At 36.6% G+C, this 144,179-nt stretch overlaps 1 protein-coding gene, 1 long non-coding RNA gene and 1 pseudogene across 3 annotated transcripts; 1 reads left to right on the top strand and 2 right to left on the bottom strand.

The window, feature by feature from the left end:
- Nucleotides 1-36,742: 36,742 nt before the first annotated feature.
- Nucleotides 36,743-36,878, bottom strand: LOC122228039 (annotated as a pseudogene).
- An 837-nt stretch (nt 36,879-37,715) lies between these two features.
- LOC122228040 lies at nt 37,716-52,394 on the bottom strand. Its single transcript, XR_006206367.1, has 3 exons — nt 52,232-52,394; nt 38,015-38,142; nt 37,716-37,838 (listed from the first exon to the last, which is right to left on the bottom strand). It is a non-coding gene; the product is annotated as an uncharacterized LOC122228040 (long non-coding RNA).
- Nucleotides 52,395-52,566: 172 nt separating this feature from the next.
- On the top strand, nt 52,567-89,114 carry ZSWIM2 (zinc finger SWIM-type containing 2). 2 transcript variants are annotated; one of them, XM_042949395.1, is made up of 10 exons: nt 52,567-52,638; nt 53,282-53,335; nt 58,664-58,740; nt 60,795-60,835; nt 66,340-66,550; nt 76,145-76,396; nt 79,868-79,952; nt 80,646-80,758; nt 87,129-87,282; nt 88,213-89,114. In XM_042949395.1, the coding sequence occupies exons 2-10, from the start codon at nt 53,291-53,293 to the stop codon at nt 89,017-89,019; spliced, it is 1,785 nt and encodes a 594-aa protein (XP_042805329.1). In that variant the 5' UTR covers nt 52,567-52,638; nt 53,282-53,290; the 3' UTR covers nt 89,020-89,114. The 2 variants fall into 2 exon arrangements, with proteins under 2 accessions (XP_042805329.1, XP_042805328.1); XM_042949394.1 differs by lacking the exons at nt 52,567-52,638; nt 53,282-53,335 and adding an exon at nt 57,249-57,483.
- The last annotated feature ends 55,065 nt before the right edge of the window (nt 89,115-144,179 follow it).

Here is a 144,179-nt window from a genome sequence, read left to right as displayed (position 1 = left end):
ATGTTCTTAGCCTTAGTGACTAGATCATTTATTTCTTTGTCAAGGTAATATATATCTAGCTTTTTTTTTTCATTTTCTGAAAATTAATTTTATTCAACATCTTCATCCCCTGGGATTTAGAGTCATGCCAAAGGTTGCAAAGCATCAGATTATTTCATCATGGAATTGTGAAATGAAAAATTGTTCTGCCAGAGGTTCTTGGTAGACAGTAAATGTTGAAATCCAATACTCTCTTACTAATGTATGTACTTAGAAGCTTGTTTTTAATACAGCAGTACAGAAGTTTACTATGTGGTTAAACTTGAGTAAATATTAATTCACATTTAAGTTTTACCTAACTTCCATTCTTCTTTTTTTAATTTGTTTTATTGATATATAATTGACATATAACATTGCATAAGTTACGTAATACAACATATTAATTTGATACATCTATGTATAGCAATATGATTACCACCATAGCATTAGGTAATACTTCCATCACGTCATATGAATATCATTTCTTTTTTGTGACAAGAATAATTAAGATCTAGTCTCTCAACAGATTTGAAGCTTATAATATAGTATTGTTGTCTATGATCACTATATTGTTCATTAGATCTCTAGGGCTTATTTATCTACTAGTTGAAAGTTTGTATCCTTAAACAACACATCCCAATGTCCCCACCTTCAGGATCTGGTAACCACCATTCTACTATTTTTATGAGTTTGAATTTTTTTTTAATTTTTTAAATGTTTATTTTTGAGACAGAGAGAGAGACAGAGTGTGAGCAGGGGAGGGGCAGACAGAGAGGGAGACAGAATCTGAAGCAGGCTCCAGGCTCTGAGCTGTCAGCACAGAGCCTGACACAGGGCTCAAACCCGCAAACCATGAGATCATGATCTGACTTCATGTTGGACGCTCAACTGACTGAGCCACCCAGGTGCCCCAATGAATTTGGATTTTTTAAATTCCACATATAAGTAATATCACAGAGTTTTCGTCTTTCTCTATCTGACTTATTTCACTTAGCATAATGTCCTGAAGATCCATCCATGTTGTCACAAATCCTTCTTTCTTGTGTTTGAATAATATTCCATGGATACATATACCACATCTTTATCCATTCATCTATTGACAGACACTTAAGTTGTTTCTGCATCTTGGCTTTTGCAAAAACTGCTGCAATAAATGTGGAAGTACATATACCTCTCAAATATCCTTTGTTTAAAAATTTCCTTTAGCTATATACCCAAAACTGGCATTGCTAGATAATATAGTGATTCTATTTTTTATTTTCTGAGGTATCTCCATTCTGTTCTCCATAGTGGCTACACCAATTCACATCCACACCAACAGTTTACAAGTGTTCTTTTTTCCATATCTTCACCAAGTCTTACCTTCTCCATGGTTGCCATTCTAAAAGGTATAAGGTAATAGCTTATTGTGATTTTGATTTGTATTTCCCTAATGACTGGAATGTTGAACATCTTTTCATATACCTTTTGGCCATTTGGACAAGTTATATGAGTTCTTTATGTATATTAGATATTAACTCCTTCTCCAAGACATGGTTTCAAATATTTTGTCCCCTTCCACAGATTATATTTTTATTTTGTGAATGTATCTTTTTCTGTGTTTTTTTTTTTTAGTTTCATGTAGTCCCATTTGTTCATTTTTGCTTTTGTTGTCTTATTTTATTTTATTTTTAAGTTTATTTATTTTGAGAGAGAGAGAGAGAGAGAGAACAAGTGGGGAGGGATAGAGAGAGTGGGGGACAGAGGATCCAGAGTGGGCTCTGTGCTGAGAGCAGAGAGCCCAATGTGGGGCTCGAACTCACAAACCGTGAGATCATGACCTGAGCCAAAGTCAGACACTTAACCAACTGAGCCACCCAGGCGCCCATTTTGTTGTCATATTTTAAAAAATCATTGCCTAGACCAACATCAAGGAGCGTCTTCCATAAGTTTTCTTCTAAGAGTTTTATAGTATCAAGTCTTAAATTTAAGTCTTTATAACCCATTCTGAGTTAATTTTTAGTGAGTGGTGTCAGACAGGCTCAATCTCATTTTTCTGCATGTATTTATCCAGTTTTCCCAGCACTGTTTGTTGAAGAGACCATCCTTTCCCCATTTAATTGTCTTGTCTCCCTTGTGAAATGTTACTATGGGGGGACGAAAGAGGTTGCTTCTGGATTCTCTAGTCTGTTCTATTAATCTATGTGCTTATTTTTATGCCAGTACCATACTATTTTAATTACTATAGTATAGTTTGAAATCAAGAAGTGTGATGCCTCACACTTTGTTATCCTTACTCATATGATTTCTTTGGCTATTCAGGGGATTTTGTAGTTCTATACAAATTTTGGGAGTATTTGCTCTATTTCTGTGAAAAAAATGTCATTGAAATTTTGACAGAGATTGTGTTAAATCTATAGATGGCTTTGAGTATTATGAACATCTTAATATAAATTCTTTCGATCCATAAACATGGAATATCTTTCCATTTATTTGTATCTTCTTTAATTACTTGTATCAAGCTCTTATAGTTTTCATTTTATAAGTATTTCACTCCTTCAGTTAAATTTATTCCTTGATGGGTATTGAGGAGGGCACCTCTTGGGATGAGCACTGGGTGTTGTATGGAAACCAATTTGACAATAAATTTCATACATTGAAAAAAAATTTATTCCTAAGTATTGTTTTTTTTGTTTTTATTTAAGTGAGATATAATTGATACATGAAATTGTATTAGTTTTAGGTGTACAACTTAATTATTTAATATATGTATATATTGAAGAATGATTACTACAATAAGTTAACATCCATCACCACATAGTTATAATTTTTTTTCTTGTGATAGGAACTTTAAGATTTACTTTGTTAGCAACTTCCAAATATATAATACAGTATTGTTAACTTTAGTCACTATGTTGTGTATTACATCCCAGGACTTACTAATTTTATTATTGGAAGTTTGTAATTTTTGATCACCTTCACCCATTATACCTATTCCACCCATTCCCCATGCCCTCCTTTTGGCAACCACCAATCTGTTCTCTGTATCTATGACTCTATTTTTAATTTTTTCCCTTTTTAAATTTATGTTTTTAATTGAGGTATAGTTGACACACAATGTCACATTAGTTTTGGGTGTACTACATAATTCAACAAGTCTCTGTGTTATGCTATGCTCATCACAAGTGTAGCTACTACCTGTCACCATACAACCTATTCCAATACCATTGACTATATTTCCTGTACTAAACCTTTTGTTCCCATGACTATTCATTCCATAACTGGAAGCCTGTATCTCCCACTCCCCTTCACTTATTTATCCCATCCCTCCCACCCCCTCCTGCTGGCAGCTATCAGTTTACTCTCTGTATTTATGGGTCTGTTTCTGCTTTTTGTTTGTTTGTTCATTTGTTTTGTTTTTTCAGATTCCACATATATATTTGAAATTATATGGTATTTTTCTTTCTCTGACTAATTTCACTCAGCATAATTCCCTCTAGGTTCATTCATGTTGTTGCAAATGGCAAGATCTGATTCTTTTTATGGCTGAGTAATATTATATGCTATATTATTTTTATCCATTCATCTATTGATAAACACTTGGGTTGCTTCCATATCTTGGCTATTGTAAATCATGCTGCACTAAACATAGAGGGGCATATATCTTTTCGAATTAGTGTTTTCATTTTCTTTGGGCAAAAACCAGAGGTGGAGTTACCAGATCATATGATATTTCTATTTTAATGTTTTTGAGGAATCTCTATACTGTTTTCCACAATAGCTGTACCAATTTGCGTCTGCAAAAACAATGCAGGAGAGTTCCTTTTCCTCCACATGCTCACCAACACTTGTTATTTCTTGTCTTCTTGATGCTGGCCATTCTGACAGGTATAAAGTTATATCATTGTGGTTTTGATTTGCATTTCTCTAATGATTAATGATGTTGAGCACTTTTGATATACTTGTTGGCCGTTTTTATGTCTTTGGGAAAATATCTATTCAGATCCTCTACCCATGTTTTAATTACATTGTTTGGTTTTTTGCTATTGCATTATATAAAGACTTCATATATTTTGGATATTAATTCCTTATCAGATAAGATTTGGAAATATTTTTTCTAATTCAGAGGGTTGCCTATTCCTTTTGTTGGTGGTTTCCTCTGCTGTGTAGAAGCTTTTTAGATTGAAGTAGTCCCACTTGTTGATTTTGCTTTTGTTGCTTTTGCTTTTGGTGTTAAATCCAAAAAATCATTGTTGAATTATAAAGGAGTTTCTCTGTATTTTTTCTTCTAGGAATTTTATGGGTGCAGGTCTTTTGTATAAGTCTTTAATCCATTTGAATTTATTTGTGTGTATGATGTAAGAGACTGGTGCAGTTTCATTCTTTTGCATGTAGTAGACCAGTTTTCCCAACATCATTTATTAAAGAGACTATCCTTTTCCCATTGTATGTTTTTGCCTCCTTTGTGTAACAATTGAACATACATGTGTAAGCCTATTTCTGGGCTTTTTTTCTGTTCCAATAATCTGTTTTTATACCAGAACCATATTATTTTGAATACTGTAGCTTTGAAATATAGTGTGAAATCAGGATGTGTGATGCCTCCAGCTCTTTTTTTTTTTTTTCCTGCCTGAAAATTGCTTTAGCTATTCAGGGTTTATTGTTCCATACAAATTTCACAATTTTTTGTGTTCTATTTCTGTGAAAAATGTCACTAAAGTTTTGATAGGGATTGCACTGAATCTGTAGATTGCTTTGGGTGGTACAGATATTTAATAATATTAATTATTTCAATCCATGAGCACAGAATATTTTTCCATTTTTTTCGGTCTGCTTCACTTTTATTCATCAATGTCTTCTAGTTTTCAGTGTACAGGTCTCCTTGGTTATATTTATTCCTAAGTATTTTATTCTTTTTAATATAAATGGGATTGTTTTCTTAATTTCTCTTTCTCATTAGTTCATTTTTGTGTATAGAAATGCAACACATATTTGTGTTTTGACTTTGTATCCTGCAACTTTACTGAATTTGTTTATTGGTTCAAATTTTTGGTGGAGTCATTAGGGTTTCCTATATATAATGTCATGTTTTTTGCAAATAGTGATAGTTTTATTTCTTCCAATTTAGATGCCTTTTTCTTTTAACCTAATTGCTGTGGCTAAGACTTCCAACATAATGTTGAATAAAAGTGATGAGAGAGGGAGCATCTTTGTCTTGTTCTTGATCTTAGAGGAAGAGCTTTTAACTTTTCACCATTTAGTATGATGTTAGCTATGGGCTTGTCCCATATTGGCTTTCATTATGTTGAGGTATGTTCCTTTTATTCCCACTTTGTTAAGAGTTTTATTATAAATATATGATGAATTTTTTCAAATGCTTTTCCCACATCTATCGAGATAATTATATAATTTCTACTCTTCATTTTGTTAATGTGGTGTATCACATTGTATGAGTTGAGGATGTTGAAGCATCCTTGAAATTCATCCTTGATATACATCCTGGTTAATCAAGGTATATGATTCTGTGATGAGAAAGTAGTTATTTGGAGTTATTGCCTAGTCATTTTACATTATTACAACCCTACTTACACCTAGAGTCTGGACATTAGATAAAGAGCCAAGCTTAGGATTCCTGCCACAAGTTTCTACTTCACTTTTACCCAGGGCACTTTTTATTTTTATTTTATTTTTTTTCAATATATGAAGTTTATTGTCAAATTGGTTTCCATACAACACCCAGTGCTCATCCCAAAAGGTGCCCTCCTCAATACCCATCACCCACCCTCCCCTCCCTCCCACCCCCATCAACCCTCAGTTTGTTCTCAGTTTTTAACAGTCTCTTATGCTTTGGCTCTCTCCCACTCTAACCTCTTTTTTTTTTCTTCCCCTCCCCCATGGGTTTCTGTTACGTTTCTCAGGATCCACTTAAGAGTGAAAACATATGGTATCTGTCTTTCTCTGTATGGCTTATTTCACTTAGCATCACACTCTCCAGTTCCATCCACGTTGCTACAAAGGGCCATATTTCATTCTTTCTCATTGCCACGTAGTACTCCATTGTGTATATAAACCACAATTTCTTTATCCATTCATCAGTTGATGGACATTTAGGCTCTTTCCATAATTTGGCTATTGTTGAGAGTGCTGCTATAAACATTGGGGTACAAGTGCCCCTATGAATCAGTACTCCTGTATCCCTTGGGTAAATTCCTAGCAGTGCTACTGCTGGGTCATAGGGTAGGTCTATTTTTAATTTTTTGAGGAACCTCCACACTGTTTTCCAGAGTGGCTGCACCAGTTCGCATTCCCACCAACAGTGCAAAAGGGTTCCCATTTCTCCACATCCTCACCAGCATCTATAGTCCCCTGATTTGTTCATTTTTGCCACTCTGACTGGCGTGAGGTGATATCTGAGTGTGGTTTTGATTTGTATTTCCCTGATGAGGAGCGACGTTGAACATCTTTTCATGTGCCTGTTGGCCATCCGGATGTCTTCTTTAGAGAAGTGTCTATTCATGTTTTCTGCCCATTTCTTCACTTGGTTATTTGTTTTTCGGGTATGGAGTTTGGTGAGCTCTTTATAGATTTTGGATACTAGCCCTTTGTCCGATATGTCATTTGCAAATATCTTTTCCCATTCTGTTGGTTGCCTTTTAGTTTTGTTGGTTCTTTCCTTTGCTGTGCAGAAGCTTTTTATCTTCATAAGGTCCCAGTAGTTCATTTTTGCTTTTAATTCCCTTCCCAGGGCACTTTTTAAAATAACCACTTAGAGATGAGCCCATGAAAAGTTACTGACTGCCACCCAACCACCTTATAAGTAATAGGTGCTTACTACCCTACTCTCTATCATGACACAGAATAGAGAAGTGCCCTTCCTCCACCCCTCATTGCACCTCCCATCCTTTTCTGGGATCTATCAGCAATGGCTTGTGACTGGAATTCCTTTTCATGAGTGTGTTGAATCTGCACCTTCAATCAAAACTGCCCTGAAGTTTTTTTTCACTTCCCCAAAGTGGGAACTCACATGCTGAGAGAGCTACCTGCCAACCCCGTGTGTGTCTGGCTTGTGCCTCTTCATTCAGTAGGTCATAATCTGAATATTCTTAATTTAACACATCAGCTACAGGCCCCCCAACACAGTTTATTTAAATGTATTGTTAAATCCTGTTGGCAAATGTTTTGTCCAGGATTTTTAGATCTATGGTCATCAAGAGTATTGGCCTATAATTTTCTTTTCTTTAGAGTCCTTATCTGATTTTCATATCAGAGTAATGCTGGCCTTCTAAAATTAGTTTGGAAATGTTCTTTTTTCTTTGTAAGAGTTTGAGAAAGATTGATATTAATTCTGAATATGTCTGGTAGAATTCACCAATAAAGCCATCTTGTCCTGGACTTCTGTTTGTAGGGAGGTTTTTGATTACTGATTACCACCTACTGGTAATTATCTGTTAAGCTTTTCTATTTCTTCATGGTTCAGTCTTGGTAGATTGTATGTTTCCAGGAATTTATCTGTTTCATCTAGGTTGTCCAATTTGTTCATGTATAATTGTTCATAGTAGTCTTAGGACATTTTGTGTTTCTGCAGTGACATTTGTAACGTCTCCTCTTTCATTTCTGATTTTGAGTCCTCTCTCTCTTTGATGAGTCTGGCTAAAGGTTTGTCTACTTTGTTTATCTTTTCAAAAACTAGCTCTTATGTTCATTGATCTTTACTATTGCATTTTTAATCTCTATTTCATTTACTACTGCTTTGATCTTTGTTATTTCCTTCTCTGTATTAATGTTGGACTTTGTTCTCTTTCTAGTTCCTTGAGGTGTAAAGTTAGATTGCTTATTTTAAAACTTTGTCTCTTAGGGACTTCTGGGTGGCTCAGTCGATTAAGCAACTGACTTCAGCTCAGGTCATGATCTTATGATCTCATGGTTCATGAGTTCCATCCCCGCATCTGGCTCTGGGCTGGCAGCTCAGCGCCTGGAGCCTGTTTCAGATTCTGGATTCTGTCTCCCTCTCTCTCTGCCTCTCCCCTACTCATGATTTCTCTCTCTCTCTCTCTCTCTCTTTCTGTCTCTCAAAAATAAATAAACATTAAAAAATATTTTAACTTTGTATCTTCAAATGAGCATTTATCACTCTGAACTTCCTTCCTAAAACTACTTTTGCTGAGAGGTGCCTGGAATGAAACAATCCATTTTCATTTAGAGTTATTATTGATATGTAAGAGACTTACTAGTACAATCTTATTAATTACTTTCTGGTTGTTTTATAGTTCCATTGTTTCTTTTTCTCTCTGTTTCTGCCTACCTTTATAAATTGGTAATTTTCTATAGTGATACGCTATGTTTCCCTTTTCTTTATCTTTTGTGAATCTACTCTAGGTTTTTGCTTTGTAGTTACCATAAAGTTTACATAAAACATTTCACAGACAAAACAGTCTGTTTTAGGCTGAGAGCTTAAACTTCCATTTCTTACAAAAGCTTCATGAGTTTACTTCCCCATTTTATATTTTTGATGTATTATTTTTTAAATATATATATTTTTAATGTTTTATTTATTTATTTTTGAGAGAGAGAGAGAGAGAGAGAGAGGGAGGGGCAGAGAGGAGGACAGAGGATCTGAACCTGGCTCCACGCTGACACCAGAGAGCCAGATGTTGGGCTCAAACTCATGAACTATGAGATCATGACCTGAGCCAAAGTCAGATGCTTAACCAACTGAGCCACCCAGGTGCCCTGATGTATTATTTACCTCTTTGTATGTTGTGTATTTAACCAAACTATATTAGCTATAATTATTTTTAATACACTTCCCCTTTAACTTTCATACTATAGTTAAGTAGTTAACACACCATCCTATTACAGAATTTGAGCTTTCTAAGTCTGGCTGTATATTTATTTACCTTTACCAGTGTGTGGTATACTTTCATATGTTTTCATGTCACTACCTAGCATCTTCTACCTAGCATCTTTTCATTTCAACTTGAAGAACTCCTTTCAGCATTTCTTGCAGGTCAGGTCTAGTGATAATGAACTCCCTCAGCTTTTGTGCATCTGGGAAAGTCTTTCTTTCTCCTTTGTATTTGAAGGATAACTTTGCTGGATAGAGTATTCTTAGCTAGAAATTTTTTTGTTTTATTTCAACACTCTGAATAGGTCATTCTACTCTCTTGTAGCCTGTAGGATTTCTGCTGTGAAATCTTCAGATAGCCTAATGGGGGATTCTTTCTAGTTCTCAATATTTCTTTTATCTGGCTGTTTTTAAGATATTCTGTTTAACTTTGATTTTTGACAGTTTCATTTTAATATGTCTTGGAGGTTTGTTTTTTTTTTTTTTTGCATTGAGGCAACAGGATGACCTGTTAGCTTCGTGAACTTTGATGTCCAAGTCTCTGCAGGTTTGGGACATTCTCAGCTATTACTTCTTCAGATAAACTTTCTGCCCCTTTCTTTCTCTCTTCTCCTTCTGGAACCCTGATATTCTAATTTTTTAATGGAGTCCTATACATCACATAGGCTTTCTTTGGTCCTTTTCATTCTTTTATCTTTGTTCTGCCTGACTGTGTAGTTTCAAAATTCCTGTCTGCTCCCTTATTTCTCCTGTCTTCCTTTTGCTCTACTCAACTACCAATGCTCTCTGCTGAAATTTTTTCATTCATTGAATTCTTCAGCCCCAGAATTTCTATTTGTTTCTTTATGATTTCTATCTCTTTGGTAAATATCTCATTTTATTCATTTTTTTTCTGACTTCATTGAATTGTCCTTCTAGTTTTCTTATAGCCCATTGAGTTTCTTCAAAATAGCTATTTTGAATTCTTTACCAGCTAGGTCTCAAAATACTGTGCCTTTGGGTTCAGCTATAGAATTATTGTTATTTTTTGTAACAACTTGTTTTTTTTTATTTTTCATGTTTCTTGTAGTTTTGTGTCATTGCTTTTGTATCTGATGTACCAGATGCCTCCTTAAATATTTACTAATTCCCTTTGAGTTAGATACTTTTCATTGTTGCTGTTATATCTGGGTTTTTTCTGCATTTTGGGTTTCCCAGAAGGGTTGCACTATAGCTTGTGTTTGCAGTTTCTCCATTACCCACAGATTTTATTCTTTGTTTTTCTAATTGCACTCCATTTGCTGGACTTGATTTTGCCACTGGCCTCAGGATCGCACACAGGAAACCAGAGTAGAAGAAGGTGTGGGTTTAGTCCTCAGGGTACTGAGGGTGCTGTGGACCTCATGGAGAGATCCTTAGGTGACAAACTCCCAAAGGCTCACAGACAAACTTCCTGCTAAAGTCTCAATGTAGTCAACAGGAACCATATTGCTTTAATGCCTTTTGTTATTCTTATCTGCCTTTTTCTTGATCTCCTTCTTCACCCCAGTATGGAGGTCCCACCTAGTACTGAGTGCTTCTGGAAGGAAATGGGCTTTTTCAGACAGGTACCACTTAACTAGAGTAGCCAGGCCCTCACTTACCACTATCCTTTTTCCCCATGGGAAAGATCACCATTGGGTGGATAGCTCAGCCCAGTGCAGAGTTGCCTTGAGGGTAGGGAAGGACAGTGCAGGGAAGATTCCCCTTACTATCTCCATTGCAACCAAATTCTCTTTTTTCCTCCAATGAGATGTTAGAATTTCCCCTTGGAAAGGCTGGACTCTTGCAAATTCTCTCTGTTCTGTGGATATCTGTCCCAAATCAGCACTCTCCAAGTTTATTGCCCCAACTAGAATGAGAAAGGTTGAGGCAAATTCTCTGGCTCTGCTGGTTCCACAGACAATACAGAGGTCTGTCTGCCTTTTACCAGATGCACAGATGGGCAACACTTCATCCAAATTCCCTGGCATATGATGCTGGATCCCACAATTCCAAAGGTGCTTCTGTGTGTGGATGGATCTTTCATTTGTTGTTAAAAGGGAAAGACAAAAAAGAAGAACATCTTGCCATCACTCCCTTTCCATCCTTTATCATTGTTATTTATTTGCATTTGCATTTAACACAGAGAGATCCCAAAAGGAAAAATCTATATAGTGGGGAGATGGGGTGAAGATCACAGGATTTATTTTAAAAATTAAACAAATTTTTTTTTTGTTTTTGAAAGACAGAGACAGAGATAGAGCGTGAGCAGAAGAGAGACAGAAAGAGAGGGAGGCACAGAATCCGAAGCAGGCTCTGAGCTCTGAGCTATCAGCTCAGAACCCGACGTGGGGCTGGAACCACAAGATCATGACCTGAGCCAAAGTCGGATGTTTAACCAACTGAGACACCCAGACGGCCCCACAGGATTTTTAATCAGAATATATGGTACTCACTCTGTGATTCCAACAAATTCCAATTTTATAACTTTGGTCAAGTTACATAGATAATACTCAGCTTCTCTCTCTCATCTGTAAAATGTAAGTAATGGAAACGTTTAAGAGCTGTGGGGAAAATTGAATGAAAGATCTATAAAGAGCCTAGCCTGTATTAGGTACCCAACAAATGCTAGGGCTCATCGTTCCTTCTTCCTTTCCTACTGTCTTTTCTTGCCTTTCAGTAAGAATAACAACTTCCTTATGTACTTTATAGCTACTTTTAGAATATGAAGAACAAGGTCAATTTTAAAAAAATTTAAATTAAAAGCACTTTTGCTAATATCCATCAATTTTCATTCACTTACAACTCTAATATCTGTCTTTATTACAGAGAGTATTTAGAGATCTCAGATGGTTGTGAAAATGAGGTGAGTACCTCCAAAATACAATTTTAAGTTATTTGAAGCATCTTTGAGTCTGGCATTAATAAAGTGATCAATAAATATTTGTGTAAAGAATGCTATTAAAAATTTAATGAGACAAATAGAAGTAAATGTTCTTGGTAAGTTTTATTACCCAAATACACACACATATTCATTAATTCTTTTTTTAATGTTTATTTATTTATTTAGAGAGAGTGAGAGAAAGCATGGACCAGGGAGGAGCAGAGACAGAGGGAGAGAGAGAATCCCAAGCAGGCTCTGTGTTGTCAGCACAGAGCCCCAAATGGGGCGCAGTCTCACAGTTTGTGAGATCATGACCTGAGCCAAAATCAAGTCAGTTGCTTAACCAACTGAGCCACCCAGGCACCCACAAATATTCATTAATTCTATATAAGTCAAGAAGTAAATCTATTTGGATGAATCTTCCTCTCTTATCTGTTTCCCTTTTGGTCTGACTTGAATAAGTTCATAGAAAATGAAAAGTTATCTTAAATTACATACACAGTTTCAAATAAGAAGACCTATCACTAATGAACTAAATCTTTAAGTACCACTCTGAAAACACAATTGTGGTTTTCCATTTGTCAGTGACAAGACTATTTTAACAGAACATGAATTGCTACAAGAATATCTGAAGCTTCGCTGTGAGTTAATCCCCCTGCCTATGCATAGCACTTGTACTCTCAGAACTCAGTACTGGCTTTACTCTGGGGGTGGCCAGCTCCACCTTCCTGCCTCTCTGCTTGATCTCTGCTGGTCGGCTGCACAGCTTCCAGGTGTTTTCACGAGCACTTCTGGTCAGATGGGGCCCCAGGAGCCACAGTGGGTGGGACTATGTCTCAGCTACCTTGCCTGGGCAGAAAGGGGAGGGGTTGTATAGGCTACTTTCAATTTCCCAAATAATCTTTCTAGTTGGGAAGGGCTGGGAGCTACCCTCAGCCTTAGCTATGGATTAATGGCCCTGCCTATGCATATCGCAGGGTAACTCTCCATGCCCAGTACTGGCTTTGCTCTCGGGGTGGTCAGCTCTTCCCACCCACCTCTCAGCTCAAATTTGCTGGTACACACAGCTTCCAGGTATTCCCACCAGCCCTTCTGGTCAAATGGAGCCAGGAAACACTCTCCCCAATAGGTGGGATTGTGACTCAGTTCCTTGCCTTGGTGTAGGTAAATCAAGCTGTAGAGCCAGCAAAATGCCTCATTTGACAATTCAATGAGGTAGATCTAAATTCCCTAGTCAGAGTGTGCCCCCAGCTTGGTTCTGCAGATGAACAAAACCACTGTTTGGGATTAGTTCTTGGGCAGTGCAGGTATGAACTTGTTCTGCTAAGATCCATGTGCTGGTTGCAAGCCCCTTCCCCTTCTCCATCATAGTCAAATTCCCATTGGTTGAGCCCCACAGATTTCCCTGCAATCCCCCTGGTGCAGATCAGAGTAGGGACTCCCATAAAGTGACAATGCTGAGGGGTGCTGGTTGTCACCCCCTGTGTTTACTTTTCCCACTAGAGGAATGGAGGCTCAGGGAAGACCTCTTTGGGTGGTGCTCTGCTGGTCTGGGGGAGGGACAATGTAGTAAATGTGTACTTCTCTTACCCTTCTAATGCCATCTGTCTTGGTGTCTGTGGTGCAGGGGGTGTTGCAACCTTACCCTCATGTTCTAGGATTTGCTCAGTGGTGTCTTGTTTGTGAATACTTGTTAGTTGTTCTGGTGAGGGGGAGCAAAGTCAGGAATGGCCTACGTCACCATTTTGTTGATGTCACTCTCCAAAAGCTTGACTCATAGTCATAAAATTAGAATTCTATTAGATTAAATCATATCTACCACAATAGCTTCATAAATGTCATTGATGTTCCTGTTAAGTTTTTTATTGTTCTTATTACTATATTCTTCTCTTCCTGGCAAAAGACCTTAGAAACTCAATAGCATCATTGCATGTTAAAATTTTAATCTGATTGTGAAGTCTCTTCCTTAACTGGGAGGAGGAGGAAGAAGAGGAAGGGGAGGAGAAGAAGGCAGCCAGCAGACTCAGTGATAATAAAAAATAATGTCTTTGGATCTAAAAGAGGACAGAATAATGTTCCTGGAGACCATAAGAGCTACTCTCTAACAAACTGTTCTTTTAACTTGCAAGATTAACCTTGTCCTCAGGATCAAGTCCTTCTTTAAGTATGTTGAAACAACTACTCCATAAATCAAAGAAAGTTAGTGGCAAGGATTATTAGGAGTGCTTCAAAATGTATTTTTAAACAATGAATAATATGAGGGGCTTTTTCTACATTTACAGTAATCAACACTCTAATAAAGTGTCTGTAAAATTGAATTTAAAAATTAATATTGCAGAAATGGAGACTTCTTTAAACTAACAACTGAGTTTGAGGCTCTTCTGTGGTAGAAAACTATTGATATAACATTGGTCATTAGATACCTAAAAAACAAGTGAAACATTTGCAAACTACCTGACAGCCACAAGCTTACATATGTATCAAACCAAGAAAAGGCAAGCCCTATTTTAACATTAGGGTGAACAGATCAGATTACCAACTACTAACCTCAAGGGATTACTTCTGAGGTTTCTCAGGGTGGGGGCGGGGGAAGAAATAGTGTACCATTGAGGTCCACCATCAAACCTAAGAGCTCTGAGTATAAGCACTCCACCCACACACAGCTGCATGGCCCAATTTAAGCATGTGATCTTCACAGGGAAAAGTTGGAAAAAAACAGAGTCAGAGATTGCACAATTCAGGAGATTTTTGCCAAAGTGCTCCCTAGCTTGCCTGAGACACCCTGGATCTGGCTCTCAGACATGCTGAAAGGGCTTTCCTTGATCTCCACAAAGCCAGAAGCAGGGTCCCTCTAGCAGCCAAGTGATTCTCCTGGGTCAGTTAAACCCAAGTTCAACAGCCTCATAACATCTGGGCTGCAGCAGAGAAAGACTCATTCTTCTCTTTGTTGTTGTGTCCAGCATCAGCCCAGCACAAAACTAAACTAGCTAAATAATGTCTGTCTTTTGATATTTCCATGTGTGATTTTCCTAAATAAAAATAAGGCAGAGTTTGTTTTTTAATCAAGCTGTGATAGTAAGCTTCTTTTTTTTTAATATATTGTGGTTTTTCAAACACAGTTCCTTATGAAAAAAAAATGAAATAGACTTATTAAATGATAAACTATTTGAAATCAGGGCCATAAATAAGAAAAATGGAATATTTCAATATAAAAACCTGATAAGGTCAACAGAAAGTTAGAGATATAAATGTAATTATTAAAACATCACTATTCCTATGAAGGTAAAAATGACCCTTTATTCCATGATAAACCCTATAAGGCAAAAAGGTACACAATTGCTTCAATGTATTTGATCTCTTAAAAATCTGGTTGTCAAATCCATCCCCTTAAATAAAAAGAATGGGCTGGTGGGAAGAGAAAGAAAGAAAAAATTAGGGGGAAAAGAAGATATAACACAATAATAAAATTTCCTTTCTTTAGTGTCGGAGGCCATACAATAATGTTCCATGGTGGGGGGCACCTGGGTGGCTCAGTCAGTTAAGTGTCCAACTTGAGCTCAGGTCATGATCTTGCAGTACATGTGTTCGAGCCCTGCATTGAGCTCTGTGCAGACAGCTCAGAGCCTGGAACCTGCTTCATATTCTGTGTCTGTCTCCCACTCTGCCCCTTGTCCACTTGCACTCTGTTTTTCCCTCTCAAAAATAAATAAAAATTAAAAGAAAAATTTTTTAATGATAATGTTTCTGTGGATGATGACAAGTACTCTGATAAAGTGTCGTTTGCTTTAGGACTTTTGTATTTGGCTCTTCATAAGCAATAAGCAGAGAAGACAATCAATGTATGGCTATTAGAATTTTCCTGGGGTCCTAATTAGTATTGTCCTGGGGTCCTAAAAGCAAGTTGCACAACCAGCATAATTTTTCCAACACAAATAGATATAGAGAATCACATATGGGCCTAGTGTGTTTTGTAACATATCCAAACAAAACCATACTTTAAGACATTTGTGTTACTTATTAACCCTGATTTTGTCTCAGACATGAGTTTTTTCTATCTGTGCTTTTGCAGTGGACTACCAGCTTAATTCTGCTCTAAGATTGGATGATAGATATTTTAAGCCTCTTTAGAAGGCTAAAGGTCTTTAGACCTTTTCCTGCTCAAAACCAAACTGCAAATGGCTCCTGCCATTGTGTACATTTCTGTACACAAATGTACAGAACTACAACACTTCCTACGCAACACTTTCTATGCAACTTCCTATGCAACAATTAACTTAATGTTTTAATATTTAATACTTAATGCTAAGTACAAGTGCATTACAATTGGTCCATTAAATCCAACAGTTTTATCTACATAACATGGGCCTTCCTCATAATGGCCATAAGAAGAAACAAGATATAGGGAGTCCCTGTCCCTATGGTAACCAGAAGAGTTGAAGAGTCCATCAAAGAAAGATATTCATACACCCCATACAAATGTTCACTGAATAAATAAATTATGTCTTGCTTAATCATGAAAACTTATGCAGCCATTAAAACTGAAAATTCTAGGGGCGCCTAGGTGGCGCAGTCGGTTAAGCGTCCGACTTCAGCCAGGTCACGATCTCACGGTCCGTGAGTTCGAGCCCCGCGTCAGGCTCTGGGCTGATGGCTCAGAGCCTGGAGCCTGTTTCCGATTCTGTGTCTCCCTCTCTCTCTGTCCCTCCCCCGTTCATGCTCTGTCTCTCTCTGTCCCAAAAATAAATAAACGTTGAAAAAAAAAAAAAATTAAAAAAAAAAAAAAAAAAACTGAAAATTCTAAAAAATACCAACATAAACATGAAAATGTGTGATGTAATATTGATTTTTACGAAAAAGTTATATTCAGAATTATAAACATATATATACATTCGTGTGTTTGTATACACATTTGACTGCAATCTTGAAAATGCATTGAAAAATATACATGGAGAGAAAATGAATCAAAATGCTGATAGTGACTGTCAAAGTTTAAGACTATATATTATTATTGTTGTTTTCTCTTCAAAAGTTTTTGTAATCCATTTTGTTTATATTTTTAATTAATTAATTAATTATTTTTAGGGAGAGAGAGAGTGTGTGGGGGGAGAGAGAGGGGCAGAAGTAGAGAGAGACAGAATATTAAGCAGGCTCCATGCCCAGTGTGCAGCGCAACATGGGGCTGGATCCCATGACCGTGGGATCATGACTTGAACCAAAATCAAGACTCGGTCACTCAATGGACAGAGCCACCCAGGCACCCTGTTTGTAATCTTTTTAAAAGAAGGGATTTGGAAATCATTTTGCAAACTCTTCAGATATTTTTTTTAACAAATTCAGTATGGTACATAAAACTAGATATCACTAGAATATACCCACCATTAACAAATCCAATATGGTACATAAAACTACATTGGTAGATATGACTAGAATATATCCACCATGACTCTTTAAAACCAGATGCATACCCCAATTAAAACTGACAACATAAAATCCCTGAATGAAATGAGTTCTTTAGTTTCCAAAAGGCATGCATTCTTTATTTGTGACTAAATTTTAGCCACAAAATGGAAATCCCCGTTTTTTTGTGTTTTTTTTGTTTTTTTTTTTTGTTTTTTTTTTTTTTTTGCAATAAGGGAATACAATTGGAATTTTTATCATACAAAGCAGAGGGGAACAATTTTTTAACTTTTAAGAAATTGTGTAATTGTATGTTTTGAGAAATCATGTCATTTCCTGACTTTTCTGTTTTAAGTGTTATTTTACTATTTTTAAAAAATGGGGTCATAATTCCAAAGTGGGGAAGATAAAATGGCTACTTTCTATATAGGTTTTGACTGTTTAAGGATTTCTAACTACTTTATGCTGAAATCTAATAACATATCTCCGGTTCTATCTGAAATATTATTAGCATAATATTCTCTTAGCAGAGCTCTACCAGCTTTTAACCTACCTGACACTTTTCCTGTATTTGTGCTCTGTTTAACACAAGCAAGCCCGCAGCTTCCTGTGTGATGGTGATAACATATGCCTGACTTTGTTGTTGGTTGCTGGAGTGAAAGGGAAGACAATGCCCTTTAACCTGTGTCAAGTAGAATAAAGCTTATCAGATCCTCCCCAGATATCATTAAAGGAAATGGGCTGAGAAGGCTGCCTCTGGTAGGAAACATATATTTTAGAAAACTGTCACTGCTAATCTTTTTTGTTATGGCACTAGAAAATCACCTCTAGAAATTTCAGCCCTTCTAGACAATGAAATCCTACCAAGATAAACTGAAGAAAGTAACAAGAAAAATGTAACAGGCAATAAATTATCTTCTTGCAACCACTATGACAAATGCCCTTCACCAAAAGAATTACCTCACTATGATTATTGGAAATTGAATCTGAAATCCATTAAGTGTTCAAAAGATAAGAAGTAATACAGAATTTTATTAGCTTGCTTATAAAATCCAAATGTATAAAATATTACTTACATTTAAGTTGCAAAAGGTTTATTACCAACTAGGTTTATTCAGTCTCTTGAGAAATTCTATCAGGCATAATACCGATAGTCGCACACTCAAATCTCCTTGCCCCCTCCCCGTCTCCACTTTCACATACACAAGAAAACTGTTAGACCTAATAAACGAATGCAGTAAAGTTTCAGGATACAAAACCAACAGACAAAAAATCATTATTTTCTACACACTAACAATAAGCAATCTGAAAGAAAATTAAGAAAACAATTCTGTTTATAATAGTATCAAAAGGAATAAAATGTTTAGGAATAAACTTAACCAAGGAGGTAAAAGACTTGTATACTGAAAACTACAAAACATTGATGAAAGAAATTAAAGGAAACATAAATAAATAGAGATCCATGTTCATGGATGGAAAACATAACATTGTTAAAATTACTATACTACCCAAAGCAATCTACAGAATCAGTGCAATTCCTTTCAAAACTCCAATGGCATTTTAACAGAAATAGAAAACACAATCCTAAAATCATATGGAACCACAAAGAACTGTGAAAAACCAGAATCTTGAGAAAGAATAAAGCTGGAGACCTCATACTTCCTGATTTCAAAACATAAATACTACAAAGCTACAATAATCAAAAGAGCATGGTACTGATATAGAGACCAATGGAACAACAACAAAAAAAAAGAGCCTAGAAATCAATTCATGCATCAACTGATCTTCAACAAGGGTGAGAAGAGTACACAATGGGGAAAAGATAGAGTCTTCAACAAATGGTGCTGGGAAAACTGGGTATCCACATACAAAAGAATGAAACTGAACTTTTTATCTTATTCCATCCACAAAAATCAACTCCAAATGGATTAAAGACTTAAACATGAGACATGAAATGGTAAAATCCAGAAAACAGAAAATAACAGATGTTGATAAGGATGTGGAGAGTGAATCCCTTGTGTACCTGTGGTGGGAATGTAAAATGGTGCAGCCATTATGCAGGACAATATGGAAGTCCCTCAAAAAGTTAAAAATGGAATTACCGTATGATTCAGATATCCTACTTCTGTGTATTTATCCAAAAAATTGAAATCAATATCAGAAAGAGGCATCTGTACTTCCATTGTTCATTACAGCTATGTTCACAATAGCTAAGAGGTAGAAGCAATCTAAGTGCCTATCAACAGATGAATGGATAAATAAAATATGGTTTAGACACAATATGGAATATTATTCACCCATAAAATATTCTATGACATGCTACAACATGGATGAACCTTGAGGAAACTATGCTAAGTGAAATAAACTAATCATTGAAGAAAAAATACTGTATCATTCCACTTATATGAGGTATCAAAAATAGTCAAACTCGGGGTGCCTGGGTGGCTCCGTAGGTTAAGTGACCGACTCTTGATTTCAGCTCAGGTCATGATCTCATGGTTCGTGAGTTTGAACCCCACATTGGGCTCTGCACAGTGCAGAGCCTGCTTGGGATTCTCTCTTTGACCCTCACCTGCTCATGCTCATTCTTGCTCTCTCACTCTCTCTCAAATAAATAAACTTTTAAAAATAGTAAAAAATAAAATAAAATAGTCAAAATCATCAAAGCAGGAAGCAGGATGATGGTTGTCAGGAGCTGAGGGAAAGGAGAAATGTGGAGTTGTTATTTAATGGGTATAAAGTTGCAATCACTCAAGATAAAAGAGTTCTAGAGACCTTTTGTTATAACATTGTGCTTATACTTAGCAATACTATACTGTATACTTAAAATTTTTTTAAGTACAAAAAGTATTATACTTGCACAACACACAAATCACTTCACTTGATATGGTTGCAATCTAAAGATGTAATTCAAAGAATAATCATTAGAATAGTATTTGTACCAATATGTCCATTTTTTCTTAAGAATTATCCAGGTAAATTATAATTCTCTTGTGTCATGTAATGTATACAACAAATTTTGACCACCTTACACGTGTCAAATACTAGTGCAGCTCTTATTAAAAATCCCATACAATGGACACATCAGTCCACTCCCATCTCTTAGATTGCAGAACAGTTTAAATTGTGAGCCCAAATCTATCCCACATCCATTCTCAGAATTTCTACATTTTCAACATTATCAGGTTATTTATGGATCCTCATTCTTCCTATCATGGCACTGTTTCTGTAATCTATACCTCTTACCTCCAGGTAGAGATGGCTTTGCTAAGATACTACCTTGTCTGCTATTTTGCATGCTGTGTAAATAGCTCCAGTACCCTGTTGGTAAACTTCTCTGCAGTCTTTACTCACAGCTCCTAATTTCCCAACAACTAGTAAAACCTTGTTATTTTGTTTAACAAGCAAATAGCTTATGTAAAAAGGTGGAGAAGGAAGTATAAAATGAATATCACAGAATCACAAAGCACAAAGAAAACCAGACCTAGAAAGTTGTTAATATCAGGTTGCTCTCCATATCTCTGCTTCTCTCACTGCTTGGGACTGTGGGCCCTGAGTCAGACTACCTAAGCCTAAAATCTTGTTACACCATTTGCTAGCTATATCACTCTGATTAAACCATTTACTATGTCTAAGCCTCATTTTCTCCATCTGAAAAATTGGAACAAAAAAGTACCTTTCTAATAAAGATATGGTGACATTAGAGAGTAAAGTTCTTATGTAGTATGTAGTAAGTGCTCCATATGTGTAAGCTGTCAAATTATTCTCTTTACTTCTTCGTCTACACTGAATCACTCAGACTCAACATGGCTGCTGCCCAAACTCTGGGCATCATCCTATCTGAGAATGCAACACAGTGATATGGCTAATATTGGGTCAACTGTCCTCTGTGGTTTAAATAATTGTTGCCCACAGCCAGGATTTTGAGACATGAAGGGTAGCACTAAGAGACCTGAACATGCTAAATTTACACAAGCAATAGAATCTATCTTGGACATTGTGTCCTGAATCTATAAATTATATACTCTTGGTTAAGTTAGTATTTACAGGTACAGTCATTTTTCTGCTGCTGTTTCCAAAAAAATTGGTGGCACATATAGGGCTAGGTCCAAAGAGGACAAATTCCTGCTGAAGAACTTTTTGCTCTATCTTATGCCTCCAAATAGCTATTTTATGCTAAGCAATTTATTTCACCTCTCTGATCACTCAGTTGAGATCACAGTTGAGATCACAGTTGTCTCAACTGTAATAATGTAAGTTATATTTGTCAACTGTAATAATGTAAATTATATAGAACAGTGTTTTTCAAAATCTATCCACATGCAGCTCACAAGCTAACACTCTCCTATGGACTGTACCACAAATGAGATGGATAGTAGAGTATATGAGAAATTCCTAGAACTTTCTCTGTAACTTCACCTCTTTTCCTCCAAATCAAAAAACATATGTATGTATCAGTGAGTAAATCAGGGTACTTGAAACAGCCTAAATAGATGATCTCTAAAACCTCTTAAGTTCTAAGACTTACAATTCTAAGACAATCTTAAAACTAATTCAAAGGAGATCCTTTAGATAATCTAAAGTAACACAAATTTGCTACATTTCTCCAGTAATTCTGTAGCCTTATTATATGAGATGAACAAAGATTTCAGTAAGTTATTCTCAAGAATGAGTGTTTCATATGCATTGGAAAAAAAGCAAAAATGGTTGTCCCGTAGACTGGTTGAAGAGCTTATAAAATTATAAAATCGTTCTTTATCTATTAACATTTGCAGAATGATTTATGAAATATTGATGAAGACATATGGAGTTTATTATTCAGTTACAAACATAGCCTACTTTCTTATTCTTAGCAATAATTCATGAAATATATAAAAAGAATACTTCATTTCTAACATCTTTCACATTTATTTTGGGTGTGCAGTTAAATATGGGCATTTCCTTCAGTCAAAAACTTTGGCCATATTTGCAAAAGTGTTTGGCATAAAATAGGCTTAAATCTAAAATTATCTTCTAAATTACTAGGATAAAAATGTTTTATTAACAACAATATTTCCAAGTTTTACATGATCTTATACCAATATTTCTGCAGGGCCTAGTGCCCTCTCAGGTTATTCCCAGTGGTACTTCTCTTCATTAATGGCAGAGAGAACAATTCTTTCAGGATAGGATTTCCTGTTCAGTGGCTATAAAATTACAAGGATGTTAGTTTGGAATAACTTTGATCTAAGTACTTAATAGTAAGTAATAACAGCATATATTTGACAGACCCCAAATGAAGATGTGGGCCTACCTACAGAAATAATTTTTGTTCACATTCTATTTTGTTTTAAAGACATCAACTTGTGTTCCTTTAATTCCCTAAAGTAAATTATGTATTCTATTTTTTGAAGATTAACCTAATCTAATATAATAATATATTAATGTATTAATTAATTAATTAATATATTAATCTAATATAATAATATATTAATCTAATATAATAATGTTTACCAGTTGAGCAACTCTCTATCAACTATTATGAGACTACAATAATAAGTAGCATTCCTATCAAAACTCATTAAATTTTCTGATTAATTCTCTCCTCTTTTTTAGAGAATAATCTGAAAATCATGCTTACATTTTACTCTAGAAGAGTATTGTAATATCGTAATCAATGAACAATATAATTTTCATAATTCTGCAGCCATCCAGAAAATATTGGAGCGAGGCTAGTAGTAAGTGGATTCTAAGGAAAATTATAATGGTGTAGAATTGTAATTGTTTAAGTGAATTGATAGGTTGGACTTCTCCAGGAAAATGTTTAGGTGCCAATCTAATTCATGTACAATAGGGAGTTACTATAGAAAGTAGTAGTGGAGATTTACTAACCATAATAATTAGAATTCTAAAACTGTGAGCCCCAATTCCAACCTGTACCGGCTTCCAGATTGGATGACAGTTTCGCCGCAAGGAATATTATTGACTGGAAACAACATAATAAGATGGCTTAAATAACAAACACATTCAGTCATTATACATACTAAGAAATCTGAAGGTGGGCAGTTTAAAGGTTTGTTGGCAAGCTAAAAATGACAGGGTTCTGGGATTTTCTCTTTACAGTTCTTTTGGCCTTTCCTTCATGTTTGTAAAATGGGTTCCACAGTTCTAGACATCATTTGTCTAAAGGCAAGGATCGGGAAGGGGGAAAGCTGTGGGACTAGAGTATGATAAATTTGTGTTCCTTCCTCTTTTTTATAAGTAAGGGTTAAATCTTTCCCAAATGTTCTCCAACAGAGTTCTGACAGTTCTGTCAGATAACCATTCCTGGGTGCACAGGATTATGGGAAAGAGACCACTTGGCCAAGGAAAATGTGATTGCCAGACTACAAATGATTGGTTCAGATCACTTTTGAGTCTGCACAAATAGATTTGTGATTCCATTAGCATTAAAAGGAGGCCAATCTCAGGGGAAAAAAAAGGAATAAACTACTCATACATGCAATAACATGGAAGAATCTCGAAAATGTTATGCTAAGTGCAAGCATTATGCCAGATTCAAAAGGCTCCATACTGTATGACTCAATTTATGACATTCTAAAAAAAAAGGCAAACTATAGGGACAGAAAGCAGATCAGTGGTTTCCCAAAGTGGGAAAGGGATTGATTACAAAGAAGCATGAAGGAGATTTTTAGATAATGGAAATCTTTTCTGGATTGATTGTGGTGTTAAACTACTCTATAAATTTGTCAAAATTCATAGAACTGTACACCTAAAAAAGCATTGCTTTTTATTAAATATTAATTATATGTAAATAAACAAAAAAGTTAGAGACTTCTCTGGCAAAAGGCAATTAGTAGTATATATTACCACTCCCTCTATTACTGTTTCTCTCTGAGACCTTTAGCATATTCTGAAACTCCTCATGGAGATCTAGAATTAAATCAATTCATTTTAAAACTGTAGCCCAAAAGTAGACTAGACCTGGAAAAATCATTTCAGTAGAGACTAGTTAATTAAGAAAAAAACTCCAGGTGTGCCAGAAAGTTCCTGGAATAATCTTAGCATCTGTTTTGGCCAAAATCTGTTTCCCATGGTCAGCAACAACTTGTGGAGCTGGACTTTGCCAGAAAATATTCCTCTGGCTGCTCTCTATTTGCACAGCATTCAGAACTTTGTGTGCCTGCAGAGGATGGCTAATTAACATAAAAGTGTGATCAATTACACAGAACAGCAGTTACATTTCAGTGTTAAAACTTTTAGGAAATGCTAATCTTATAAAATTTCTTTACATAGAAATTTCTTAAATAGAAAACTTTATTTTATCCTCTTTCTACATCTTCACCAATAATCTATTCAAGAGAGTAAAATACAAAACACTAAATATCTTCTACAATAGTAGAGCCCCAGTTCTTAGTGTTGTTAAAAGGGACACTTTAACTTCTCATTTGTAGTGTAGATAATGCCTCTAAATTAACCAAAATTTTATTGGATGAAATTCTAAACATATTTCTAAATGCATATTAGCCATTGGTCTAATACTTAAATAAAAACAGTACTGGCACTATGAGAATTGAACAGAACAATCACTAAAACTAGGCAACAGGCCTAAAAAGCTTATTAATGACTTTCCGTACAACATTACCCGCATACATGTGGCCTCGTCCACATGGCAGTGTTTTTTTTTTTTAACACAGTTACTAACATGCTAAGTATACACAATAGCAAGTTTGAATAAAATGTGAGAAATTCAATCATTTCTATGATTTAAAAAATCCAGATGTTTAAAATCACGTAGATCAAACATTTGAACATTTGCATATTCCTTCTTAATTTTATCCAAATGTTTTGACATTTTAGAGGAGGAAAATTAGGAGTAAGAAATAATGGGACTAAAATGAACCAAGCAGAATTTTTATTTTGAGTAGATCTTGAGGAACAGTTGATAAGCATTTGAGTGAATATTTGTGCTTTTCGAAACAATGGACAATCTCCAGTATCTACTCTAAAATTTGAATAGTGATTTCCTACTACCTTGCCTCCAGTCTTCTAATGTGGTTAATCTTGGGAGGTCATTTAGAGATCAAGAGTACTCTGTTAGTTTAGCTGTAAAATGTATCACAACTCCCACCAAATTTCCCAAGCTTGACTTCAGTGGGATATGTGTTTCCTAGTTGCAGAATCAAACATAATACCCTTATAAACACAGCAGTTCTGCTGAGTAACCAAACTTAACCTCTCAAAACAAAGCATTTCTATTAAAATAACTTGTTTGGCACATCATTAGTGTTGTACTATTATTAGTTCCAGGCAAACAGATGTCTTCCTGGATGAAATCCAAGCCAGGCATCTTTTTTTCTTTTTTTTTTTTTTTGGCAAGTGGGTGATAGGCTAAATTATATTTTTTTCCAGCTCAGTAAGCTTTTAGCATTAGAAAGAGATACAGTCTTGCAATTCCATTTGACTTCAATTTTTAATTTATTCTTTTACAGTACATATTACAACAATTTAATTCATTACAAAAGCAAGATAGTAAATTCCATGTTTTCTGAAAATGTAAATATACTAGCCAATGACATAGAAAAGTTCAAGATGAAATTCATAATTTTAGAGCATCATCTCTTAAAAGTAAAAAAATTTGTTAATATTATTTCTAAAATATGCATTGTAATATCAAACATTAAACCATCCTTCAATAGTACCACCATTTGTAAAGGGCTTCTTTTTTTTTTTTTTTTTTTTTTTTGCATGGAGCCCAACATGGGGCTTGAACTTATGACCCTGAAACCAAGACCTGAGCTGAAATCAAGAGTCAGATGCTTAACCAACTAAGCCACCCAGGCGCCCCCATTTGTAAAGAACTTTAAAATGTACCAAACATTTATCCTGCAACTTTTTCTCTTATTATGAAAGTGAAAATTATCTTTTCCCTTATGTTTTCCATAGTACAAGTAGTTTTTAATTTTTCCCCAATATAAGTTTGTACATCTCAAGGTTAAAAGAAGTAACTGTTGCAGAGACAGCTACTTTTCCATTTATACATATTCACCTTCTTCTTTTTAGTAATAGAATCCCTGAACACACTGTTACCCAGAAAGATGCCATATTTACTAGATTCCTTTGCCACCACAAATGGTCATTTGACTATGTTTTGGCCAATGGGATATGAGCAGAATTGATAGGTGCCACTTCTGGATCATTTCCTTAAACAGAAGTTGCTTCCTCTTTTTTTAATTCTTCTATGTCCCCTTTATCCCTTCCTGGGGACTGCTGCCAATGAGCTTGCTTTAGCACTGGGAAACAAAACACAGCAAAATAGAAGGAACTGGAAATTCTAACTAACCTTAAAAGCCACTTTATATTTAATTCTTTCTTACGGATATTTAGCCTATTTGATGCCTCCATTTTTATGATATGGTTAATTGATACAATATATATGCAAAAAGATTTTAGATGTCATATTATCTTGTCTGGTAACAGTCTGTGGGGATTTTCACTCCATGCAGTTCAGGTAGGGAATACCTCAACACCAATCGTTTCTTTTTATTTTTTTTTTAATTTTTTTAATGTTTATTTTTGAGAGAGACAGAGCACGAGTCAGGGAGGGGCAGAAAGAGAGAGAGACGCAGAATCCTAAGCAGGCTCCAGGCTCTGAGCTGTCAGCACAGAGCCTGATGTGGGGCTTGAACTCACAAACCGTGAGATCATAACCTGAGCCGAAGTTGGACACAACCAACTGAGCCACCCAGGTGCCCCATCACCAGTCTTTTCTACAGGGATACAAAGAATCCAGATCTGATCAGAGTATTACATTGTGCTGACCATCATGAATGCTCCATGGCTGGATTCATGACCTATACCAGGCCCATAAAACCTCTCCCAGCTTTCTTTGCTAAAACTGTCAGCAAAAAGACCCATCTTCTCCTTCAGAACTCAAAAGCACTAAGTGCTAAACAAATTTGGATTATTGATGCTCTCTTGGCCACCCAAGTAGGGAAAATCTGCCTAGAAATAAATGCAACACAAAGAAAACAAAGCCAAGGGAGGAAGAAAGAGGGGGATCTTGATTATATTATTTAAGCTCCTGCATCCAGCTGTGCTAAAGCTATATACATTCTGGGCTTCCCACTTTTCTGGGCCAGTAAATTCCCACTTACTGTTGAAACTAATTAAAGTTGGATTTTTATAATTTGCAATTATATAAACTCTAGTTATAGCAATTAATTATAGTCATTTTAATTGACAGAAAATATCAAGACTTTTAATCTAAAAATATTCTTAACTTCAAAGTCATCCCCGTGTTCCCAAGAATATCAGTTGGAGATGTTGCTAGTCTTCTTATTTTACACGATCATTCTGGCTTATTAAAAGCTAAATCTGTGACATTTTCAACTCCATAATACCAAGTCTGATATGAAGTTTTAGCCTATTCTGTGCTGTCAGCCAAACATACAAATACTCTTTACCACATGTTGCCATATATGAATAACTTAATTATGGTATATGTAATGTAATTTAATAATATTACCATTTGAATTATACTTTTTTTAGTGATATGTAGCACCTGTATCCCTCATTTTAGGTAATGAAAGAGATACGAGATTTATTTGGAAGAGAATTTTCAAACTGAATTATATAAACACAAATATATAATTGGTACCTATTTTTGTTCCAATCCAAGTGGAGTAAACAAATAATATATAAATTAAAATAGGCTCTATTAGAAATTGGTAAATCAAATTAATTCCACTAAGTTAAGACTTGGGAGTCTTGGCTACCTCCAACCACTGACAATTCATTCAACAGAAAATATTTAAGTACTCTATGCCAGGCAGTGTTCTAAGTATTCAGAATATTATGAAGAAAATAGTCAAGGGGTGCCAGTCAGTTAGGCGTCCAACTCTTGATCTTGGCTCAGGTCATGATCTCACAGTTCATGAGTTCCAGCCCTGCCTCAAGTTCCATGTAGAGCCCCCTGTAGGGCTCCACGCTGACAATGCAGATCCTGTTTGGGATTCTCTCTCTCCCTGTCTCTCTGCCACTCTCCTGCTCATGCACACACACACACACACACACACACACACACACACACTCCCAAAAATAAATAAATAAACTTTAAAAAAAATAGTCAAGTTCTTATTCCATAAGTGGTGAATTGATTTTTCTTCGGTATATTGAGTCTCCTCATACCATCTGATGGGAGGGTTCTCTTCAGAATCCATCCAATCACAGTCAATGTTGTCTTGAATTTCTAAATCATGAATCCTGAGGAAGAACTAGTGCTTGCTTTGGCAACACATACACTAAAATTGGAACAATACTGAGGAGGAACTAGAGTTAAAGATAGTTGGCCTTGTTGGACCTCATATCACCTGAGGCCTCTGTCAGTCTCTGCTTAGAACCTTCAAACCTGAGAAACTAATCCCATTATGTCACTGTTTTTCCAGTCCAGTGTAACATCCATGCCCCTTACTGACCTTTCCTTTCATATGATACCACTCAACACTTCTTAATTTCTAACTGCCAATGCTCTTGTCTTCCCAATGCTTTCCTTTATATACCCGGGAATTCTTTGTTACTGTTTTGTTTTGTTTTTTAATTAGCTTAAACAACAACACATATTATTTATGGTGGAAGGCAGTGTTAAACATGGATTTAATTCTTTGTTGTTGTTTTTATAAATACTGAGCAAAATTGTTCACATAACAATGTGGTATTGGACAGATGGAATGGAAGTTTTGGTATTAGCAATATAACTCAACTATTTGCCCTCCTTTCAAGTTTATGCCAAAAATTACATGGTGATCTATTATAAAAAAGTATATTTTAATGATCTATTAGTTTCTTCAATTGTTTTGAAAGCAAAGAATTAGAAATGCCTTGACTTTCAAAAGGATTTGTTTCTGAGCCATTAGAGACATTCACTTTCTTATCATCAATACAAATTTTCCTTTTGTTTGGTATACCAAGGACTTTCACATGCTGGGGTGATGAATACCAGATTGGGTGTGAGATATGATTTTGTTTTCTAAAATGAGAAAAGTATGGTTACAAAAGCAAAGTGGGGGAAAAAGACAAGCATAATGTTTTAAGTGAAGGTCTCCTGCCAATTAATATTAGGAAACAGTAAGCATGGGAGTTGAGTATCTTGACACTGAATTTCTTAAAATTCTAAGCCCCATGAACTTTGTAAAAGTCTTTGTGGACTTCAAGAAGTTTGAAAATTGCCAATCCACTGCCCCATAAAGTACCACGTTTACATCAAATGGCTTTAGGAAACACCAAGTGACATGTTCTCTTGCTCCTTTTTTTTTTTTTTTTTTTTTTGCATATCCAAAGTCCATCACAGTATAGTCTACAGTCTATATTCACTGTCTTCACTTTCTTACCTCCCTCTTACCCTCAGTCATACCATAAGTTTAGACAGTAAATTCATTCACATAACTCCACTGAACTAGCTCCTATAAGAGTCATCAATAATTTCCTAACTTACAAATCCATACACTTCCTTTATTGCTCAAATGGCTGGACTTATTTGCAGTTTCTGACCCTGGTGACCACTCTGTTTTTCTTGAAATTACTATTCTCTGAGCCTGTTGATTTATTCCTGCTTTTCCAGCCTGCTTTCTAAGACCTCGTTGCACTGTCATCCTAAAATGTTGTTCTGCAAGGTTTCTGCTTTTTCTCTCCTCATTGAACCACTCCACCCAGATGATCTAATCCACCTCTCTGACCCTTCCTACATCATAACTTCTGTATCTCCAGCTCAAACTTCTCCACCAAATGCATGTGTTTTATAGCCAATGCTTTGTCAGACAGCTTTCACTTTGCTGTCTGCTACACTGCCTCAAAATGGCAAATTTTGAACTTTCCTGCCAAATTTGTGTCTCTTCCTAGAGTCTCAAATTTTAATGAATGCTACCACCAAGGCTTCTAAAACCTTAGAAAACACCAAGACTCCTTCTCAATTCTTCACACTCTGCTTCCATAGAGACCAAGTCTTACTAATCAAATCTTTTACACACGCATCTTCTCTGGTCACATTTCTTAATTTATCCTCCTAACAAATATTTATTACATACCTATTATGTTCCAGGTACTGTTCTAAACATAATGAACAGAATGTAGAGACAGACATATTCCTTGTATTTTTACATGTGTGTATGCATATACACGAGTGGGGAATAAGTTTAAGAATTCTGTACACTTGCACCAATGGGTTAACAAGGCTTAGGGAGGGAAGCCACCACAGGGTGAAAGCGCCCAAGGCCAGTCATTAAGTAAGACAAAGCATAGAGCCAGAAAACCACCACCACTGGAGGAAAGTGCCCAGGGCTAGTCACTAAGTAAAACAAGCCTCATGTCCAAAAGCTGCCTCCACAGGAAAAAAAGCATCAGAGAACAGTTAGAGGTGGAAAGCCACACAGGTTAGCTAGTGAAAAGGGTGCTTTGTTGGCCTTGGTTAGCTAGTGAAAAGGTTAGCTAGTGAAAAGGGTGCTTTGTTGGCCTTGAGGCAGCATGCTCCAGCAATCTTAAACTTTGAGATAGCAGCTCCTTGGCTGTATCACCTACAGAGAAACACTGTCCATCTGGCGTCTGGCACACCAGTATATCATTGTGCTTTAATCTCAACTTCAAACACCACTTGCCCCCCCAACTCTTTGCTTCTTACACACACAAGTTAATGGTCACCATCTTATTGTTTTCTTCTGCATGTTCACCACATATGTAAAATCTTGATAGCTCAATAAATACATCAACAATAAATACATCGACAAAACATCCAGGGCTCTTGTCTCCTCCTGGACATTAGCCTCTCTCGTTTTCATTTCTGCGTCAGCTCTCTTGCTGGACAAGAGAGAACTCCAGACTCATAGTCTGCAACAAAAACATACACATAATATATATAATATATATGTACACATATATGTGTACATATCCTCTACTTTAGATTTGTACCATTTAGGGGCACCAGGGTGGCTCAGTCAGTAAAGCGTCTGACTTTTGATCGGTCATGATCTCACAGTTCATGAGTTTGGGCCCCACATCTGGCTCTCTGCTCTCAGCACAGAACCCGCATGGGATCTTCTGTCCCCATCTCTCTCTGCACCTCCCCAGCTCATTCTCTGTCTCAAAATAAATAAATAAACTTATACATATATATGTGTGAGTACATGTATATGTGTGTGTGTATAAGATTTGTATCATTTGAAATTTTTTCAATCTAAATTTTTAAAAGATTATTTTGCCAAAAAAATAATAGAACAGATCAATGAAACCAGGAGCAGATTCTTTGAAAAAATTAATAAAATTGATAAGCTCCTAGCCAGACTTATCTAAAAGAAAAGAGAAAAGACTCAAACAAATAACATCATAAATGATAGAGGAGAAATAACAATGAACACCACAGAAATACCAACAATTATACGAGAATATTATGAAAAAGTATACACCAACAAATTGGACAACCTAGAAGAAATAGGTAAATTCCTAGAAACGTTTTAACTACCAAAACTGAAACAGGAAGAAATAGAAAACTTGAACAGACTGATAACCAGCACAGAAACTGAATTAATAATCAAAATCTCCCAATAAACAAAAATCCAGGACCAGATGGCTTCACAGGGGAATTCTACCAAACATTTTTTTTTTGAGAGAGAGAGAGAGACAGCCCATGTTGGGGAGGGGGAGAGAGAGAGGAAAAGAAAGGATCCCAAGCAGGCTCTGCACTGGCAGCAGAACTGGACTCGGGGCTTGACTCACAAAACCATGAGATCATGACCTGAGCTGAAACCGAGAGTCAGAGGCTTAGCCACCTGAGCCACCCAGGCACCCCTCTACCAAACAGAGTTTTACCTATTCTTCTCAAACTATTCCAAAAAACAGACATGGAAGGAAAACTTCCAAATTCATTCTGTGGGGCCAACATTACCCTAATATCAAAACCAAAGACTCCACTAAAAAAGAGAGCTACAGACAAATTTCCCTGATGAACATGGATACAAAAATTCCCGATAAAATACTACCAAACTGAATCCAACAGTACATCAAAAGAATCATTCACCATGATCAAGTGGGATTTATTCCTGGGTTGCAAGGGTGGTTCAGTATTTGCAAATCAATCAACATGATACATCACATTAATAAAAGAAAGGATAAGAATCATATAATCCTCTCAATAGATGCAGAAAAGGCATTTGACAAAGTATAATATTCATTCATGATAAAAACTCTCAACAATGTAGAGTTATAGGGAATACACCTCAACAGAGAAAACGTCACATGCAAAAAACCCACAGTTAATATTATCCTCAATGGGGAAAGATAGCTTTTCCTCTATGGTCAGGGACAAGACAGTATGTCCACTCTCACTACTGTTATTTAACATAGTACTAGATAGAAGTCCTAGCCCCAGCAATCAGACAACAAAAAGAAATAAAAGGCATCAAATCAGCAAGGAAGAAGTTAATCATTTCCTATTTGCAGATGACATGATACTCTATATAAAAAACCCAAAAGACTCCATCAAAAAATTACTAGAACTGATACGTGAATTCAGTAAAGTAACAGAATACAAAATCAATGTACCAAAGTTTGTTACATTTCTCTACACAAATAATGAAGCAGCAGAAAAAGAAATCAAGGAATGGACTGCATTTACATTTGCACTAAAACCATAAGATACCTAGAAATAAATCTAACCAAAGAGATAAAAGATCTGCACTCTAAAAACTATAAAACACTGATGAAAGAAATTGAAGATGACACAAAGAAATTGAAAGACATTTCATGCTCATGGACTGGAAAAATAAATATTGTTAAAAAGTATATATTACCCAAAACAATCTACACATTTAATGCAATCCCTATCAAAATACCAAAAGCATTTTTCACAGAGCTAAAACAATCCTAAACTTTGTATAGAACCACAAAAGACTCCAAATAACCAAAGCAATCTTGAAAAAGCAAAGCAAAACTGGAGGCATCACAATTTTGGACTTTAAGCTATATTATAAAACTGTAGTGAGCAAGACAGTAGGGTAACTGGCACAAAAACAGTCACATAGATCAATAGAACAGAATAGAAAACCCAGAAATGAACCTACAACTATATGGTCAATTAATCTTTGAGAAAGCAGGAAAGAGTATCCAATGGAAAAAAAAAAAAGACAGTCTTTTCAACAAATGGTGTTGGGAAAACTGGACAGCAACATGCAAAAGAATGAAACTGGATCACTTTCTTACACCATACACAAAAAATGAATTCTAAATGGTTGAAAGACTGAAATGTGAGATGGGAAACCATCAAAATCCTAGAGGAGAACACAGGCAGCAACTTCTTTGACCTCAGCCATAACAACTTTTTACTAGGTATGTTTCCTGAGGCAAGGGAAACAAAAGCAAAAATGAACTATTGGGACTTCATCAAGATAAAAAGCTTCTGCACAGCAAAGGAAACAACCAACAAAACTAAAAGGCAACCTACAGATTAGAAGAAGGTATTTGCAAATGATAATTTGTTAGTGTCCAAAATCTATGAAGAATTTATCAAACTCAACACCCAAAAAACAAATAACCCAGTTTAAAAATGGGCAGAAGACATAAATAGACATTTTTCCAAAGAAGACATCCGGCTGGCTAATAGGCACATGAAAAAATGTTCAACATCACTCATCATCAGAGAAATACAAATCAAAACCACAATGAGATATCACCTGTCAGCATGTCTAAAATTAACAACACAGGAAACAACAGGTGTTGGTGAGGATGAGGAGAAAGGGGAACACTCTTACACTGCTGGTGAGAATGCAAATTTGTGCAGCCACTCTGGAAAACAGTATGGAGATTCTTTAAAAAGTTAAAAATAGAATTACCCTACAACCCAGCAATTGCACTACTTGGTATTTACTGATTTGAAGGCACACATGCCTTCCAATGTTTACAGCAGATTTATCAACAATACTAAATTATGGATAGGGCCCAAATATCCATCGATTGATGAATGGATAAAGAAGATATGTGTGTGTCATGTGTGTGTGTGTGTGTGTGCGCGCGTGACTATATAATAGAATATTACTCAGCTATAAAAAAGAATGATATCTGCCCATTTGCAATGATATGGATGGAACTAGAGAGTATTATGCTAAGCAAAATAAGTCAGCCAAAGAAAGAAAAATACCTTATGATTGATCTCACTCTTAAGCGTAATTTAAGAAAAAACGAATATGGAGGGAGGAAGAGAGGCTAACCAAGAAATAGACTCTTTACTATAGAGTATTGGTTACGGAGGGGCGATGGGCAGGGAGTTGGGTTAAATGGGTGATAAGGATTAAGGAGGCACTTGTGATGAGGACTAGATGTTGTATGTAAATGAGGAATCACTAAATTCTACACCTGAAACTAATATTACACTGTATGTTAACTAAATGGGATTTAAATAAAAATTTGGAAAAAAAAATACTTCTATTTTGCAAAAAAAAAAAAAAAAAAAAGAAGACCTTTAGAGATATCAGTGTACCTAACATTTCTCTGGTCTCTTTCCCTTACAGTATGGAATAATTTAATATCCCTAAATTTCTATATTTTGTAGTGTTGGGTATTAACTTTTTATTATGTAATTAATATTGTGAGTAAATTGACACTGAAAAGAAATCTTTTACTATGAGAAAATAGCATGAAGAAGTGGAACTTCCTGTGAATTCTGAGGAAAAATTTTAAAGAAAAATTTCGAGAGGGGCGCCTGGGTGGCGCAGTCGGTTAAGCGTCCGACTTCAGCCAGGTCACGATCTCGCGGTCCGTGAGTTCGAGCCCCGCGTCAGGCTCTGGGCTGATGGCTCAGAGCCTGGAGCCTGTTTCCGATTCTGTGTCTCCCTCTCTCTCTGCCCCTCCCCCGTTCATGCTCTGTCTCTCTCTGTCCCAAAAATAAATAAAAAACGTTGAAAAAAAATTTAAAAAAAAAAAAAAAAAAAAAAGAAAAATTTCGAGAGTATAACTGAAAATTAATTAGTGAGAGACTGATAATACTTCATTCAAATCAGAATACATCGGCACTGAGTATCCCCCTTTCCTCTGTGGCTAAAAACTTATTACAATGTTGACCACATTAAAACTACTACTAAAAATGGCAAATGTTAATGCATTTTTATATACTGTTATTTGAAAAATAACTTCAACATGTCATTTTTTCCTTTAAAATGCTAACAGTTGTTAAACAAAAAGACAAAAATTTTGCCTACTAAGGAAAACAGAACTCAGTATGAAATAACTCTCAACAATTATTCAGCTATTTCTGGCCTATGAACATCTAACCTAAGACATGTTTTCATTATTTAATATAATAAGTTGAAGCTGATGTTCAAATGAATCAAGGTCAAGCCAACACAAAGCCAAAGCCTCTGATGCCACATTGGGTAGTCAGAGAGGGAAAAATAAGTTAAAAATATCTAACTTATGAATTACCCAACACGTTCTTTTAGCAAGAAAACTTATCAGTCAACATGATATTAAGCTAGTCAAGTATTGCTCATATCCTTTAAAGCATATTTATAAACTAGATAACACAAGGGGGAAATGTTATACTTTTGATCTCTCTATTGGCCAAATGTCTTTCATAACCTATTGAAGAAAAAAAGCCACTGGCTGAAAACCCAAAATAGAGTGCAGGAAACAAAGTCATTGCTGTCATTCCTGTGTGTGATTGTTTTCTTTCTCTATTCTGTTAATGTAGATTAGCACGAAAGCTTAACTAATTTAAGCAGCTGACATTAATTTGAATAGGTGCAATAAAAATGAACATTTGAGTAGACAATAATTATTTTAATACACAAGAGATTACATTATTAGATCTAAATTTCACATCATCATCCTTGGAATGATAAATAAAAATATGTTTGTGAACAAGCAAGGATTTAACAATTGTTCTCCCAACAGCATTCAGATTCACGGACTTATGCTGACACCTAGTGGAATGAAAACAAGATGCATTGCAGCCAAGATCTTCACTCTCAGGCTTTTTGCACTTAGCCTATATGATAAATAATACATATACATACACACTATATACATTTTCTGAATATATGCCCAAAGAAAATATAGCTTTGGAGTCAATTTGGTAAGAGATTACTTGAAAGCAATTGAAAATGGATGCTATTAGATCTCAAGTAATAATACCTCACCAAAATCTATGAAAATTAAATTACTTAAAACTAGCCATGAAATTTATTTTTATTTTAATCAAAGTTTTTTTCACACCAACCACATTTTAAACTTTTTATTTGCATATTTAAAAATTGTGCATTCCGATAATGAAAATCATTTGAACGAAAAAATGGCACTCTGATTAAACTGCATTTTACAGTCTGTCTAACACCTGGACCAACTTACTTTCTACTGGCGGTTCCCACCCGCTTCCTCCTTCACCAGCCTTCAAGTTCTTTTCTTTCCCTGCCAGCCAGACAGGCAGACAGGAGAGGAGGCCCAGTGTTCATGGTCAGTAGTTCAGATTCTTTGATGAGAAAAGGGGCAGAAGTCATTTAAACTCGATCTAACCTCTTTTCAGCTTACAAAGTTAAACAGCTCAAACAAGTAAAATAAGGGAATGCTTGTGGAATATACAGCCCATATTGGCAGCTCAGGCCTCATTACGATTCGCCTGCTTGCTCCTCCTGTTCAATTGTTTTCTAGGACGGCAGTGGACTTTTTTTCTTGCATCTTTCTCTTCTTTAGTTTCTACGTATCGAATTTCTCAATCTCAGCCATATCATGTTTGTCAGACATGGTTGCAGAGGAAGCAGAACCAGGCGGCCAGCAAGCGCCGTGGCCGCTGCCGAGTCTTAATCAGGGTGCCTGAGTGGCTCAGCAAGTAAAGCCTCCAACTCTGGATTTTGGCTCAGGTCATGATCTCACACTTAGTGATTTCAAGCCCCGTGTGGAGCTCTGCACTGAGCACAGAACCTGCTCCTAAGCAGGCAGGCCCTCTCTCTCTCTCTCTCTCTCTCTCTCTCTCTCTCTCTCTCTCTGCCCCTCCCCCGCTCGCTATGATAAGTTAGTAAGTAAATAAATAAATATTTTTTTTTTACTTTTAAATGAACATAGTTTAAAGAATTAATGCTTAATAAGACAAAAGAGGTCCCTGGCTCCTCTATACCTGTTCTTCTTCCGCAGCAGCTTTGTTTTTTTGGTTTTTTTGTTTTGTTTTGTTTTTTTGTCCATTTATTTACTTATTTTTTTATCTTCAAACAACTTCTTAATTTTTAATTTCCTTCCCACTACAGAAGTTAAGGGTTTGCCTTTTGCTCACCCCTCTCTCACCACACACCACTCACCCTTCTTTCATTTTCCCAATTTCCATCATGCTTTCAGTTGGGTTACTACAAAATATATTAAAATATCGTCAATATGTAAACACTAATCAGAGTAAAGCCACGCAGTAAGCTATGATTAAATTTCAAATTTCTGTACAATATTTTTATTCCTAGAACTGATCATTGTTGAGGAAGTATTTGTTTGTCTCTAAGCCTGGGTTCCCTAGAAAACAGTACCTAAGGTAAAACTTGTATACCAGCATTTTACTGGGTGGTGAAACCCTTAGGAACACAGGAATAAAGGAAAGGAATGAGGGGCAGGAAAATAGTGCAAGCAAATATGAGGGAGTGAATTGAACCAGTCTCCATTTGGTATCAGGTGCAGCTGATGCTCCATCTTGCAGGACCATCTTCAGAGTCTATTTCAGGAGGCCTGGAATGGGGGCAGAGGGCAACTTACCCATCAGTTCCCATCTCCCAGGATTTGCAAGCTCTGGTTGTAATGGTTTGCCTGTGGTTTTACTGGGTTTAATAACTGAAAATCCCCCTTGCCAGAACCACCCTCCCACCCCCCACACCCCATCCCCCCACAACAGGATAACTGATTACCTAAAGGCATCTCAAACATGACAGCCAACAGATCAGCCTGAAGAATGGAAGGTTGAGGTGCTGGCAGGTTGGACCCATGTGAGGAAACAAATCCCAATGGCTGCCAAAAGAGTTGTGACCAAGGTAACCTGAGATGGCATATGAAAGGTCTGTTACAGATTCTTTCTTAACTTTCTGTGCCTTAGGACTGATTGAGCTAGAAACTCTAAACATCATGCAAAAAAAAAAAACCAAAAAAAAAAAAAACCTTAAACTTTTCATATTCAGTCTGTCAACTTCACTTTCCTGAAGAAACAAATCTGATGGGGTTTTCTGAACTCCAGTTTGGACTGTTTTTCTTCTCCTTATTATTCTGGAGATTCCTTCCACCTGCATCCTCATTAGATTCCCTGTGTCCTGTAGCCTGTGTCTTTCTCTCTATGGGTTTACTTCTGTGTATTACTAGATCACATACTCTAGTAGCTTCCTGAGGACGGACAAGTTTGATGGGAGGTAAATATTTTAAAAACCTTGCATGTCTGAAAATGTTTTCATTCTTTCTGCATAATACTAACTTCAGCTAGGTGTGGAACTCTAGGATTGAAATCACTTTTCCTCAGAATTTTTAAGGCATTGCTGCATGTTTTATAGCTTCAGTGTTGTTGATGAGAAGTAAAAAGCAATTCTTGTTCCAGATCCTTTCATTTCTCTCTCCCTCTCTTAAAATTCTCTTGTGTCTTATTTTAAATTAAGTTCTTTTTTGTTCTCTTACTATTTCTTTATTGTAGCTTTTTGTTCTTTTTTATTATTTCAGTAGACTTAACTCTCTAAAAAGCTTATGCAAAATTTTTATGTTTTCTTCCCCCTGCAGAGTTTCTGTTTCTTCCTCAGAGTGTTTTGATTTTGGCTATTTGATATTTATTTTTATGTTAAAGGCCTCCCTTAGGTTTCCTATTTTGTGTTCATATTTACCAGTTCATCATTAAGAGTGGGTGATGGAAAGCCCTAGTTTAAAACTGAGTGTGCAGGTGGGGCTTGTTGACTATAAATATCACTACAAATGATCTAGCCAGGCCATGTCCTTGTCATCAAGGAGCCCGCATTGTATTGTACTGCATTGTATGTATCGTATTGTATTGTATTGTATTGTATTGTATTGTATTGTATTGTATTTAGGTCTTTCATCTAGAGCTGATCAGATTCCCTAGAGAAGATTCTTTTTTCTTCTCTGAAAGTAAATGCCTGAGGACCAGTGATCTAGCTGTAGAGTAAGGTGCTGGGATTCAGCCTCTAATATGCATATGTTTACTTAATACCACAGTTTTCAGTTTGGTGCAAACATCCTTGATTATGCTCAGGGTTCCCCAGTGTTGAGCCTGCTGTGTCACCACCTCTGCTAATTCACCTAGATGGAGGCAATTGTCTAAGTGTTCAGAAAGAGGAAGGGGACCTGGGGATATAACCCCCTCCTACATAGGTTTCAATCAATTTTTTCTTATTTTAGAGTATCATCCCACTGCACCTTGCAACTGCCAGAAGTAGCTGAGCCCATAAATCCTTCGTCTCTTTTGCAGTTCTTTAAGGAAACTGGACTGATTCTTACCTTTTACAACACAAGTTCAGTATACAGCTTTTACCAGTTTGCTACAATGCCTACCTACCACTCGTTGGTCATTTCATTTTCCAATATTATGTTGCTGTTGTCTCCACTTTCATCTTTTGCATTTGTGGGTTCCTGCCTTTTAGAATATTTCCTTACTATAGCCATTGGAGTCTGGAAGTTTAATTAGATTTGTATCTTTAATTCACCAAGCAGCAAACTTATATCTCTGTACAGTTAATAGATTTGTTTTAGGGTTTTTTTGTTTTGTGTGTGTGTGTGTGTGTGTGTGTGTGTTTTGTTTTTGTTTGTTTTATTTTGTTTTGTTTTTGTTTTGTTTTTACTTTTTGCCACTTAGGTCACTAAGAAGAAAAGCCAAAATATAATACACATATGTTATAAGTGTTTTAATGCAACAGAACCAAAAAATGATATCTAAAGTCCAACTGTCCACCTCCACACCCAAATTATCTGGGATACATTATAAGTTCATGACAGATTCCTCCAGAAACACAATGTGATTGCTAGCTCATAATTTCTCAGTCCTTTAGCAACTAGCTCATACTAATAAAAAAAAATGCACAAAGAACTGCTGCATTAAAAAAGCTTTATAATTTATTGACTTAAAGTAAGAAACATACTATCAATTGAATAAAGTATTCAAACTTTATGAATTGCAATTCTATGATCAAAGTACAAAAGGCCACAATAATAATGAGGTTATTTTAAAATAATTAAACATTAAGTATTAATTATATGATGCTATATTAATTTGATATACTCTTACTATGTCAATTTGCCAGTTAAACCATTCTCAAAATTCTTTTTTTTTTTTTTAATGTTTATTTACTTTTGAGAGGGGAGTGGGCAGAAAGAGAGAGAGACAGAATCTGAAGCAGGCTCCAGGCTTTGACCTGTCAGCACAGACCCTGACGTGTGGCTTGAGCCCGTGGACCGCGAGTTCATGACCTGAGCCAAAGTCTGACGCTTAACCGACTGAGCCACCAAGGTGCCCCTCAAAATTCTTAATTATAAATAATTCAATATGAAAGAAATTCATGGCAATGAAGGTTTATTGGGGGGAGTCTGGATATTGCATCAAGACAAGTCCAAACTGATATATCTAACTGTTTAGTATGCATCTCCACTGAAAGCCCCACAGGCACCACAATCTTAACACATTTAAACCTAGACTCAACATATTCTTGACCAACCCTGCTCTTTCTTCTGTGTTACCTATCCCAGTGAGTTGAGACTCATCTTGGCCTCTTTCCTCTATCATCCAAATCCTACTGATTTCTAAGACATTTTGATTCTATACCTGAGACCCATTATTTCTTGTATATCTCCTCAGCTATTAAGTTAATGCAGAACCTCATTTTAGTTACTCATCTGTGGTCACAAAAAACAAACAAAAAACAAAAACAAAAACAAAAAAACAGAATCACTGAGGCTAATTCAAGCAAGAGGATTTATTGTAGTGTTAAAAGATAAACTGAGGCACATCAAAATTTTCAAGAGTTTACTTGAGCATACATTGATTTGAATCAGGCAGCACCAAACCATAGATAGTTAGGAGTACTCGGAGTATGGGAGCTAGGAGGAAGGCTTTTATAGAAAGGACAGGGAAGCAAAGCAAGGAAATTATTTGATTGGCTATAACTTAAGTAGTTATTTATTTGGGAAAGCCTACTTAGCTATGATTGGTTGTTCATATGTTTCATCTTCTCAGACTTGAGTGCATTGACTCTGCTTTAGGTTTTGGTTTGTCTAATGGCCTCCTTGCTTAATTACTTGACATGAGTAAGTGAGGAAATGACAATAATCTGGATGGAGGGACTATAACAGAGACGGTCTATTAGGGCTAGAGAGTAGTTTAGGTTGATGGTAGCTCCAAAGACTTTGGCAGCAGCAACCCACAGAGCTTTACTCTAGTACTCTGTATGACCATGCAGCACCTTAAAGATCTGCTTATTACTATCTTCTCCAGAAATTTCCCTTTGAGTATTAGCTCAGTTTCCAAAGAAGGGAACTTAGATCATCTTCATGAGCCAGGCCCCTAAGTTAGACTTGCCTGTGAACCTTTGTTGAATGTAGTGTCCACTCTTGGTCCAAATAGCTATAATGAGATAGTATTCACATGATTATTTGCCCTAGGACATCATCTCACTTTGAGATTTTCCAGAGGTTAGGTCGAAGTACGATTTTTTTTCCTGACTCTGAAAACACACACACACACACACACACACACACACACACACACACACACACATTTCCATTTCCATTCATTTTGCTTAGGGAATGTAATATTTTTCTATTTATAATATTCTTATGGGCTTTACCCTGAGAATGTCAGGTGTTGTCATTTGTTACAAAGGCAATTTCCAATAATATATTCATATAGATCAGCTGAATTCGGTTCCTGTTCTACAGTTAAGAATGGTGCCAAAATGATATCAGAAAAATTACCATCTGGAGGATATGAAGAGAAGAGATAGACTGAATGTATTTTCCAAGTCAACAATTAAATAATTGAGATAAAAGAAGACACTTTTTAAATATTGATTTAATTTTTGATTTACATAGGCCAAAATGTCAAATATTTAGTCTTGTGATATTACACCCCACAAGGTTCACAAGAAATATTCTCCAATGAATAAGATACTTATATTTACATATCAAATATTCAAAGTCAACTGTATGTTTAGAGAACTTTCAAAATGTTTTCATGTTGATTTTCTTTCAGTATGACAACTAAAGTAATATTTCCATATCTCATATTTATAGGAAATCGTCATGAATGGTACTTAAAATTGTATAATAAATCTTAAATTAGACATGGTTTCTATAGCAAGTGAATAGTGAGAGGCAACTATTTCAGATAAGCTTGGGTGGTTTAGTTGGTTAAGTGTAAGACTCTTGATTTTGTTCAAGTCATGATCTCACAGTCATTAGATTGAGCCCCAGTTCAGGCTCTGGGATGGGCATGGAGCCTGTTTGAAATTCTCTCTCTCCCTCTCGCTATGCCCCTCCCCCACTTGCACACACAATCTCTCTCAAAACAAAACAAAACAAAACACCCCACAACGTTAATCTATATAACTATAGACCCTAAGAAAGCTAAAATATTTCTTATATGATATTTAGGATAATCTTTCATTTCTGCAAGAAAACCCTCTGCAGTATTCCTAGAATATGCCAATTCAGTATGCCTTTAAAAGTTTTCTGTGATGGGAATCTTCAAGCAACATAAGAGATCCACTTCATTTTTGGACAGGTGAAATTGTCCAAATATTCCTTCTTATAAGGAGCCAGTCTGACTCTCTAATATATCAAGCCCTCTAGAATGACATAGATCAAAGTGGTACCTTTTCATATGCATGCCTTTTAAAAGTATTCCTTCTTAAGTGTTCTAAGAACCTCTCATAAGATGTAATGCCTAGAGACTTCCAGATGCAGTTAGTAACTAAAACAAAGGCATCTGACACTCTTTGACTCCTTTATGGCATAAAGATTAAATAAATGCAAAACAGTAGGAGAAAATCTGGAACACTAATCTGCGCTATTTGCAGAAAATTATACCAGAGGAACCAGGGAGATACACCATGTAGACTACATTGCTAATCAAGGAGCTAGTCTATAAAAATCAATGGCTCTAACCTCGACTATGTGAGCTGCAGCAACAGTAAGGAGAGTAAAATGATTTCAAGAACAGCTGTGTCAGGAGACCAGAAGTAAAGAAAGCACACAAAATAAGTTATTAGTGACATTAGTATAGGAGCTTCTTTTTTTAACATCAATATTCTTTGATGCCATTGGGAACAAACTTAGAAAGGAGCTTGGACCAAATTTTAGGGTAAAGCCCCTAAAAATTATTTCACAAAACCTGAGAAAAAAAAACCTTACAAAGACAAGTACCCCTGGTGTATTGACCACAGTCTTAGCTTCTTCCTATTCCCGTATCACTGAACTATGAACCACCCCACTAGCCTAAAATGTTAACATGAGGATTCTAACAATTCCAAGTAGATGTTGAAACAAAACAAGAAGACTCCATTTGTCCCCTGCTAGAGGAAAATACTAAGACTAGAAGAAATTACCACCATCAAAGATGAATGTAGTAGACTCTGGGTCTGGAGTTCTCTCTTGTCCAGCAAGAGAGCGGACGCAGGATTGAAACGCGAGAGAAGCTAACGTCCAGGAGGAGACAAGAGCCCCGAGTAAGGGTCCTTGCTCCATTTTTATTCGGATCAGAAGGCTTACAAGCATGATGGACTTGCACAAAGAGACAATGAAATCTTGAACATTAACTCATGGGCGTGGGGGAACAGGGCAGGGGCGGGGGGGTGGTTTTGAAGATACAAGGTGTTAGAGGTTTGAGTCAATACAAAACAAAGTCCTTGTGCCTGGCAGATGGTTGTTTAAGGCAGGCTTGAGGAGCCAAGTCTGTTTACTTAAACTTGTCTAGGGGACAAGAGAGAGCAGGCTACTTCAGGGTCAACAAGGTACCTTTCTTTTGCTAATTAGTTCCACTCCAGGCAACTTGCTGCTGCTGTCTATAGCCCTGTAGTCTATAACCCTGTATACTTGTTTACCAATTTTGGTCTTTCCTTCCAATGATAGCGGCTTTCTGCTATTGTACTAAACTGGGGGGGGGGGGGGGGGGGGGGGGGGGGGGGGGGGTGCAGGGGGGGTGATGCGCTTCCACCCTGAATACCTAATCTTGTTTACCTAATCTTGGATGTTTTCATCCTGAGATTTCCTATTCCTATACCTTTGTCCTATAGTGGGGGCCTTTGCCTTGTTTACCTAATCTGTTTTACCTAATCTTGTATGCGTTCATCCTGTGGCTTTCTATTTCTTTATGCCTTGTTAACCCATTGATGCAAGCTCAGGGAATTCCTAAGCTTATTTTTTCCCCACAGATGAATAAAAAGAAGAAGGCAACTTAGAAAAGATTCTATCAGAATAATAAAAAAGTCACACCTTTCAAGAGGTAGACAAAGGGTGTGCTTTAAAAAAAAAAGTGTAAATCTTCAGCATCATCTGTTTTAATGCTTGGTAAAATTCACTAAAACATGGTCTCATGGTTTTATTTTTTAAAAAAGTAATTTTTTAAAAAAGGTGATAAGATGTCTGCAATCAAAGGAGAACTGGCTGAGACAAAAGAACTGTATGAAAAATTGGCAGAAATAGCAATGAACTAGAATTTTCTAAAGCATTGTGAAATAAACATTCAATGACATGATTTTTAAATGCCTTAGGATGAAGAGCGAAAATATGAAAAGCTCTCACAGACCAAAATGGCAACATAGGTTGTTCCTGACTTCACTCCCCCCTCACAAGAAATAAAGCTCACAACTCTCCAAGAACAAGACACCACTAAGAGAATCCTAGAACATGGGGAATGAAGCTGAAGCACCCCCTGCACCCCGGAGACCAAGACAGATTGCATTAGAAGGGCAAGTGAAGCAGCTACACGTTGATCACAATGCTCCTTCCTCAGGCCAACATCACACCACATGGAGAGGTCTCCCCTAAGCTTCCATTCCCCCAGTGGTAAAAGAGAACCCGTCAACCCCCAGCATTGTGGGTTGCATTGTGGAAGCTTCTACTCTTATCTCACACCATGAACATTACAGGGGATCTGCTCAACCAATGGGCATATGACTGTGACCGAGAAAGGGAGAGGAGCTTGCAATGGCCAGCACATGGATCTTGGCTGACTGAGTTCACATCTGCAGTGCCCAAGTACTGATCTCAACCAGAGGTTTTGCTCATCTGCAGAACAAGCTAGGGGCACACTCTGACCAGAGAACTCAGTGGTGTGCAGATCTGACTGATTCGGAAGAGTTTTGCTACCCTTAGAGCAGAGTTTGCTCACACCCAGGCAAGAAGCAGAATCATAGTCCCACCCTCAGTGGAGAGTGTCTTCCAGCCCCATCTGACCAGAAAGGTGGTGACAGCTCCTGGGAGCAGTACAGCTCAGCAATGCTTGTGCCAAGAGGCAGGCAGGCAAGCAGAGCTGATCACCCCCAAAGTAAAGCCAGTACTGGGCATGGAGCATTTCCATGCTACACATAGGCAGGGGATTAACTCATAGCCAAGGCTGAAAGTAGTTCTTGGCCCCTCCACCTGGAGAGCCTGTTTGAGAAATTGAGTAGCCTGGAGCAGCCCTCCCTCCCCCAACCCAAACAAGGGAACTGAGACATAGCCCCACCGGCTCTGTAGCGTGCCTTCTATCCTTATCTGATCAGAAAGGCCTGAGACAACTCCTGAAGCTGAGGGGCTGGCAAGCAGAGCCAGTAGTTTGTAGAACAAAGCCAGTGGCCCTGTTCAGTCAGGGGATTTGTGGTGTAGGTCGGCTTGAGTTAAGACAACAAACAAAGAACCTTACCAGCTTTACAGCTCTTTCTCCCACTATACCTGATCAGGGAGTCAAATTTCTAGCCCCACTCATTAGTGAACACAGCCTGTTGACCAGAGAACCTACCTGGAGCACACAGTAAGCTGCATAGCCCATCTTGTAAGGGAGAACCTCTGTATACAGTGGCACTCAAACAGAGTGTACAGCCCATGGTTTCCCCTGTCTACAGAACAAAGCTAGTGGCCTCAACTGACCAGAGAATTCAGTGCACACTCTGGCCTAATTCAGATCCACAAACAATGATCTATACAGGCCTTGGGCCCTGTCCTGCTGCCCTGTCAGGGCAGGGAAGATAATTCACAGCCCTATCTACTACTGAATATAGTACCTAGTGTGATCATCTATTAAGCCTGACCAGAGAATCTAGGCAACCACAAAGCCAATCCTTCAGCCTCACTTGGGAAAGGAATCAAGCAGCAGTCCTTTCCAACTGTTTTGAGCCAATGACACACCCATCCATCCATGTTCTCAGAGCTCAAACAGTTGCCTCACCCCAAAACAGACCATCATAGCAGGCCCCACCTGCCCAAGGACATTATCAATAAACACACCAGAAACCCAAACTGGGCTGACTAGTAAAGAACTGTCTCTGTCAAAACCTGTAAAGTTTGAAAGAAAAGTCTGATTACTCAAATGTACAGATACTAACATAAGGAATCAAGGATCACAAAAAAATCAGGTAAGTGTGGCACCACCAAAGGAAACTAATAAAGCTCCAATAACTAACCCTAAAGAAACAGAGATCTATTAACTGTTAGACAAAAAATTCAGAATAATCCTCTTAAGGAAGTTGAGTGAACTACCAAAAAACATAGACAGACAACTAAATGAATTTAGAAAAACAATGCATGAACAAAAGAGAAGCACAAGGAAACAGAAACCATCTAAAAAAATAAAACAAATCCTATAGTTGAAAAATACAAGAATTGAACTAAAGAATTCAATAGAGAGGTTTAAAAGTAGATTCAATCATAAAGAAGAAACACTCAACTATTTGGAGGATAGGACATTGGAAATTACCTAGACAGAGAAGCAAAAAAAAAAAAAAAAAAAAAAAAAAGAATGAAAAGAATAAAAAAAAAAAAATCCTGTGGAAATTATGGGACACAATGAAAAGAAACAATATTTGCATTATTGGAATTCCAGAAGGAGAAGCAGAAGAGAAAGGGACAGAAACTATATATAAAGCAATAATGGCTAAAAACTTCTTGAACCTGCAGAGAGAAATGAACACCTCAAATAGGTTGAATCCAAATACAGCTAACCTAAGACACATTATAGTTAAATTGCCAAAAGCCCAAGAAAGAATTTTAAGAGTAACAAAAGAAAAGAAAGAAGCTATATACAAGAAAAGCCCTTATAAGACTACTAGTGGATTTCTCAACAGAGACTTTTCAGGCCAGGAGAAAATGGGATGATGTATTCAAAACACTGACAGAAAATAACTGTCAACCAAGAATTCTAAACCTGGTAAAGCTGTCTTTCAGAAACTGAGGGATAGACTTGCTTGAACAAACAAAAACTGAGGGAGTACTTAAAAAAAATGCCATAGAGGTTCTCCCTTACAAGAAATGTTAAAGATGGTTCTTTGAGTGGAAGTAAAAGAATGCTAATTAACATCATAAAAACTTATGGTGCTTGGGTGGCTCAGTGAGTTAAGAGTCAGACTCTTGATTTCAGCTCACCGTTTGTGGGATCGACTCCCCCACTGTCAGTGCGGAGCCTGCTCGGAATTCTCTGTCTCCCTCCCCCCGTTCATGCTCTCTCTCTCAAAATAAGTAAAATTACAAAAAAAAAAAAAAAAAAACCTCAAAAAGGTAGCATAAATCTCACTGATAATAGTAAATATAGTCATAGATTCTACAATATGGTAATAGTGATGCATAATTCATTTACAACTCTAGTTTAAAAAGAAAACAAACCATAACTACAATAATCTGTTATTAGTTACACAATAAGAATAAGTAAATTATAACAGCAATTACCTAAAATGTGAGGGGGGAGGAGAAATAACATTATAAAGTTTAAAAATTCTATTAAAGTTAAGTTGTTATCAGTTTAAAATAGGGTGTTATAAACTTAAGACATGTTCTGTAAGCCTTACCAACCACAAGAAACAAACCCTGTAGTAATTACACAAAGAACACAATAAAGAAGTCAAAGCATACTAATACTAAAAGACATCAAAACACACCAAAAAAGACAGGATAAGAAACACAGAAAAACAGATATACAAAACAACCATAAAGCAATTAACAAAATGATAATAGTAAGTTCTTACCTATCAAAAATCACTTTAAAGATAAACAAATTCTCCAATTAGAAGATATAGAATGACTGAATGAATAAAAAACCAGGTCCAACAATATGCTGCCTATAAGACACTCACTTTAGCCTTAAAGACACATAGACTGAGAATGAAGGATGGAAAAAGACACTTCAGGCAAATGGTAAAAAAAAAAAAAAAAAAAAAAGTGCAGTTGTACTATATTTATATCAGATAAAATAGACCTCAATTGAAAAATGGTTAAAAAAAAAAAGTCATTATATAATGATAAATGGGTGAATACATCAAAAAGATATAACAATTATAAATATTTATGCACCTAACATCAGAGAACCCAAATGTATAAATCAAAAATTAACAGAGCTAAAAGGAGAAATAAAAAGTAATACAATAACAGTTGAGGACTTTAATTTTTTTTTAATGTTTATTTTTGAGAAAGAGAGAGAGAGTGAGTGGGGAGGGGCAGAGAGAGAAACACAGAATCTGAAGCAGGCTCCAGGCTCTGAGCTGTCAGCACACAGCTCAATGCGAGGCTGGAACTCACAAGCTGTGAGATCATGACCTGAGTTGAAGTCGGGCGCTTAACCGACTGAGCCACCCAGGCACCCCAACAGTTGGGGACTTTAATACCCCACTCTCAACAATGAATCTCTCATCCAAAGAATCAGTAAGGAAATGGTGGATTTGAATAACACCAGAGACCAAATGGACCTAAAAGACATATACAGAACATTCACTCCAACAGCCACAGAATACACATTCTTTTCAAGTGCACATGAAACATATTCTAGATTGACTCTATGTTAGGCTACAAAACAAGTCTCAGCAAACTCAAGAAGACTGAAATCATACCAAGTATCTTTTCTGAACACAATGGCCTGAAACTAGAAATCAGTAAGTGGATAACTGGAAAATTCATGAACACATGGAAATTTATACAATACTCTCCTGAACAACCAATGGATAAAAAAAGAAAGGAAAAATAAAAAGTTTCTTGAGACAAATGAAAAGGAAAACACAACATACTGGAACTTGTGGGATATAGCAAAAACAGTTCTAAAAGGAGTTCAAGGCAGTAAATGACTATATTAAGAAGCAAGAAAGATCCTAAATAAACAACCTAGCTCTTTGCCTTAATGAACTAGAAAAAGGAGAACAATCTGAGTCCAAAGTTAGCAGGAGAAAGGAAATAATAAAAGTTAGAGAAAAAATAAGTTAAATAGGGAACAGAAGATTAGAAAAGACTACCTGACCCAAGAGTTGATTTTTTTGAAAAGGTAAACAAAATGGACAAACACTTAGCTAGACTAAACAAGGCTGACTAAACATTGTAAATGAAAAAGGAGACATTAAAATTGATACCACAGAAATTCAAAGGATCCTAAGAGGCTACCACAAATAACTATACACCAACAAATTATACAACCTAGAAGATATGGAAAAATTACCAAGACTGAATCAGTAATAAATAGAAAATCTGAATAGAACTGATACCATCACTTTAGAAAATCCTCAGTCAGTATGAAGAATCCGCAAAAAATTAAAAGTAGAACCGCCATATGACTCACCAATTCACTTCTGGGAATATATCCAAAGATAACAAAAACACTAAATTGAAAAATGCACTTTCACATTCATAGCAGCATTATTTATAATAGCGAAGGCATGGAAACAACCTAAGCATTCACTGATGGATGAACGAAAAAGATAAGGGATATATGTACAATGGACTATTACTCAGCCATAAACAAACAAATAAAAAACACAAGGAATTCCTACCATTTGTGACAACATTGATGGACCTTGAAGGCATTATGCTAAGTGAAATAAGTCAAACAGAAAAAGAAAAATACTATATGATCTCACTTATATGTGAAATCTAAAACAAAAGAAAACAAACAAAATTAACTCAAAAAAAGACACCAGACTTGTGGGTACCAGAGATGGGGGGAGGGGAATTAGGTGATAGGAGGAAGGTGGTCAAAAGGTACAAACTTCCAGTTACAGATCAGTACTAGGGATGTAATGTACAACATGATGATGATAGCAAACATTGCCATATGACATATAGGAAAATTGTTAAGAGAATAAATCCCAAGAGTTCTCATCACAAAGGGAAAATTTTTTTTCCTTTTTTCTTCCTTTCTTTTCCTTTTATTGTATCTATATGAGAAGACAGATGTTAGCTGAACCTATAGTGGCTATTATTTCACAATGTATATAAATCAAATCATCATGCCATATGCCTGAAACTTATACAGTCATGTATGTCAGGTTTTCTCAATAAAATTGGAAAAGAAAAGCTCTCCCAGAAAGCAGAAGAAAAGGTTGAGAAAAAAATAATGAAACAGTAAATAATATATAAGAATAACCAAAAAGAAGCAAATAAAATCTGATACAAAATATAGATAATTTGTATTCTTTTTAATGGAACATAAGCAATTATAACATAGACTAAGACACTATGTTGACCAAGTGTTAAAAAAATTATGAAAAACAACTTATGAAATGATGCTGGTTGAAGTCTTAAGTACAAAGAATTTTTTTTAATGTTACCAATACATAAAGGATAAAAAAATTAGACTAGTCTCAGAGATATACCCTCTATATCATGGATCACCTACAAAATGTATAGCAATATTTTTAGGGTTAGAGGAGAAAGATTTTTATCCAAGTATTTTATAGCCAGCCAAATTGTCATTCACCTGTGAAAGCAATTTTAAGACAATTTACATTATTCAAGACTGCAGAAAATATATATTGCACATTCTCTTCCTGCAAAAAGTATTCAAGAAACTATTCAAACCAATCAAGAAATGAATCAACTAAATAAAGAAAATAGAAAAGCTATGTTATAAAAGGGCAGGTGTTGATTAATAGAAACCATTTAAACATAAAATTAAACAACAACAAAATAATAATAAATAAACATAAAATTAAAATGACCCTGGTTTTACTAGTATATATCCTCTAGTTCTTTACTCATTAATTATATGTAGGAGATAAACTTTCCCTATTTAGCTAGATATAAATGCAAATAAAAAATTTGATGCTAATCAAATTTTTGCCTTTTTATACCTATTTTTTAATTCTCTTTTTTTAAATGTTTATTTATTTTGAGAGAGAGTAAGCATGAGCAGGAGAGGGAAAGAGAAAGAGGGAGAGAGAGAATCCCAAGAAGGATCCATGCCATCAGCACAGAGCCCAACGCGGGTCTCAATTCCACAACCCGAAGATCATGACCTGAGCCAAAATCAAAAGTCAGACGCTCAACTGACTGAGCCACCCAGACACTCCTGTTTTTTTAATTCTGTAAACAGGTTTTTTCAATCTCTTTAACATTCTGAAATGTGCTAATCACATATGTAGTTATGGTAGTAATTATTATTCATTTATCCTAATGCTTGATATCCTAAGCTCTTTCCACTTGAAGGTAAGTTCCCTTTGTGATGGGATTTTTTTTTTAATTTCACAATCATTTTTAAAACCAAAAACCTATTTCTGATTCTCTAGTTGTTCCCCAAATTATTTTAACCTCTCCCTCTGGCCCATTTTGTTACTGGTCTAATTTCTTAAAACCACCTTTCCATATTTCTCATATTTTTTTTTTCTTTTGGCTTCAGATTGTAGTACATTACTAACTTCCACCAAGACCTGAAAGGCAGAAGTGAATGAGAGCATGAAGCCCAAGTAGCAATTACAGTTATAAAGTCCTTTGGTTTTCTGCAATAGTGGAGGTACTGATGTCCAGTCCCTAGCTTCTTGAGTGACTCAGAGGTACTTCTGCTGCAAAAAAAAATCTCATGGTATAAGTAAATAATTTTCCTCAGTGCCTCACTTTAGTATATGATCAAATCTTGATCTCTGTGGCCTTACTAGACATTTTGCAAGCTAGCTTAGATCCTATAATAAATTATTTTGTACCTGGAACCAGCCAGAGTGACTCTCTTGTCCAACCCAATGCTGGCAGGTAAGAAGGAGTAAACTGTTCCACGTTTATGCCTTCACTTATTCCCCCCCGAGACAGTCAGTGCCCTCCATTCATATTTGTTCCTCTAGCGGTTGCTGAAATTTGCCAATGGCTCCATGTATTTATTTTCTATTGGTTTTTAAAAAATTACCACAAACAGTGGCTTAAAACAACACCATTATTAGGTCACAGTTCAGTAGGTCAGTAGTTGAAGCAGGCCCAGCTGCATTCTCTGGTCAGAGTATTAGGAGACTGAAATCAAGATGTCAGCCAGTCTGTACTCTTATCTGAAAGCTCTAAGGAAGAATCTGATTTCAACTTTATTTAGGCTGTGGCAAAGTCCAGCTCCTAAGTGTTATAGGTCTGAGTCCCCCATTTCCTTTTTGGCTCTTCTTCCAGAGGCCCCCAGCATTCCTTTAAGGTGGATCCCTCCATCTTCAAGAAAATTATGCTTCATCTCAGACTTCTCCTTCTGCCACTAGCCAGAGAAAACTCTGTGCTTAATTTATTTTATTTAAAACAAATTTTTTTTGAGGTTTATTTATTTTTGAGAGAGGGAGAGAGAACGTGAGTGGGGGAAGGGCAGAGAGAGGGAGACACAGAATCTGAAGCAGGCTCCAGGCTCTGAGCTGTCAGCACAGAGCCAGATGTGGGGCTTGAACTCACAGACTGTGAGATCATGACCTGAGCCAAAGTTGGACACTTAACCAACTGAGCCATCCAGGTGCCCCTTGTGCTTAATTTTAAACGAGTTGTATGATTAGATCAGGATGACTCAAATCATCTTCCTTTTAATTAACTCAAAGTCAACTGACAGCAACCTTAATTACATCAGCAAAATCTCTTCGCCATGTAACAGGACATATTCACGGGACAGGGAAATATAGAAGGACAAAGGTCACTGGGGTCATTCTTAGAAGTCTACTACCTCAGTCCTCCCTAGTTTTTTCAGTAGCAGAGGTTGAAACCTTTTTATTTTTTATTTTTTATTATTATTTTCAAAGGCTCTTTGGATGGAAGTCTGGCATCTTAAACTAACAGTCCCAATCACACTCACAGTAAGTTGCAAATTTATTTATATTACACTTGGATGTACAAAAAACTGAAGTATGCTTTCTCTCTAAATGATCCAATCACCTTTGCTAGCTACCACTCCACTTGAGGACAAGAAAAAAAAAACTTTTTAGTCTGATTTAATAGCCTTTTTTAGATTAATGAGTATCTATTGCCAAAGAAAAATTGAACTGGACAGGGTTAAACAGTCAAGGAAGACTTGTTCACAATGATTGCTTGGGCACCCGGGTGGCTTGGTCAGTTAAGCATTCAACTCTTAATTTTGGCTCAGGTCATGATCCCAGGATTGTGGGATCGAGCCCCACATGGGGCTCTGAGCTGAGCATGGAACCTGCTCAAGATTCTCTCTATAAGATTCTCTCTCTCTCTCTCTCTCTCTCTCTCTCTCTCTCTCCTCTCCCCTGCTCACACTCATTTTCTGTCTCTCAAAAAAAAAAAAAAAAAAAAAAAAAAAAGCTTGCAGTAGAGGAGAGAGAGACTGAGAACTCAACTACATTGAAACAAAAGGAGCATTTTGAAGCCTGCAGCAAGCTAGTGGAAAAGTACTAGAGGAGGTTGTTAGGAAGGGGGTTGGTCAATGTAATTAGGCCATCTATGACTGCTAACTGGTGATTACCAAAGTTAGGTTTCATACTGCCACAAAGACCAGGAGATGGGGGCACTATCATTTTTTTTTTTTTTTAGTTTAGTTTATTTACTTTGAGAGAGACAGAGACAGTGCAAGTGGGGGAGGAGCAGAGAGAGGGAGAGAGAGAATCTCAAGCAGGCTCTGCACTGCCAGTGCAGAGGCACTAGGCTCAGACTCATGAAACTGAGAGATCATGACTCCAGCCAATACCAAGAGTCTGGTTGGCTCAACCGACTGAGCTACCCAGGCAGGGGGCACTATCATTCTTGATGATTCCATTTCAAAGGGATGCTTCCCAGGTCCTTCCGAAATATACTACTGTGTTGTAAAACTGGCAAGAGGCTGGGAGAAGAGGTACATCTCAAAGGGACAAAGAAAAAAATTACGATTTAATGTTTCCTAGAATAAATGCTCTAAGAAAAGGGAGGTCAGGGACCTACTGGTAACTGGCCCTATTGAACTTTGATTAAAAAAAAAAGAAAGGTATTGTGTTGAAGCACCTTCACTGGAGTCCTGGGTTCTCTTTGCCACTTTCTATTGTCTTGAAATTGCTGAGTTCTGCATCATCTTAGTCAGACACTAGTTTACTTCTTCTTGTGCCCATTCTTTGTATGTAAACACAGACTCTATATTCAGTGTAGGTCTTTAATCCTTGAGGACCAGGACATTACAAGCAGTTCATTTACTCTCTGTCTTCCACTGGCATCTCGCATATTGCTCACTTCATGTTAGGGGACAGTAAGCCAAAAGCTGAAGTTCCCCAGTAATCTGCACCTCTCTGACACTATTCCAAAAGTAAACACACCTTCCATAGGTGTTCTCAGTCTTCCCAAACCAATCTCAATGTTTCAATCCATCCCTTGCCTCACCCTCACATCTCCCACCCTCACCCCAACACAAACACACCCACATTAAGATTAGCAGCTGACTTCTTCCACTGACTTGTTAGTCTTCTTTTCATCCCCCAATGGCATACTCTTCCACTATTCCAAGTCTAATACTCTAAGCCCAGCTTATTCTATTGTACCCTATAGAGTTAAGATCCATTTATTTATAAAATGTATTAGCTCCTGTCTTTTATGGCTAAATTGTATTGCTAAAGGGGCTAAAACTTAATTCATGAAACTCAAAGCTTATCAATGACTCATTTCTAGTACCACTTCCCTCATCCTGGGGCAATATGCTTCAAAATGTAACTTGGAAGGGAACATGACAAACTTATGGGAGAAATTTAATTCCCTGATTTAATATTTGCAAATATTACTCATGTCATACTCTCTTAATTGATGAAGGAAACATATGGGATAGTCACCTAGCTATAAGAACGTTTTTAAAGTCTTAACTGACAGATATAAAAACAAATGTCTTACATCTAGACTGAAGTTCTAACAATCTGTGCTTTCTCTTTTTAACTTCCATGAAAGTATGAATACTCCTACTTTTATCACCCCCCAAAATGGAATTTATGAACCCACATTTCGCTTACATAAAGTTTATTGTGTCTTAAACATGTGTCCTTTCTGAAAATTATGTCTATCACTTACACATAAGTATTATCTAATTACAATAAGTAATAACAGTTTTAACAATTATTTACTGTTTATTTTTTAAAGTTCTCTTCAAGATAATTCTTAAATAACTATATAATACTTCATATGTATATTATATATAGAAAGAGATATTATATGGATATACATATATATTGTGTGTATATATATATATATATACACACACACACAATATATATATATGGAGAGAGAGAGCAGGAATGGCAATTGAATAAAATGCCTTCACTCTGAAACCCATCTCATCTTATTAAATAGAAAGTGTAGATTGTCAGTAATTTATATTGAGTTTTTAAATTGTGAATATTAATAAATAAACTAATTCAATTTATAATTTCTTTTGGTTTCAATATGAGGTTTTTCCCTAATGTGTGTTTCACTTTAACACCTAGCACCATTAAGTTGACAGTAAAATTGGGATTATGGTCATATGTATGTTAGTTGTTATTAGTCAGAATAGAAAAGTAGTAATAAAATTTAGTAAGTTAAGATCTTAGACCTAGGATTGGTGGTGTTTATCTGCACATTTAACATGTCCAAGGGGAGCCTGGGTGGCGCAGTCGGTTAAGCGTCCGACTTCAGCCAGGTCAGAATCTCGCGGTCTGTGAGTTCGAGCCCCGCGTCAGGCTCTGGGCTGATGGCTCGGAGCCTGGAGCCTGTTTCCGATTCTGTGTCTCCCTCTCTCTCTGCCCCTCCCCCGTGCATGCTCTGTCTCTCTCTGTCCCAAAAATAAATAAAAAACGTTGAAAAAAAAAAAAAGTTTAACATGTGCAAGTTACCATTTCCATCATCTTCTCTCATATCGTGGCCTTTGCCATTTTCTCCTCTCTGCTCTTGGCATAGTCTAGTTATGGTCTCCTCCCATGATAAAATGGACAACTATCCTTCATCTTCGCTTATGTTACTGAGCCACCAAGTAGCTATTTCCTGATTTCAATTTCTTAGAAAGATTCTAGTGACACGGCTTCTTTACTTGACTCAACTTTATTACAGCTCTTCCAGTAGAATGCAGTAACACAGTTCGTAGACAATGTGAATTATTTAATCAACATTGCATACCTCAAAAATATTCCTTACAACAGAGATTGTGGATTTGGGGGACAGGGTCAATGGATTTGGCACCACCCCCCACACCCATCCCTATCTAAATATTCAATTTAGAAATGCTCCTCTGGCTTTAAAACCAAACCCGGCCACACCCTGCACACGTCCCGATTTAAGGATCTAGCTCCCTAGGGGTTAGATTCCTGTCTTTTCTTTCCCCAGCGAATCGCTCAGATTATGCAGATAGTGAGCACTCTGGAAATGGTGGAATATTGTTGAACAAAATAATTACTCTGGGGTTTCTGATAAAGATGATGAATCATCACAGGAAAATTTGAGCACGCAGAGCCCACACAGTAACCCGCTCGTGCGACTGTCCTAACACACATAATTTACCAGCCCTGCCTGCAAGGAACCAGCAAAAGGAACACGAGAGATTTGACAGCTGTGTCTTTAGCCGCCACCTTAACGTTGGGCAGGTCGGGGTATTAGAAACGCTTCCCAGCCAGGAACGTGGCTCCAGGAACGAGCGGAGGCGGCTCTGAGCTGCGGAATCCACTCTCCACCCCTTGCCCTTTGGTTGCCAGCTATAGCTTGGCCGCAAGGCACTCTGGGACATCAGGAAGCTCAACCTTTATCACCAAGGCAACCGGCCGGCACGCGGTTGTCATGGAAACCGGCGGGCACTCGGAGAGTCTCGTAGAGAAGCTGCCTTCGCCCTCACCCAAGCAAGATGCTTCGCCGAGGCTGTAAAGCCTCTGAAAGGCGAAGACACTTGAGCAACCACCTCAGCTGGCAACAGGACTTGGCGCTGAGCGGCAGCATCTACCTCCTACGAGAGATGGGCCCCACCGGCTTCCTGCTGAGGGAGGAGCCGGAAAACAGGGATTTCCGAGTAATTACCACCCCCAACTTGCCTCCACTCCCGCCCGGCCCACCCACCCGGTCCTCCTGGGCCTTCCTTATTTCTAAGCCACCTTCACAATCCCTGCGGATTCTCGCTGCCACACCCACCCCACCCGCGCGAGATCCAGACTCTAAAGATGTGCAAATTGCAGAGGGAAGTCGTGTTTTCATAGAAAAGTTTAATTTTGGGAAGTCAGGACTCCAAAATGGCATCCAACTCCTGTAAGATGATGGCACCTGCTTGATGTTTAGGCTTGAAAATGTGAGACGTTTTACTTGAATACATGCTTTGCATTGCGTGCGTTCTTGGATCCGTTGTTGGCAGTCACGAGCCCTGTAACTAAAACGAAATGAAAATCCTACGACCTATTTCATACTGTAAATACTAAATAAATAAAATCTGTTTTTCTTTACTCTTTAGTCACTCTAAACCTCCAAGAAGATCCTTTTAAAGTATCGTTTAGGTGGCGATGCCTTGGGAAGGTCTTAATAAAAACCTGAAAAAAAGATATTTTATATTTGCATATCCCACTCTTGCCACTCAAAAATCAGCCACCATCCCACCTCCCGGGTGTTGATTTGGAAAATTTTAATGTAGTGTCCTGCATTCTAAGTACTGAATACAAATTACTAGCCTGTGCTTATTTAAGACATCTTTTTTTTTTTACTTTGTCCCTTAGAACACTTAGTTAAAAAATTATTTTAGCCAATATAAACTTGGTGAATAAAATTAGTCTTCTCAAGTCAAATTATATACCAATTAAGTGTACAAAACAAACAAAAGATCCAAAATAAGCTAATTTACAAAAAGTCTTTAGCTCCACTGCAAGGCAGAATGAACTTTCATTAAGAAATGTATCGATACAGAGATATTTTTTAGCTTTTAAAATTAGATTTCTTTTCACTTGCCTGAGTGTAGGTCACTGAAGAAGTCTTAAGTGATAATACAAGTTGTTGAGCAAGACAATATGACAGTGAAAAATCAGCCTGGAGACTGGTGTCAAGCGTTAAGATGTCTCCATAGACTATATTCAACATTTGAAGTCACCTAAACTAAATTACTTCTTGAAATCTCTTTTAATCCTATCGTCCATTAAATTATTTTTATTCTAACTCTAAAAATTAACTGGAGGGTTTTTTTTTTTTAAGTATGCATTTTTCTTTTAAAGGTTTTCTTAGGAAATCCTCATGTTTGTAACTGTTCCACATTTCTGAAAGGAGGGGAACTTTGTAAGCATATATGCTGGTAAGTAACTCTGTAATCCAGATCTGCCACAAAGGAACATCTTGGTATATTGCCTTTTTCATGATTTGAGTACTTAAGGTAATAGAAATTTGTTGTTGGGAGATATAAGGGTAAAATGGCTGTAGTTTTTCAGTATATTTTGGGGTATTTTATTTCATTCTGAAAATTAAATAAAGTTTAACTTGAGAAACATACTACCCACCTCTGCAAGTTTTAAAAGTTCATGTTTATAATTTAAAAAATCACTTTTTAAATTCTTACTGTCTAAGAATCTTATGTACAAATGTGAAATCTAACTATAAAACAGAAAAAGAAAAACCTCCCTGATTCACATCAATAACAATAATTATGTTCTCACTATAGGATTTCTATTTGCTGTCAGTTAAAAATAAATTCCCGAATACATTTTTATTTTTATTCTTTCTACTGGGTGCATTGTTTGTTTTCTTTGTAAATGTAGTACAACAAACAAATCATTTAATAACAAAAAATTCGTTATGTTTTTTAAATTTTTATTATTTTTATTATTTTCTTCAATTTCTTTAATGTTTATTTATTTTTGAGAGAGAGAGACAGAGTGCAAGCCGGGGAGGTACAGCGCGAGGAGATGCAGAATCTGAACGCTCTGGCTCTGAGCTGTCAGCATAGAGCCAGACACGGGGCTCAAACCCACAAACTGTTAGATCATGACCTGAGCCAAAGTCGGCCACTCAACCGACTGAGTCACCCAAGTGCCCCTCATTATTTTTTTAATTATGATATTTTCTAATGTATTATTTTTATTTTCAATAAGCATTTTACTATGAATCTTTTAAGATAGTAATAGAACTACACTGAGAATTACTTCTGTTGAATCTGAAAGTTTTCCTCTAGTGACAGAACCTACTTACAGGGAAATCCCAAAAATGAAAATTTTTAAAAAAATTGTTTTAATTTAGTGTTTGGAGTTAGTCTGGAATTCTTTCCCTTCTTTCCATTTTTTCATTCTTTCAACTCATTTTGTTTTACCTATCTGTATTTATATGAACAAATCATGAATTATATTATTATAGAATATTTGTGACTGAAATTGGAGGGTAAAACAAATCTAACAAAAAATTGAGAGAAGAATATGTATCTCACACTTTGAATGCTTTTCTTTATAAGTTAAAAAAAAAAAGTATATACCTTCATTTCCAAAGCTTGTATTACCGAGTTTTTGTTGTTTTGTTTTGATCAGTTTTTATTGAGCATTGCTAACACAATTTACTCTAGTTAGCATAGAAGATATAAAATATGGTCCTTTAAAAACTTGCAGTTTGGTTTTATTATTAAAAATAATAAATTATGTTTATTAAAATAGTTTTTTTTCATTTTTGTAATGCCAGCTTCCTCAGGGCAAGGGCCTTCTGTTCTGATTTCTATATAATGTTACTTGTTTTTTACAATATATTAACCAAACTAAATGGAAATATAATTCAAGTATTTAATATACTAAAGTATATTTAATATATTTAAGTAAGAATTTTTTATGTATTTCTCAGCTTTTAAAAAGGTCTCATTTCATTTCAATTGGCGATATTTGAAGTATTTTTTCTGTCATACATTCAAGTGGTATATGTAAGAAAACAGTATTGGTACTCTCCAGAAAATTACTCCATTTTCAGGACTAAGAAACTTCTAGGAAAGTTTAAAAGAATTACAATGAATATCTCATTCCTTTACTAACCTGTCTCTGTGAATAAATGTATGTTATAAAGAAATACATGGACTCTTTCTGGCAAATCTCTTTATTATAAATGTCTTTTATTTTCATTTATAATACTTTTTTCACATATGCTTACTTTAAAACATTTATTTAACTACTGTTTTTGTATGAATTTTTTATTTTGATTTCAGTACAGTTAACATTTAACTACTTATTATTATAACAGAAAACTGATGAGAGTGTTAAGTATATTTATAACACCATCAGCAATATAAATTCTATAATGCTACTCCTAATATTAAAATATATCATTTTAGGTTATATCATAAATAAATATTTCTTTTGGTTTTCCACCTGTGAATACTAGGGTCTTGTTGAAAAAATTCAAACTTCCAAGGAATCATGAATGTAAGTTGCATTTCTTCTTTTATTATTTTGAAGTTAACATATTTAATAATTTTTTGTTTAGACATATTCTAAATTTAAACAATTATTTTCCTAGACAATCTGACAACTATCTGTAGCTCAGTTTGTTGCATTTAAGACACTTGGGACATTTTTCTTCCTTAATAAAAAAATGTAACTTTATATGTCATTTCGAATTCAGGGGCACTTAATAAAAAAAGGGATGAAACAATGGCTAGTTATTCTGAAGGCAAAATTTCCTTCATGTGTGCTAAGCAAAGATTCACAGTGGTTTCTAGGCATAAAATTATTTTAATTATAAAAAAAATCAGAAATGTAATTTTTTAGATCACAGTAATAGTTGACATGGAACATAATTTCATTCAAAAATATCTACTAACTGAAATTTGTATGTAAAAAATATAAATACATGTTTTTAAGAGTAAAATAGTTTTTATGACAGTACTTAAATTGAGTTTAGAGTCAAGCATATAGGTATGTAACTTTAAGTTCTAGAGTCCTCAAAATTAAAAGAGAAAGAAAATTAATTTTGTTATAGGTCATTTGGATTTATAGATTTTATAAAAAAGATATTGTCATTATGGTAATCACAGTAAACATTTAAAAGTTGTACTAGATAATAAATTAATATTAGTGTTTCACAGACACTTTTTTTTGTACTCTTCTCTCATTTTACACATTTCTCTTATCAACAGAGCACTATTTTCAGTTGCTTTCGGGGCAGCTCAGATTTGGAGGTCCCACAGGCATTTTAAATACCAAAATCCCCCCCCTCCTCCATTTGTGCTCCCCTCTTGTATCCCCTACCTCATATATTGGCTTTCCTTTTTCTTTAGTCTCCAAAACTAGAAACCATGGGATTCTCCTTGATTTTTCCTCTCCCAACTTCCTCTCTCCTGTCTAAGGAGTCATTTCATAAATCCCGTTCATGTTACATCCTACCTCCTTCTCAACGCTGTTTTCATCTCTCCATTCTCATTCTCACCTTTGTCCAACCTTCATCGGCCCTTCATAGTGTTCTAGAGCCTGTTTCTTTTCGGTACCTGCACTTGGTTTCTTCCTTCTCCACATTGTAGACAAAAGGTTCTTTCTGGAATGTCACTTAGTTCTCTACTTCATCCTCTCTTCCAATCCTTCATACACAATGATTGGGTTGTTTGATATTGCATACACTGTTTATTTCTCTATTTCTTCATTTTATCCACCTGAAGTTAAGTGCTCACGTCCTCTCCAAATCTTACTTGTTCTCTACACTGTTTTACATACCATTTTCACAAGCTTCCATACTAGTGCTGTCCAATAGAAATATAATGCAAACCACATATGTAATTTTCTAGTAGCCATATTACAAAGAGTAAAAAGAAACAGGGAAAGTTAATTTTAATAATATATTTTAATTTAATCTAATACATTAAAATATTACCATATCAACATGTAATCAATATAAAAATATGCAATATTTTTGATACTGTCTTCAAAGTCTTAGTATTTTATACTTACAGAGAATCTCATCTAGACACTATATTTTCAATGGAAATATTTGATCTGCATTTAGATTTTATAAAATACTCAGTTGAAAAATAGATTCATGTAATACCTAAATTGTTACATATACGTACTTACAAATTTTTCAGTAACTATATATTATGAGTTTTCAATTTCAATTTAAGTGAAACAAAATTAGAAATTTAGTTTTTTAGTCACATGAACCATATTTCAAGTGCTTAGTAGTCACATGTGGCTAATGGCTACTCTTATTACAGTGAAGCTCTATACAACCAAATTCAACAAACATCTGTTGTACTATGTATTAGCCAGGATCCTCTGTTAGATACTTCTTTATGAATTGAAAAATGAATACTAACATTTGTGGAGTTTTTCATTTCCAAAAGTAGCAATTTCATATGGATCAACCTAATAGTTAATATTCTGTTATCCTTTTTATTTCTTAAAGGCAGAAACTATGTCTTGTTCTTTTTATAAATATCAGCCTATGGTTGGGAATTTTTAAAAATGTTTTTTAATGTTTAATCCTAAATGTTAATTTTGAAAAATATATACTTCCTACAAAAATAAAAGATCTTTCATATCTCTATATTTAAAAGAAGTTTTGGTCAACATTGAGAGAATCCTATTTGCACAAATATTCAAAAAAGTAGAAGTCTTAATCATCTTAAAATTTATCATGTAAATGAAAGCTAGAATGGGGGTGCCTGGCTGGCTTAGTCCGTTGAGTAACCCACTTTGCCTCAGGTCATGCTCTCACGGTCCATTGGTTCAAGCTCTGTGTAGGGCTCTGTGCTGACAGCTCAGAGCCTGGAGCCTCCTTTGGATTCTTTGCCTCTCTCTCTTTCTCTGCCCCTCCCCTGCTTGCGCTCTCTCTCTCTCTCTCTCTCTCTCTCTCTCTCAGAAATAAATAAACATAAGAAAAAATTTTTTAATGAAAGCTGGAACAAACATAGATTATTTAAATTAATTTAAAGAAAGCTATAAATGATTATTCATTTGGACTATGTGAGTGTTTTGAATATCATTCCTAGATTCTTCTAAAACAAATCAGGAAACAAATATTTGTGCTCTAGTGTTGCATATCAAAAACAATTGACTTTTATTTTTGAACATTTACAAAGATGATTACAAAGGAATTTTATTGTAAAGATATCAGTTTTTGAACATGGAGCATTATTTTTCCCATCACCCAATAAATGTTTTCCAGCAAAACCTACATTTATCACCTAATAGTTTCTTCTAAAGACAATGTCTATTTTTTTTATAGTTTACTTTTTAATAGAGAGCTGAGGGACAAAATAGCTAAGAGTCAAAAACGTATCCTTCTCTTTGTTTTATAAACGTTGGCATCAGAGAAACTTTTAGTTTATCCAATTCCCCTCTCTTCTTTTATAAGGGAGATTCTAAAAGTTCCAATGCTAGCAGTAGTCAAAACCCAAAGTATAAACTAGATTTTTTTCCCTCTTCTCCTCCATTTTCTCTTTTTCTTTTTGTCTAGTAAATGCCATCCATTCCTTTTTTTAATTAAATATTTACAAATAAATTAAGAACCATGTTGAAGAAAAAAATTTTTAAATTCCCACTACAAAGATACAATAAACTTTTTTGCTCCCATTTTCATTTATTACTTTATATTTATGTATGTCTAATAGTGCATGGGAATTTTGTCCTCTGCTTTTATCACACATTGCTACTTTATACCCATTTTCAATGCTGTGTAATCTCTGTAATTAAAGTCATCAGGGGCTAAATATGGTATATCATAATTTAGTTAACATTATTCTATTGTTAGGCATTTAATTTATTTCTAACTGTTTGTCATATTCTTTGTACATGAAGCTTTCTCTTCTTTCAATCATTTGTTTAGCCTAATGTCTCATTAATCAGATTTTGGAGTAAAAGTATTAACATTTTTATGTCTGCCAACCAGATGTATTGCCAAATTGGTCTTAAAATACTTTTGCTGATTTGCAATTTCAGCTACCTGTCAATTTTCTGCTAGGTTTGGTTTGAGATTCGTGTTTTAGGTACATATTATTACTTAAGCACATAATGAAAGACATGAACAGAATACTTAAGTCCCCAAAGAAAATAATTTAAAAATATGAAGAAATATTTTCAAATGTTAATAATATTTCTATAGTGTAGGGGAAAAAAAGGCTGTCCTACAGAACACAAAAAAATGCCAGCTACAAGGTTCATTGTAATCTGTTCGTTCCTGGCAAATTAAATAAATTTCCATTCTTCCATACATCTAACATACCCTTAGAAGGTCTAAAGTATCTTCATATAACTTTTTTAAATGCAAAAAGAAATGACATAAGGCAAACAAACATAACATTTCATTGATTTACTATTGCTTATTCAATAGGTTTTATTCTGTGTCTGTGTGTCATTCTTATTTTAACTAATTTTCTTTTATGTTAATGAAGTTGAACATCTTCCATTGCCCTCTGATAAGATTAGCTGTCTTGCTCTTCTCTATAAAAGAATATTCTTTCATAGTCTCATACATTAATTTTTTTAATTAATTTCAGAAGAGTTTGTTTCTGCCTTTCATTTTCCAATTCATGTTATACCACATGAGACATTTATGGCCAGCTCCTCTTATGAACTTTTATGTTTCAATAATTCTGCTGCCCTAGGAAATCTTTATTCCCAAAAGCACAGTTTTTGTTCTTCATTTTCCTCCCTGTCTTTTTTAGAGAGCAGATGTTGCTCTGTCTCTGTGACAAATAGCTCTCATCCTCCAAAGTAATGGTTAATTAAATTATGTTACCCTCTTACATTCCACCTGCCACCCCACCTCACGCAAGGAACGGAGATTTCTATATTGTTCTATGATGTTTTCAGTATTCTTAGTGTTTAATTTGGAAGTCTTTCCAGAAAAAATGAAGGTTTTATTATCTTGCAAGTATTTTAAAATTTATTAAATAATGTATTAAATGTATTAAAGAATGTATAAAATGAATAGAATTCAAGAGGACCAATAACAGATGGCATTTAAATTATGGCATGTTAAGGAGAGAGAAAAGGAAAGGAGCCTGGGATGGAGAAAGGAATAAAGAATCTAGGATTCCCTGATCAAAACTAAATGTATTAGAAACGATTTCTTATAAGGACAGTAGGATGGAGAAAATTCATAATTCAAAGAATGCACATCCCAAGATTATAAGCAACATAGTTCCAAATAGATTATTCAGAAGGATACTAACCAAATCTGTGAAAGATGTGGCTACCAAGACACTCTTGTAGAAACTGAAAACCAAGACAGGAGAGTAGTTACAATTGAGTCTTGCTCTCCTGTTATCTATTCATTCATTATTCATCTAACAAAGACTAATTTCACTAACTACTCAAATATCCGTTTCCTCTTTATGTATTTGTGTCCATTTCTTTTGGTGGTATGTTGATAAAATATTATTTATGGACAAATTGAACAGATTAAAATCTAAGACATGATTATAACACCAATCCAAGAATGAACACTGTCACATAATTAATGCAAAACCTTTACAATGCAACATTTGCACTGACTCTTTTCAGTTATAAGAAAAAAATATAATTTCCATTCATTTACTTTTATGTTTATTTATTTTTTAGGGAGAGAGAACAAGTCAGGGAGGGGCAGAGAGAGAGGGAGACACAGAATCTGAAGCAGCCTCCAGGCTCTGAGCTATCAGCACAGAACCTGGCATGGGGCTCAAACCCATGAACTGTGAGGTCATGACCTGATTTGAAGTCAGATGCTTAACCAACTGAGCCACCCAGCACCTCCCATTCTTTTTATCAATGACTCTTACTTGACCTTTTGGTTCTGAAAAAAAATACAAGAAGTGGTAAATCTCAGTGTAACAATTCAATCAAAACTGTCTTTCTGATATTTGAAAGAAAATTCTAACTTTCAGCATAAGTTATTTACATTTCTGTATCTCTAATTTTGCCACTGAATTTTAATACTTTGGAATTTTTCATAGGTGCTTTGCAGTTAGGTCTTGTGGAAAGAGAAATCAGTGACTTGCTTCGAGGGATACATCGAGTTCAAACTCCACAACAAGGAACAAATGATGAAACTGTGCATATTGAAGAAGATGGGTACATTAAACAGAAGGAAATTGGTTCAGATGATATCTGCTCTATTTGTCAAGAAGTACTTTTAGAGAAAAAACTTCCTGTCACATTTTGCAGGTGACATGTTTTTTCTTTATCTTTGTTATTGAAGTACAATTAAAATACATTATATTAGTTTCAGGTATACAGTATAATGATTCAGCAGTTCTGAGGAATATTTAGTACTCATCAAGATAAGTGTACTCTTAATCTGCGTTATCTATTTCACCCATTCCCCTACTCACCTTCCCTCCGACAACCACCAGTATCTTTTCTGTATTTAAGAGTCTGGTATTTTGCTGATCTTTTTATTGTTGTTGTTCATTTGTTTTGTTTCTTAAATTTCACATATGAGTGAAATCATATGGTATTTGTCTTTCTTTGGCTGATTTATTTCACTTAGGATTATACCATCTAGGTTAATCCATGTTGTTGCAAATGACAAGGTCTTATTCTTTTCTGTGGTTGAGTAATATTCCATTCTGTGTGTGTATGACACCTTCTTTATCCATTCATTTGTTGATGGACACTTGGGTTGCTTTCACATCTTGGCTATTGTAAATATGCTGCAATAAGCATAGGGGTACATATATCTTTTGAATCCATGTTTTTGTTTTCCTTCAGCAAATTACCTTTAGTGAAATTACTAAATCATGGTAATTCTATTTTTAATTTTTTGAAGAACCACGATACTGCTTTCCACAGTGGTTGCACCAGTTTGCATTTCCACCAACAGTGCATGAAGGTTCCTTTTTCTCCACATCCTTGCCAACACTTGTTATTTTTTGTGTTTTTTGTGTCAGCCATTCTGACAGGTTTAAGGTGATATCTCTTTGTGGTTTGGATATGCATTTCTCTGACGGTTTGTGATGCTGAGCATCTTTTCACGTGTATATCAACCATCTGTATGTCTGCCTTGGAAAATGTCAGTTCAAATCCTCTGCCCATTTTTTGATCAGATTATTTGGGGGTTTTTGGTGTTGAGTTATATAAGTTCTTTATATATTTTGGATACACCAAAATCAGATATATCACTTGAAAATATCTTCCCCCATTCAGTAGGTTGCCTTTTGGTTTTGTTGATGGTTTCCATTGCTGTGCAAAAGCTTTTAATTTTGATGTAGTCCCAAATAGTTGAATTTTGATTTTGTTTTCCCTGACTGAGGAGACATATCTAGAAACATGATTCTATGGCTGCAGTCAAAGAAATTATTGCCTATATTTTCTATGGGGATTTTTATGGTTTTGGATCTCACTTTTCTTTAATATTTTAGAGTGAGAAAGGGAGAGCATGAGTGGGAGGAGTGGGAGAGAGGAAGAGAGAGAATCCCAAGCAGGCTCCACATTTAGTACAGAGCCAAACACAGGGCTCGATCCCACAACCCTGAGATCATTATCTGAACCAAAATCAAGAATTGGATGCTCAACTGACTGAGCCACCCAGGCACCCCCAGGTCTTACATTTATATCTTTAATCCATTTTGAGCTGATTTTTGTGTGTGGTGTAAGAAAGTGGTCCAATTTTATTCTTTTTGCCTATAGCTATCTAGTTTTCCCAGAACCGTTCATTGAAGAAACTCTCTTCTCCTCATTGTAAATTCTTGCCTTCTTTGTTGTAGATTAATTGACCATACAAGTGTGTGTTAATTTTGGGCCCTCTATTCTGTTCTGTTGATCTGTGTGTCTATTTTTGTGCCAGTATTATACTGTTTTCAATTACTACAACTTTATATATATCTTAAAACTTGGAATTTGAAGTGCCAGCTTTATTTTTCTTTCTCAAGCTGTCTTTGGCTATCTTTGAGGTTCCATACATATTTTAGGATTATTGGTTCTAGTTCTGCCAAAACTGTTGTTTGTCTTCTGATAGAAATTACATTGACTCTGTAGATTGCTTTGGGTAGTGTGGACATTTTCATAGTATTAATTCTTTCAGTCCTAGGGCATGGAATATCTTTCCATTTGTTGTCTCATCTTCAATTTCTTTCATCAATGTTTTATAGTTAGGTTTATTCCTAAGTATTTTGTTCATTTTGATGCAATTATAAATGGGATTTTTTTTCTTTGTTTCTCTTTTTGCTACTTCATTATTAGTATACAGAAATGTAATAGATTTCTGTAAATTGATTTTGTATCCTGTGACCTTACTGAATTCATTTATTAGTTCTAGTGGTTTTTGGTGGTGTTTTAAAGGTTTACTATATATAGTATTCTGTGATTTGCAAATACTGAATGTTTTACTTCTTACTTACTAATTTGGATGCCATTTATTTATTTTAGCCTGGTTGCTGTGGCTAGGACTCTCAGTATTATGTTTAATAAAAACAGTGAGAGCAGACACCCTTATCTTATTATGATCTTAAAGGAAAAGCTCTCAGTACTTCACTGTTGAGTATGATTTTAGTGTGGGTTTTTTATATATAGTCTTTATTATGTTGAGAAATGTTCCCTCTAAACCTACTTTGCTGAGAGTTTTTATCATGAATGGATGTTGTACTTTCTCAATGCTTTTTCTGCATCTATTGAGATGATCATATTGTTTTTGTCCTTTCTCTTACTAATGTATCATGTTGATTGATTTTTGAAATTTTTCTAGGGATAGAGAGAGACAGAGGATGAGCAGGGGAGAGGCAGAGAGAGAGGGAGACACAGAATTCGAAGCAGGCTCCAGGCTCTGAGCTGTCAGCACAGAGCCCGACACGGGGCTCGAACCCACAAACCACAAGATCATGACCCGAGCCAAAGTCAGATGCTTAACCAACTTAGCCACCCAGTTGCCCCTGTTTTATTTATTTTTTAGAGAGAGACAGACAGAGACAGAGACGGAGAATGAGCAGGGGAGGGGCAGAGAGAGGGAGACACAGAATCCAAAACAGGCTGCAGGCTCTGTGCTATCAGCACAGAGCCCAACACAGGGCTCAAACTCGTGAACCGCGAGATCATGACCTGAGTCGAAGTCAGAAGCCTAACTGATTGAGCCACCCAGGCACCCCTCCTTCTTCATTTCTGATTTTATTTATTTGAGTCCTCTCTCATTTTCTCTTAATGAGTCTGATAAAAGGTTTATCAATTTTATTGATTTTTTCAAAGAACCAGCTACTGGTTTCATTGATCTGTTCTATTGTTGGGGGGCGGGAGTTGTCTCTATTTCATTCATTTCTACTTTAATTTTTATTATTTCCTTCCTTCTATTGGCTTTGGGCTATGTTCTTTTTCTAGCTCCTTTAGGTATAAGGTTAGGTTGTTTATTAGAGATCTTTCTTGCTTCTTGAGGTATATCTGTATTGCTATAAATTTCTCTCTTTGATCAGCTTTTGCTGCATCCCAAAGATTTGGACCATTGTGTTTTCTTTTTTAGTTGTCTCCATGTATTTTGATTTCCCCTTATTTTTTTGATTAACCCATTCATTGTTTAGTAGCGTGTTATTTAACCTCCATATATTTGCATTCTGTTTGATTTCTAATTTCATAATGTCATGATCAGAAAATGTGCATGATAAGATTTCATTCTTTTTAAATTTATCGATATTTGTTAGTGACCTAATATGCAATCTATTCTGGAGAATGTTCCATGTGCACTTGAAAAGACTGTGTAGTCTGCTGTTTTGGGATATAATGTTCTGAATATCTGTTAGGTCCATCTGGCCAGTCCTGTCATTCAAAGCTACTCCTTCCTTGTTTATTTTCTGTCTGGCAGATGTATCCATTGATGTAAGTGGGGTGTTAAAGTCCCCTACTATTATTGTATCATTGTCAGTTTATTCCTTTATGCCTGTTAATAGGTCCTTTCTGACTTTAGGTGCTTCCATGTTGAGTGCATAAATATTTACAGTTGCTATATCCTTTTGTTGGATTGTTCCCTTTATCATTATTAATGTCCTTCCTTTGCTCTTGTCACTGTCTTTGTTTTCAAGTCTATTTTGTCCAGTATAAGCATTGCTACTTCAGCTTTCTTTTCACTTTCATTTGCATGGTAAGTGGTTTTCTAGCTCTTCATTTTCAATCTGCATATGTCTTTAGGTCTGAAGTGAGTCTCTTGAAGGTGACATATAGATGAGTCTTTTTTTTTTTTAAATATTTGCTAACATTTATTTTGTAGGAGATAAAAATGGGTCCCAGAAAGGCTAAATGAATAGACCACAATCATACAGGTTGTTAATAAAAGAACTATAACACATAACTCTCTCATTAGCTGTATCTGAGAAAAAGAATAAAGCTAATTTTTCTTTTTTTTCTTAATATGAAATTTATTGTCAAATTGGTTTCCATACAACACCCAGTGCTCATCCCAACGGGTGCCCTCCTCAATGACCATCACCCACTTTCCCCTCCCTCTCACCCTGCCCCTCCCCCCGTCAACCCTCAGTTTGTTCTCAGTTTTTAAGAGTCTCTTATAGTTTGCCTCCTTCCCTCTCTGTAACTTTTTTTTCCCCCTTCCCCTCCCCCATGGTCTTCCGTTAAGTTTCATAGGATCCACATAAGAGTGAAAACATATGGTATCTGTCTTTCTCTGTATGACTTATTTCACTTAGCACAACACTCTCCAGTTCCATCCATGTTGCTACAAAAGGCCATATTTCATTCTTTCTCACTGCCAAGTAGTATCCCATTGTATATGTAAACCACAACTTCTTTATCCATTCATCAGTTGATGGACATTTAGGCTCTTTCCATAATTTGGCTATTGTTGAAAGTGCTGCTATAAACATTGGGGTTCGAGTGCCCCTATGCATCAGCACTCCTGTATCCCTTGGGTAAAATCCTACCAGTACTACTGCTGGGTCATAGGGTAGATCTATTTTTAATTTTGTGAGGAACCTCTACACTGTTTTCCAGAGTTTGCATTCCCACCAACAGTGCAAGAGGGTTTCCGTTTCTCCACATCCTCGCCAGCATCTATAGTCTCCTGATTTGTTCATTTTGGCCACTCTGACTGGTGTGAGGTGATTTCTCAGTGTGGTTTTGATTTGTATTTCCCTGATGAGGAGTGATGTTGAGCATCTTTTCATGTGCCTGTTGGCCATCTGGATGTCTTCTTTAGAGAAATGTCTATTCATGTCTTCTGCCTATTTCTTCACTGGATTATTTGTTTTTCGGGTGTGGAGTTTGGTGAGTACTTTGTACCTTTTGGATACTAGCCGTTTGTCCGATATGTCATTTGCAAATATCTTTTCCCATTCTGTCGGTTCCCTTTTAGTTTTGTTGATTGTTTCCTTTGCAGTGCAGAATCTTTTATCTTCATGAGGTCCCAATAGTTCATTTTTGCTTTAATTCCCTTGCCTTCGGAGATGTGTCAAGTAAGAAATTGCTGCGGCTGAGGTCAGAGAGGTTTTTTCCTTCTTTCTCCTCCAGGGTTTTGATGGTTTCCTGTCTCACATTCAGGTCCTTCATCCATTTTGAGTTTATTTTTGTGAATGGTGTAAGAAAGTGGTCTAGTTTCATCCTTCTGCATGTTGCTGTCCAGTTCTCCCAGCACCATTTGGTAAAGAGACTGTCTTTTTTCCATTGGATATTCTTTCCTGCTTTGTCAAAGATTAGTTGGCCATACTTTCGTGGGTCCAATTCTGGAGTCTCTATTCTATTCCATTGATCTATGTGTCTGTTTTTGTGCCAGTACCATGCTGTCTTGATGATTACAGCTTTGTAGTAAAGGCTAAAGTCTGGCATTGTGATACCTCCCGCTTTGGTCTTCTTCAATATTACTTTGGCTATTTGGAGTCTTTTGTGGTTCCATACAAATTTTAGGATTGCTTGTTCTAGCTTCGCAAAAAAAGAGAACTACAGGCCAATATCCCTGATGAATATGGATGCAAAAAGTCTCAACAAGATACTAGCAAATCGAATTCAACAGCATATAAAAAGAATTATTCACCATGATCAAGTGGGATTCATTCCTGGGATGCAGGGCTGGTTCAACATTTGCAAATCTATCAACGTGATACATCACATTAATAAAAGAAAAGATAAGAACCATATGATCCTGTCAATCGATGCAGAAAAGGCCTTTGACAAAATTCAGCAATGTTTCTTAATAAAAACCCTCAAGAAAGTCGGGATAGAAGGAACATACTTAAAGATCATAAGAGTCATTTATGAAAAGCCCACAGCTAACATCATCCTCAATGAGGAAAAACTGAGAGCTTTTTCCCTGAGATCAGGAAACGACAGGGATGTCCACTCTCACCGCTGTTGTTTAACATAGTGTTGGAAGTTCTAGCATCAGCAATCAGACAACAAAAGGAAATCAAAGGCATCAAAATTGGCAAAGATGAAGTCAAGCTTTCACTTTTTGCAGATGACAAGATATTATACACGGAAAACCCCATAGACTCCACCAAAAGTCTGCTAGAACTGATACATGAATTCAGCAAAGTCACAGGATATAAAATTAATGTACCGAAATCAGTTGCATTCTTATAAACTAATAATGAAGCAACAGAAAGACATAAAGAAACTGATCCCATTCACAATTGCACCAAGAAGCATAAAATACCTAGGAATAAACCTAACCAAAGATGTAAAAGATCTGTATTCTGAAAACTATAGAGAGCTTATGAAAGAAATTGAGGAAGATACAAAGAAATGGAGAAACAGTCCATGCTCATGGATTGGAAGAATAAATACTGTTAAAATGTCAATACTACCCAAAGCAATCTACACATTCAATACAATCCCAATCAAAATTGCACCAGCATTCTTAAAGCGAGATGAGTCATATATATATATATATATACTCACCCTGTGTCCTTTGATTGGAACATTTAATTCATTTATATTTAAAAGTATTTATTGGTATATATGTACTTATTGCCATTTTGTTACTTGTTTTATGGTTGTTTTTGTAGTTCTCTGTTCCTTTCTTCTTTCTTGCTCTCTTCTCTTGTGGTTTGATGGCTTCCTTTTGTGTTGTGCTTGGATTCCTTTCTCTTTATTTTTTCTATATCAATTATAAGGTTGTTTTTATATGGTTGTCATTTTTATGTGTGGTTGCCATTAGGTTCATATATAACATCCTATGAATATAATAGTCTATATACGTTAATGTTGCTTTAGTTTGAACCCATCTAAAGCACTAGGCTTGTAGTTGGGCAGCATTAGTAGTCACACCAGATGCCTGCCCTCAGCCTGTCTGTTGGAGCTGCAGTCATGCTGAAGTGCAGAGTGCTCTCCTGTGTTGTCACCTGAGAGGGCTTCATTGGTAAATGGAGCCAGATGTCAGACTAGATGCCTACCTCCAGTCCATCTGTTGGGGCTGTTGTCACACCTGTCTGCAGGGTACTCTCTCTGCCTTGTCTCCTGAGAGGCTTTCATGGGTGGATGGGTCCAGAAGTCAGACCCCATGCCTGCCCCCATTCTGTGTGCCCATGCTACAGTTGCACTGATTGACAGGGCAGTCTCTGAGCTTCCAACTGTAAGATTTGGCTTCTGGGACTGTGGGTGCACTGGTGTGTGTAGTTACCTTCTCCTCTCCCGAAAGCAGGAGTCGCTTTAGAGTGGTGCTGGTCCTTGCCAGGGCTGCCTACGGAGCATGTTAGGGCAAGAACTGCTATGGGGGGACACCTACTGAGTGGGGCAAGTTGGTTGTCATGGATCCACATGATAATGTGAGGGCCAGAAGCACTGCAATAGCAAGATAGGTGGAAAGTGTTTAGCTGATTGCTACAAACATCCAGATATCTAGCCTATGGGGCTGGGAAGAGGATAGAAATGGCACCCACCGGCTCTTTTGTTCTTGAAGTCTCTTAATGATCCTTGCCCTTCTAGGGCATGTTCTGAAATTAGTAAATAATCTCCTTCATGTGTACCCCCTGGTGCTTTTCAAACTGCTGCTTTTATTACTATATCTGGGCTGGGTTATTTGTTATGCTGGCTCTTTAACGGCAGGGACTCAGTTTCCTATCACCCTCTGGCTCTCCTGGAGCTAGGCCCTGCTGGCAGTGTTAAGCCCCATTGGTTTTCAAAGCCAAATGTTATGGAGACTTGTCTTCCCAGTGCAGGTTCCCTGTGCCTGAGGTGCCTGGTGTGGGGTCTGATTCTCTCACTTCTCCATGCTTGTGTTGCCCTTCCCATTGTGGTTAACCTCCACATGGGTTTAGTTCTTGACCACGTCTCTGCTCCCCCTACACTTTTGAATGTTGTATTCTCTCTACGATGAACTGTGAAAAATATGTTCTGCCAGTCTTTGGTTGTTTCTGAGTTAATTGCACTGATGTAGCTGTTATCTCAGTGTGTCCATAGGACAACGTGACCTCAGGATTCTCCTACTTTGCCATCTTCCCAGCGTTCTACGTGTTTTTTTCCTTTGGTGATTTAAAGCTTATGAAAAAATTCTAATTTAATGTTTGTAATTTCTTGTTAGGAGACATGTTGATAGAAAAACAATAAAAAGCTTTACCTATTGCTTAATTTATATTTAAATGGCCTTCTTTTGTTTCCTAACATATATGTTGTAACAGGTCCTGTTCTTATTCTAAATATTTCTAGGCTACAATATAAAGGGTGAAAATTAAAATCTAACTCCACTTTATTCCCTTCTCCCTTCTCCACTTTAAGCTATTAAGGTAGGATAATTTTCACATTTTTGTTTTATACCCATTGGCTCAGAGAAGTTACAAAGAATTTTCTGAGTAAAGATAGTACTTTAATATTCTAAAAATTCCTTTCAGTTTCAAATTCTATCTTTCAACCTAAGTAATTCAAATTTTTACCTATACACAAACATTTATTGAGAGTGTCATATTCATACTATTCTTCAAGGCACTGTAAAGTTGGACTTGGATATTTGGGCAACCATTTGCTATTGAATTTTTCATTTTCTTACTCCTGATTATTTGCCAAAATTTTCATCCATGTAGTTTTTCATATAGCAGCTTCTTTTTTTTTATTTTTTTTCATGTTTATTTATTATTGAGGGAGACAGAGACAGAATGCAAGTGGGTTGGGGCAGAGAGAGAGGGAAGCACAGAATCTGAAGCAGGCTCCAGTCTCTGAGCTGTCAGCACAGAGCCTGACACGGGGCTCAAACTCACAGGCTGTGAGATCATGACCTGAGCCGAAGGCGGACACTCAACCGACTGAGCCACCCAGGCACCCCTCATATGGCAGCTTCTATTGCATATTTTTAAATTATTAACTGTTTCCCAAAATATTATTTCTCTCAGTAGATATTTTTCGGGTACTATCAAATATTGTGATTTCTAGAAGAATGAGGTGATACCCCTGCTCTCAGTGATGTCTTTCATTTAAAAATAATTACTATTGTTATAATTTTCTTTTTGGTCAAGATTATATTTATCCTGACTTTAAAAATGAAAAATACTGGAGTGCCTGAGTGGCTCTCTTAATCTCAGGGTTGTGGGTTTGAGCCCTAGGTTGGGTGTAGAGATTACTCAAAAATAAAATCTTAAAAAAAAAGAAAATGATGCAAAATTGTTTGCCACCATTTCATTGGAATGGGGGAGAATTTGTTAGGAATTCTGATGTATAGATTAAAGATGATAGATTAGGTAGGTGAATAAGATAGTGTTTATGTGTATAATCAAGCCATATCTGGAAAATTGGTTCAGAATCTGTTTTTATAGGAAACAAAGATGGTAGCACAGAAAGTTTTATTTATATAAATACATATAACTTTGATGGATACAAATGGTAAACTCATTTTATTTCTAACAGGTTTGGCTGTGGCAATAGCCTCCATATAAAATGCATGAAGATCCTAGCTAATTATCAGGATATGATATCAAATGCTTCCATGTTGAAATGTCCTCTATGTAGGAAAGAGTTTGCACCAATAAAACTTATTTTAGAGGAGTTCAGAAACTCTAGCAAACTTGTAACTGCAGCTGAAAAAGAGCAACTGGACAAACACCTTGGAATTCCCTGTAATAACTGTAAACAATTTCCAATTGAGGGGAGATGTTATAAGTAAGTGTCATCAGTAAAATGATAAACATGTTTTCTAACTCTTTTTAACATTAGAAAACTTGAAGCATTAGAGTACTAGTCATTTAGGCTGGGTTCTTCCTTCTGTATGTAGTATGTTTGAGTAAGTGATGGTTGCTTATTTAGGATTTCCAGACTGGTGATCTATGTCAGCCTAGTACCTCAAACACTCATTGTTTTATTCCTTCACTTACAGAAAGGTATTGGCTTTGCACTCCAGTCTAGATTGAGAGTCTGAAGTAGCATTCTGTCCTGGAAGCTCTAGACACAGGCTTGTTGCTTTGGCCTAAATGAGTTTCCAAATTCAGAACCCTCCACTTCTAGACCTCTCAGCTTCTGTAACTTTCTTTGAACCATCACTGATATTGCCAAAAACTTCTATAATTGAGCTAGAGGGATATTGACTAGATTGACTGAATATTTAATTGAGTTTCCTGAATTCCAAATTTCAACAAGTACATGTGGTTTTTGTTTCAATCCTGTGCTTCAATGGCAATAAGATAATTATTAGAGAAAACAGTTTTTGTTACTTTTGTACTTAATCCCCAAACTTTCCTGCAATTGCCACACTAAAACATCAATTAATTGCTATGCTTAGGAATTGTGTTTTAATTAAAATTTTAGCTTAACTCTATGTGAAGAAAATATTTTTTCCAGTCTTCCTAGAAATACATTATGATGAGCCCAATTCATACATTTTTTAGAACCCTCTCATAAAATCATAAAACTGTTTTTAATTACTCCTGTCAGCAAATGGTAACTTTTCTGGTTTATAGTGTTTTAGTTCTTTGTTTTCCTTATGTGTCACATAGAAGAAAATCAACTGGAACACTGTAAGTAAGAGTCTTTACTGGAAAATGACTAGCCTGAGAAGACTCCAAAGGAACATTTTAACTTGAGAAAGAAGGTCAGAATTTTTGTGGAGGTTTAGCAGGTATTCAGCTAGCATCAGGAATGTTAGTTAAATAGGTTCCAGAAAAAGGAAGGACTTGACCTTCGGTATTAGCAACCGTTGTTTTCAAGAGGTACGGATCCAAACAGTAAGAAGCTAAGATAACATGTGAAAGAGGGGGTTGGGAGGAACAGCTGTGGGAGATGAGGACATGAAGCAGACATGGTGTAAAATTCTCAGTCCTCATTGTTGCCTGTTCCTCAAATTATTAGAGTGTTAGTGTTAGTAGATAATTTCAAATCTTTCTTTTAAGTATTTTGTTAATGGTAGTGCACTCTTTTCCTCTGAGTTTTCTGACTGTTCTTTCTGTCTTTGTGGATGATTCTTCACACTACCCCTTGTACAGGAGGAAAAAATTTTCTATACCTTTCTAGGTTCTTTCATCTGGTCTATTAATTAAACTGACGTAAGACAGATTAATAGCAGAAAAAGCAAATTTAAATTTGTTCATGCAGGAGCCTCACACTGACATGAAAGTTTCAAAGACAAGCAGTTAAGGCTTAGAAGCCATCCTGGGCTAAGGAGAAAGGGGTTCGTGTCTTCAAAGGGAAAGAGGACAATTTATGGGAAGTTGGGAAAAACAAATGTCAAGCCATGGTGAGACAATAGGACACAGAGAGGAATTTGAACAAAGAGGTCCTGCTGAGCTCCCTCCAGTTTACCATACCTAGTGCATACTCTTTGTAGTTATCTCTGGTGATAGCTCTCTTCCTGGACTGGGCCTCTATCTAAATTCCTTTAGGTAGTTGAGGGGGAGATAAAAAGCTCTTCCTGACTCTTTTTGGGCCTTGATTGACTTGAGCTCAAAGTAATCCACATGCCAAAGTGGCACATTCTGGGGAGACTTGTTCCAAATACAGGCATTCTCCACTGTTTTGCTCCCTGCTTACTGCCCTACACTTGGAGAATAATTTCTCCACTCTAGGTTTGGCTTACAATTACTTACCTCTATATCAGTCCTCTCTTACAAATTAAAGAATTTATTTCAATATTTGTGACTTCACCTTCATTTCATTCCCTCAGATACTGACATTTTAGTCATTAGCCTGAAAAACTATACCCAGTAGTTTTAGTAATGTATTGAGTAGGAGACAAACTAGAAAGATTTTCAGTTCCTTCTTCATTAGAGTTTCACAACAGAGCTACTTATAAGAAGTTAATTCTAAATACATATATGTGTGTGTGTGTGTGTGTGTGTGTGTGTATATATATATATGTATATATATGTATATGTATATACATATGTATATATGTATACATATGTATATATGTATACACACACACACATATATGTTGAAATATAGAGATACTTAATTTTTTCTTGCCTAACAAAATTTGGTGTATCAAATAAAATGCTCCATTGCTATGATTGGTTAATGTTAAAATAATAACAATAATAAATTAGTGCATGCGCTTCTAAATGTTTAAAGGACATATTTTCCCAGATTTCTCATGGAAATAGTTTTCTAAAACTTTAATAACTTGCATAAGAAAATAAGTTTGTTTGATTACGGCCCAAAATATTATTTGTTTGGTAAATATTGCTGCAAGTAAATTAAAATTATGTACTTATTGCAAAATTTTTTATAAATGATGTAAGTTTGAGATTAAAGCTTTTGTGGAAAGTGAAGTTTCTGTTTATTTAATAACTTTTTACACATATAACTTTTTACATATTGTGAGAAAAAAAGGGAATATAATTTTTATTTTTAAGAAGTATTCTGCTAAGCACAACTCGCATTCTTGAAACAATTGGAAAACACTGGCTAATCAAATGATAGAATATCTAATAGGCTATAAATCCTATAGGAATTTAGATAAAGAAAGAAATGAAAATTAAGGTACTGTGGAAAGAAATCATGGAAGGATTGTGTGGTAGACAAAATAATGCCTTCCCAAATATGTCCACATTCTTATGCCCAGAACTTACCTAACTTAGGGGAATTAAGGTTGCAGACGTAATTAAGATTGCTAAACACCTGACCTTGAAGTAAGAAGATTATTCTTGATTGCCTGGGCCCAGTGTAATCACAAGTGTTCTTAAAAGTGGAAAGGGAGGCAAAAAAAAGAGTCAGAGGGAGATGTGACTTTGGAAGAAAAGCCCAGAGAGACAAAGCATTGCTTGCTTTGAAGATAAAGGAAAGGACAACAAGCTAAGCCAAGGAAGGTAGACAGCTTCTAGAAAATGGAAAGACCAAGGAAAGGGGTCCCCTTTAGAACCTCCAGAAACAAATGCAACCCTGTTGACCCTTTGATTTTGGTCCCTTGAGACCTATGTCAGCCTTCTATCCTACAAAACTATAAGATAATTAAGTTGTGTTGTTAAGCTGCTAACTTTGCTGTAATTTGTTACAGTAGTGGTAGGAAGATAATAACAGGTGAGAAAAGATGGGACTTGTCCTATCTGCCTAGTTCCCAGGAAATTTTAGCTGGAATTTTTCACCAAAACCATCAAAATAATTGGTTTTTTTCTTGTATGTCTTAATATTTTGCCTTTTTAGGTGTACCAAATGCATAGAATATCACTTATGCCAGGAATGTTTTGATAGTTGCTGCCATCTTTCTCATCCCTTTACATTTCGTGAGGTACAGTTTCCATCTTGAATTATATGGTGTTTGTATTTATCCTGTTGTAAATCTAAATAAAGTAAATCTAAGAATAATAATACATAACACTTTGGAATAGAGATGATTGTTTTTTAATAAAAACCTAAGACTATATATTTAGGAGAATTCTTTTTCATAGAGATGTACAGTGCAACTAACTCTCACATTGGTAGTTTATAAAATAACAATAACAAACATCTGATGACATTACACATAAATCTTAAGTATTGGAATTACAGCCACTAAACTTGAAAATTCATTTTAAAAAAAGCTCAGCATTTCTAATTGGCATAACTTATTGACAACAACTTATGGTTTTAAATTTTCTTACATCAACAATAATGAAATTTTATTTCAATCCTTTATACTGTATACTTAGAAGTAAATGCCTCCTGATGTTGAATAATAATTCTACCTTCTACCTATTAGACAAGATAAAACATCCACAAAAAAATTACCATTATTCATTAATATTCTTACCTTAAAAAGTAATGTTATTATAGTAGCTGTACAATAGTATATTAGACTCACTAATAATTTATAAATTTTTAATGTTAAAAATTTTTAAATGAATATTATTCACATTATGTTGTTAATATGTGGCTGATTTTAATCCACAAAATTAAAAATTTCCATGATTTGCAAAGTAACATTTATTTTTACCTATTACAGAAGAGAAATCAAAGATGGAGATCACTAGAAAAGAGATCAGATGAAACTATAAAATATGTAGATATTAAAAATGAGACAGAAGAAAAGATGCCACATTTTCAAGGAAAGCAAGGGTAAGATTCTCAGTGAAGCTTACATTTCTTTTGTGACTTGGGACATTTAAATAATTTTTCAGTTTGAATAAGTTTTATTCATTCCTTTATTCAGTAAATATTAATTATATCCTAGTAACATTATTATGCAAGTAAAAAGGAAGGTTTTAGAGTCAGACTGCCTGAATCTAATCCTTGTACAACTATAAGTTGGCAGTGTGACTTTTGGGCTAGTTAACTACTTTGCTTCTCTTCCACATTTTTTTCATCTTTAAAATGTGGATGGGTGCCTGGGTGGCTCAATCAGTTGAATGTCTGACTTCAACTCAGGTCATCATCTTGTGGCTCGTGAGTTCGAGTCCCACATTAGGCTCTGTGCTGACAACTCAGAGCCTACTAGCCTGCTTCAGATTCTGTGTCTCCCTCTCTCTCTGCTCCTGCTCTGCTCATGCTCTGTCTCTCTCTCTCTGAAACATTAAAAAATAATAAATAAATAAGTAAATAAGTAAGTAAATAAATAAATGAATAAATAAATAAATAAATAAATAAAATGTGGATAATTATAAAACCAGCCTCATAGGAATTTTGTGAATATAAAATGGTTCAGACACACAGCAAATACTCAAATAATGTCTGTTATTATTAATACTACCAGAGATTCTACTAGGCATTAGGGATATAGTAGTTTCCTCAGTAAATGATTGATCATCTAAGTAAATGTAAAATTAAAAATGACATAAGTTATTAAAAAAATACAGGGGGATTTGATACTTGTTTTGAAGCGATTGATCTCTAGGGGAAGGAAGTCTTTTCTGCCTCACTCCCTCACTGTTTCTCCCTCATGGAGGAAGAATGCTGAGTGGATTGGTTGTATTTCACAACCTTGATTGAGCTGTTTATTAGTGGACAGGCCTTCAAATTTTTTGTCATATTCCTTATTAAAGAAAATTAAATATACTGTGTATTATTAACACATTAGCTATAAAAATATACAAAAGAAATAATTTTGAAAGGATATGGGATAAAATTAGTTTTTAAAAATAACTTCAGGGGCACCTGGGTGACTCAGTCAGTTAAGTGTCTGACTCAATTTCGGCTCAGGTCATGATCTCACAGTCATGAGATGGATCCCCATGCTGGGCTCTGCACTGAATGTGGGGCCTGCTTAAGATTCTCTCCCTTCCTTTTCCTCTGCACCTCCTCCACTTGCACTCTCTCTCTGAATGAATGAATGAATGAATGAATGAATAAATAAATAAAGTCCCTTTATTAGTAATAATAATAATTTTAGTGAATTATCCAAATAAAAATTGTCCTTACTCTCATTAACACAAAAACACACATACATTTCTGTCCAATCCAGTGGATATTTACCCATGTCCTGTGGGTGCTTCAGATACTTTGTAGACCACAGCTCTTATGAAGCATAAAATAACGTGTGGGTATATAATAAGCCTATACTAAGGCTCTACATCTCCATTTCCTCTGGCTCTGGCTAGGTTCCTAGGCTCTGGCTATTACACTTCAACCTATTTGGATAATAAATTGTATAACTAAATGTGTTGAAGATATTGTAGATAGAGACAAGAGAACATTAAGGTAGAGAAACATTCTAGGCAGAGAAAGTGGATTAAATAAAAGGAGAGAGTTTCAAGATAAGGAATACTCACCACATTAAATAATAAAAATACACAGGTATTTTTTTTTAGTTGACAATCACAGGTATTTTTTTTAGTTGACAATTAGATGATCTTGGTAAAAGCAGTTTCTGCAATATTATGGAAATATATCTGTAGAGTGATTAGAAACACAATAGAACATAGCATGCAACCCATGAATCAATGAGTAATTTTGACTTTCAAGTCTTATTATTTAAGAAATACATTTCTAAATTTTAATTCCAGTATAATTGACATACAGTGTTATATTAGTTTCAGGTACACAATAGAGTGATTCAACAATTCTACATATAACTCAGTTCTCATCCTGATAACTGTATTCAATCCTCTTCACATACTTCATGCATCCCCCACCCACCTCCCCTTTGGTAACCACCAATTTGTTCTCTATAGTTAAGAGTTTTTTGAGGTGCCAGGGTGCCTCAGTTAGTTTAGTGCCCAACTCTTGATTTTGGCTCAGGTCATTATCTCATGGTTCATAAGTTCAAGCCCCATGCTGGGGGAGCCTGCTTGGAACTCTCTCTCTCTCCCTGTCTCTCTGCCCTTCCCCTACTCTCATTCTGTCTCTCTCTCCCTCTCTCTCTCTATCTCTCTCTCTCTCTGTCTCTATCTCTCTCTCTCTCAAAATAAGTAAATACTTAAAAAAAAGAGAGTTTTTTGGCTTATCTCTTTTTTTCTTTGTTTTGTTTCTTAAATTCCACATATGAGTGAAATCATACAGTATTTGTCTTTTTCTGACTGACTTATTTCACTTAACATTATACCCTCTACATCCCATGTTGTCATAAATGGCAAGATTTCATTCGTTTTTATGGCTGAGTAATATTCCAGTGTGTGTGTGTATACTTCTTTTTTGTCCATTCATCTATCTTCTTTGTCCACTCATCTATCAGTGGACATTTGGGTTGTTTCCATAATTTGGCTATTGTGTATAATGCTGCAATAAATATAGGGGCACATATATTCTCTCAAATTGGTGTTTTCATATTCTTTGGGTAATACCCAGTAGTGTGATTACTGGATCATAGAGTACTTCTATTTTTAATTTTTTGAGGAACCTCCATATTGTCTTTAATAATTGGGCCATACCAGTTTGCATTCCCACCAATAGTACAAGAGGGTTCCTTTTTTGTCCACATTCTCACCAACACATGTTGTTGCTTGTATTTTTTATTTTAGCCATTCTGGAAGGTGTGAGGTGATATCTTATTGTGATTCCCTGATTTAGTGATGTTGAGCATCTTTCCATGTGTCTGTTGACCATCTGTAAGTCTTCACTGAAGAAATGTCTGTTCACGTCCTCTGCCCACTTTTAATTAGATTATTTGATTCGTGTTGAGTTTTGTAAGTTCTTTATACATTTTAGATGCTAACCACTTGTCAGATAAGTCATTTGTAAATATCTTCTCCCATTCAGTAGGTTGGCTTTTAGTTTTGTTTGTTGTTTACTTTGCCGTGCAGAAGTTTTTTTTATTCTTATTTTGATGTAGTCCTAATAGGTTTTTTGTCTTTTTTTTTTTTGCTTTTGCTTCTCTTTCCTCAAGAGACATAGCTAGAAAGATGTTCTTATGGCTGATATTTGAAGAGTTACTGCCTGTGCTCTCTTCTATGATTTTTATGGTTTCAGGTCTCACATTTAGGTCTGCAATCCATTTTGAATTGATATTTGTATATGATGTAAGAGAATGGTCCAGTTTCATTCTTTTGCATATAACTGTGCAGCTGGTCCACAAACCATTTATTGAAGATACTTTTCTTCCATTGCATATTCTTGCCACCTTTGTTGACGATTAATTGGCCATATAATTGTGGGTTTATTTTTGGACTTTCTGTTCTGCTCCATTGATCTATATGTCTGTTTTTCTGCCAGTACCATACTCTTTTGATTACTACAGCTTTGTAATACAACTTGAAATCTGGAATTGTGATACCTCCAGCTTTGTTTTTCTTTTTCAAGATGTCTTTGACTATTCAGGGTCTTTTGTGATTCCATACAAATTTTAGGGTTGTTCTAGTTCTGTGAAAAATGCTGTTGGTAGTTTTTTTTTAAGTTTATTTATTTATTTTGAGAGAGAGAGAGAGAGAGAGAGCGCCTGCATGAAAGTGGGGGAAGGGCAGAAAGAGAGACAGAGGATCTGAAGCAGGCTCTGTGCTGACAGAAGAGAGCCCAGTGTGGGGCTCAAACCTACGAACCATGAGATCATGACCTTAGCTAAAGTCAGATGCTTTAACTGACTGAGCCACCCAGGTGCCCCTGTTAGTATTTTTATAGAGATTGCATTAAAGCTGTAGATTGCTTTGGGTAGTATGGACATTTTAACAATATTTTTTTTCAATCCATGAGCATGGGATGTTTTCCCATTTGAGTGTTGGCACTGCACTTATTCCCACACATGTCTGTGTATCTAGACTGGGGGCTAGGGGAGGGAAATGGTGCCCACCAGCTATTTGGTTCTTGGAATTATCTCCCAAAGATTGCTTCCTCTCCAGCACATACTCTGAGATTTGCAAATACATCTCCTTCCTGTATATCCCAGGCGTTTTTTAAACTGCTGTTTCTATGCTGATCTCAGTGGGGCTGTTTGTTTTGCTCTTTTAGGGTGGAGACTCAGTTTCTTATCCCTCTGGCTCTCCCAGAGCCAACCCTTTTGATTTTTAAAGTTCCAGTTGTTAAGCCCCACTGATTATAAGAACTCACAAAGTTAGGCCCCTCTAGTTTTCATAGCTAAATGTTATGGGGATTTGTCTTCCCAGTGCAGATTCCCCATGCCTGAAGTGCCTGGTTTGGGGTCTGGTCCTCCCCCCTTTCCACACTAATGGCATCTCTCCCCATTCTGGACAGTACCACAGGTCAGTTTGGCTCCCAACTGCATCTCCACCCTCCTTACCTTCTTTGATGTAGACTCTTCCCTACATTTAGCTGTGAACAGTCTGTTCTTCCAGTCTTCATGTCATTTTTTGGGTTATTTAACCTGATGTGAGTGTTATGTAGGTGTACAAATGGGACAAGGTGATTCTAAGATACTCCTACTCTGCCATCTTCCCCAGAAGTGTGGAAATACATTTTGTAAGGCTATAGTTGTCATACTGACTCCTCTGATGGATCTGGCAAAGTAAATTGAAAACCTTCTGGAAAAAAATTCACCATTCTAGATGCCATTAAGAACATTATTCATGGGGAGAGGTCATAATATTAACATTAACAAGAGTTTGGAAGAAGTTGATTCCAACCCTCATGGATGATTTTGAGGGGTTCACTATTTCAGTGGAGGAAGTAACTGCAGATATGGTGGAAATAGCAAAGGAAATAGAATTAGAAGTGGAGCCTGAATATGTGACTGAATTGCTGCAATCTCATGATAAAACTTAAATAGGTGAGGGGTTGCTTCCTATGGATGAGCAAAGAAAGTGGTTTCTTGAGAGAGAATCTATTCCTGGTGAAGATGCTGTAAAGATTGTTGGAATGACAACAAAGGATTTAGAATATTATATCAACTTAGTTAATAAAGCAGCTGTAGGGGTTTAAGAGTATTGATTAATTTTGAAATAAGTTCTTCTGTGGGTAAACTGCAATCAAGCAGCATCACATGCTACAGAAAAATCATCCATGGAAGGAAGTGTCAGTTGATGAGGCAAACTTCATTGTTATCTTGTTTTAAAAAATTGTCTCAGCCATTCCAACCTTCAGCAACCAGCACCCTGATCAGTCAGCAGTCTTTAACATTGAGACAAGACCAGCAAAATATTATAATGCACTCACAGCTCAAATAACGTTAGCATTTTTAACAGTAAGGCATTTTTTAGTTCAAGTATGTATATTGCTTTCTCAAACATAGTATTATCGCACACTTAATAGATTACAGTATAATGTAAACATAACTTTTATGTGTACTGAAAACCAAAAAATTCATTTGGCTTGCTTTACTGTGGTACTCACTTTATTGTGGTGGTCTGGAACCAAACCCACAATATCTCCAAGGTATGCCTGTATTTGAACTATGTTCTGAATGACTTTTGAATAATAGGATTGTGTCTAACCTTTAGCTAAGTTGTGTTTTTAAATGTTTATCTGTGTCATCAGTTGGTAATGGCATCAACTAGCAGTTAATTTACATTGATCTGAGTTATGTTGGTTCGTACTTCTGGTACAAAAATGGGTTTGGTACTTTTAGAGTCACATTAACATAGTCTAACAACACTAAAGTAGTAAACGTATCCCAAGGGAAAATGAGTTTCCTCCTAGATTCGTATCTACCAATTTATCATAGTAGCCTGAAATATTTAATGTGGCTTACTGTGCCCCTTACTTCCTACCAGATGGCAGAGTGAATTGGATTGTATTTTTCTAAACACAAGGTGTATGTGTTGGCTCAGACTGAAATAATTTGAGTATATGTTTCTTATTAAAATTTTGTTCTTGTTTCATATACATTAAAAAGTGCAAATCAAAAAATTTCAGGTTAGGGTTTTTATTTGAAATGACTAAATTAAATTTTGTTATTTATGAAGTTGATGTTGAAGTTGGATCTATCTTGTTCAGCATCAATATAGTAGATTTTTTAACTTTATAGTGTATGAGATTTATTACCTTCAGTTCAAGAAAATATTGGAATCGTTTACATTATTTATATGGAGGTAATTTACCTGTGCTATTGACTACTTCCTGATCTATAATCACATATAAACATATCTTTCTGCTCATTCTCATTCAGCCAAGTTTACACACCAAAACAAGTGGTAAAGTCACTGCCTCTCTTACTGATTACAAAAACTAGTAAGCTGCTTGCTCCAGGCTACCAGTGTCGACTTTGTTTGAAGGCATTTTGTCTTGGTCAACATACAAGATTGCTACCATGTGCTCACAAGGTAGAAGTCACATCATTTTAGTTTGTCTTTCCTTGTAGGGCCAGTGTTTATAAATGAATTGACAGTTTAAGTTTCTCCTGTCACTTTTTAGTTATATCATGTGCAGAGATGTTCATATTGAACAGCGTATGGTAGAAGAGCCGTAGCAGAGACCATTGAGAAGGCAGCTCTGTCCCCTGTGGATGGATTTTTGTTGATTAGGACTCATTTCTGTATATGCTATCCAGAAAAGATAAATGGCTCTTCAAGTTAGATTATTTTATCTTACTTCAGTTACTTGCAGAAAGAAAAAGCTTATAGAATATTAACTTAACGTGTTTTGTGATTCTTTGGATGAAACAGATGCTTAATTTGACATAGTTTTTATTTCAAATGAATTCACTAGAATTAAAGTCTAATGTTGTTTGATCATTATATATTTGGTAACCAGGTTTTTTTCTGAAATAAAGTTACTGTAAATATTTATAGCTTTAGAGTCACCTTTATTTAAAATGTCTGATAGGTTGTTTTCTTCCCAAGAATGTGATTTATTTTTATATCTTTTTATATCTTATATTTTACCATTTTATATCTTACCATTACCAGATCTATTTCCAAGTCTAGTTGGTTATGACTGTTTTTATTATTTAATACATGTCATTCATTAGAAAGCAACAGTGAAATTGATGACTTAAGTAGTAAGATTTCATGAGATTACAAAAAAAATCCATAGAAGGATTTCCATTTTAGTGTTGAAAATAGACATCAGTCCATAACCAATTCAGTTTTACTCTTCAAAATATTTCAATAAAACTTGATAAATTATAGTTATCTTCCATTTTGCTAGTTTTAATAATAACATAATAATGAAACCTGGAGAAATTTGCATAGATAATGTACATTATAAACAAGACAATTATATCTCTGATTAATTCGTAATTTTTTTTTTAGTTTCATAGGAAATGTATTGACAGTTGGTTATTATACAAGTGCAATTCATGCCCTATTGATGGACAAGTTATATATAACCCTTTAATCTGGAAAGATACAGCAGTAAATGGACACACACATCAGTCCATTTCAAACACAAACATCACTCATCTGTCAAAACAGGAAGAACCAGAACTTTTCATTCCTGGTACTGGATTAGTCTTAAAACAAAATAGACTTGAAATTTTACCTAGCATACCTCAACATGATTCTGAAAAGTTGAATACACCTGAAAGTCCAACAGATACCTATCAGAATATAACAATAGATGATCTATTCTCCATCAAGTTAGATGATTCAAACTCAAGAAGATTAATCTATGAATATAAAATTAGCCAACATTTCCCCAAGTATCTTCAAGATTCACTCACTGAACACACTGGAAAAATGTCATCTCAAGCATTTCTTCCTTCCATTACTAACAAGAATATTATATGTCTCACGGCAATGGAAAGCCCATGTATCAGTGAAAAATGGCACACTAGTCAAAGCCAGAAGATGGCCAAGGACTGTAAACATATTAACCACAATCCAAAGAAGACTCTTGGTACTAGAATAAAAGACAAGAAGAGATCAAATACTTCACTACAAGAAGATTTAAATCTTATTGTCAGTTGGGGTACAAGTAAACTTAGTTTGTCTAAAAGATATAGTAATTATATGAGAAAAGTTAGACAAAAATGTAATCTGTCAAGAAGGCCTATATCTCACCCTTTAAATACAAAAAGTACTGAGCTATCTTTAATATTGGAAGGAGTTCAGTTATGAAGATGCATGTTTTATTAACATCAGAAAATGTTTGAATATTGAACATAAAAATGTTTCATTTGTAGAACATAAACATCGTATATTCTTGACAAATGTGTATAGAATTCTTTGTTGTCATTTTGCCTATTTGAATGATTAGCTACACTTAAATGACCCCATTCCTTATAAGACTTAAATCATTAGGTGCTTTGATCAATATGTTCAGGATATTAATTATGAATAATTTTTAAAAATTTTATTTCATACTGATTAAAATAACTATTTTTACTTAAATTAAGGAAATAGATTTTCCTTGCATGGAGTCACTGTTTTTAAACATTGAACTTGATACATGTAACATGGAAGGATTCTTTCTAGGTCTTTGTGTATTTTTTGCATTTTAATATTCATACAAACCTATAGGAATATTCACACAAACCTATAGAAAATCCAGATGGTAGTTGTCTCTTTCACTTTATATCCATAAAGGTATTTTTTATACATTAAAGTAAAATAAAATATAGTGCTGTAAGTTATGCCACATTTACAATGGTTTCACTTATTTCAAGAAACTTGTAAGTACTACCAAATTTCTTGATACAATCAGTATTAAGGATCTGTTTTTTTTAAACCAGCCCCATTTCCAAAATAATGAACTATTGTTTCAAAATATTCACTTGAAAAATATAACCCTTAGATTCTTATTTTGCTTTTTTTTAAAAAATTTATGGCTCAGTACTTTTCAAATTTTTGTATTAAAATATTGATATTATTTCATTGACTTTTATTATCTATGACAAGGAAAAAAACCTCACATAATATTTTTGTCACAGTGTTAATGGAATACATAGTTCTATGAAACAGATCTTGAAGACATCAAGCAGAGAAAGTTCTTTGAAATAGCATTTGAATTTAAAGAAATGACTAAATTGAAGTTAATCACAGACAGAAATCACTAAAATGTAGTTCAGAAATAGTAACCGAGAGTTCATTAGACCATGAGCTACATTTTTAAATTAATGGAAAATTTGGTTCATTTTTGATATGCAAATGGAGGACCAAATACATTTGTCAGCAATCACAAATTTTATCAGCCTTTTTTTTTCCCTTGGTAAGTTAAGGTGAAGCAAACTGCAAAATAACTTTCCAAGTAATCAAATATTATTTATGTTCTAATTGATATTCTTTTTAAAAGAATTCTTCCAAAAGGAAAAGGAAAGAAAATGCTTTGGAAAGCAAAGTATATGAAAGAGATACAAAAGAACCATAAGAAATTGGGATGTTAGTAAGGAAAAAAAAAGATTTATTATTTAGTTTAAAGAAAGATATACTATGGACACTATTCCTATACTAGTCAAACTTATCATGATCATTCTGCAATTATTTGAGTTTTTATTATTGCAGTAGTATACTATACATAAAATACTACACCCATGATTTTGAAAGGAGAGTAGATAACTACTGGAATAAAAATTTCTTAGGTTATGAGCAAGCTTTGCCCTGAAAGAGTTAGGGATATGAATTAGGTGACAAAGCAGAAGAGGATAAATAGTTCTCTGGTTTGTTATTAGACAAAATGAATTTCATAGAAGATGTCTGATTTCTAAGAATAGAGGTAATCCTATTTATGAAGAAGAAGATATGGCCTGAGATCAAGGGTAGCAATGAATGACCTAACAGCCTGGTCAGGGACCTAGAAGAAGAAACATTGAAAGACTGCAGACAAGCAGGCTAGGTGATGATGGACATATGGGTGAGGGTCCTGCCGAAAGCTCCACCCACTGGGAGAATTTTCTCTTACCACTGCCTTTAAAGGCTACTCCTAGTGAGGCTACAGGGCAGTTGGCCATCCATTTTCAGTTTTCACCTACATATCCAGCCAACCCATCCAGAAGCCAAGACCACATTTTTTTCTCTGTCAGTCAGTCATAGGTTATTAACCAAAGGAGGGACACTGGTCCAACATTAATACTGATGAATGACATGGCAGTCTGGGCTCTCTGCTGATACAGCTTGCCTTCTGATACTGCTAAAGTTATCTGGATGTACTGCTTCCACATGATGATGGTTTGCTGCTGCACCCAGCCAACTTTATGACATGATGGCTCTAATAGACTCCAGCTTATGATGGGCATTTATGGATACATGATCAATCAAGTGGAATACCATGGTCAGGGGCTCCTCCACCAGAGCATGCCATGAATTGTTTTTCAAAAGGCAAATTTTATGGCCTTGCTCCAAAACCTCAGAAACCACATGTGATTCCCCTATACATGGGCTTGCCACAAGCTCCACTGGTCATGTTACTTATCATCAAAACTTCTAATATTATAGAGCCTTCCAGGTTGTATGGCCAGAGCAGCATTATTGCTTATACCACAATCTAGACCTGTGGCAGAGCTCTTGTGTGCCCCAAGTGCCACCAAAGCTAACAGCCATTAGTGTCAGCCATATGGGCCACAGCAGTATTCCCAGATGTGGGATAATGGAATATACTGCTCCATAACTCAGAGATACCAACCAGGTGTTAAACTTCCTCTTCTGTTGTGGGGAGTGCAAGATGTGATCATTTGTCTTTTATTTTGGAGTGGATATCTGGCATGCCTCTGTCCACAGAAACCCCCAAAATTTTAGTAATAAGAAGTCCCTGAATCTCTCTGGGGCACGATGTGTCTACCAAGGGGCAGGGTCAGATTTCCTGGCTACTAGTTTGAAATTTCCACTTGTTAAATGATTTCATCTACCTGGATTCTGACATTTAAGTGCTACCACTTGGCCTTTATTTAGATCCAGTCACCACCACCACCACCACCCCCCCGTGATATCCATGAGCCTATTAGTAAGGGCCTTTCCTACTCTCAGCCCTAGGTTATAGAAGAGACCTACCACTGAACTTTTAGTGATTCTGGTGCTCAAAGCAGAACAGTTTATAACTTTGGTTAGTGGTATATTTTGCAGGCCTTTGATGGTGGGGCTTTTGGCCTTACAAAGTGTATTTACTCCAGCATGCTGGCTTCCATGGGTTTTTAAATCCCTTGGTCTACTGTTTGCTATGGTGTTCTGGTATTTCAACTTAGCATTGGGCATTGCTTTTTCCACGTCTCTAGGAGTCATCTCCATAGTGAATACACCATCACCTGTAGTCCTCACCAAGCTGATTAACCCAATATCCCTGGAAAGTTCGCAATAAACTCACCCTGCCCTATCATATATTCTGGTCCCCTTGATTAAGCACTATCAGATTTCAGACCCACAGATTCTCCTCCAGTACACAATGTCTAGGTCTTACATATTCTTTAGGATATTAGACCTTATTAGCACCAGCATATTCCTGAGTTCTTCTGTGACTTAACCTTAATTATATGCCTAGTGGCCATAAAAATGTAAGGTCAGATTCTGGAGGGGGGCAAATGATGTTTTGTGGAGAGAGGACTCTGCATTGCCTTCAAGTAAGAGGGGTGGGCAGGCTAGCTCTTTAAGAGAAAGGGTCGGCTTACTTTAGCATTTTCAGAGAGTTCAGAAGATTCAAGTGGTTCCAAATGTACAGGGTCATCCACCCAAATGTTCTCTTCCCAAATGTTAGGATCCCATTCTTCCCCAACCAGACCCTGATCTTATCATAATTAACCTGCCTTGATTGGGCATTTAATCTTATCTGGAGTTCTACCACTCCAGTAACTCCTGATCTTCAGTATTTCCCCTGCTTCCCTGTAGGAGAGTGTTTTTGTAAGCTACCAGGAAGGTCTGTTGGCTTTCACACTTGGAGTTTCATTGTGAATATCTTTTCTAGGGTAGCGGTGGGCTTGACAACAGCCATCCATTCTCATTGTCCTAATAATTAGTTTCCCCAGTACTTCTCAAAGGTCTGATTCTTTATGCAAGGAATATTTTCCTACCCCAGGGGTATACTCTCATACCTCACCAACAAAGAGAATTTTAATAATTGGGCATACACCTTCTGCCCAGGATGTCTGTGTTCCCCTAACCAATGACAGGGTCCTCATTGCAAGCTGGGCTGGAAATGATTCATCTCTCAAATCCCAATATTTCACCTAATTTCTCCTACCCCTCCCATTGCCAACTGGCAAAGGTTATTTCTTCCAAAAGCAAATGTTTAAATAGAAATCGGTATGCAAGCTGTTCATTAACTATCAACACCTGTGGAAAGGAGGAACATGAGCCTGTCTTTATTTGAAATTTTGATGTTCATCATCTCTCCTTACCCTGGTCCCTTTTCTGGGGAAAGAAAACCAACTTTGTCAGAGGGAGAAGCAGAACTGTAAAGACTTGTTCATACTCCCGCCACAATCAGTCATGGGATATAGGCCATTATCTTGGGTGTGCTCTTGGCCCAGGTAATGCTCTGCAGCTGAGGCAGATGCTAAAAGAAGCAGACAGCTGCAGGCTGTTAGCAGATTGCACGCTCAGGAGCCAAGACAAGTCCTTTTTTGAAGGCTGATCTGGGCAATGCATCTCCAGTTTACTGTAGGCATAGAGAAAATTACTGAATTAAAGAGACGTTTAGAAGGTGATTGATAAGAAAAAGGAGGAAATAGAAGTCTAAACAAACTTTTTTCTGTGGTAGCTATTACTTGTGCTCAGAGATATCTGGTTCCTTTCTGACCATTTACTACACTTCCTAGCCCCTTTGTAGTTAGGTTGAGCTCTGTGACTAGTTCAGACTAAGGAAACGTAAGAAAAAGTGAAGGCTGTCACTTCCTGCTAGAGACTGTGAAAAGCTCCTCCGCTGTCCAGCCTCTCTTCTGCAGCCACAGTACTTGCAGAGCCACAGAAAATTTGTTCTAGGTGGTACAGCAACAAAAGAGTGGAGCGTCCAACAGCTCGAACCCTGAGGTAAGCACTTAAACATAACTTTGGAGGTCAGAAGAAGTTTGGGGTGAAAATACAAATTTAAGGGGCATAGGCATGCTGATGGAACCTACATGAATAAATATCAGCCAAGGAGTGAATACAGCGTAAATACATGACACTGGACAGAGCTCTGAAGAATGTTAACATTAAAACTCAGGAGAATAGACTAGCAAAGGAGGCTGAAAAAGAGTAAGAAATGTTCTAATGTGGTTATATCTAACAATATAACTATTCTATCTTCATATAACTTTTGGTGACTCTGTGAAATTACTTAATTCCTCCCCCCCTTAAAATATAAGATATTTGGGGCAAGGACCTTGTTGTCTTGCTTACTGCTGTATGCTTAGCATGCAGTGCTTGATAAACATGAGTATTCTATAATATTTGTTGAACTACTGAATTATGAAGACAAGTGACCAAATAGGAGGGAGGCAAAAAGAAAAAAATATGTGGTATTAGAAAACCAAAGAAGGAAATCTAGTCAATTAGTAGGTATTGGTCAGGTAAGATCAGGACTGAAAAATGTAATTTTGCTTTAGCAATAAGGAGAATGTTAGTGAACTTAGCTAGGAGAGTTTTGGTGGGGTGGTGGGAGCAAAGTCCAGATTGGATTGGGTTGAAGAGAAAATGGCAGGTGTGGGCATGGAAACAGGGAATGTATACAACTCAAGACAAGAGATTAAGAATGAGAGAAGAACAAAAAGTAACTGGAAGGAGATGTTTGTTTCAAGGTTTTTTTTTTTTTAAGCTATGACTTAAAACTATTTAAATGTCATTAAAAATACATCTGGTGTGTGTGATAATTGATAGCAGACAGATAAAGCTGGTGTGTATGATAGCTGATAAGGACAGAAGGATCTAGAGCATAGATGTCAGGATAGCCTATAGTGGGATGCAGGGACATATCCACTATAACTGAAGGGAGCAGTGCCTAATATAGATGTAGATAGGTTTAGATACAAAAGGTGGTGAAATTGCAGTCTAGGTCAGCAGAGAATAAAGAAGTGGTTTAAGGTTATTGGAAAAGAATTAAAGAAACTATTTTATTGAGAGAAATGGAAAGTGAACTGGTGAAGGATGATAGAAATTCAGGCAATTTTAAGGTTCTTTTAAGTTTGCTGGCTATACATTTATACAGTGCTACCAATCTGACTCATTTGGATGATGTTTAGCAAGCACAATGCAGTCTATGTGTAACCAGAGAAGTTGAAGGGTTGTATTCATCATGGTTTGCATCTCAGTAGGCAGTTCCAATTAAAGGAAAAGGGGCAAGCAAGTTTGAGGCCTCAGCAAGGGAGAGATCAAAGAGACACAAAATCTGAACAAATTAGAAGAGACTGTAGGAAAAGGCTGACTCACAAGACAAGATAAATAAGTGAAATGAATTGGGAGACTAAGACTGGTCAAACAGGAGTTCTTAGGCAGACAAGCTGCAAAAACAGGAAGTTTGGGTCAGAGAAAGTGATACCTGAAGAAGAGACTTCAGAAGGAGGCAGGTTTCAGTGAGGTTCCAGGTATGCCCATAGGTTGGTGGAGGCGACAGAAAGAACCTGCAAGAATGAAAACAGGAAGGAAGAATGAGACGCAATGGCAATAACTGGGTCAACCTCCTAGACATTAACATCCTCCTTGATAAGAGGAGTTAGGGAGGAAAGAAAGTTCATAAATCTGTTGCCAAAAATCCTCAGTAGGGGAGTGTCTACAAGGTCTACAAAGGAGAGAATATGTATAAAAGAAGAGAAATCAAGAAATGGTAAACCTTCAAGGACTCTGGCATTTTTTTCCAATATATGAAATTTATTGTCAAATTGGTTTCCATATAACACCCAGTGCTCATCCCAAAAGGTGCCCTCCTCAATACCCATCACCCACCCTCCCCTCCCTCCCACCCCCATCAACCCTTAGTTTGTTCTCAGTTTTTAAGAGTCTCTTATGCTTTGGCTCTCTCCCACTCTAACCTCTTTTTTTTTCTTCCCCTCCCCCATGGGTTTCTGTTAAGTTTCTCAGGATCCACCAAAGAGTGAAAACATATGGTATCTGTCTTTCTCTGTAAGGCTTATTTCACTTAGCATAACACTCTCCAGTTCCATCCATGTTGCTACAAAGGGCCATATTTCATTCTTTCTCATTGCCACGTAGTACTCCATTGTGTATATAAACCACAATTTCTTTATCCATTCGTCAGTTGGTGGACATTTAGGCTCTTTCCATAATTTGGCTATTGTTGAGAGTGCTGCTATAAACATTGGGGTACAAGTGCCCCTATGAATCAGTACTCCTGTATCCCTTGGGTAAATTCCTAGCCGTGCTATTGCTGGGTCATAGGGTGGGTCTATTTTTAATTTCTGGAGGAACCTCCACACTGTTTTCCAGAGTGGCTGCACCAATTTGCATTCCCACCAACAGTGCAAGAGGGTTCCCGTTTCTCCACAACCTCTCCAGCATCTATAGTCCCCTGATTTGTTCATTTTGGCCACTCTGACTGGCGTGAGGTGATATCTGAGTGTGGTTTTGATTTGTATTTCCCTGATGAGGAGCGATGTTGAGCATCTTCTCATGTGTCTGTTGGCCATCCAGATGTCTTCTTTAGAGAAGTGTCTATTCATGTTTTCTGCCCATTTCTTCACTGGGTTATTTGTTTCTCAGGTGTGGAGTTTGGTGAGCTCTTTATAGATTTTGGATACTAGCCCTTTGTCCGATATGTCACTTGCAAATATCTTTTCTCATTCCGTTGGTTGCCTTTTAGTTTTGTTGGTTGTTTCCTATGCTGTGCAGAAGCTTTTTATCTTCATGAGGTCCCAGTAGTTCATTTTTGCTTTTAATTCCCTTGCCTTTGGGGATGTGTCAAGTAAGAAATTGCTATGGCTGAGGTCAGAGAGGTCTTTTCCTGCTTTCTCCTCTAGGGTTTTGATGGTTTCCTGTCTCACATTCAGGTCCTTTATCCATTTTGAGTTTATTTTTGTGAATGGTGTCAGAAAGTGGTCTAGTTTCAACCTTCTGCATGTTGCTGTCCAGTTCTCCCAGCACCATTTGTTAAAGAGACTGTCTTTTTTCCATTGGATGTTCTTTCCTGCTTTGTCAAAGATTAGTTGGCCGTATGTTTGTGGGTCTAGTTCTGGGGCTTCTATTCTATTCCATTGGTCTGTGTGTCTGTTTTTGTGCCAATACCATGCTGTCTTGATGATGACAGCTTTGTAGTAGAGGCTAAAGTCTGGGATTGTGATGCCTCCTGCTTTGGTCTTCTTCTTCAAAATTACTTTGGCTATTCGGGGCCTTTTGTGGTTCCATATGAATTTTAGGATTGCTTGTTCTAGTTTCGAGAAGAATGCTGGTGCAATTTTGATTGGGATTGCATTGAATGTGTAGATAGCTTTGGATAGTCAATTTCAAAATTGACATTTTGAAAATATTCTTCCAATCCATGAGCACGGAATTTTTTTCCATTTCTTTATATCTTCTTCAATTTCTTTCATAAGCTTTCCATACTTTTCAGCATACAGATCCTTTACATCTTTGGTTAGATTTATTTCTAGGTATTTTATGCTTCTTGGTGCAATTGTGAATGGGATCAGTTTATTTGTCTTTCTGTTGCTTCGTTGTTAGTGTATAAGAATGCAACTGACTTCCGTACATTGATTTTGTATCCTGCAACTTTGCTGAATTCATGTATCAGTTCTAGCAGACTTTTGGTGGAGTCTATCGGATTTTCCATGTATAATATCATGTCATCTGCAAAAAGTGAAAGCTTGACTTCATCTTTGCCAATTTTGATGCCTTTGATTTCCTTTTGTTGTCTGATTGCTGATGCTAGCACTTCCAACACTATGTTAAACAACAGCAGTGAGAGTGGACATTCCTGTCGTTTCCTGATCTCAGGGAAAAAGCTCTCAGTTTTTCCTCATTGAGGATGATGTTAGCTGTGGGCTTTTCATAAATGACTCTTATGATCTTTAAGTATGTTCCTTCTATCCCGACTTTCTTGAGGGTTTTTATTAAGAAACATTGCTGAATTTTGTCAAAGGCCTTTTCTGCATCGATTGACAGGATCATATGGTTCTTATCTTTTCTTTTATTAATGTGATGTATCACGTTGATTGATTTGCAAATGTTGAACCAGCCCTGCATCCCAGGAATGAATCCCACTTGATCATGGTGAATAATTCTTTTTATATGCTGTTGAATTCGATTTGCTAGTATCTTATTGAGAATTTTTCATCCATATTCATCAGGGATATTGGTCTGTAGTTCTCTTTTTTAAATGGGTCTCTGTCTGGTTTAGGAATCAAAGTAATGCTGGCTTCATAGAATGAGTCTGGAAGTTTTCTTTCCCTTTCTATTTTTTGGAATAGCTTGAGAAGGATAGGTATTATTTCTGCTTTAAATGTCTGGTAGAACTCCCCTGGGAAGCCATCTGGTCCTGGACTCTTATTTGTTGGGAGATTTTTGATAACTGATTCAATTTCTTCGCTGGTTATGGGTCTGTTCAAGCTTTCTATTTCCTCCTGATTGAGTTTTGGAAGTGTGTGGGTGTTTAGGAATTTGTCCATTTCTTCCAGGTTGTCCAGTTTGTTGGCATATAATTTTTCATAGTATTCCCTGATAATTGCTTGTATCTCTGAGGGATTGGTTGTAATAATTCCATTTTCATTCATGATTTTATCTATTTGGGTCATCTCCCTTTTCTTTTTGAGAAGCCTGGCTAGAGGTTTATCAATTTTGTTTATTTTTTCAAAAAACCAACTCTTGGTTTCGTTGATCTGCTCTACAGTTTTTTTAGATTCTATATTGTTTATTTCTGCTCTGATCTTTATTATTTCTCTTCTTCTGCTGGGTTTAGGCTGTCTTTGCTGTTCTGCTTCTATTTCCTTTAGGTGTGCTGTTAGATTTTGTATTCGGGATTTTTCTTGTTTCTTGAGATAGGCCTGGATTGCAATGTATTTTCCTCTCAGGACTGCCTTCGCTGCATCCCAAAGCGTTTGGATTGTTGTATTTTCATTTTCGTTTGTTTCCATATATTTTTTAATTTCCTCTCTAATTGCCTGGTTGACCCATTCATTCTTTAGTAGGGTGCTCTTGGAGGTTTTCCAGACTTTTTCCTGTGGTTGATTTCAAGCTTCATAGCATTGTGGTCTGAAAGTATGCATGGTATGATTTCAATTCTTGTATACTTATGAAGGGCTGTTTTGTGACCTAGTATGTGATCTATCTTGGAGAATGTTCCATGTGCACTTGAAAAGAAAGTATATTCTGTTGCTTTGGGATGGAGAGTTCTAAATATATCTGTCAAGTCCATCTGATCCAATGTATCATTCAGGGCCCTTGTTTCTTTATTGACCATGTGTCTAGATGATCTATCCATTTCTGTAAGTGGAGTGTGAAAGTCCCCTGCAATTACCACATTCTTATCAATAAGGTTGCTTATGTTTGTGAGTAATTGTTTTATATATTTGGGGGCTCCCGTATTCGGCGCATAGACATTTATAATTGTTAGCTCTTGCTGATGGATAGACCCTGTAATTATCATATAATGCCCTTCTTCATCTTTTGTTACAGCCTTTAATTTAAAGTCTAGTTTGTCTGATATAAGTATGGCTACTCCAGCTTTCTTTTGACTTCCAGTAGCATGATAAATAGTTCTCCATCCCCTCACTCTCAATCTGAAGGTGTCCTCAGGTCTAAAATGAGTCTCTTGTAGACAGCAAATAGATGGGTCTTGTTTTTTTATCCATTCTGATACCATATGTCTTTTGGTTGGCGCATTTAGTCCATTTACATTCAGTGTTATTATAGAAAGATACGGGTTTAGAGTAATTGTGATGTCTATATGTTTCATGCTTGTAGCGATGTCTCTGGTACTTTGTCTCACAGGATCCCCCTTAGGATCTCTTGTAGGACTGTCTAGTGGTGACGAATTCCTTCAGTTTTTGTTTGTTTGGGAAGACCTTTATCTCTCCTTCTATTCTAAATGACAGACTTGCTGGATAAAGGATTCTCGGCTGCATATTTTTCCTGTTCATCACATTGAAGATCTCCTGCCATTCCTTTCTGGCCTGCCAAGTTTCAGAAGAGAGATCGGTCACGAGTCTTATAGGTCTCCTTTTATATGTTAGTGCACATTTATCCCTCACTGCTTTCAGAATTTTCTCTTTATCCTTGTATTTTGCCAGTTTCACTATGATATGTCGTGCAGAAGATCGGTTCAAGTTACGTCTGAAAGGAGTTCTCTGTGCCTCTTGGATTTCAGTGCCTTTTTCCTTCCCCAGATCCGGGAAGTTCTCAGCTATTATTTCTTCAAGTACACCTTCAGCACCTTTGCCTCTCTCTTCCTCCTCTGGAATACCAATTATGCGTATATTATTTCTCTTTAGTGCATCACTTAGTTCTCTAATTTTCCCCTCATAGTCCTGGATTTTTTTATCTCTCTTTTTCTCAGCTTCTTCTTTTTCCATAATTTTATCTTCTAGTTCACCTATTCTCTCCTCTGCCTCTTCAATCTGAGCCATGGTCGTTTCCATTTTATTTTGCAGCTCATTTATCGCATTTTTAGGTCCTTCTGACTATTCCTTAGACCCTTGATCTCTGTAGCAATAGATTCTCTGCTGTCCTCTATCCTGTTTTCAAGCCCAGCGATTAATTTTATGAATATTATTCTAAATTCACTTTCTGTTATATTGTTTAAATCCTTTTTGATCAGTTTGTTAGCTGTTGTTATTTCCTGGAGATTATTTGAGGGGAATTCTTCCGTTTGGTCATTTTGGATAGTTCCTGGAGTGGTGTGGAACTGCAGGGCACTTCCTTTGTGCTGTCTTGAATGACTCGTGTTGGTGGGTGGGGCCGCAGTCAGACCTGATGTCTGCTCCCAGCCCACTGCTGGGGCCACAGTCAGACTGGTGTGTGCCTTCTCTTTCCCTCTCCTAGGGGCGGGATTCACTGTGGGGTGGCATGGCCCGTCTGGGCTACTTGCACACTGCCAGGCTTGTGGTGCTGGGGATCTGACTTATTAGCTGGGGTGGGTAGGCAAGGTGCACGGGGGCGGGAGGGGCAGACTCAGCTCACTTCTCCTTCGGTGATCCACTTCGGGAGGGGTCCTGCGGCAGCGGGAGGGAGTCAGACCTGCCACCGGAGGTGTGGATCTGCAGAAGCACAGCGTTGGGTGTTTGTGTGGTGCCAGCAAGTTCCCTGGCAAGAACTGGTTCCCTTTGGGATTTTGGCTGGGGGATGGGCGAGGGAGATGGCACTGGCGAGCGCCTTTGTTCCCCGCCATTTGAGCTCTGTTGTCCCGGGGCTCAGCAACTCTCCCTCCCGTTGTCCTCCAGCGTTCCTGCTCTCTGAGCAGAGCTGTTAACTTATAACCTTCCAGATGTTAAGTCCCGCTTGCTGTCCGAACACACTCTGTCCGGCCCCTCTGCTTTTGCAAGCCAGACTCGGGGGCTCTGCTTGGTCAGCGGGCTGCCCCTCCACCCCGGCTCCCTCCCGCCAGTCCGTGTAGCGTGCACCACCTTGCCGCCCTTCCTACCCACTTCCGTGGGCCTCTTGTCTGCGCTTGGCTCCTGAGATTCTGTTCTTCTAGTCTTGTGGCATTTTACTGGGTTATTTAGGCAGGTGTAGGTGGAATCTAAGTGATCAGCAGGACGCGGTGAGCCCAGCGTCCTCCTACACCGCCATCTTCCAATCGAGCGGAACTGGCATTTTTATAAGAAAGTCTGGAGCTGTGATCTGAAAACATCAACGAGGAGTACAGAGAACTTGATCCCACTCCGTGATCCTGATGCAAGGACAGTGTGAGAAAATAAATGTTTTCTGACAGGGCTTCAGGAAAGAGAATTTCTCAGAAGGAACACATGTTAAAGCAAGAGGGGAGGGAGGAAGGAAATGAAGCATTTTATGAAAAGACCACAGGTGTAGGGAGCTCATGGTAATGGAATCAGAAGTCCAGAGAAAAAAGGTAGGGGTTTGGGTTGGGAAGCAGAGTGTGCTGTTAGGGGAGTGTTGGGAAGAAGGGAAACACAAGGTATTCTAGAAATTAAGGTGAGCATAAGAAGATGGGACTTTTCTTGAGAAGTAACCAACAAATGGAAATTTGAGGCAGAGTTAACAGGTCATTTCTAAGATTGACTTTTAGTTGCCACTCGGTTGTGGACAGGTAGGGAGACTCACAGGTGGATATGACCTTCAGCACTGGATGCTCCTTAAACTCAATATCTCAGTCACAAATTTATAGGCCCAGTCGTGTTGCCAGGTGTTATGGCAATGAAGCATGTAGTGAGGCAGCAGGAGCCTAAATCAATGGACGGTTGCTGGGCAGTGCAGCTGTGCACTGGTGGGAAGAGTAACCAAGAACCCAGGGGGAACATGGCAGGAGACTTGGGTGAAAGGAAGCTGGCTGGCTAGTTGTCTCAAACCCTTTTCTGTGTCTCTTAATTTCACCTGTCAGAGTGTAAGAGCTGAAAGAATTTGGAGGGGGTCCTGGGTTTTTTTTAATGAGGAAAAATAAAGTTTAAAGGGTTTTAATGTCAAACCCAAGGTGAGAAGCCAAAATGAGAACAAAAAGTCACATTTTCTTCTAGTCTGACACTAGAACATAGTGGTGTTCTTTCTCAGTCTCTTTCTCTGAGTTTCTTTCAGATTTTAATTGAGGGAGTATTATATTATCCCATTTTAAACAAATTTTTTTTTATTTTATGTTTTCTGGAGCTTGTAAAGAAAAAATATTGTTCTTAACAGTGAAATGTAGTTATAGTCAGTATTATACGGAGCACATACCTTCATGAATATTATCATGTTCAGTTACTCCATATAATGTTTCCTTTACACATGGTAATAAATATTTTATTCAAAGCCATTAAAATGAAATATTCAGAGGTACACATTTGCAACAACATTTCCAAAAGCAATTAGAAGATTGCAAACTGATGGAAATATTTTCTAAGTGATGTCTACTGTGAAACAAGTTCTACTTTTAATCTGTTCTTTGAAGAGGATGACCAAATTTTTTTAAGTTAAAATGTCATAATGGTTGGATGAGTGAGCGATCCCTTTGGGCTGGAAGGAGCATTTTTCAAGTTGGAATAGGAAACATTGATTTATATAAGACAATTTGGCATATCCTGGATGTTTAAATCATTGGAGAGGCTCTACTGTTTGAAAGTTAGATTTCAGCTGTTGAATAAATTGTACTGTTTTGTGGCCATCTGTTCCATAATGAAACACATTTGTTAGATGTATACTTGTTCAAATATTTGAAATCCTGAGAGTAAGAACTGGAAGATGTAACACTAAAGATAAAATTGTGCTTCTGATGCAACTTAATTAGCATGTTACTCTTATAGTGTAAAGGAGCATGGCAGTGAAGAAAATTTAAATATTTTAAGTAGTTGCTTTTATTTGAAAAATGTCAATAATTGACCAGAAGTATTTCAGTGATATTTCAATGATATCTGAACAAAGAGCACCTGGGTGGCTCAGTTGGCTAAGCATCTGACTCTTGATTTTGGCTCAAGTCATCATCTCATAGTTATGAGATCAAGCCCTGCATCGGGCTCTGCACTGAGCATTGAGGCTGCTTAAGATTCTCTCTCTCAGAGTGCCTGCGTGGCTCAGTTGGTTAAACATTGGACTCTTGATTTCAGCTCAGGTCATGATTTCACCATTTGTGAGATTGAGCCCCGTGTCAGGCTCTATGCTGACAGCTAGGAACCTGCTTGGAATTCTCACTCTGTCCCTCTTTCTTTGCCCTTCCCTTGCACTCACTTCCTCTATCTCTCCCCCAAACCCCCCCAAAAAAGAATAAATAAACTTAAAAAAAACACACACACAAAGTAGTTGGTATTAATTATAGGTAATATCAGCTGTTCACACTGAATATTTTAGAACTTTATACCTTTCCTAAAGTAATAGTTAAAACTGTGATTCAATTAAGAAAATGCATTCAAGAGCATACACAATTACATTTATTTTTCTATTATAGAGATTTTATAAAAATAATTTTTAAAAATGGAGGCATGAATATCCTGTTTGTATAGCATCAAATGATGTGTTTTGACCTAACTGAAAATATTGTAAAATATTTTTGAGTTTTAAATATTTTGCATTTGTAAGATAAGTCAAATGAAGAAATCTGGTCAACAATTACCAATCTTACATAAACATTGCATGTATTAAATATTCTGAAATTTTTTTGTTTATTGATGCTTGAAAGTAATATTTTTTAGACTGAACTTAAAGATGAAGGCCTTCTTATAGTTTTTCCCAATATGTGTAACTTTTATAATTGTTGTAAGTGTTTTGCAGTTAAGATTCAATCAAGTAGAACCAGAAAATGGTTTTCAGATTATGTTGTCTTTTTGTTTGGTAGGATTTTGTGAAATGAAAGGGGATTAGAAAAGGAGAAGCAGTAACCTGAAGGAATAATACTCAGCGTACTGATGTTAGGAGGGAGCACATTTTTTGTACAGGGTAATGTTTTATTTCCTTTGTCCTATTCTGTCCCAATGCCAGGAGTTACACAGCCCCTTGAAATGGAGTGTTTGATGGTGATAATTGATGCCAGATAATGCTCTCTGGACCTATTCGTTGACCATAGCATATTGTTTAGTCTCTATGTTTTTGTGAATTTTCCAATTTTCTTATAATTTCTAGTTTCATACCATTGTGGTCAGAATGAATGTTTGATATGGTTCAATCTTCTTAAATTTATTAAGAATCGTTTGTGATATGATCTAACCTAGAGCGTGTTCCATGTATGCTTAAGAAGAATGTGTATTGTGCTGCTGTTCAATGGATTGTTCTGTAAATGTCTGTTAAGTTCATTTTATGTAATGTGTCATTTAGGTCCAATGTTTTCTTATTGATTTTCTGTCTGGGTGATTAATCCATTGATAAAAGTGGACATTAAAGTCCTCTACTATCATATTGCTATCTATTTCTCACTTCAGGTGTGTTAATACTTCATATATTAGGTGTTCCTATATTGGGTGCACAAATATTTACAAATATTATAATCTTTCATTGGAGGAACAGTTTTATCATTACATAATAACTTTTTAAATTTTTATGTTGCTTTCTTTTTGAAGTATAGTTGACACACAGTCTTACATTAGTTTCAGGTATATGACACAGTGCTTCACCAACCCATTTGTTATATTATGCTCACCACAGTGTAGCTACTATCTGTCACTATGCTAATACCACTTACTATATTCCCTCTGTTGTGCCCTTTATCCCCATGAGTTTATTCCATAAATGAAAGCTTATATCTCCCACTCCCCTTTACCCATTTTGCCCATTACCTTACCCACTTTTCTTACAATCTTGAGTTTATTCTTTGTATTTATGAACCTGTTTCTGCTTTTGTTTATTCATTTGTTTTTTAGATTCCACATATAAGTAAAATCATATGATATTTGTCTTTCCCTGACATTTTACCCAGCATAATACCTTTAGGTCCATCCATGTTATTGCAAGTGGTGAAATCTCATTCTTTTTCATGATATCCCTGTGTGTGTGTGTGTGTGTGTGTGTGTGTGTGTGTGTGTGTGTATGCATGTGCACACGTGCTCACACACATGTATACTATGTCTTCTTTATCCATTCAACTGTCAGTGGACACTTGGTTTACTTCCATGTCTTAGTTATTGTAAATACTGTGCAATAAACATAGAGGTGCATATATCTTTTGGAATTAATGTTTTCATTTTTTCTGGATAAATACACAATAGTGGAATTACTGGATCATATGGTCATTGTAATTTTAATTTTTTGAGGAACCTCTATACTCTTTTCCATAGTGGCTGTACCAATTACATTCCCACCAACAGTGCATGAGGGTTCCTTTTTCTCCATATCCTCATCAACACTTGTTATGCCTTGTCTTTTTATTTTAGCCATTCTGACAGGCATGAGGTGATGTTTCATTGTAGTTTTCATTTGAATTTTTCTGATTAGTGATGTTCAGCATCTTTTCATATGTCTGTTGGCCATCTGCATGTCTTCTTTGGAAAAATGTCTATCCAAGTCCTCTGCACATTTTTAAATCAATTATTTGGTTGTGTTGTTTGTTGTTGTTTGCTGTTGATTTCTATAAGTTCTTTATATATTTTGGATATTAACCCCCCATCAGATATGTTATTTGCAAACATCTTGTCCCATTCAGTAGGTTGCTTTTTCATTTTGTTGATGGTTTTTTTTCACTGTGCAGAAGCTTTTAATTTTAGTGTACTCCCGATATTTTATTTCTGCTTTTGTTTCCCTGGCCCAAGAGGAGATATCTGGAAAAATGTTACTAAGGTCAATGTGACTAAGGTCAAAGAAATTACTGCCTCTTTTCTTCAGGGATTTTTATGGTTTCAGGTCTCACGTTTAGATCTTGAATCCGTTTTGAATTTATTTTTGTGTATGGTGTAAGAAAGTGGTCCAGTTTTATTCTTTTGCATGTAGATGTCCAGTTTTCCCAATACCTGTTTGTTCAAGAAACTATCTTTTCCCCATTGTATATTCTCTTTTGTCATAGACGGACCATACAAATTTGGGTTTATTTCTGGACTCTCTGTTCTGTTGATCTTTGTGTCTATTTTTGTGCCAGTATTTTACTGTTTTGATTACCACAGCTTTGTATATATCTTCAAATCTGGAATTGTGATACCTCTGGCTTGTTTTTTTTCTATCTCAAGATGTCTTTGGCTCTTCAGAGTCTTTTGTGGTTCAATACAAATTTTAATATTATTTATTCTAGTTCTGTGAAAAATGTTAGTATTTTGATAGAAATTTCATTGACTCTATAGATTGCTTTGCATAGTATAGGCATTTAAATATTAATTCTTTGACTCCTGGAACTTGGAATATCTTTCCATTTGTGTCGTATTCAATTTCTTTCAATGGTGTTTTAAAGTTTTCAGAGTAGAGGTCTTTCATCTCCTTTGCTAAGTTTATTCCTAGGTATTTTATTATGTTTGGTGCAATTGTAAGTGAAATTTTTTTCTAGTTTCTCTGCTATTTCATTATTAGTATATAGAAAAACAACCAATTGCTGTGTATTAATTTTGTATCCTGCAATTTTGCTTAATTCATTTATTACTTAAAGTTGTTTTTGGGTGGGATCTTCAGGGTTTTCTCTGTGTAGTACCACGTTATCTGTGAATAGTGACAATTTAATGTCCTCCATACTAATGTGGATAACTTCATATTTCTTTCTCTTGTCTGATTGATGTGGCTAAGGACTTCTAATATGATGAATAAAAATAGCAAGAGTTTCCATTCTTGTCTCATTCCAGATCTTAGGAGGGAAAGCTCTCAGTTTTTCACCAATGAGTATGATGTTAGCTGTGTCTTTTTTTACAGATGGCCTCTATTACATTGAGGTATATTCTCTCTAAAGCCACTTTGTTGAGTTTTTGTCATCAACATTATAAATTTTATCAAATGCTTTTTATGCACCTATTGAAGAGATAATATGATTTTTATCTTTTGTTAATGTGGTATATATCACTTTGATTGATTTGGAAATATTGAACCACTCTGGTGAATAATACTTTCAATGAATTTTTTAATTCATTTTAATGCAGTTTGCTAACATTTTATTGAAGATTTTTGCATCAGTGTTCATCAGGGATAATAATGACCTTATTTTTAAATATTAATATAATATGATTAATACCGTTAGAAATTAATACAGTGATATTATACAAGTTGTCATGGGTCAGTTTACAAGAGAATGATTTACCTAAGGTCACAAAAATTGATTCTTGCCACCATTAAATGTGAAACAGTTTTGACCCTTATTACTAAAGAGAAGCCAATCAATGTTGAGTCAAGGTAAATAATGTAGTATTTTAGGAAGTTCAGCTTGCTGGAGTCTGGGGATTAGGTTGGGGGAAAAAATACAAGAGATAAGAACACCAGTGAGAGATTGTTGCTATACCCCAGGTGACGCAAGAGTCAAGGTACAGCATGGTACAAAAGAACCAGCCCAGGCAATGGCATCAGAGAGTTGAAGATACTGGCTCTACCACTTATCAGCCATGTAGTATGGGGGAGTCATAGAATCAATTATCAATTTTATAATGACATTCTTTTCTATTATCACAGTCTTTCTCCTAAAGTCTATTTTGCCTGAAATATATGTACCTCCCCAGCATTCGTTTAGTTTCTATTTGCATATAATATCTATTTCCATTGTGATATTTTTAGTCTATGCATTCCTCTGGTCTATGTATTTGTTTTTGTACCAGCACCTTACTGTTTTGATTACTATAGCTTTATAATATAGCATAAAATCAGGAAGTATGGTGCCTCCTGCTTTGTTTTTGTTTCTCAGAATTGCTTTTGCTATTTAGGTGTTTTGAGTTACATATAAATTTTAGGATTCTTTTCTTCTGTAAAAAATGCCATGGGAATCTAGATAGGAATTTCTACAGGTGGCTTTTCATAGTATGAATATTTTAATACTATTCCTCCAATCCATGAACATGGGGTAATTTATTTGTATCTTCATTTTCTTTTATTAAAATGTCTTACAGTTCTCAGTGTAGAGATCTTTTACCTCCTTGATTAAGTTTATCTCTAAGTATTTTATTGTTTTGATGCTATTGTAAATGGGATCAATTTCTTTATTTTTAGATAATTTATGGTTAGTGTTTAGAAATGCTACTGATTTCTATTTAACTTTGTATCTTGCAAATTTGCTTAATTAATTTATTTGGTTTAGTGTTTTGGTGGGGTCTTTAAGATTTTATACATATAAAATATATCATCTGCAAATAGAGACAATTTTACTTCAGTTCTTTTTTTTTCCATTAAAACAAATTTTTTTTTAATTTATCATCAAGCTAGCTAACATACAGTATATACAGTGTGCTTTTGGTTTCAGGGGTGGATTCCTGTGATTCATCGCTTACATACAACACCCAGTGCTCATCCCAACAAGTGCCCTCCTCAATGGCCATCACACATTTTCCCCTCTCCCTTGCCCTCCCCCAATCAACTCTGTTTGTTCTCTATATTTAAGAGTTTCTTATGGGTTTGCCTCCCTCTCTGTTTGAAACTATTTTTTCCCTTCCCTTTCCCCATGGTCTTCTGTTAAGTTTCTCAAGATCCACAAATGAGTGAAAACATATGGTATCTGTCTTTATCTGACTGACTTATTTATTTCATTTAACATAAGACCCTCCAGTTCCATCAACGTTTTTGCAAACGGCAGGATTTCATTCTTTCTCATTGCCAAGTAGTATTCCATTGTGTATATAAACCACATCTTTATCCATTTATCAGTTGATGGACATTTGGGCTCTTTCCATGATTTGGCTATTGTTGAAAGCACTGCTATAAACATTGGGTTACAAGTGCCTCTATTAATCAACACTCCTGTATCCTTTGAATAAATTCCTAGTAGTGGTATTGCTGGGTCGTAGGGTAGTTCTATTTTTAATTTTTTGAGGAACCTCTACACTGTTTCCAGAGCAGCTGCACCAGGTTGCATTCCCACCAACAGTGCAAGAGGTTCACGTTTCTCTACATCCTTGCCAACATCCATTGTTTCCTGAGTTGTTAATTTTAGCCACTCTGACTGGTGTGAGGTGGTATCTCAGTGTGGTTTTGATTTGTATTTCCCTGGTGATGAGTGATGTTGAGCATCTTTTCATGTGTCTGTTGGCCATCTGGATGTCTTCTTTAGAAAAGGATCTATTCATGTCTTCTGCCCATGTCTTCACTGGATTATTTGTTTTTCTGGTGTTGAGTTTGGTAATTTATAGATTTTGGATACTAACCCTTTATCCAACATGCCATTTGCAAATATCTTCTTCCATTCTGTCCGTTGCCTTTTAGTTTTGTTGATTGTTTCCTTTGCTATGCAGAAGCTTATTTTGATGAGGTCCCAATAGTTCATTTTTACTTTTATTTCCGTTGCCTTTAGAGATGTGTCAAGCAAGAAATTGCTGTGGCTAAGGTCAAAGAGGTTGTTGCCTGTTTTCTCTTCTAGAGTTTTGGGGTTTCCTGTCTCACATATAGATCTTTCTTCCATTTTGAGTTTATTTTTGTGTTTGGTGTAATAAAGTGGTCCAGTTTCATTCTTTATGTTGCTGTCCAGTTCTCCCAGCACCATTTGGTAAAGAGACTGTCTTTTTTCCATTGGATACTCTTTCCTGCTTTGTCAGAGATTAGTTGGCCATACATTTGTGGGTCCAATTCTGGGTTCTCTATTCTACTCCATTGGTCTATGTGTCTGTTTTTGTGCCAATACCATATTGTCTTGATGATTACAGCTTTGTAGTAGAAGCTAAAGTCCGGAATTGTGATGCCTCCCACTTTGGTTTTCTTTTTCAACATTACTTTGGCTATTTGGGGTCCTTTCTGGTTCCATACAAAATTTAGGATTGTTAGTTCTAGCTTTAAAAAGAATGTCGGTGCAATTTTGATTGGGATTGCATTGAATGTGTAGATTGCTTTGGGTAATATGGACATTTTAACAATATTTGTTCTTCCAATCCATGAGTATGGAATGTTTTTCCATTTCTTTGTGTATTCTTTAATTTCTTTCATAAGCTTTCTATAGTTGTCAGCATACAGATCTTTTACATCTTTGATTAAGTTTATTCCTAGGTATTTTATGGTTCTTGGTGCAATTGTAAATGTGATCTATTTCTTGATTTCTATTTCTGTTGCTTCATTATTGGTGTATAGAAATGCAACCAATTTCTGTACATTGATTTTGTATCCTGTGACTTTGCTGAATTCATGGATCAGTTCGAGAAGCTATTTGGTACAAATCTTTCAGGTTTATTATGTAGAGTATCATGTCATCTGCAAAAAGTGAAAGTTTGACTTCTTCTTTGCCAATTTGGATGCCTCTTATTTCATTTTGTTGTCTGATTTCTGAGGCTAGGACTTCTAACACTATGTTAAACAACAGTGGTGAGAGTGAACATCCCCACTGTGTTCCTGATCTCAGGGGGAAAGATCTCAGTTTTTCCCCATTGAAGATGATATTAGCTATGAGCTTTCCACATATGGCTTTTATGGTGTTTAAGTATGTTCCTTCTATCCCAACTTTCTTGAGGGTTTTTATTAAGAAAGGATGCGGAATTTTGTCAAATACTTTTTCTGCATCTATTGACAGGGTCATATGGTTCTTATTCTTTCTTCTGTTATTGTGATGTATCACATTGATTTGAAAATATTGAACCAGCACTGCAGCCCAGGAATGAATCTCACTTGATTGTGGTGAATAATTCTTTTGATATACTGTTGAATTATATTTGCTAGTCCCTTGTTGAGAATTTTCGCATCCATGTTCATCAGGGATATTGGCCTGTAATTCTCCTTTTTTGTGGGGTCTCTGTCTAGTTTGGGAATCAAGGTAATTCTGGTTTCATAGAATGAGTCCAGAATTTTTCCTTCATCTTCTAGTTTTTGGAACAGCTTGAGGAAGATAGATATTAACTCTGCTTTAAATGTCTCGTAGAATTCCCCTGGGAAGCCATCTAGCCCAGGACTCTTATTTGTTGGGAGACTTTTGATAACTGATTCACTTTCTTCACTGGTTATGGGTCTGTTCAAATTTTCTATTTCTTCCCATTTGAGTTTTGTAGTGTGTGGGTGTCTAGGAATTTGTCTATTTTCTCCAAGTTGTCCAGTTTGTTGGCATATATTTTTTCATAGTATTCTCTGATAATTGTTTGTATTTCTGTGATATTGGTTGGGATCTCTCCTCTTTCATTTGTGATTTTTATCTATTCAGGTCCTATCTCTTTTGTTTTTGAGAAGTCTGGCTAGGGGTTTATCAATTTTGTTTACTTTTTCAAAAAAACGGCTCTTAGGTTCAATGGTCTGTTCTACTGTTTTGTTTTTTTTTTAATTCTATATGTTTTATTTCTGTTCTAATCTCTATTATTTCCCTTCTTCTTGCTTTGGGGCTTCTTTGCTGTTCTGCTTCTATTTCCTTTAAGTGTGTGGTTAGGTTTTGTATTTGGGATTTTTCTTGTTTCTTGAGATAGGCCTGGATTGCAATGTATTTCACTTAGGACTACCTTTGCTGCATCCCAAAAGGTTTGGACTGTCATGTTTTCATTTTCATTTTGTTTTCATATATTTTTTAATTTCTTCTTTACCTGGTTGACCCATTAATTCTTTAGTAGGATGTTCTTTAACCTCCATGCATTTGTAGGCTTTCCAAATTTTTTCTTATGGTTGATTTCAAGTTTCATAGCATTATTATCTGAAAGTGTGCATGGTATGATCTCAATTCTTTTGAGGGCTCAAAAGGTTTTGAGCCCTCAATTTATTGAGGGCTGTTATGTGATCTATCTTGGAGAATGTTCCATGTGCACTCGAGAAGAATGTGTATTCTACTGCTTTTGGATGAAAAGTTCTGAATATGTCTGTCAAGTCCATCTGGTACAGTGTATCATTCAAGGCCATTGTTTATTTATTGATTTTCTGCCTAGATGATCTGTCCATTGTTGTAAGTGGAGTATTAAAGTCCCCTGCAATTACCGTATTCTTGCCAATAAGATTGCTTATGTTTGTGATTAATTTATATATTTGGGTATACCAAGTTGGAGGCATAAACATTTACAATTGTTAGCTCTTCTTGATGGATAGATCCTGTAATTATGATATAATGCCCTTCTCCATCTCTTGTTACAGCCTTTGGTTTAAAATCTAGTTTGTCTGGTAGAAGTATGGCTACTCCAGCTTTCTTTTGACTTCCAGCAGCATGATAGATGGTTCTCCATTCCCTCACTTTCAATCTGAAGGTGTCCTCAGGTCTAAAATGAGTCTCTTGTATGTAGCATACAGATGGATCTTGGGTTTTTTTGTTTTTATTTTTTTTAATTCATTCTGATACCCTGTGTCTTTTGATTGGAACACTCAATCCATTTACATTCAGATTATTATTGAAAGATATGGGTTTAGAGTCATTGTGATGTCTGTAGGTTTCATGCTTGTGGTGATGTCTCTGGTCGTTTGTATTCTTTTCAGCATTCTACTCACAGAGTCCCCGTTAGGATTTCTTGCAGGGTTGCTTTAGTGGTCATAAACTCCTTCGGTTTTTATTTGTCTGGGAAAGTCTTTATCTCTCCTTCTATTTTGAATGACAACTTTGCTGGGTAAAGGATTCTTGGCTGAATATTTTTCCTATTCAGCACATTGAATATTTCCTGCCACTCCCTTTGGCCTGCCAAGTTTCAGGTCTGCTACTACCCTTATGTGTGTACCCTTGTAGGTTAAGGCCCGTTTGTCTCTAGCTGCTTTCAGAATTCTCTTTATCTTTGTATTTTGCCAGTTTCACCATGATATGCCATGGAGAATACCTATTGTTGTTAAATCTGAAGATGGCGTTCTCTGTGCCTCCTGGATTTGGATGTTTGTCCCTTCCTCAAATTAGAGAAGTTCTCAACTATAATTTGTTCAAGTAAATCTTCTGCCCCTTTCTCTCTCTCTGAGAGTTCTTCTGGAACTCCTATGATATGGATATTATTACATTTCATTGAATCACTTAATTCTCTAATTCTCCCCTCGTGGTCTAGTATTTTCTTATCTCTTTTTTCTCGGCTTCATTGTTTTCCATAATTTTATCTTCTATTTCATTCATTCTGTCCTCTGCTTCCTCTATCTTTGATGTCACTGCATCTAGTTTATTTTATACCTCATTTACAACATTTCTTAATTCATCGTGGCTATTTCTCAGTTCCTTGATCTCTGTAGCATTAGATTCTCTGCTGTCTTCTATGCTTTATCCAAGCCCAGCTATTAATCTTATGATTATTATTCTAAATTCTTGCTCATATATATTGTTTATATTTTTTAAACAATTCTCTGGTTGTCATTTCTTCCTGGAATTTCTTTTGGGGAGAATTCTTCCATTTCATCATTTTGGCTAGTTTTCTATCCCTTGTGTGTTTTACTAGCTTATTGTGTGTCCTGCACCTGCGAGCACTATTATATTAAAAAGGGGTCATACACTGTCCAGGGCGTGGCCCCTCAAGAGGTGTTTTTGGAGTGTGTTGCATGCTCTCTGATGTTGTGACTCTGGTTCTTTATCTCCCTACTCGTAGTGGTGGTTTGGGCCTTCAACCAGGTGTGCTTTGATTTGTTCTTTGAAGTAACCATTGAAAAAATTTTTTTTACGTTGGAGGGGAGAGTGGTAGAAGAAGCCTTATCCCGTACAAAGAGAGAAATGGCAGGGGTGGGGAAAAAGGGAAGAAAAAAAGTTGACCAGGCAGAAAATCAGAAAATCTATACAGTTTAATCCAGAGAGAGAGCGGGAAAAATAAAGAAGAAGGAGATACAGAAGAGGTATAAAAAGAATAGATTAAAAATATCTGCTTAAACAAACCAACACTCAGAATAACCAGAACATAGAAAGGGAGGAAGAGGAGGAAGAGGAGGAGGAGGAAGAAGAGGAGGAGGAGGAAGAAAATATATATATTTGTATATATATATATATATATAAGAACTGACCAAGAATCAAATCAGAAAATGCAAAACCACTGGACTGATACCTGATGGTGCCTTGGAACCAGTGGCTGTGCTGGTCTGGAGGAGGGGTTGTCTGGCTTGGTCGGTTTCTATCTTGCTCTGGTAGATATGCAGTTACCAGGTGTGGGGGGGGTGGTTTGGTGTAGTGGGTCCTGCCTGCACTGTAGGCCCTTTGTCCATTCCCTGAAGCCCCACCTTGTTGGTGATGGGGAGAAAAATGGTGACACCCAGTCTCTCCCCCACCAGACCGGGTGTCCCACACCACTATTCAGGCAGTCCGTCCTCACAGTGCTGTGTGGACGCAACAGTGCTGGCTTGTTCTGTTCCACAGTCTATGGTGCCTCCCAGGTACTCAGCTGAGATTCAAACCCTGATGTCTTAAAGGGTCCCGCTCCACATGCCCCAGTTCTGGGGAAGTGCCATTCCACGCAGCCCACTGACTAAGAGTCTCTGGCTGGTGGGCATCTGCAAGGTCTTCTGTCCTTCAAGGCTATGTGCTTCTTCCCACAGCACTCAAGGGAGAGAACTGCTCTTTCCAACTGTACCTCTGAGCTGCCTACCAAGCCCAGAGCTGGCTCCCCTCCTCCCCAGGCATGGGACCAGGGTGGCTGGGCCCAGTCTGGAGAAAGCCCCACAACCCTAGAATGAGGTAGAAATTGGTTCTTTCTCCATTTTTTCTGTTCCCCGGTCCATGGTTTTTTCTCTTGTCCAAATTCAGTCCTACACTTCCATAGCCTCTCTTTCTTTTCCTTTTTTCTCTCCACAGAAGGGGATCCTTCCCCTCTGTGCCTACACTGCCTGTTTTATCTTTCCCAGTTCACAGTCACACACCTATGGCCCAACAAGTTGTCCCCATGGGCCCCTGGAGATGTTTCACTCTGTAGCTACGATTGCTGAAATTCCAAGTCTTCTGGCCTCAATCCTGCTGTGTTTGAGGGATGAGGGAAATTCAGGTCCCCCTACTTCTCTACCATGTTGACTCCACACCCTTTAGGGTTTTTTTTTTTTATGTTTATTTATTCTTAAGAGAGAGACAGCATGAGCGAGGGAGGAGCAGAGAGAGAGGGAGACACAGAATCTGAAGCAGGCTCCAGGCTCTGAGCTGTCAGCACAGAGCTTGACATGGGGCTCAAATCCACAAACCGTGAGATCATGACCTGAGCTAAAGTCGGATGCTTAACCAGCTGAGCCACCTGGGCACCTGAATTTTACTTCAGTTTTAATTGTGATGCATTTTTTCTTGCCAGATTTCTCTGGATAGGACTTCCAGTACTATGTTAAATAGCAGTGGTGAGAGTAGGCATCTTTGTCTTGTTCCTGATCTTTGAGGGAAACTTTTCAACCTTTCACCACTGAGTATGTTAGCTGTGGGCTTGTCATATATGACTTCTGTTATATTGAGGTACATTCCTTCTATATGTATATTTAAATGTTTTCTCCATGAATTGGTTGGATTTTGTCGAATGCTTTTTCTGCCTCTACTGAAATGTTCATATGATATTTTCTTTTATTCTATTAAATTTTTTGAGCATTTTTACATCCATATACATCAAGGATATTGGGTGTAGTTTTCTGGTGGTGCTCTTTTCTGGCTTTGGCATCAGAGTAATGCTTGCTTCATAAAATGAGTTTTGAAGTGCTTCTTCCTCTTTGATTTTTTTGAAAGAGTTTGAGATGGATTGTTGCTAATTCCTTAAATGTTTTATAAAACTCACCAGTAAATCATTGGGAGATTTTTTATTACTAATTCAATCTTCTTACTAGTAATTGGTCTATTCAGATTTTCTATTTCTTCCTTTTTCAGTCTAAGAATTTTTCCATTTATTCTAAGTTGTTCAATTCATTGTTGTATAGTTTTTCATAGTAGCTTCTTATGATCCTTTATATTTCTGTGATATCAGTTTGTAATGTCTCCATTTTATTTGTAATATTTTTGAGTCCTCTGTTTTTTCCATGGTTAGTGTAGCTAAAAGTCTGTCATTTTTTTTTAATCTTTTCAAAGAATCACATCACATTGTAGTTTTATGTTTTCTATTTTTTTCTTGTTCTTTATATTGTTTTTTGCTCTAATCTGTATTACTTCTCTCTGCTAACTTAGGGTTATTTTGTTTTATTTTTTTACTCTTTTTCTAGTTTCTTAAATGTTGAGTTATGTTGTTTGAAATCTTATTTGTTTCTTAAGTAGGTGTTTATTGCTATAAACCTCCCTCTTAGAACTACTTTTGCTGCATTCCATAGTTTTGGCATGTTGTGTTTTTATTTTCATTTGTCTCAAGATACTTTTTTACTTTTTTTTACATTTCTTTTTTTCTCCATTTGTTATTCATGAGAATGTTATTTAATTACATGTATTTGTGACTTTTCCAGTTTTCCTCCTGTTAATTTCCAGTTTCTTATCATTGTGGTCAGAAAAGAGATCTGATATGATTTCAATCTTCTTTTTTTCCCAGTTTTACTGAAAAACTATTGACACACATCACTGTATAAATTTAAGGCATACAGCATAATGGTTTGACTTCCATATACTGTGAAATGATAAACACAGTAGCTTCAGCTAACTTCCAGTCTCATCTAGAGACAATGAAAAGAAAGAACAAGGAAAAAAATTTCCCTTTGTAATGAGAACTCAGGATTTAATCTCTAAACAACTTTCCTATATATCATACAGCAATGTTAGCTATAATCATTATGTACATGACATCACAAATACTTATAACTAGGAGTTTGTACTTTTGAGAACCCTCCTCCACCTCCCCCTTTCCCACTGCCTGCCTCTGTCAACCACAAGTCTAATCTTTTCTTCCATGTGTTTGGGGTGGGATTTTTGGGGGTTTTTTGTTTGTTTTTGTTCGTTTTTAGATTCCACATATGAGTGAAACCATACAGTATTTGTCTTTCTCTAACTTATTTCACTAAGCATAGTGCCCTCAAGCTCCTTCCATGTGGTTGCCAGTGGTAGGAATTTTTCATTTTTGTGGTTGAATAATATTCCATTGTATATATATACAAAAACTTCTTTATCCATTCATTCATTGAGGGAAGCTTAGATTGTTTCCTTGTTTGACCTATTGTAAATAATGTTTCTATGAACATGGAAGGACAGATATCTTTTTAAATTAGTGTTTTTGTTACATTTGCCTATATTCCCAGAAGTAGAATTGCTTGGATTCTGTTTTTAATTACAGTTCTGTTTTTAATTTTTTGAGGATCCTCCATACTTTTTTTCATATTTTTTCACAAAAATCATTTTTTTTCACATTTTTAATATACATTTCTACAAACAGAGCACAAGTGTTCCTTTTTCCACAACCATGTAAGCATTTGTCATCTCTTGTCCTTTTGGTGGTGTCCATTCCAACAGGCATAAGGCGATATCTCATAGTAGGTTTTTGGTTTAATTTTGTTTTGTTTTATTTTATTATTAAAGCTTATTTATTTATTTATTTTGATAGAGAATAAGCTGGGGAGGGGTGGGGAGGGGGGACAAAGGATCCAAAATGGGCTCCATGCTGACAGCAGAGAGCCCAATGTGGGGCTCAGACTCACAAACCCTGAGATCATGACCTGAGCTGAAGTCAGATGCTTAACTGACTGAGCCATCCAGCACCCCGATTTTATTTTATTTATTTATTTTTTAATCTTAGATTGATGACTTTGCTATTGGTATGCTTTAACTTCTTTATCATGTTCTTTTGTGTAATTACTACAAATTTTTTCCTTGTCGTTTCCATGAGGACTATATAAAATATCTTAAAATTGGGGGTGCCTGGGTGGCTTAGTTGGTTAAGTGCCCAACTTCAGCTCAGGTCATGGTCTCATGGCTCATGAGTTCGAGCCCCACATTGGGCTGAGAGCTGAGAGCCCTGGAGCCTGCTTTGGATTCTGTGTCTCCCTCTCTTTCTGCTCCTTCCCCACCCCCTCTCAAAAATAAACATTAAAATTTTTTTTTAATTTAAGAATTTAAAAATATATATCTTAAAATTGTAACACCCTACTTTAAACTGATAACAACTTAAATTCAATACAGTGCCTGAACTTGACACTTTTACTTCTCCTCCAGCTCACATTTTAGGTTGTTGATATTACAGTTTCTATATTTTTTTATATTGTGTAACAACAGATTATTGTAGCTAGGGTTATTTTTACTACATTTGTTCCTTACCTTTTAAACTAGAGTTTTAAGTGAACTGCACACCACCCTTACTATATTAGAGAATTTAATGTCGACTATATATTTACCATTACCCGTATATTTTGCACTACTTTCTTAAGTTTTTGTGATGTGACTTAGCGTACTTTTACTTCCACTCAAAGAAGTTCCTTTAGTGTTTCTTATAAGACAAGTCTAGTGGTATAAACTTCTTCAGCTTTTGTTTGTTCAAGAAAGTCTTTATCTCTTCTTCATTCCTGGATAACAGCTTTAATGGTATAGAATCCATATTGATAGGGGCGCCTGGGTGGCTCAGTCGGTTAAGTGTTCAACTTCGGCTCAGGTCTTGATCTCACAATACATGGGTTTGAGCCCTGCCTAGGGCACTATGCTGACAGCTCAGAGCCTGGAACCTGCTTTGGATTCTGTGTCTCCCTCTCTCTCCACTCCTCCCCTACTCGCAATCTGTCTTTCTCTTTCTCAAAAATAAATAAACATTAAAAAAATTTAGAATCTATATTGATTGTTGTTTTCAAAATTTTGAACTTCTCATCACAATCTCTTCTAGACTGAAACATCTCTGTTGAGAAACCCACTGATTGTCTTATGTGGGTTTCCTTGTGTGTAATTACTTTTTTTCTTACTACTTTCAAAATTCTGTCCTTGTCTTTGACTTTTAACAATTTAATTATAACATGTCTCAGTGTAGCCCTTTTTGGGTACAACATATTTGAGGTCATTTTTGCATCATGGATCCAGACAGATGTCTATCTCTCTCCCTAGGTTAGGTAAATTTTCAGCATTAAACATATTTCTGTCTCTTTCTCTTCTCCTGGAATTAATAATGTGGATATTGCTTCTTTTAATTGTGCCCTATATGTCTCATTGGCTTTCTTCATTCTTTTTCATACTTTTTTCTTTTTGCTCCTTTGACTAGATAATTTCAGGTATCTTCTAGATTATTGATTCTTCTGCAGGTTGAGTCCCCATATGAAGCTCTACGGAATTCTTCATTTCAATCGTTGTATTTTTCAGCTCAAGAATGTGTGCTTCTTTGCTTTTGATCCTCTTTCTTTGGTGAACTCATTTCTGTCTATGCATTGTTTTCCTTATTTTGTTTAGTTCTTGCCTTTCACTAAACTTCTTTAAAAGGATTATTCTAAATTTTTTGACAGTTCACAGATCTCCATTTCTTTAGGGTCAGTTATTGGAGCTTTATTGGTTTTTTTTTTAGTGCTCATGTTTACCAGATATTTCATGGTACTTGACTCCTTACATTAGTATCTGCCTATATGAGTAAGTGGTCTTCTCATCCAGACTTTACAAGTTCACGGTGGCAGAGACAGTTCTTCATCAGTCAGCTCAGTGTGGGTTTCTGGATATACCTGCTAATAATATCCTTGGTCACATGGGGCTTGCTAATCTGGGTATATTTGGGAACAAGGTAACTGTCCAAGTTCTGAGGTTGGAGGAGTACCACTGGCCTAGAGCAGTTGAACACTTTCCAGACTATGTGAGGCTATAGGATAGGCTCTGTCATTGCCTGGGTTCTTTAAATTCCCTACCAGCATCACTGACTTTGGGCTGCATTATCAGCTCTGCCTGCTGGGCTCTGTTTCAAGTTTGCTAGGCTATGTAACTTTCTAGGCATTGTGGTCAGGCTTTCTGGTTGGGTGGGGCTATGAATTAGCTTCTTCACCTGGGTGGGGCTGAGAAATTCTCCATGCCTGCCACTGGCTTATTCCTGATCAGCTCTGCCTACCATACTCTACTTGAGGTTTGCTTGGCTATGCTGCTTCCAGATGTTCTTGCTTGCCTTTCTAGTTAATTAAGGCTGGGAGCTTTACTCAGCAGTATATGGAATTATGATTCAGCTCCTCTGTGTGTGCTGGAGCAGACCAGGCTACAGGAACAACAAAACTCTTCATTTGAGGATCTGATTCAGGGAGAACTGTATTCAACTATTCTCTGGTCAAACCGTGCTACCAACTTGGTTCTGCTGATAAGCAAAGCTGCTGGTTATGAGTACTACTTGGGTGCTGTAGGTAGGAATTCAGTCTACCAAGATCTGAGTGCTGGTTACTGCAAGCCCCTTCCCTTTCTCCATCACAATCGGTGTTTAAGCCCTGCAGACTCCTCTACATTCTCTGTGGAGATCAGAATTGGGACTCCCAAGAAGTAAACAACAATGCTGAAGGATCTAGTCCACCATGAAATCCCTTTTCTCAGAGGAGATCTCTCAGGGTGTTGCTGCACCAGCCTGGGGAAAAGGAATGTAGTCAGCATGTAGCCACTTCCCTTGCCTTTCTAATGCAGTCTGTCTTGGTCTTTGTGGTACAGGGAGGTGCTTCAGCCTCACCTTTGTGTTCTAAGATTCTCTGGGTGTTTCGTCCATGAATAGTTATTAGTTGTTCTTGTGAGGGTGGATGAAGTTAGGAACAACCTATTTTGCCATCTTGGTGACGGCACTTTCCTGTTGAGGATTTTTGTATCAATGTTCGTTAGGGATATTGGCCCATAATTTTCTTTCTTGTGGGATCCTTGACTGGCTTTTGTAACAGGGTATTGCTGGCCTGGTAAAATGAGTTTGGAAGTATTTCTTTCTCCTCTATGTTTTGAAAAAGTTTGAGAAGAATTGGCTTTGTTTCTTCTTTGAATGTTTGGTAGAATTTACCAGTGAAGCTGTCTGATCCTGGACTTTTGTTTGTTTTGGAGGTTTTCAGTTACTAATTAAATCTCCTTACTGGAAATCAGTCTGTTCAGATTTTCTAGTATTTCATGATGTAGTCTTATGGCTGTATGTTTCTAATAATTTGTTCATTTCTTTTAGGTTGCCCAGTTAGTTGGTGTATATTTGTTCATTGTAGTCTCTTATGATCCTTTGTATATCTATGTTATCAGTTATAAATTCTTCTTTTTTTTTTTTAAATTTTTTTAACGTTTATTTTTGAGACAGAGAGAGACAGAGCATGAATGGGGGAGGGTCAGATAGAGAGGGAGACACAGAATCTGAAACAGGCTCCAGGCTCTGAGCTGTCAGCACAGAGCCCGACGCGGGGCTCAAACTCACGGACCGCGAGATCATGACCTGAGCCGAAGTCGGACGCTTAACCAACTGAGCCACCCAGGCACCCCAGTTATAAATTCTTTAACTACTAAGTTTATTTATTTCAGTCATCTCTCTCTCTCTCTTTTTTTTATCTTGGTAAGAGTAGCTAAAAATGTTTCTATTTTGTTTATCTTTTCAAAAACCCAGCTCTATTTAGTCTTTTAGTCTATTTCATTTATTTCCACTCTGATATTTGCTATTTCCTTCCCGCTACTAACGTTGGGCTTAGTTGGGTCTTTTTCTAGTTCTTTGAGGTGAAAAGTTGTTTATTTGAGATGCTTCTTGTGTCTTAATGTAGGCATTTATCACTACAAACTTTGCTCTTAGAACTGCTTTTACTGGATCCCGTAAGTTTTGGTATGTTGCCTTTCCATTTTCATTTCTCTCAAGGTATTTTTTTCTCTTGTGATTTTTCTTTGGCCCATTCATTGGTTGTTCAGTGGCATGTTGCTTAATCTCCACATACTTGTGAGTTTTCAATTTTTTTTTCATGTAAGTGATTTCTAGTTTCATACCACTATTGTCAGAAAAGAAGGTTGATATGATTCCAATCTTCTTAAATAATATGTTTTGTGGCCGAACATATGATCTAACCTGGAGATCCCACCATGTGTACTTGAGAAGAATATATGTTATGCTCCTGTTGAATAGAATGTTCTATAAATGACTATTAAGTCCATCTGGTCTAATATGTCATTTAAGTCTGATATTTTCTCATTGATTTTTTTGGCTTGTTTGGATAAACTGTCCATTGATAAAAGTATGGAATTAAAGTCCCCTACTATAATTGTATTACTGTCTATTTCTGACTCCTAGTGTGTTAATATTTGCTTAATATATTTAGGTTCTCATGTGTTGGGTGCATAAATGTATATAAGTATTGTATACTTTTATTGGATTGACATGTGTTTATCATTGTATATTGACCTTCTTTATCTCTTATAAAAATTTTTGACAGGTAGTCTATTGCATCTAATATATATATCTTTGCTTTCTTTAGGTTCCCATTTGCATAAACTATCTTTTTACTTTTACTTTTTTCTTTTACTTTTTACTTTCACTTGTGTGTTCTTAAAGCTGAAGTGAGTCTCTTGTAGGCAGCAAATAGTTTTGTTTTTTTTTTTAATCCATTCAGCTGCTCTATGCCTTTGGATTGGAGAATTTAGTCCTGTTTAAAATAATTATTAATAGGTATGGACTTACTATTGCCATTTAAAGTTGTTTTCTGGCTGTTTTATAATTAATTTTTTCATTTTCCTTTCTTGATCTCTTTCTCTGGGATTTAATGATTTTGTGGTTATATGCTTAGATTCCTTTCTCTTCACATTTTGTGTATCAATTATAGGTTTTTGCTTTGTGATTGCCATGAGGCTTTTGTAAAGCATTTTATAACATTTTGTGTGTCTATTATAGGTTCTTGCTTTGTGATTGCCATGAGGCTTATGTAAAACATTTTATAACAGTCAATTTTAAGGGGATAAAAACTAAATTTTAAAGGGATACTAAGGCTCTACATTTTTCACTCCTCACATTTTGTTTTCAATGTCACATTTTACATGTTTTTAGCTTGTTTAACATTAACAAATTATTGTAGTTATTTGTAATGATTTTGTCTTTTAACCTTTATACCTGAGTTATAAGTGATTTATCCATCATCATTATATCATTGCACTATTCTGAATTTAACTGTATATTTTCCTCTACTAGTGAGATTTATTCTGTTCTGTGTTTTCCTGCTACTAATATTCTTCCTTCAGCTTGAAAAACTCCCTTTAACATTTCTTCTAAATCTAGTTTAGTGATGGTGAACTCCTTCTGCTCTTGCTTCTGGAAAACTTCTAATCTCTCCTTCAATTCTGAATGACAGCTTTTCCAGGCAAAATATTCTTGGTTGACAGTTTTTTTTTTTTCCTTTTAGCACTATGAATATGTCATGTCACTCCTTTTTGCAAAATTTCTGCAGAAAACTCTTCTGATAGTCTTATGGGGTTTTCCCTTGTACATAGGTTTTTCTCTTTGATTTTGATATTCTTTCCTTGCCTTTAATGTTTGACAGTTTAAATATAACATGTTTTGGTATGAGTCTCTAGATTCATCTTTTTGGATTTCTATTGGCTTTATAAATCTGGATATCTGTTTCATTCCCAGATTAAGGATGATTTCAGCCACTATTTCTTTAAATAAATTTTCTGCCCCTTTCTCTCATTTCTTCTTCATCTTGGATCCCTATAATGAAAATACTGTTCCTCTTGATGTTGTCCCATAAAGTCCCTCCCTCCCTCCCTTTTATTCTTTTTTCTTTTCACTGCTCTGACTGTATGAATTCCACTGCCCTGTATTCAAGTTCACTGACCTCCTTCTTCTGCTTTATCTAGCTTGATGTTGGACACCTCTATTGAATTTTTCAGTTCAATCATTGAATACTTCAGCTGAGTGATTTCTGTTTGGTGCTTGTCTTATATTTGCTTTTTATTGAAATCCTCATTTTGTTCATGCATTGTTTCCTGAGCTCTGTAAGCATAGCTTTATGACTGTTATTTGAACTCTATCAGATATATCACTGTCTCCATTTCACTAAGGTCTGTTTCTATAGTTTTAGCTTGTTCTCTTGTTTGGAACATATTCCTCTGTTTATTCATTTTCCTTGAATCTCTGTGTTGGTTTCTGCACATTAAATAACATAGTCACATTTCCCAGTTTTGAGGAGTAGTCCTGAGTGTAAGATGAAACTTATTGTTCGCCTGTGTCTGAGCTCTTGGCTGTCTCTCAATTTTTTTGTGATTGTTCAGGTTGCTTCTTTGTTCTTAGTGGCTCACAGTACTTGACAGTGTACCAAGACTGTCAGTGTCCCAAAGGAGAGGATCACAGCACCTGAATGAAACCTGTTGGCAGCAGGACCCTCAGAGAGCAGCTGGGAAAGTATGTCATTGGGTGACCTCCATGGAGAAACTAAGGGATGGGTTTTTTTATCTGCTCCCTCCCTTATCTATACCTTGGGGTATAGCTGTGGGGGGCGGAGAATGCTCCTACACCCATTAAGAACTGTTTCATTGTTTGCTACTGTCCTGTAGGTTTGTGAATGCAACCCCTGGGAGAACAGTCAGTTAAGAACTATTTCTTTGCTACAGTCAGGTGTGAATCCTCATGAATATAAGCCTTCTTGGCCACAAGAGTCAGATGATCTAGGTGTCTGTCCCTTGGTTAGCAGCCCCAACAGCTGGGGTACTAGACATGTGTGCAAGTTCCTTCCTTGGAGATATTGGTTTCTTGGAGTGGGCTAGAGGAAGAGGTCAGGGGAAATATCCATGGACTTCCCTGGCCGTGGGGGAGGATCACACATCATCCTCTATATGAATGTTAAATTAGAAGTCTGAACTTTGGCAGCAACTTTCAAGGTTATACAAATAGGCCTCTGTCAGGGAAAGATGGAAGTGGCATTTTTTGCCCACTGCCTCTGTGCTGAGTCCCGGGGGAATAGCCACAGTGAATTCTTGTGAGTTCCTTAAGAACTATTTCTTTGCTTGCTATAGTCTTATTGATCCTTCTGGATGTGTGCCTCATTGGTTTTCAGAGCTAGTTATCTTGGGGCCTGTCCCACAGTTGGAACTCTTAAAATTTGGAGCATCATATTTGGAGTCCAAACATTTTGCTTCTCAGAGAGAAGCTGGGAGTTGGAAGTTCCTTCCTGATTGCATGGCTCTATGCTAGTAGTGAAGTTCATGATAAAAGTGTGTCTCCGCCTTGCCTGCCCATTTCAGTGTAGGTGATGTTGGTATTTTCTTGTTTTCCTGAATATAGGATTCACTCAACGAGTCTCTGGATTTCCTTCAGAGGGACTTGCCCCATGTGTAACTGTTGATTCAGTTGTGTGCTTGGGAGAAGGTTAATTCACAAGGCTTCTATGTTACCATCTTGGATCAAAAATCTAAGAAGTTTTTGTCTCCTTTTTTTAAGACTTTATTTTCTTAGGCAGTTTCAATTTTACAATAAAACTGAGAGACAGATACAGAGTACCATATGTCTCTTGCTCCCATACATGTATAGCCTCCACCATTATCAACATCACTCACCAGAATGGTTCCTGTTTTACCAAAGGTGAATCTATATTGACACATCATAAGCACCCAAAGTCCACAAATCACCAAAACCAATAAAAAGTGAACTTTAGGGTTCATTCTTAGTAGTGTATAGTCTTTGGGTTTGGACAAATGTAATAACATATATCCATTATTATCATACAGAATATTTTCACTGCCCTAAAATCTTCTGTGCTCTGCATGTTTATCCCCCCACCACAACTGATATTTTTACTGTCTCCATAGTTTTGCCTTTTCTAGAAGGCCATATTGTTGGAATCGTATGTAGCCTTTTTAGATTGGAATCTCATTTAGTAATGTGCATTTAAGTTTCTGTCATGTCTTTTCATGTCCTGATAGCTCCTTTCATTTTCGCTCTGAATAATATTCGATTGTATGGATATACCACAAGTTTATCCATTCCCCTACTGAAGCCATGTAGGATATCTTGGTTGCTTCCCAAACTTCCACTTTATGGGAGGAGATATTTCCAAGGATTATTTTAATTACAAAATGGGTTATGTATGTTTACTTTGTTTCTTTTAATTTTACAAAATTTTTGTTGTGGTTAGTCCCCTACTATAAATTCTGAAAGTTTAAAGAGTTCCTCTACTACAAATATTATTCCATTGAGGATCTATTCTCTTTTTCTTTTGAAAAGTCAACTTAAATCAGAAGAAATATTTCTTTTCAAAAATGATTCTTATTCAATATATCTCCCTGAGATTCTATGTTTTTGACACTGAGAACCCAAAAGACTGTGTGTGTGTGTGTGTGTGTGTGTACACAGATATGTATCTTTTGAAAACTTTACTTTGAGCTCTCAGGAAATTATTAATTTCAAAAAGTAAATGAATATAGAACAATTCAAATTTGACATAATTGTTCAGAAAATAAATAAACTACTCGCCATATTATGGAATCTCTATTTCAAGGGACAGAGCAGGTCCTTATCCTCCAGAAACTTAATATCTACCAGGGAAGGGAGAGAAGTATGATGAGGAGCATAAGGCAGACTGAGGGAAAAGTATAAGCTAGCACCCCCCCCCCCACCAGGTGGGATATATATGATATTCCTTGGACACTCCAGGCTCCCCCAAAACAGAAAGGGACCAAAAAAAAATGGTTAAGTTGATAAGAGTCTTCACCAGTTTACAAGAAAAAGCCAATCCCATCAATAGCCTAAATCCAGGAACTCCCTACTGTCTTAATGTTAATGCCTTGCAAAAGAGAAAAACAACTTTAGCTTACAATACCTAGGCCTCCAGTAACCTATGAGTCTTTAGCATTTGAAAATCTCTTTGGAAACTTCCCTTTTGACTTTACCTCTTCCAAGTCCATGGTATATAACCAGTCATTCTTCACAACCCCAGTGCCCATGGGTCCTATCCCCATGCTTTAATAAAATCACCTTTTTTTGCACCAAAGATGTCTTCAAGAATTCTTTCTTGGTCATCAGCTCCAAACCCCACCATCACACCAAAACTTCATCAAGTAGACAACCTAGGTAATTTCAAACAGTGAGAATGAACAGAAAGCATAAGAGCAAGATAATATGATAGGGAGTGTCTAGGGATTAGGGTTCAGAAGCCAATTTAGACGGGGTGGGAGGAGGTCTAAGGAATTCATCAGAGACCTTAATAACAACAATCAGAAATAGGCAGGAGCATTCCAAAGAGGGAAGGGCAAATGCAACATCCCAAGGCCAGAAATGTCTTAGAAATTTCAAGGACTTAGAAAAATAAAAACAAAAACCAGTGGGTTTAGAATGCACTGTTCCAGTAGAAAGAAATGTTTTTGTATATGGGCCAAAGAAAGAATGGACCAGGGGGTTTTCCTGATAGTCCGTGAGATTTCCATAGCATGTAAGTCAGATCCTAAAAGACTTTACTTGCAGAGATGAGGATTAGAATTGTGCTTCTCAAACTGTATTGCCCACAAATCACTTGGGAGATCTTATTAAAATCTGAATGTGAATGAAATGTGTGTGGGAGCAGCCCCTAAGAGTCTGCATTTGTAACAAGTTCACAGGTGATGCTGATATTGCTGGTCTAAGGACCACATTTACATTAGAAAAGTATTAGGTATTAGATTTACAAATCTTGCTCATCATCAAAATCACCTGTTTATCTTCTAGTAAATATATTTTGTTGTGGGCCGACCTACTTGGAATTTCTGGAAATAGGACCCAAGAATGTTAAAACAAAAACAAAGCACCTTAGGTGGCACAGCTACCAAGTTTGAAGAGTACTGACAAAACACTACAGGCCAGGGAAATAAAATATGGGAAGTAGGAAGGTGTAATCTGTAAATATAAGTTAGCTACTCTTTCTTGTTTAGAAAGATATTTTACTTTTATGAACTTCAGAAAATATTGTGTAGTTGGAATCAATTAAAGATTACTTTAAAGTGAGATAACATAATGATCTCTGGATTAAAAGATCAAGAGAGAAGGAGTTCAAGTTGCTGGGAGAAAGAAAGAATAAAGTAGGACTGAAACTAGGGACTTCTGATCCCTATAAGATTTCAGCTTCTAATGGGTTTTGTGGCCTGATGTGAACCACTGGAACTCTCTAACTCACACTTCTCATAAATAAGATCTCTGAAGGTTTTTTTAGTCCTTACACTCTAGGCCTCTTTGGTAAAGGAGTAATTCTTCCCACCTGATCAGAATCACAATGCCATCTCCCCTAATGCTCTTTCCCCACTTGTACTAGGACAGGGCAGGAATCCTTTTGTAATCAAACTAATCTGGGTTTACTCCTTGGTGAGTTACTGTCAGGGAGTAGGAATTCCTGTCCCCTCAAAGATCCTTCTAGCTGGACTAAGAATCAAGTTGACATGAGACAGATTAACAGGAGAAAATCAAATTTAATAGCATATGTACAGGGAATCTGCACAGACATGGGAATTCCAAAAATAGGCAAAATGAGGTATATATGTCATCCTGAACTAAGGAGAAGAGGGTGGGGGTCTGGGACTTCAGAGGAAAGGAATGCAATTCACAGGGTGATAAGAAGAGCAAATGTTTGGTAATTAGATGTTTGCCCTGCCATACACATGAGTTATTCAGATAAAATTTATCTCTGTTAATAACCCTTATTCTGGGGAAGGCCACCAGTTTAGCTGTTTCTGTATGGTTAAGGGAGGGACAAAAGTTTCTTTTGAGCCCATAGAGATTCAACTGCTTTCAGCTCAAAATACTTCATATGCCAAAGTGGCACATTCGCAGCAGGGGGAGGGGGGAGATGGGAAGAGGAAGGGAGAGCTGTCCTGAACCCAGTCATTACAGATAGAGACTGCACTAGGTGGAGGTGTCAAACAAAGGAAACTTTATTTGCAGCAAATAAGGCGATCACAGGGAATAACTTCCAAAGCCATGACTCCCCATGTGGGAATGAGTGGATTTCTTTTATTTAGGTAGGATGAATATTCAGAAAGGGGACTTTTGTCATCATATGTAGAGGTGGGCATAAGGTTGCACAGGCATACTTAGAAAACATACCTAGGCATGCATCCTATGTTAACGAAGCTTGTGTCTCTCATTGGGTGGAGATTCTAACATTATAAAGAGGTAGAAGTAACTGCTAGACACTCCAGGGTCCATCTGCATAGTTGTGAGTTGCTGGTCAAGCTCAAACTGGTTTAGGCCAGCAGGGGCTCTTCCTGTTTGCCTCTGAAAGATAAGGTTAATATTCCTGTGAAGAAAAAGGGAGATCAGGGGGGTTCTTGCTGGTGATTGTTTTAGTCTCATTAACCCTCTGGGGCACATTTTCACTATCATGGGAAAAGGTATCTATGTCCCCTTATTGTGGAAACCCCCAAACTTCACCAGTGACCTTCTTATTCCGCACCCAAGGTTCTGGAAGAAATACCACTAAGGTGTTCTCTTCACCACCATAGAAGGTGAGGTGAAGGGGATAGCTCCCTTTATAAACACGCCTCTCCAGAAAAGGTATTTCTCAGCTTCCTGGTGTTCCTCCTACATTAATAAGATGGGGGTAGGAAATGTGAAGTGAGTACCAGTTCTGCAAAAGGGTAGGTCTCAATAAACCCTTTGAAGAAATGGTTGGCCTGATAACTGAGCATTCTCTATACTTAAAACACATTTTTCTTCTATGGACTTGAGTCTTCAGGCGAAGGGGAAATTGCCTATATTTTGGTATGGTCTCTTAAAAGTTTAGAATATATTCAAACTATGAGTGAAAAGATCAAGAAAAAAAACTTTTCTAAAAGCATTTTTTTCTGAAGAAAACTGTATAATTAAATACTTTAAAATTGTGTAACTTATACTTTGACTTAATAAAAAATTACAAAAAAATACTGGGGTGGCAGATGTTAAAAATAAGCCATTTTCCTTCAATTCATGAATCACTGAATAACAGGCCCATTAAAACATTCTTCGTAATGCCTTTTCAACAGTTATTGCTAAATCATTCTAGATAGCTGAGGAATTATTACAGTTATATGAGATTTAGTGTGAAGTATGAGAAGCAAACTATGCATGAGAGCATCTGAGCTGTATTACCCCATCCTATTAAATCCCCTAATTGACCTACAATATTATATTAGTTTCAGGTATGTAACACAGTGATTCGTATTTTTATACATTATGAAATGATCACCACCACAGGCCCAGTTACTATTTGCCACTATACAAAGTTGCTACAATACTATTGACTATATTCCCTATGCTATATATTACATCCATGAGACTTAATTTATTTTGTAACTGGAAGTTTGTACCTATAATCCTCTTCACCTATTTTGCCCATTCCCTGAACCCCCCTCCCGTCTGGCAACTGTAAGTTTATTCTCTGTATCTATGAACTGCTTCTATTCTGTTTGTTTTATTTTTTAGATTCCAAGTATAAATCAAAGCATACAGTATTTGTCTTATTTCACTTAGTATAATACCCTTTAGGTTCATTCACGTTATCACAAATGGCAAGATTTGATTCTTTTTTATGGCTGAGTAATATATCACACACACACACACACACACACACACACACACACACACACACACACACATATGTCTCACATCTTCTTTATTCATTCACCTATCGATGGACAAAGATTGCTTTCATATCATGGCTATTGAAAAAAATGCTGCAAAGAACATGGGGTGCATATATCTTTTTGAATTATTATTTTCATTTTTGTTGAATAAACACCCAAAAGTAGAATTTCTGGATCATATGGTATTTCTATTTTAAAATTTTGAGGATCCTCCATACCGTTTTCCAAGTGACTGCACCAATTTACATTCCCACCTACAGTGCACAAGTGTTCCATTTTCTGCACATCATCAGCACTTGTTTTATCTTGTTCTTTTGATAATAGCCATTTTGATTGGTATGAGGTAATATCTCATTATAGTTTTGATTTGCATTTCTCTGATGATTATTGATGTTGAGCATCTTTTCACGTGCCTATTGGCCATCCATATGTCTACTTTGGAAAATGCCTATTCAGGTCTTTTGCCTGTGCTTTAATTGTGTTCATTTTTTGTTGTTATTGAAGTGTATGAGTTCTTTATATATTTTGGATATCGACCCTTATTGGATATATCATTTGCAAATATCTCTTCCCATTCCATAGGTTGCTTTTTGAGTTTGTTGATTTTTTTTCCTCTGCTTTTTATTTTTGGCATAGTCCCATTTGTTTATTTTTGCTATTGTTGCACTTGCCTGAGAAGACCTGTCCAAAAAAAATATTGCTGTGAACAGTGTTCTATAGCTTACCCTCTATGTTTTCTTCTAGGAGCTTTATGTCTCATATTTAGGTCTTTAATCCATTTTGAGTTTATTTTTGTGTATAGTATAAGAAAGTGGTCCAGTTTCATGCTTTTCTAGGTAGCTGTCCAGTTTTCCCAGCCTCATTTGCAGAGACTATCTTTTCCCCATTTTATATTCTTGCCTCCTCTGTCATAGATTAATTGACCATATAAGTGGGGGGTTATTTCTGGTCTCTCTATTCTGTTTCATTGGTCTGTGTGTCTGTTTTTGTGCCAATACCATGATTAGTACAGCTAATTTGATCAGTGCAGCTTTTATAGTATATCTTGAAATCTGTGATGGTAATACTTCCAGCTTTGTTTTTTTCATCAAGATTGCTTTGTCTATTGGGATCTTTTGTGGTTCCATGTAAACTTTAGGATTATATGTTCTAATTCTGTAAAACATGTTGGCACTTTGACAGGGATTACGTTAAATCTGTAGATTACCTTGGGTATTGTAAACATTAAAAATATTATTTTTTCCAAACCGTGAGTATAGAATATCTTTCCATTCACTTGTGTTGTCTTCAATTTCTTTCATCAGTATCTTATGGATTTCAGAGTACAGGTCTTTCACCTGTTTGGTTAAATGTATTCATAAGTATTCTATTCTTTATGATCCAATTGTAAATTTGATTGTTTTCTTAATTTCTTTCTCATAGTTGATTATTGGTGTATAAAAACAGATTCCTATGTATTATTTTTATATCCTGAAATTTTATTGAATTCATTTATTCTGACAGTTTTTTGGTAGGATCTTTAGGGTTTTCTATATATAGTATCATGTCATCTGCAAATAGTGACAGATTTACTACCTTTTTTTTCAAATTGGATGACTTTTGTTTTTTTTATTGTTTGGGGATTTTTTTGTTTCATTTTGTTTTGGTTTGCTTTTGGCTTTGGTTTTGGGTTTTGTTTGTTTGTTGTGTTTGTTTTTGTTTTTGCCTAATTGCTCTGGTTAGGACTTCCAGTACTATGTTGAATAAAAGTGGCAAGAGTGGGCATCCTTTTCTTGTTCCTTATCTTAGAGGAAACGCTTTCAGTTTTTCACCATTGCATATGATATTACCTGTGGGTTTGTCCTATACAACCTTGATTATGTTGAGATAGATTCTCTCTAAATGCTCTTTGTTGAGAGTTTTTATCATAAGTGGATGCTGAATTTTGTCAAATGTTTTTTCTGCATCTACTGAAATGATCATATGACTTTTATTTCTCATTGTGGTAAGTGGTACATTGTGTTGATTGATTTGTGGTGTTAAACCATTCTTCCATCCTTGAAGTGAATCCCACTTGGTTATGGTATATGATGTTCTTTAATGTGTTGTTGAGGATTTGTATTTATGTTTATCGGGGATATCGGCCTGTAATTTTCTTTCTTTTTTCTTTTTGGAGTGTCTTTGTCTGGTTTTAATCATAGGGTAATGTTGGCCTTGTAAAATGAATTTGGTAGCATTCTTTCCTCTTCAATTTTTGGAATAATTTGAGGAGTTTAGGTATTAACTAATCTTTAAATATTTGGTAGAAATCACTTGTAAAGCCACCTGGACCTGGACTTTTGTCTGGGGGAAGTTTTTGATTAATGTCTCAATTCCATTCCTAGTAGTCAGTCTGTTCAGATTTTCTATTTCTTCATGATTCAGTCTTTGAAGACTGTATGTTTCTAGGGATTTATCCATTTTTTCTAGATTGTCTAATTTGTTAGCATATAATTATTTATAATATTTTTATGATTTGTATTTCTGTGGTATTGGTTGTAATTTCTCCTTTTTTGTTTCTGATTTTATTTACTTGACTCCATTCTCATTTTTTTGTGATGAGTCTAGCTAAAGGTTTGTCAATTTTATCTTTTCAAAGAATCAGCCCTTGGTTTCACTGATCTTTTCTATTTTATTTTTTAGTCTCTATTTATTTCTGTTCTGATCTTTATTATTTTCTTCCTTCTACTCACCTTGGGTTTACTTTGTTCTTTTTTTAGACCCTTTTGGCATAAGGTTAGATTGAGATTTTTCTTGTTTCTTGAGGTAGGCCTATATCACTATATAAATTTACCTCTTACAACTGCTTTAACTGCCTCCTACAGATTTGGACCACTGTTTCATTTTCATTCATTTCTACATATTTTTTTAAATTTCCTCTTTGATTTCTTCATTGACCCATTGGTTGCTCAGTTGCATGTTGTTTATCCTCCATATGTTTGTGTTTTTGCCAGTCTTTTTTTCTTATGATTGATTTCTAGTTTCATAAGGTTATAGTTAGAAAAGATGCATGATAGGGATTCCTGGATGGCTCAGCCAGTTAAGCGACCAACTTTGGCCCAGGTCATGATCTCATGGTTCATGAGTTCGAGCCTCACGCCAGGCTCTGTGCTAACAGCTCAGATCCTGGAGCCTGCTTCAGATTCTGTGTCTCCCTGTCTCTCTGCCCCTCCCCTGCTCACACTCGTACACTCTCTCTTTCAAAACTAAATAAACTTTAAAAAAAAAATTTTAAAGGTAAACATTTTTTAAAAATTAAAAAAAAAGATGAATGATATTATTTCAGTTTTCTTAAATTTATTGAGAATTGTTTTGTGGCCTAACATATGATCTATGCTGGAGAATGTTTCATGTGCACTTGAAAAGAATGTATATTCTGCTGATTTTGAATGGAATGTTCTGCATGTATGTTAAGTCTATCTAGTCTAACGGAGTGTTCAAAGACCCTGTTTTCTTTAATTTTTTAGTGTTTTTATTTATTTTTGAGACAGAGAGAGACAGAGCATGAGCAGGGGAGGGACAGAGAGAGAGGGAGACACAGAATCTGAAGCAGGCTCCAGGCTCTGAGCTGTCAGCACAGAGCCCGGCATGGGGCTCAAACTCATGGAGTGTGAGATTATGACCTGAGCTGAAGTTGGATGCTCAACTGACTGAGCTACCCAGGCGCCCCAAAGACACTGTTTTCTTACTGATTTTCTGCCTAGATGATTTATCCGTTGATGTAAGTGGGGTGTTAAAGTCCCCTACTATTATTTTATAACTGTCAATTTCTCCCTTTATGTCTGTTAATATTTACTTTATGTATTTAGATGCTTTCACGCTGGGTGCATAGATATTTACAATTGTTATACCTTCTTGTTGAATTGATTCCTTCTTTTTCTCATATTACAGCCTGCTTTAAAGTCTTATTTTTTTCTGATATAAGTATTGCTACCCAGCTTCTTTTTTTTCCTTCCATTTTTATGGAATATCTTTTTCCATCCTTTATTTTCAGTCTGTGTGTCTGAAGTGAGTCTCTTGTAGGCAGCATATTAGATGGGTCTCATTTATTTATTCATTCACCAACCTATATTTTTTGATTATTTAGATCATTTATTGATTACTGATAGATATACAGTTATTGCCAGTTTTAAAATTTGTTTTCTGGTTGTTTCTGTGGTTCTTCTCTGTCCTTTTCTTCTTGCCCTCTTTTTTTTGTAATTGATGACTTTCTGTAATGTTATGTTTTTCTTTCTTTCTCTTTTTGTATATTTGTTAAAAGTTTTGGGTTTGTGGTTACCATGAGGTGCATATATAACATCCTAAGTGTATAATTGTCTATATTATGATCACTTATGTTTGAGCACATTCTTAAAAATCTTTTTTATTCCCTCCATCATGTTTTATATATATGTTGTCATATTTTACATCTTTTTATTCATAATTTTCTTCTAATTATGTTATTTTCACTTAAGGAAGTCCTTTTAACATTTCTTATAAGACTGTTTAGTAATGATGACCTCCTTTAACTTTTGTTTGCCTGGGAAACTATCTCTCCTTCCATTTTGAATGACAGTCTTGCTGAATAGAGTATTCTCAGTTGTGGGCCTTTTTCTGTTAGCAATTGGAATGGATTATGGTATTCCCTTTTGGACTGTAAAGTTTCTGATGAAAAATCAGGTGATAGCCTTATGGGGTTTCCTATATATAAACTTTTGCTTCTCTCTTGCTTCTTTTCAACTCTATCTTAAATCTTTGACATTTTAATTATGTGTCACAGTGTGGACCTCCTTGGGTTCACCTTGTCTGGAGCTCTATCTGCTTCCTGAAACTGGATTTCTGTTTTCTTCCCCATGTTAGGGAAGTTTTCAATTATTATTTTTTTCAAATAAGTTTTCTGCTTCTTTCTCTTTTGATCATTTCAGTTGTGTTCTTCAACTCTAATTGCTTCTTTTTTATATTTTCTATCTCTCTGTTGAAGTTCTCACTGAGTTCTTCTATTCTTCTCTCCAGCCCAGTAAGCATCATTATGATCATTACTTTAAACTATCTATCAGGCATATTTCTTATCTCCATTTCATTTAGTTACTTTTCTAACATTTTATCTTGTTCTTTTATTTGCAGCATATTCCTCTGTCTCATTTTTCTTGACTTTCTGTGTTTATTTCTATCAATTAGGTAAAACAGCTACTTCTCCTAAATTTGAAGAAATGTTTTCCTGTATGGTCACCCTGTGTGTAGAGTGTGTGCCTGGGGACTTTGGCTGGCTGGCTGGCTGGTGCTGTGGCTGATGTGGACAGGAGGTCCCAGAGCACTCCATGCTGGGGTTGCTGTGGCAGGATGGCTGGAGCTGAAGTAGACATGTCCCAGGTGATGCTGGGGCTCTTTGCATAGAAAATGCCCTATTAGTACAGCTAAAGCTAAATTTGGGGGCAAAATTTTGGTGCAAGCCAGAGGGCCTTAGGGTGTTCCACACAGGGAGTAGACTGGCAGAGTGGCGGGAGCCAAGCTGGGGTGCAGGCCAGGGGGTGACAGAGTGCCCTGTGCAGGGGTTGCTCTGGTATGGTAGCTGGAGCCTAGGTGGGGCTCTCGTAAGACAGCTCTAGCTGAAGTGGGTGCAAGGCAGGGTATCCCGGGGTACGCTGTGCAGGGCGTGCCTTGACACAGCAGCTGGAGCCAAGGTGGAGTGTGGACCAGGGTGTCCCAAAATGCTCTATGCAGGGCATGCTCTGGTGGGACAGTTGGAACAGAGCACAGGCTGTGGTTCATGGGGTGATCCATGCAAGAAGCACCCTGGCAAGGTAGCTGGATCCCAAACAGGCATGAACTAGAAGGGCTCAAAGGACTCTGCACTGGGGGTGCCCTAGGAGCCAAATTGGGGTGGGCCTGGAGTGTTCCAGGGTGATTGGCACCCGTGTCACCTTGGCAAGATGCCTGGAGCTGTATTGTCCCGGTGCATGCCATGCTGAAGTCACCTTGTGGGGCTCACCAAGGCAGCAAGCCAGCTCGAACATCTGGACCCTGTTCCTGTCCATACTATCAAGGTAGAGAGGGAACATAAACTATGGTATTTGCCAACCTCTCTGACCTGGAAAGAGTTCCAGCAACTCCCTTGCTATTTGAGAGGGTTCTAGGGGCTAGTTCCTTTATATTCTAGGTGTTTAAACCATGGCTTTTTTTTTCCTGTAGCCAGGGCATCCAGGGCCAGAGTAGACTAGGGTCCCAAGGCTCACTGAGGCACCAGGCCAGCTATGGTTCCCATCTGTGCTATCAAGATGGAGGGGGCGTATAAACCATGGCTCACCAGCCCCTTGAACCTGGAGAATTCTAGCAGCAACCCCACTGTTTGGCAGGGTTTTAGAGCTGGTTTCTTTATATTCTAGTTGCCTTTTTAGACTATTGCTTTTTTTCTGTGCTCCAGAGCAAATGAATCTGTTCATGGTCCTATAGTACTATTTCTCCCCACTGTAGTTCACAGCAGGAGGTTGGTTTTTTTCCTTACTGTGTCTTTGTCTTTCTTGCCATTCTCTATCTCTGTGTGGTCTGTATTTTGTTGTGCAGAAACTGTCCAGTCAGTCCTCAGTTCTTCTTCAAGAGGAATTATTCTATAAACAGGTGTAGATTTGGTATGTCCAGTGGGGAGGTGAGTTCAGGGTCTTCCTACATCACCATCTTGGATTGGAACCCACATCTTGCATCTTTTATTTTATGGACTTCATGTATTCCTTAATTATTATACAGTAAAACCTTGGATTGTGAGTAACTTGTTCTGCAAATGTTCTACAAGACAAACATTTCTAATAAATTTTAACATGATAAACGAGTGATGTCTTGCAATACAAGTAGAACGTGACACTGAATGTCACATGATCACAAGTAAGCCAATGGTTCTGAAATTTGCTTTGATATATGAGTCCTTTGAATTTCAAGCATGTTTCCAGAACAAATTATGCTTGCAAGCCAACTTTTTAGCTTTTACTGCATTTTTTTAAAATTAATTTTACTACTATCTTTTATCCTTCATACTTTTATAAGTAGTTGATCTACCACCTTTATTTATAAACCTCTTCTGGTGACACATCTACTCTCCTATATTTTCTTATTATTAATTAGTGCCTTTTCTTTTTAGCTCAGAGAGGTCCCTTTAACATTTCTTGCAAGGCTGGTTTAGTGGTGAAGAACTTTGGCTTTTGCTTGTCTGGAGAATTCTTAATCTCTCCTTCAATTCTAAATGATAACCTTGCCTCCGTAGAGATTTCTTGGTTGGTGGTTATTCCCTCTCAACACTTTGGATATCTCATGCCACTACCTTCTGGCCTGTAAATTTTCTGAGACATCTGCTGACACCCATATGAAAATTCTTTTATCCATATGTTGCTTATCTCTTGCTGATTTTAAGATTCTCTTTATCCTTAAATTTTATCATTTTAACTACAATGTGTTTCAATGTGTTTCTCTTTGGGTTCATCTTGTTTGGAATTCTCTGGGCTTCCTGGATCTGGATGTCTGTTTCCTTCCCCAGGTTAGGGAAATTTTCAGGTATTATTTCTTCAAATAATTTTTCTGGCACTTTTTTTCTCTCTTCCTTCTGAGATATCTATAATGTGAAAGTTATTTCCCTTTGATGTTGTCCCTGAGCTCCCTTAAGTTATCCTCACTTTTTTTTAACTCTTTTTTTTCATTCTGCTGCTCTGTGTGGATATTTTCTGTTGCTTTGTCTTCCAGCTTCTTGATTTGTGCTTCTATTTCATCAATAATGCTGCTGTACCCCAATAGTGTATTTTTCAGTCCAGTTATGACTTTTGTTTGGTACTTTCTTTTATTTTCTAACGCGTTGTTGAAGTTCTTGCTGTTTGTGTTCATCTAATTCTCCCAAGTTCAGTGAGTGTCTTCATGACCATTACTTTGAATTCTGTATTACATAGGTTGCTTGTCTCCATTTTATTACAGTCTTTTTCTGGGGACTTGCCATGTTTTTATCTGGGAACATTTTCCTCTGTCTCATTTTGCCTGTTTCTGTTTGTCTATGTGTATTAGGCAAAACAGCTACCTCCCTTAGTCTTGAAGGACTGGTCTTGTATAGGAGCTGTTCCATGTGGGCCATAAGTACAATCTCCCTTGGTAACCAGAACTAGGCTTGGTCACCAGAGCCAGGAACTATATGAGCATCCCTCATATAGGCTATTGCCCAGCAGCTGTGATAGGGCTACAGCTGCTGTGCAAAGCCCAGGGCACTCATCCAACCCACTTCTGTGCAGAATAGCCATGGTTCAGGGTGCTCACCTAACCCAGTTGTATCTTAGGTGCTGAATAGGGAGGGAAGGGCTCAGGGTACTCCCTTGGCCAGTTGTAGCTTCGTATCTGTGAGGGCTGGACAGGACCTGATGCTCTAACTCAGTCTGTCTCTCCACTGCTGAGCAAGGAACATGGGGCTCAGAACTCTGACTTGGCCCTGTTGGGGGTTGGGTGTTATGATTTATGAGTGGGGTCTTGATTCTCACCCAGTTCAGTTATGGCACAGGGTAGGCAGATCATTCCCTCTGGTGCTCGCAGGTTAGAGGGAGGGCACCAAAAATTGTGCCCTTTGGCTCTGTTACTAGCACGTTAAGAATGAGATTGTAAAAATAGTGTCTGTGAGGACTTCCATCCCTGAATAAAGTCCCTGAAGATTTCTGCCTCTCCAGAAACTGCTTTAAAATTAGTAAGTGTGTAGGGGTGCCTGGGTGGCTCAGTCAGCTGAGCGTCCGACTTCAGCTCAGGTCATGATCTCACACTCCATGAGTTCGAGCCCTGCGTCAGGCTCTGGGCTGACAGCTTGGAGCCTGGAGCCTGCTTCAGATTCTGTGTCTCCCTCTTTCTCTGCCCCTCACCTGCTCATGCTCTGACTCTCTGTCAAAAATTAATAAACATTAAAAAAATTTTTTAAATAAAATAAAATTAGTAAGTGTGTCTCCCTTGCTTATGGCTTAGTCTTAGAGATCAGGGCAAATGAGTTTGTGTGCAAGCCCTATGAGAGTGGGATTTCTGTTCCCTATAGCTCTACGATTCTACTGATTTTTATTGCCCTGATTTTCAATGCCAGATATTTTGGGAGTTCATCTTTCCAGTGCCAGCTCCAAGTGTTGTGATGCCTAGTGTGGGAATAGTCCCTTCACTTCTCAAAAGAGAGTCCCATATTTTGGAGATCCTTCCTGATTGTGGGGTCACCACATCTTCAGTGGGATCCATAACAAGGTCATGTCTTTGCCTCTTTTATTCTTCTCAGTGCATCTCTTTGTTGTGAATATGTTGAATTGTTGTGAATACATTGTTCATCTAACTTTCTGGTTCCTCCCTTTCAGAGGAAAATTATTCTATATATAGCTGTAAGTTTGTTGTGTTCCTGAGAGGAGGGTCTTCCTACACCACCATCTTGGATCCCCTTCCCCCTAATTTTAGTGATTCTCTTTTTTCCCCCCAATATCTAGTGGTCCTGATGGAAAACACAATAATGGCTATAAGAACTCAGTCAATTATCAAAGTGTAGCCTTCAAATACCAATTAGTTTGCAGTGATGCTAATGAAACCTTAAATAAGATAATGTTGGTTAACAAGGTTGAACCACAAAAAGCAACCCCTTATAATTTGAATTCATCAAATGTAGTGTCAAAAAACAATAACCAAGAGTACCTAGGTGGCTCAGTCAGGTAAGGGTCAGGCTCTTGATTTCGGCTCAGGTCATGATCTCACAGTTCATGAAATAGAGCCCCATGTTGGGCTCCGTGCTGGGCATAGAGCCTGCTTAAGATTCTCTCTCCCTCTCCTCTGTCCCATCCCCCACCACGTGCACATGTCCTTGCTCTCTTGCAAAACAAACAAACAATAACTAATATTTGCCTAGCCTGTGCTTTTCCTCTATACCACCTTATTTAAGTTTTCCATCAGCCATGTAAAGGAGGTATTACCGTTGTGGGCGTAGCTAGATGGCTATAACATGAGGAAATTGAAATTTACTAGAAATGTGAATCACCATGATTTGAACCCAGATCCTCCTGACTTTTGTTCCTATGTTTGTCAAATGTTTACTGAAAATCTACATTGTGAAAATGCTATACAGAAAAAAATTTCAGTGAAGAGGATAGAAATTAACATAAAAATAGTTATTCATCACTTTTTCTTAAAGTTTATTTTCAGAGAGAGAGAGAGAAAGAGAGCGTGCACATGAGTGGGAGAGGGACAGAAAGTAAGGGAGAAAGAGAGCCCTACACTGTCAGTGAGGAACGAGCTCAATGTGTGGCTCAGTCTCACAAACCATGGGACCATGACCTGAGCCAAGACCAAGAGTCAGACACTTAACTGACTGAGCCACCTAAGCTCCCCGCCACTTATTTTTAAATAAAATTCTACTTACAAAAATTGAATTTATACCCAATGAGATATAAAGTGAAAGTCACATTCATAAAATTTAAGAGGAGACACTGAAGTCACTCTTTTTTCCAACTTAAATACATATTTATAAAAGTTAATATTATTGATATTTTATTTATATTTTTAAGTTATTTATTACACAAATAATTTAATGATTTCAGTGGAAATCTTTTCTCACCTTACACACTCTTTCTGAGACATCTCCCCTTCACCTTTAATTCCAAACAATCATCTGGAATTTTCCAAATCTCTACTATCTGCATAAGAACTAACATCTGATGTTACCTGAGTAGCTAACCCAAGATGGATTCAAAGATGCAGTGGAAATCTAGATGCCCCACCAAACCTTATAACTCAGAACATCTGAAAGAAAAGGACTAATCTCCCCCCAGACACCCCCAAAAATCCGTAATAAACACTAAATGAAAAAAAATTAGTAACAAGAACTAAGTATCTATAAAAGTACATGTTAATAATGAAACATTTCTGTATCTAATTTACACAAATCTTTCAGAAGTTATCTAAATTAGAAGCCAGGGTTTCAAAATAGCATTTATAACAGAAAGCTGGATATTGGAGGCAAATTTAAGCTGAATAAATATACTTGAAAGAAATATTTCCTACGTAAAACAAAAATCTACATTTTCTGGACTGAACTATAGAAATATATAAAATAAAAATTATTTTCAGCCAAATACTCTATGTTGCTTAATAGCCACAATTATGCTTTTCAATACAGTATTTAGGAAAGGTTTTTAACAAAGCTGTTCAAGTGTAATAAGCCCAGAGACTCCTGGGAATGTAATTATCTGGTTTGTTTTGAATCAGACTGTCTGCGGTTAGTCGAGTGTTTTAATAAGGTCTATAAGGATTAGAATCAGTCAACATATGAATTATGAAACTTCTAGTTTCAGGCTGAAGTACAGACAAAAAAAACCTAAATCATGTGGGAAATTGGGTATCCCTACAGGACTATGAAGTATTATTTGCAACCATAGCAAGTATAGGTTTGAAAACCAGGAAATAAAAACTTCAATCAAGAAAGGTTTTGTCAAAGGGAAAAAAAATATCATATATTTCTCAACATGTAAACTTTCCCAACAGAAGCAGGTAGGTATTTATCTACTATAGCTAACAAAGTGAAAAGAAGTGTTATTGCAATGTTTTGATAAACAACTCAAGTAATTTTAAAATATGATCCTTAAGTTTATCTAATTTAGAAAGAAAATAATTATCACAACTTTTTCCCTAAGAAAATTGCCATATATATTAAGTGAAAATGTTTTTCTATCATTTGAATTGATTTTATTACCTTTTTGGTATTTAACATTATAAATTGATTAAAATCAATATGGTTTATTTCTAGATGACTTTTTTCTAGTCAAATTCTGAAAATGTTTTTATAAAAAAAAAAACAATGGACATAAGTCCATAATCCTAAAATAAGCAGAGGTTCAAAATAAAGGATAAAGAAAGTAAGCAAATCAAGGATTTTGATGGAGCAAATAAATCCAAATCTAGGGACAATAGAGCAGAGTTCTTGAATTAACCCCACAATTGATTCAGAGAGAGCTAACTGATAGAATTAGTTTATTTCACTGTAAACCATAATAGAGAAATCTACCTATAAAAAGAAGGCCAAAAAGTGATTTTAAGCAGTCTGGATAAAAGAACACTGTGGTATAATTTTAATGGGCACTATATTAACAGCATGTAGTTTAGGGAAATGTCCTTAATTAACTGTCACGATTATCAAGTACTAATAGATTTTTTTTTTAATGTTTATTTATTTTTGACAGAGAGAGAGCATTAGCAGGGGAGAGGCAGAGAGAGAGGGAAACACAGAATCCGAAGCAGTCTCCAGGCTCTGAGCTGTCAGCACAGAGCCCAACGCAGGGCTCGAACTCACAAACCGCGAGATCATGACCTGAGCCGAAGTCCGAGGCTTAACCAACTGAGCCACCCAGGCACCCCAGTGTTTATTTACTTTTTGAGAAAGACAGAGCGTGAGTGGGGGAGGAGCAGAGAGAAAGAGAGACAGAGACACAGAATCCGAAGCAGGCTCCAGGCTCTGAGCTGTCAGCACAGAGCCCAATGCAGGGCTCGAACTCACAGACAGCGAGATCATGACCTGAGCCAAAGTCGGACTCTCAACCGACTGAGCCACCCGGGCACCTGTGATAGGAGATTTTTTTAGTGAATTTATCAGAAGTGATTAACCTAACTTCATCCAACTACCTCTCCTATAGTTCTTACATACTAGTCGTCCCATATTAATTTCCCTTCTGAGATGAGCCTGTGATGACCAGCTCATGAACATCATCTGTTTGGCAGCTATGTTTGTGATTTATGAAATCTATTTTCTATTACAATCCATTCCCTGTGAGCTTGGGTCTTCCATGACTCCTCCAGAAACTGCATTATTTCTGTTAAGACTCTATACTATCCAGTGGGAGATCAGGCCTTGGAAAAAAGGTAACCACAGCCTGGCTTATACTCTGCAGGGATCCAAATGGAAGTGTCTGTCTCAAACAATAGTGCTGGGTCATAATCTCCACTATAAATGTAAATGGATTCAGAGCCCAATTCCCATTAGAACTAACCAAAGGTATTTCTACTACAATATTAACTTATATAAGTTATACAAAATGTCTGAAAACATGGCAGCCAAGATAAGGATTCTAAAAGATATTCTAGGTGTCCCTGGCTGGCTCAGTAAGTAGAGAATTTGCCTCTTGATCTCAGGGTTGTAAATTTGAGCCCCATGCTGGGTATAGAGGTTATATAAAAAAATCATACATACTAAAACCCCGAAGTGCAAACTGCCTGAACTTAAGTATGGTTCAACTAGGTGAGCAGAAGACCTCTTGAAGTTCTAACACTCTTAATTGTGAACAACCTTTGTGTTAGTATCTTGTATCTGCTCTTATGTTTAAAGTCCAAATACTTTTTTAAGTGGAGAGGTGATATTGTATCTTGTTCTCACTTAGGAATTTTGGGTACTGCAATTTAGTTTATATTCTATCACACAATCTTAAGAACTCTTCTCATTGAATGGAAAAATAATTTCTCT

Source organism: Panthera leo, chromosome C1, assembly GCF_018350215.1.
Source record: "Panthera leo isolate Ple1 chromosome C1, P.leo_Ple1_pat1.1, whole genome shotgun sequence".
In the NCBI taxonomy this organism is placed as follows: Eukaryota; Metazoa; Chordata; class Mammalia; order Carnivora; family Felidae; genus Panthera; species Panthera leo.
The sequence above is the reverse complement of the archived record's forward strand: the minus strand, read 5'-3'. Positions and strand labels throughout refer to the sequence as shown.

Coding starts and splice junctions, on each gene's coding strand:
- ZSWIM2 (XM_042949394.1), top strand. CDS start 57,322: ATGCTTCGCCGAGGCTGTAAAGCCTCTGAAAGGCGAAGACACTTGAGC. Junction 76,397..79,867: donor ATTGAGGGGAGATGTTATAA/GTAAGTGTCATC, acceptor TTGCCTTTTTAG/GTGTACCAAATGCATAGAAT. Junction 80,759..87,128: donor CATTTTCAAGGAAAGCAAGG/GTAAGATTCTCA, acceptor ATTCTCATTCAG/CCAAGTTTACACACCAAAAC.